The sequence below is a fragment of the Cetorhinus maximus genome, chromosome 16 (genome assembly GCF_964194155.1).
Source record: "Cetorhinus maximus chromosome 16, sCetMax3.hap1.1, whole genome shotgun sequence".
Classification (NCBI taxonomy): Eukaryota; Metazoa; Chordata; class Chondrichthyes; order Lamniformes; family Cetorhinidae; genus Cetorhinus; species Cetorhinus maximus.
This window is the reverse complement of record NC_135894.1, coordinates 73,190,170-73,305,247: the sequence shown is the minus strand read 5'-3', so window position 1 is coordinate 73,305,247 and position 115,078 is coordinate 73,190,170. Positions and strand designations below refer to the sequence as shown.

General features: G+C 45.1%; 1 protein-coding gene and 2 pseudogenes across 1 annotated transcript; 2 read left to right on the top strand and 1 right to left on the bottom strand.

The window, feature by feature from the left end:
• Positions 1-20,983: 20,983 nt before the first annotated feature.
• Positions 20,984-40,936, top strand: LOC144691885 (NXPE family member 3-like). Its single transcript, XM_078560461.1, has 4 exons — positions 20,984-21,391; positions 22,224-22,274; positions 23,237-23,315; positions 40,335-40,936. Exons 1-4 carry the CDS (start codon positions 21,155-21,157, stop codon positions 40,934-40,936), a joined length of 969 nt encoding a protein of 322 aa, XP_078416587.1. The 5' UTR covers positions 20,984-21,154.
• Positions 40,937-45,412: 4,476 nt separating this feature from the next.
• On the top strand, positions 45,413-65,857 carry LOC144691884 (NXPE family member 3 pseudogene; annotated as a pseudogene).
• On the bottom strand, positions 65,741-89,185 carry LOC144691883 (NXPE family member 3 pseudogene; annotated as a pseudogene).
• Positions 89,186-115,078: the final 25,893 nt, after the last annotated feature.

The following is a 115,078-nucleotide window of genomic DNA, read 5'->3' as shown; positions in this document are numbered from 1 at the left end:
ACGACAGACAGCTGCTGTGCTGACGTGAGGTCGTTTTGGACCTCCTTGCTCACCATAGTTGGATGGGCACTGAGCTGGGATAATTGGTGCCTAGACCATCTTCCACACTGGCACTGATGAGCTGTGGCCAATGCTGAGGGCTTGCAGGTCCGAGCGTAACCCCAGGAGGCCCTGATTGTTCTCCTGGAGGTGCCTCTCCACGAGAGTCGCCACTCTCTCCATGGAGGAAGCATGGCGCTCGGCCATGAGGCTCATTGCATCGGTGATGCTCTGTGTGGACTCCTCCAGCACGGGCACCATGCCACGCTTTGCCTCATATATCTCTGCCAGATTGTCTGCATACCCTGCTGCACTTCCAGCATCTGCTGCCTCACAGACTGCTCCAGAGCCACATCATCAGCCACCGACCGAACATGTGCCTGGACCCCAGCAGTCCTCTGACTCCCGGTGCCATTGGCACTCTCTGTCTCTGCCCGCACCTCAAGCGAGTGTGAAGTACCCTCACTGCCGTGCCCCGGGACACCAGCCGAAGATCTAATTCCCACCGAGGTGCTAGTATCTGCGCTGGTGCCTGCCTGGCTGAGATGGTGTGACACTAGTGAGTGGATTTGCTCGGGGGCTTCAGGGGTGAGAGGTGGGCCCTCTGCCTCCCCCTCCCGACCCTGCTCCGGTGATGCTGAAAGGAAGAAAAAGGATATTTGATTAGTTACAGTGCAGACAATGTCAACTTGCATGCCGCTCCCCCAGATCATTGTGCGCTCATCCTTCAATAGTCAAGGGTAAACCCATGTTGCTAAGTTCAATCATGGAGCATTCAGCAGTGCCATGGCTGCTGTGACACACATGGTGATCTGAGTGCTCGCCAAACATACCTCCTCGTGGCACCCCAGCCTCACTGCCACCGGTGGACCTGGGGGCATGGCACCTCTCCAGATCCATGGCCTACTGCTCGAAAGCCGTTAGGATGACCAACTGGGCCTGCCCTCCGCCAGTCCGCATTCGTTCCGACGCATTGTGCGCAGTCTTTTCCTAAAAGGGAGAGAGGAGCATTGATTAGTCCAGTCTGCACCTGAATTCCCATCGCATCCCTGCCAACCCAGCCAGAGTGGGACATTGCAGGAGTTCACTTCTTTGTCACCCCACAGCTGCCGCACACTCACCCAAACAAGCCTGGGCTGACCCCCTCCCCACCCCCCAACCTCACACCCCCCACTGCCCCCCCCCCCCCCCCCCCACCACCCCCCCACCACAATTGGGCCAAATGCTGCCTCCTTCACAAGGTGTCACTTTGCTAAGCAAGGAGGTACAAGCACATGGAGCGCAAATACCAGCAGATGGATTGGTGCCCGTCACCTGGAAGCTCCCCTCCCAGAATGTTAGCGCCCTGACTTCGACATGCTTCCCAGTTCCAGCACTCTGCCTAGATGCAGGACCCTTGACTTTCACACCCATTCCATACTCTGGGTGTCAGTGTCACACATGTTGTGGATGCAGAACCCATCCTAGCTCAACCCTCTCAGGATGAACTGGGCATGGGCAATCTCTGCTGTCACACCCAGCGAGGGATACATGCCGTGAGGGATTCAATGACGTTAATGTACTCAGAGTTGCACGGGGCGGGGGTGGGGGGATGACGGGGGAGGGGCAGTTGGGGGGAAAGGGTGACGGCTGCATTAAGTGACTTGAGGCAACATGGTACTCGCCCTTCCTGAGCGCAGATCATTGGACCTTTTACGGCACTGGAGCCATGTGCGCTGCACCACATCATGGGAGCTAACGCTCTCGGCCAATTCCTCCCACGCACATTTGGTCAGGTGGGGGGGCCTCCGCCTCCTATCTCTCTGAAGAAGGACCTCCCACCGCGCCGCCACCTCCTCCAGCAGGGTAGCTAGGCACTCGTCTGAAAAATGAGGTACACTGCCCCGCTGGCCTACCCTCTGGCCTAGCCTGCCCCGCTGGCCTACCCTCTGGCCTAGCCTGCCCCGCTGGCCTACCCTCCGGCCTAGCTTGCCCCGCTGGCCTACCCTCTGGCCTAGCCTGCCCCGCTGGCCTGCCCTCTGGCCTAGCCTGCCCCGCTGGCCTACCCTCTGGCCTAGCCTGCCCCGCTGGCCTACCCTCTGGACTTGCGTCATTCCATTGCCCCTCTGCAGAGCTCTTCACCCAGCCATGGTGAGCAGCCTTTCCAAGGCTGCCAGGCCTTCCTTTATACAGGCCACCGGGTCGCCAGTGGACACAGCGGGCTGAGCGCGCCCACCGCCGCCCGCCCACTCCCGCTATGCATGTGAGTCATGAAGCACACTGAGTGGGCCTTAATTGGCCCACCAGCGTAAAATGGTGGCGAGGACCCGATCGCGGGTGGCCCACCCGACATGGGGAAAATTCTCCCCCATAAGTCTCTTCTGCCAGTACCCAGCCTCTGCATCACCAAGCTTCTCTGTCGCGTCTCCTCACAGCAACACAGGCAACTAGGCACCAATACGACCCTACGCTGAACTACAAGAGATCTTGGATGAATCTTAGTCCCCAGAGACAGAATATGCAGTCCCACATGCCCTGACATCCATCAACCAGGTCCCAGTTCTAGGACAAGTAATATCTGATGCTTTGTGAGTCCATCTCAGGAGAGTCAAAGGCACTGGAGCAGGTTCCTGTAGATGGCTGATGATCTCTTTAAGCAAGCACCTTCCAGCAACTTCTGCAACCCAGTGGGCTTTAGACAGGACTACGGCCCTTCCTCTGGACCCAGTCCATAAGGCCGAGAAAAAGATGCTGAGCAAGTCTGTGTCTCCAAATCCTGCCAAGGCTATGCGGCCAAAACAAATGGAGAGGACAGTTCACCCTTACTGTTGTCAGTGAGGGAGCCAACGCGGGAGATAGCAGCTTATGGTTATAAATCCAGCTCGACTGGTGTAAGGGCAGGGCACCAGGGCTTGTCTCCAATGGTGGGAAGGATCAATGTATTCTATTGGTCAGTCACTGACCCGCTCAAACTGGGCAGCCCTTGGCCAATAAGGTACTGAACTGCCATCATCTGCTGCCTTCAATGGGTGTGTGAGAATTAGGGAACCCTTATCTTGACAAGCAGACGGTAAATGGGTATCCATGAAACAAAAAGTGAAGATTCTGCAGCTTGAGGGCTGAAACTTTTGAACTGTGTGTCCTGGCATGCACAAGGACTTGCAGTCAACAAAGTATTCAATAGTCCGATGATTAACCATGAGGTCAGGTTGCAAAGACTAAACTTGCATTCCTTTGAGTACAGAAAATTAAGAGATTATCGAATTGAGCTGTTTAAGATGATTATAGAATTTAATCGGATAAATAGAATTGACTTCCTCTGTCAGGGGAGCTCAGGAGAATGGTGTATAACTTGAAAATTAGATCTAGGCTGTCAGGAGTGATGCCGAGAAGCATTTATTCACCCTCACCTAGTTCAGAAAACCTGTCTTCATAATTTAACCCTTTTAGGCCTGATAACATTCGGTTTCTTTTTTTTCTTTCTGCTTTTTTTTCTTCCCAATAACTTGCTTCTTGCTCCCTGAAAGAAATTGTAAAAATTGCCACAGGTTTTCTTCTTTAGCTTTTCATGACTTTGGGTGTCCTCTTTCACTGTGGAAGATGCCACAATGATTATCCACCACTTCACCAAGACAGGACACTCCATTACGACTGGATAGGCATGAGATACCAAAGCCAAATATTTAAATGACTCTTTTGCTGGGCATTGGCACAGGTACATCAACAGGCTATAGTGAAAGGATGGTAGCCCTGCCTCACCATACTATCACCACATTAAGAAAGTTAACAGAGTTCAACTGAGTCACATCAATTCTACAGCACAGAAATGGGCCATTCAGCCCAGCTGGTCTACATTAGTGTTTATGCTCCATGTTTCTGACACAATAATCCTATAATGCTCTCAATGAGACGTGTGTGTAACACAAAGCTGAGCAATTGAATCATTGCATTTATGTTGGAGCCTTTTAACTCTGAGCTAACAAATGGCAGAAAGGAAGAAATCAATTTATTGAAATCATTCAGGAGTTGTTTCAAACTGCTGGAAAAATGTCACAAATGTGATAATGGTGCATTATCCCTCTTCATTCTTCTCAACCTCTCTACACAAGTTGGCACTGCTCTACAAACCATTCTCCATTAATTAGTATGTTTTTTATTCTCCAGCCTATTGAATGCTCCTTACTTGCATGCATTCTTACTTCCCGAACCATAGCCAGAGCATCTAATGCAGAGCTTACTCTTCCTGTCCCTCAAATTTACCTCTGGAGTTCACCAAGGCCCTAGCCTTGACCTCTCCTCTTCATTATCTGAAGACATGAAGTCAGATGGGGGAGATGGTGGTGCAGTAGTAATACCACAGGGCAAGTAATCCAGCGACTCAGGCTAATGGTTTGGGGACATGGGTTCAAATTCCACCATGGCAGCCGGTGGAATTTAAATTCAATTGCTAATAAAAAAGAACATAAGACATAGAAGCAGAAATTAGGCCATTCGGCCCATTGAGTCTGTTCCGCCATTCAATCATGGCTGATAAGTTTCTCAACCCCATTCTCCCACCTTCTCCCCATAACCTTTGATCCCCTTACCAATCAAGATCCTATCTATCTCGGTCTTAAATACACTCAATGACCTGGCCTCCACAGCCTTCTGTGGCAATGAATTCCATAGATTCACTACTCTCTGGCTAAAGAAGTTTCTCCTCATCTCTGTTCTAAAAGGTCTTCCCTTTACTCTGAGGCTGTGCCCTTGGGTCCTAGTCTCTCCTACTAATGGAAACATCTTCCCCACGTCCACTCTATCCAGACCTTTCAGTTTCAATCAGATCCCCCCTCATCCTTCTAAACTCCATCGAGTATAGACCCAGAGTCCTCAAACGTTCCTCATATTTTAAGCCTTTCATTCCTTGGATCATTCTCGTGAACCTCCTCTGGACCCTCTCCAGGGCCAGCACATCCTTCCTGAGATACGGGACCCAAAATTGCTCACAATATTCTAAATGTGGTCTGACCAGAGCCTTATAAAGCCTCAGCAGCACATCCCTGCTTTTATATTCTAGTCCTCTCGAAATAAATGCCAACATTGCATTTGCCTTCCTAACTACCGACTCAACCTGCAAGTTAACCTTAAGAGAATCCTGGACTAGGACTCCCAAGTCCCTTTACACTCCAGATTTCTGAATTCTCTCCCCATTTAGAAAATAGTCTATGCTTCTATTCTTCCTACCAAAGTGTATGACCTCACACTTCCCCAAGTTGTATTCCATCTGCCACTTCTTTGCCCATTCTCCTAACCTGTTCAAATCCTTCTGCAGCCTCCCCGCCTCCTCAATACTACCTGTCCCTCCACCTATCTTTGTATCATCTGCAAACTTGACCAGAATGCCCTCAGTTCCTTCATCTAGATCATTAATGTATAAAGTGAAAAGTTGTGGTCCCAACACTGACCCCTGCGGAACTCCACTAGTCACCGGCCGCCATCCTGAGAAGGACCCCCTTATCCCCACTCTCTGCCTCCTGCCAGACAGCCAATCTTCTATCCATGCTAGTACCTTGCCTCTAACACCATGGGCTCTTATCTTACTGAGCAGCCTCCTGTGCGGCACCTTGTCAAAGGCCTTCTGGAAGTCCAAGTAGATAACATCCATTGGCTCTCCTTTGTCTAACCTACTCGTTACCTCCTCAAAGAATTCTAACAGATTTGTCAGGCATGACCTCCCCTTGATGAAACCATGCTGACTTTGCCCGATTTTACCATGCACTTCCAAGTATTCTGAAATCTCATCCTTAATAATGGGCTCGAAAATCATACCAACGACCGAGGTCAGGCTAATCGGCCTGTAATTTCCTGTCTTTTGCCTCACTCCCTTCTTAAACAGGGGGATTACATTAGTGATTTTCCAGTCCTCTGGGACCCTCCCTGACTCCAGTGATTCCTGAAAGATCGCCACTAATGCCTACACTATCTCTTCAGCTATCTCCTTCAGAACTCTGGGGTGTAATCCATCTGGTCCAGGTGATTTATCCACCTTCAGACCTTTCAGTTTTCCTAGCACCTTCTCCTTGGTAATGGCCACCATACTCACCTCTGCCCCCTGACTCTCTTGAACTTTGGGGATGTTACTCGTGTCTTCCACTGTGAAGACTGACGCAAAGTACCTATTCAGTTCCTCCGCCATTTCTTTGTTCCCCACTACTACTTCTCCAGCGTCATTTTCCAGCGGCCCAATGTTTACTTTTGCCTCTCTCTTACCCTTTATATATCTAAAAAAACTCTTGCAATCTTCTTTTATATTACTGGCTAGTTTACCCTCATATTTAATCTTCTCCCTCCTTATTTCTTTTTTAGTTGTCCTCTGTTGGTCTTTGAGGGCTTCCCAATCCCCTGGTTTCCCACTGCTCTTCGCCGCATTGTATGCTTTCTCTTTAGCTTTTATGCTGTCCCTGACTTCCCTTGTCAGCCATGGTTGCCTCGTCCTCCCTTTAGTATGCTTCTTCTTCCTAGGGATGAATTTTTGCTGTGTCTCCCAGAAACTCCTGCCATTGCTGTTCCACTGTCTTTCCTGCTAGGCTCATCTCCCAGTCAATTCTGGCCAGCTCCTCTCTCATGTCTCTGTAGTTGCCTTTATTCAACTGTAATACTGTTACATCTGATTCCAGCTTTTTCCTCTCAAATTGCAGGGTAAATTCTATCATATTATGGTCGCTTCCTCCTAAGGGTTCCTTCACCTTAAGCTCCCTTATCAAATCTGCCTCATTACACATCACTAAATCTAGAATTGCCTGTTCCCTAGTGGGCTCCACCACAAGCTGCTCCAAAAAGCCATCTCGTAGACATTCCACAAATTCCTTTTCTTGGGATCCACTACCAACCTGATTTTCCCAGTCTACCTGCATATTGAAATCCCCCATGATCACTGTAACCTTGCCTTTCTTACACGCCTTTTCTATCTCCTGGTGTATCTTGTGCCCCACATCCTGACTACTAAAATAAAAAAAATCAAGTTGAAAGCTAGTGTCAGCAATGGTGAACATATCAACTATCACTGATTGTCATAAAAAAACTCACCTGGTCCACTAATCCCTTTTAGGGAATAAAATCTGCTGTCTTTACCTGCCCTGGCCTACATATGACTCCAGACCCACAGTAATGTGGTTCACTCTTAACTGCCCTATGAAATTGCTTAGCAATCCCCTCAGTTCAAGAGTAGTTAGGGATGGGCAGCAAATGCTGGCCTTGCCAGTGATACACACATCCCATGAAATAGTGAAGAACAAAAAATCCACGTCTATGCAAATAACAGCAATCCCTACTTCTGCACCAGCTCTTTTAACTTCTCCATTGTCAGCCCATTTTTCAGACATTGGTCCTGGCAGAGTTACATTTTGTCCCAGTTAAATACTGGGAAGACTGAAGCCATTTTCTTCACCCCACCTCCACAATATCCATACTCTTATGCCACCAAATCCATCTCCTGCCTGATTATTGTTTTAGATTGAACCAAACTGTTCACACCCCATCTGACTGAGAACTGAGCTTCCAACCACAAATCTTCCCCATTACAAACAGAACCTATTTCTACCTTTATAACATAACCTAGATCCCAAGCCCGTTACAAAACTCACAATCCAAAAAAAATCCTCCAACATCCCAAATGGTTGATAGTCAATAGTTCAATAAAATCTTAAATCTGAATCCTTAAATAGTTTAGACCTTAACTTGACTCCAAAGTTGTTTATTGCTCTAAAATATGTATTTCCTATTTTAAAATTCCTCACCCATTTTCTGCAATGGCTGATGCAAATTTCAATGAAGTTTACTAAGAAGTCAAGAAATGTCTCTGACCACAATATGTTAATTTACTTTCATTTCTAATTCCTGTCTGGTATTTATTGTCAAATGATTAAAAAGTGTTAAGTTTCAAAACGTTGTGATTAATTTTTACATTTTCAGATCCTGTTTTAATTAATGTAGGTCACCAATTTGCTTCAAATGACCGATTTCTCTTAATACTAGACATGAATCAAACTTTCCCCTGTCTCAAGTCGTAACCATTGTTAACTCAACCAGAACCACCAACTCTGTCAGCTTTCCGTAACTTTGTTTCTTCAGGTTTTCCCACGGATTTATTTAAATCTGTATAAAATCAGGCTATGCTTTCATTATGTAACAAGGAACATTATTAGTCTAGATTAAAACTTGCAAGCTAAGGTTTCCAACAAAAAATTTCCAAATTTTCAACCAAACTTATCACTTTAAAACACACACTAACATCTTTTGTGATTAACAGCCAGGCAGGTCAACCATTGCAGCAGTCTGCATGCTTAGGCCAATCCACCAATCTAAAACAAGAAGGCAGGATTAAAATTACTCAACAGTTTGCCCTGTTGACCGGAGGTCACCGGTAACGGTTATTGGTTTAGTACAAAGAGGAAAAGAGTCAATTCTCTCTTAACTCTAAATTCGCTTTATTCACGTTGTTAGATCATATACATATAGCTTATACGTATGGTTAGGTATAGACATACAGTTTGCACCAGGTTATACAGTCTTATACCCAAACTAGGATCTAAACGCACACCCACTAGGTTTCTCTGACATTCCCTGGGTGGTCAGGGAATATAAAAGCTAATACCCGAAAAGGAGAGTTGACTCTGGCCAGGCATTCCGTTCTCTCTCTCTTTCAACGTCGTCTCTACGTTGCTGATGTAGGTTCTTCCACTTCCGCGATGGTTGTTCTCCGGAGTCTTCGCTGGCTCCACGCCTGAAATTCTCCACTCTTATACTGAATCTTATTTCTTCAAGCTGTGCTGTCTCTCTCCTGTTGGTTTAGGCTTGCTTGCCTAGTCTGTGGCATCTTCTCATTGGCTCTGTCCCAAGGACTTAGGTAGCATTACCTCGTTACTCCTTTTCTAAATAAGGACTTGTGTCTTATCACATTCCCTTTGTTCTTCACGAAACTCAGCTACTTCAAACCGGTTCCAGCCAGCTCAGGCCAGTGACTGAACTCAGGTTACTTCAGGTCAAAAGTTGCTTTTGCCTATGTGTCAGCAGTTCGGCTGAAGCCCCTGGCCAACAGCCCTAAGTGCAGAGTTTCCTCCAAGCTTCAAACAGAAGTGGCTGTATGGTGCTACCAGTACAAGTTTGGAAGGCTGTTGTCAAGGAGCCCGCCCCAAGTTAACTCATGCGTGTGTACAAAGGCCAATTATACCTGACAATTTTGAATACAAACAAAACATTGAAAATGCTGGAAATCTGAAACAAAAACAGAAAATTCTTGAAATACAGAGCAGGTCACTCAACATCTGTGGTGTGAAAAGAGAGGTCAGCATTTCATTAGGTGTCAACCTTGGCTTAGTTGGTATGAGACTCATCTCTGAGCCAGAAGGCCATGGTTTCAAGCCCCACTCCAAAAACTTGAGCGTGTAATCTCAGCTGCCACGTCAGTGTAGTATTAACGGGGTTTTGTCCTGCTGGCCGTGCTGTATATTTTATATCTCAGATCAATGCCAAGATTACACTAGTTTCTATGTGTGTAAAACATTTTATTTGCAGTGCTTTAAAATGTCTACTCCATGCTCTAGCTCTGGCTTCCAGCTGTTTCTACTGCTTTGTCAACTTTTCCCCCCGAGTCCACATTCAGGCTTAACTAATCAAGCACAGTGAGCATCAACAGTAAATAGACTCACATAATCAAACACTGAACAATTGAACACTACATCCTTTCCTTATTTTCTTTTAAATTAAACCATCCTAAACAGCAAGATATATCTTAGAGTTCAACTTGACCTTTTTCTCTAAGTACAGAAATAGCCTTTGAGATACCAAGGTCTTCAATGACTACAGAGATTTCTGAACTTGAGGTTGTGGTTTTGCATGATTGACTAAATAAGACGGGGATCAACTCTTTCATGTTAGATGAGGTCAGAAGTGCATGAGGCCTTTAATGTTGTGTAGGCTTTACTCCATCTAGTGTCACTTTATATCCTAGAAAGTCAGCCTCATGTGTCAAGATTGTGCATTTGTCCTTGTTGAGTGATCAAATTGTGTTGATAATTGTTGATTGTGTTTTGCTTTGTCCCTTCCATGGACAATGACATCAGCAAGTAGATTGAGCGTCCCCTCAAAGTCTGACAAGATTGATGAAATGATCTTCTGGAATGCACTAGGTGCTGAACCTAGGGATGCCCGTGATTGCAACTGAGTGTTCCTTAAAATGACCTGGTGGTTTACTCTTTGTAATGGTGCACATATGTCGTACTTCACTGTTTGGTGACTCCTCCATGTGTTGAACTGATGAAGCCTTCTTCTTTGACCTACACACCTTTGCAAAATGATTCCGCTTTAAGCATGAGTTATACTTTTTCTCTCGTGCTGGACATGCCAGTGTGAGCTGATAAGCATTTCCATAATTTTAGCACAGTTTTGAAGTTTTCTGACTGTGATGGGGCATGTACTGATGAGAAAGCTGAGGTTTCCTTGTCTGTAACCCTTGGACTTGGGCTGGTTGGGCAAACTGTGTCTGCAGCCCTGAGTCTGAGGGTACGTTTTTGTGTAACCTCTTTGAATTAAACATGACAGATTCAATTTGGACTTCCAAAATTGTGGCCTTTTCCAAGGTTAAATCATCATCCTCCATGAGGAGATGTTCCCCAATTTAAGGAATTGAAGTCTTTTCAACTAATTGGCCATGAAATAGTTCATTGGTTATTGTGCCAAACTTAGATGTAGAAGCCAATTGCCACAACACTGCCATGTATTGTTTGATGGATTCACCATTTTCCTGGCATTTCTGGCAGCATGTACATCGCTCTATTATCATACTTTTCTTTGGCACTTACCACCATATCAAACATAAACGTGTCTTCTGTGAGCTGCTCGAGTATTCACTGGCCTTCTGCTCTGAGACAATGTACAACTATCACCTTCTTGTGGATCACTGCTACATCTGGACTGTCCATCCCCGTGTTGAGCAAGTAGGTCTTTAATCCTGAAATGGATTGATCCCACGGCATGGGCGGTTCACCCAGTGAAGAAAGAAACAATGGGATCATTAAGAGTTAAATTTTTCTCAACCATCCTTGTTGCTACTTTGTTGTATATTTTATATCTCACATCTATGGAGAGATGACACTAGTTTCAATGTGTGTAACAGGTTTTATTCACAGTGCTTTAAAATGTCTAATCCATGCTCTAGCTCTGGTTTCCAGCTCTCTTTATTGGTTTGTTTACTTTTCTCTGAGTGCACAACCAGCTCTAATCAATCAAATGCAGCAAACGTATCAATATTAAACAGACTCACATAATGAACACAGAACAATGGAACGCTACAGGTGGTACCTGACTTTCAGATGAGTTGGTAAACCGGGACCCTATTTGCTCTCATAAGTAGATGTAAAAGATTCCATAGCACTATTTAAAGAATAAAAAAGAAGAATTTATATAGCACCTTTCACAATCTCAGGACATCACAAAGCACTTCATGGCCAAGTAAGAACTTGTGAAGTATAGTTATTATTCTAATATAGAAAATACGACAGCTAATTTGTACATAGCAAGCTCCCATAAATAGCAATGTGATAATAATCAAATATCTGTGTTTCACTGATGTTGCTTGAGAGTTAAATACTGGCCAGAATGCTGGGGGTAACTCCCATGCTCTCCTTTAAGATATTGCTGTGGGGTTTTTTATGTCCATATGAGAGGGCCTTGGTTTAACATCTCACCTGAAAGACAACACATCTGAAGTACAGCACTACATTAGTGGTGCACTAGAGTGTCAGCTAATATATTAGTGCTCAGGTCCTGAAGTGGATCTATAAACCTACAACCATGTGGCACGCAGGCAAGAGCGCTACAAAGTGAACCACATCTGATATCGTATGATATTCTATGTTTGCTTAATACAAATTTACCAATCTCACACAGGACTGGTATACTAAACTATGTTTGGTTCATTTGAAGGTGCAGTCCAGGATTGCTCAGCAGACAGATTTACAATGTTCATTGATGATTGCAAAATGTTCAGCACCATTCACGACTCCTCAGATATTGAAGCAATCTGTGTCCATGTGCAGCAAGGCCAGGACAACATTCAGGCTTGGGCTGATAAGTGGCAAGTAACATTTATGCTACACAGATGCCAGGCAACATTCATCTCCAAAAAGAGAGAATCTAGCCATCTCAATTGACATTCAATGGCATTACCATCATTAAATCCACCATTTTCAACATCCTGGGGATTAACATTGAGCAGAAACTGAGCTATATCACTGGTCTTTCACTGTCGCTGGATCATAATCTTGGAACGCCCTTCCTAACAGCACTGTGGGTGTACATACACCACATGGACTGTAGCAATTCAAAAAGGCAGCTCACCACCACCTTCTCAAGGGCAATTTGGGATAGGCAATAAATGCTGGTCTAGCCAGTGATGCCCACAAACTAATAAAAAAGGATTTACATTTGTTGTCAGAATTATCAAAAAATGAAGTGTTACTAAGATTCTAACTTTGAATCAAAGCAAAACACAGTTTGAAGTGGCTGTTTATCGGTTTCAACCCTATTTTATGACCCTTGGTTAATTCGTTAAAAATTCCATACGTGTTGTTTTTCATCACAGACCAGTGATCTTGTTTACCTGTGAGAAAACACAGCCTGATAACTGACTAAAGCAAAAAGCACTTCAACTTTTATTTTATCTATTGATGTCCCTTGGGTTAAATAGTTTTCTCAAAACTCAACCGCAAATCTCATTTATAGTATGATTAAGTTAGTCAGAATATGACGGATTCTCATACTGGAGGTTTTGCTTGTAAGACATGACTGTCCCCGTTTCCTGTGAGTACACCTTTGCTGTTACAGGATGCTCACGTTCTCTCTCCATGTCATAACCTTTGAAAGGTACAAGAAGAGAGCATGAGCACTGGTCTTTGACAGCAGAAGCCTCTGTGGTGCTGAGGATTCCCAATGCAGTTTCTTTTTGTCATGTTGCCAGGAGGTGGGGGAGTGCATTCCAGCCCTTTCATCTACAGATTGCAATATCTTTTCACCCTCCCCACCATGAATGCAGTCTTTCCGTTCCTCAACTTTCACCCTGCGATTTCCATGGTTCCATCCTTCATGGCAGTGACATGGAGATGGACATTCCTCCTCCTCCTGTCAGAACTATTTCTTTGGCACTGTGAGCACTTTCCTTCTGCAATGCTAGCAGCTCATATTGATAAGAAGCTGAAGGTATTAGTACCGCCAAGTCCTCTACAACACTCTGGCTCTGAGCCTTGCTGAGGGGTCAGTAAATGCCCTGGACACACTCTGCCCATGGTCAGGAGCATCCTGCACCTTCATGCTCTGCAGCTGGAGTATCTGCTGGAGGTTGAATCTCCATAAGGCCTGTCATTCGGGTGGTGTTGCACTCACATTGTCAGAGGGAATAAGGTCATTGAACCTTTACAGGACCGGACCCAGTCCCTACAGACCACTGTTCTGCTGCTGATGGTCTCAGCTTCCTCCAGCTTTGTTGAGCTGAGTGGCCTTCTCCTTCCTTCTTCTGAAAAGAGGATCTCCCTGCTCTCCCTTGCTGCTTCCAGAAGGACCTCCGTCTTCAGTCCCATCACAGGCTTTTATTATCACCCACCCTGAAATCAATGGTTTCAAAACATTCTTCTCTTTATCAATCTAAGTAAGGGAATGGGAACAAAGGAACATAGGAACAGGGGTAGGCCATTTGGCCCATCGAGCCTGCTCTGCCATTCAGTTAGATCATGGCTGAACATCTACCTTAATGCCACTTTCTCGTACTATCTCCATATCCCTTGTTGTGATTGGTCTCCAGAAATGTATCAATTTCTATCTTGAATGTGCTCAATGATTGAGCTTCTGCAGCTCCCCTGGGGTAGAGAATTCCAAAGATTCACTACCCTCTGAGTGAAGAAATTTCTCCTCCTCTCAGTCTTAAATGGCCCACCGTTTATCCTGAGATTATGTCCCCTGGTTTTGGACACACCAGCTAGGGGAAACATTTTATCTACATTCACCCTATCATGCTCTGTAAGAATTTTGTAAGTTTCAATGAGGTCACTCCTCATTCTTCAAAATTGTAGGGAAATAAGTACCCGGTCTCCTCAATCTCTCCTCATACGATAATCCCACCATCAAAGAGATTAATCTGGTAAACCTCCATCGCTGCCCCTCTATATCAAGTATATCCCTCCTTAGAGAAGGGGATAAAAACTGTACAAAATACCCCAGGTCAGGTCTCACCAAGGCTCTATACAACTGGAGCAAGACATCTTTACTCCTGTACTCAAATCCCCTCGCGATGAAGGCCAACATACCATTTGCCTTCCATATTGCTTGCTGCACCTGCATGCTAGCTTTTAGTAACTCATTGAACAAAGGCACCCAGGTCCCTTTTGACACCCGCACTTCCCAACCTCTCACCATTTAAGAAATGTTCAGCCCTTCTGTTTTTTCTGCCTAAGTGAATAACTTCACACTTATTCACATTATATTCCATCTGCCATGTTCTAGCCCAGTTACTTAGCCTGTCCAAATCCTCTTGAAGCCTTTTTGCATCCTCCCACCCAGTTTGGTGTCATTAACAAATTTGGAAATATTACAATTGGTCTCCACATCCAAATCATTGATATAGATTGTGAACAGCTGTGGACCTAGCACTGATCCTTGCGGTACCCCACTAGTAATATCTTGCCATCCTGAGAATGATCCATTTATTCCTACTCTATTTTCTGTCTGTTAACCAATTCTCAATACATACTAGTATATTTCCCCAGTCCCATGCGCACTGGCCTCCTATGTGGGATCTTATCAAAAGCCACTAGATTTCCTTTATCTATGCTACAAGGAACATCCTCAAAAAAACTACAACAGATTTGTCAAACATCATTTCCCTTGAATAAATCCATATTGACTCTACTAATCATATCATTATCAATATAATTATTGATAGGATTATCAAATCCTTTGTAAGAGATTTGAATATTAGAAGCTAATTAAAAAGGTTGTAAATTGGAAAACAAGAACTTGCATTTCTATAGCACATTTCACACAGTGAAACATCCCAAGGCACTTCACAGCAGCATTATCAATCAGAATTGAACACAAAGTCACATAAGGGGATAATGGGCCAGATGAGGTTAATTCTAAAGAGGCAAGAGAAGTAGAGGCAGAAAACTTTAGGGAGGGAATGTAAGAGCTTAGGGCCTCAGCAGCTGAAGGAATGGGCACCAACTGTTGAGCAATTCAGGGATGTTCAGGAGGCCAGAATTGGAGGGATATAGATATCCAGAGTGTACTGGGGAAAGTGGAGCTGTACTGTTGGGGTGGTCTACACCTGAACTGTGCTGGAACTATTGTTCTAGCAAGCTGCATAACTAGGGAAGTAGAGGAGATTTTAAACTAAATAGTGGGAGTAAGGGATCAAGTTTGGGAAGATTTGGTAAATCAAAGAGTAGAGACAAGGCAAGAGGAAAAATGGGAAATGGGAAATGATTAACAGATCATGACAGGAAGGGACAGAGAGTACAAATAAGAGAGTAAACCAGCAGATAAGGCTAGGCATTACAAAAATAATAAAAGGACAAAAACTAAAGCCTCTGTATCTGAATGCATGTAGCATTCAAAACAAAACAGACGAATTGAATAATTCAAATAGAAATAACTAAGTACAATCTGATAGCCATCACAGAGACATGGCTGCAGGGTGACATGGATTGGGACCAGGGTATTGAAGCAAACATGACATTTAAGAAGAACAGGAAGCTCGGAAAAGTTGGAAGTGTGGCTCTGTCAATTCATGATAGTATTAGCACAATAGAGAGGGATGATCTAAGTTCAGGAAACTAGGATGGAGAAGCGGTTTGGGTAGAGATGTGAAATGATAAAGGAAAGACTCACTTGTGGGAGTGGTGTACAGGCCCCCTAACAGTAACCACATGGTAGGTTGGGGTATAAAGGGAATAATGGGAGCTTGTCAGAAAGGTACAGTGATAATCATGGGGGATTTTGATCTGCATGGAGGATAGTTTCAGGATAGTTTCTTAGAACAGCACACCCTGGAGCCAAACAGAGAGCAGGTTATACTAGGCCTGATACCGTGCAATGAGATAATGAAGGCACCCCCTATAGCAGTGATAATGATATGATTGAATTTTACATTCAGTTTGAGGGAGACAAGAGTGGGTCTAAAACTAGTATTTTAACTTTAAGTAAGGACAATTATGAGGGCATGAATGGACAGCTAGCTAAATGAACTGGCAAATTAGGTTAAGGGATAGGTCAACAGAGATGCAGTGGCAGACATTTAAGGAAATATTTCAGAATACACAGAATAGATACATTCCAAAGAGAAAGAAAAATTCCAAGGGGAGGACCCACCATCTGTGGTTAACTAAAAAAGTTGAAGATAGTATCAAACTTAAAGAAAAGGCATTTAATTGTGCAAAGATGGGTGGCAGGTCAGAAGATTGGATAGAATATAAAGAATAGCAAAGAATGACTTAAAGATTAATAAGGAGGGAAAAATTAGAGCACGAGAGAAAGCTAGCTAAAATAAAAGAGCAGATAGTAAGAGTTTCTATAGATATTTAAAAAAGAAAAGAGTTAATGAAGTGTACATGACATTTAGGAAGGACAGGCATTTGTCCTATAGAAAGTGAGTCTGGGGAATTAATAATGGAAAATAAGGAGATGGTAGATGAATTGAACAGGTATTTCGCACTGGTCTTCACTATAGAGGATACACGGAACATCCCTGAAATAGCTATTAATCACGAAATGAAGGGAGGGAAGAGCTCAAGAAAATTACAAACACTAGGGAAGAGGTACTGAGCAAATTGTTGGGAACTGTGAGCTGACAAGTCCCCGGGTCCTGATGGACTTCATCCTAAACTCTTAAAAGAAGTAGTTAGCGAGTGGTTGATGCGTTGGTTTGAATTTTCCAAAATTCCATAGGTTCACGGAAGGTTCCATTAGATTGGAAAATAGCAAATGTAACTCCTTTATTCAAAAATGGAGGGAGACAGAAAGCAGGACACCACCGGTCAATTAGCTTAACGTCTGTCATAGGGAAAATGTTAGAAGCTGTTATTAAAAACGTTGTAGCAGGGCACTTAAAAAAATTTAAGGTAATCAGACATAGCCAACGTGGTTTTGTGAAAGGGAATTCAAGTTTAACCAATTTATTGGAGTTCTTTATAAATGTAACATATACCGGAGACAAAGGGGAACCCAGTGGCTGCACTGTCCAGTAAAGTTCCGCCTTTCGCAACTCCCTTGTTCACGTTTCCACATTTCCGTGCTGCGCACTTTGTACACTGCATCGCCCATCACCTGAGCAATGGTCACTCACCGTGTTTTCTTTTCCCTCTGCCCTCTTTCCCCAGGGAGACAGCATCCATGACGGAGCAGCGACTTGAATGGCTGCAGCATTCCAATGCCGGGATCACGTGAAACGGACAGATGCTCATGTGTCTTTCTTTTACAGATGGCTTTTGACCGGTGCTGAGTGTTAGTGTGTTGATCCAGGCAGGAAGAAACTTCCCGACACGAAAGAGACAAAGTGACTCGTCTTCTCGTCTACGTCCTTTTTTTTAAAAAAAAAAGTGGCAATCAAGAAAATTTGTTTGGTCAAGTGATTATTATTCTGGTAGCTGAAGTGCAGCCAGAACAATTTTGAAATCTTCACCGATGTATTGCTCAGAGGCTCCCTCATCTGTTGTATACAGGTACTGCACCACAATTTGCTATAGAGTAACTGCCCAACCAATACTGCCTTGGCATGGCTGGAACCTATCTAATAGCGTCCCATTGAAAAACATGTTCATTGTTCGTGATTTCGCTGTTTGTGAGGTTTTGCTGGAACACAACCTCAGCAAATGGTGGGACTCTACTGTACTTAGATTTCCAGAAGGCATTTGATAAGGTGCCACATCACAGGTTATTGTGAAAAATAAAAGCTCATGGTGCAGGAGGTAAAGTATTGGCATGGTTAGAAGGTTGGCTGGCTAACAGGGAAGAGAGTAGGCATAAATGGGTCATTTTCTGGTTGGCAAGATGTGTTGAATGGTGTGCCACAGAGGCCAGTGCTGGGGCCTCAACTTTTTACAATTTATATAGATGTCTTGGATGAAGGGGCTGAAGGTATGATTGGTAAATTTGCTGATGACACAAAGATAGGTAGGAAAGTAACTAGGGAAGTAGGAAAGTAAGCTGTAGCTAACGGATGCTGCCATGAAGTCAAAAAGACATTCTGCCTATCACACAAATGAATATGAATTTCAGTGCCAGTGTGATGCTAGGTGTGCAGGTCATATGTCCCAAAGACTGGTGATTCATATCAAACAGTATGTCCCAACTAATGTTTACAATGGGCAAGGTATAGACCATACCCAGCCAGCCCATGTTTGCAAAACTCAAAACACGGTTTCCAACATTAGATGTGATTGTGCAATTGGACAACATTTGCTAAATAATCCTCAGTGTGATAAGAATTACGCTGATAACCAATTTAAGATTGTCAGTCAGGCTTGCAGTGTGGTCCATTTGCCTGTACTGGAAGCTACATATATTAATACACAGGGCCCTATTCTTTGCATACAGAAAGAACATGCACACAAATTGTACCTGTTTCAGCTAAACAAAATAAGCATCAGCCATTCACTGACTCATTCCTCAGGGCAATGCCTTGACCCCTCAGGGTCAAGCTGTCCAGCTTAAATTTCAAACCATGCTTGGCAGTTAACTGTCAGCTACCATCACTGGTGCATTCTCCGTGGCAACACCTCCACCAATCAGAGTCCACCTGCCAAGCAATCAGCAATGTCTATCCATACAGCATAATTGTTGTTTCCCCTTATATTGGTATTCTTGCGAATTGTCCTGGTGTGTGCAAGACAAAAAGATTTGACATGTCTCTTTTTTCAAGAATAGTCAAGTTCTGTACTACCAAATGACTATTTGAATACAAAAGTGGGGAGGTTGTGCTTCAGATATACAGGGCATTGGTGAGACCACATCTGGAGTACTGTGTACAGTATTGGTCTCCTTATTTAAGGAAGGATGTAAATATGTTAGAAGCAGTTCAGAGAAGGTTTCCTAGATTAATACCTGGGATGCGCGGGTAGTCTTATGAGGAGAGGTTGGACAGGTTAGGCTTGTATCCATTGGAGTTTAGAAGAGTAAGAGGCAACTTGATAGATCATGATTGATCTTGACAGGGTGGATGTGGAAATGATGTTTTCTTTTGTGGGAGAGAATAGAATTGGGTCACTGTTTAAAAATAAGGGGTTGCCCATTTAAGACAGAGATGAGGAGAAATATTTTCTTTCAGAGGGTCGTGAGTTTTTGGAACGCTCTTCCTCAAAGGTGCTGGAAGTATTGTCTTTGAATATTTTTAAGGCAGAAGAAGACAGGTTCTTGATAAGCAAGGAGGTGAAAGGTTATTGGGAATAGGTGGGAACGTGGGGTTGAGGTTACAATCAGATCAGCCATGATCTTACTGAATGGTGGAGCATGCTTGAGGGGCTGAGTGGCCTACTCCTGCTCCTAATTTGTTAGTTCATATGTTCATATGTTGTAGGAGTGGAGGAGGTTACAGATATAGGGAGGGGCAGGGCCATGGAGGGATTTGAAAACACAGGTGAGAATTTTAAAATGAAGGTGTTGCTTAACTAGGAGACAATATAGGTCAGCAAGCATGGGGGTGTTGGGTGAATGGGACTGTACAAATAAGTGGGCACAGAGTTTTTGATGAGCTTAAGTTATTGAAGAGTGGAAGATGGGAAGCCTTTCTCTGCAGACCAGCTGCACATCTCAGCACAGCAGGTCATGCTGCTGATCATATTGTCTGACGTCTTGTAAATTAATGTTTCTGTACATGCACTGTTCAAATTTCTATTAAGAAGGTTCAGTTTTAATTACTTTTGAAGGTGTGTGTATATAACATAGCTGATGAAGTTCACTTAAATTTAGGGCCAGGATTTTTCCTATGGTGGGCAGGCTGGGTGGGAGCGGGCTGGGAGCTGATCGCCACCCGTGATCGGCGCTCCGCGCTGCCATTTTACGTGGGCTGGCCAATTAAGGCCCGCCTAGCGTAATTCGCAGCCGGCAGCAATCAGCGCTACCTGTGCGGGCGGGGGGAGGAAGGAGAGTTGGGGCCTGCACGCTTTCGCGCATGCGTATGAAAACGCGCAGCAACCTCCCTGAGGCACGGAGTTGCCTCAGGGAGATTGAATGGATATTAAAATAATTAAAGAATTTATTTAAAAATTTGTTTAAAATGTCCCCTCATGTGACTGTATCACATGAGCGGGGACATGTTTTTATATTTATGAAAATTAATTGATTTATTTAAGAAAAGCTTCAGGAAACCTCATCCCGTTCGTGGATGGGGTTTCTGGAAAAACGCACAGGCCGCTTGGGCTTTCCGCCTCTCCGTCAACCTTAAGTTTGGATCAGAAAATCAGAAAATAATTTGGAATGGGAGACACTAATGGGGTCTAAGCACAAAGTGAGGGGATACCTGTTGCTATGAGCGGAGGGACACAGGGTGGGATCATGGACTTGTGAAATGGTGTAGATGTGGTCAAGAATCCTGTCAATGACAATGGAGGGGGAAACCTCGCCTGAAGAATATGTAGAGGGAATGAGCCAATTAATGCTCTTTGCCTCTCTCTCTCTTCAGCATATTTTTATTCACTCTTGGCCGATATTTCTTTCAATATCTTCATCTTCACTAGGATAATCTCCAATGTCTGTGCCTTCCCTGAACAATTCCCAACATGTTCCAATCCAGCAAGATCCTGAACAACTCTCTTAGGCTTTTTCCCCTTTTGTAAATCACTGCTTCTTTCTTGGCTGGAGGTGAGTGTGTTTTGGAAAATGAATCTGAAGTAAAGCTATATTTATTATTTTATAAAGTTGTTCCTTTCCACAGTATAATGAAGAATCAACCTCAGGAGCAACAGCAAATTGAAAGACTTACCCACCTCCAAAGTTTTATTCCATAAATGTACAACCAAAGGAGAATAAAACACCTCTTTGGACAGACAGACTGTTGCAATGTGGCTACCAAAATCACAGCTTCACCCCTGAAGAAAGGTCAGAGGGGACATTCCTTATGAAAATGATCGAATGGCCAAAACCACCCAGCCCTGCTGTGCCCTTTCAGAAAAGCAGCGACCCAGCACATGTCCGCTTTGTAATTTTAAATTCTACAAAGACTTTCTACGTTGGGGATCAGTTACAAGTGATGCTGCAAATGATTGATTTTGAAGGCCGCCCAAAGCAATATGGGGGTGACTATCTCCAAGGCCGGATCCACACCCCAGATTTAAAAGCTGGTTCAGCAGGAACAGTTATAGATAAGCAAAATGGATTTTACTATTGTCATGAAGCTTCTAATGCATATAATATTTTGGAAAATATTTTTTTTTAAAATAGAGGTGTAGTCTGTGGGTGTGTCTTAATTGGATTAAAGCCAGCTAGTCTGGGTGCTTTGATCTGTACTAGTTTGAGATGTAAACAGAGAGGTAGAGTGTATTTGCATTTTTTGAATAGAGCATTCAAGAAGTGGAGTGAAAACTTGTCGCCTATCTAGCAGATACCAAGCAATATGTTTATATTACTAATAAAATTGGCACTATGAAAGAGGTTTCATTGTTAAAAGGTGAAGTTCAAAGAAACTGGTGGGACAATGAGAATTTGAATTCAATCAGTGGTGGTAGGTATAACTTCAGCAGTTTTCAGGTGTGCAGAGCAGAGATAATGTAAGATCAAAAGGCAGCTGCAAGCCTCCAACTGGGTCCAATTGGCTCCACAGTGAAAAGAACCTCATTTTGAATTCGTAAGATGAAAAATCTTTGCCTGGTGTTTGGTTAAGTCTATGGGTTGCTGTTGCCTTAATGGAGATTAGTTTGGGAATTTGTTAAAAGTTATGATAGTAGTAGTTTGTAGCCATGTGTATATATTTTAACCTGTGTAAGTTAATAAAATTTTTCAATTAGTTTAATGTAAAACCTCAAGAACTGGTGGTCTGATTCCTGAATTTAGAGTCGCATCCTAAACAAAACAATTAAAATTATAAGTTATGATGGTTGTTTAAAGTTTCCCTCCGGGAATTTGAAATAACTCAGCTTTACCAACTGCATCGGTTATAACACTATATAAATTTCAATTTATCATGGCCAGGGAAAGTTGAAGTGTCTGTTTCCCTCGTTCATCCCAGTGAAGAGATCCAAGTGCTTGAAAAGCTACAAAATTCTCCTCCCAACCTTCCAACCGACCCTCTGACTAACCCCAAACCCATAGACTACCTCCTGACATCCTGACTGCCCGATCCCCTAACCCCCTCTCCCGATTACAACACTCCAAGCCCTCCAACCCTCCAAATCCCCACCAACCCTCCGAAGCCTTTCTGATCCTCCGAGCTCCAGATCCTCCAACTCCCTCAACCTGACCTGACCCAACCTCACCACCCTACCTACATTGCCACCCTACCCAGCTGGCACCTCACCTGCTGCACACTCCCTGCCACCCTACCCACCCTGCCACCATGCTCACCCTGCCACCCTACTCTTCTGGTATCCTATCCACCCTGCCACCTACCACCCTAACCACTTACCTGACACACTCATTCAATAACACAGTGAAAAGTTGTTTAAATGTTTGAAACCTTTTCACCAACATGTTAGTAAATGAAGACTTAACCAAGATATGGCAGCTAGTGCCATGATAAAGGGATATGGCTTGGCTTCCCACATTGATATTTCACTATGAAGGAGGACTCCCAGAACAGGCATGCTCCACATTTCTGAAGAGATCCAGTTTGGAAGTCCGGTCCAGAAATGCAAAACTCAATCTTAGTGGGAAGAAATAGGAGCGGAGTGGCAATCCGACGATGGTTACCACACCTCAGAAGTTTCGTCCCAATGATAAATGTAGCAGGTGGAAGATGAGGCTCATGTACATAGCAAAATCAGTATCCCACTCCAAATTCATAGGGAGGGATGAATGGGAGCACAATCACAAACAAAAAGAATGGCCCTTGGTTTTTGATATTCCACAGTGAGGGGTCCCAGAGGACTTTGTGTTCCGCTGGCTGACCTCTCAAATGATAAAATGACTTCCTACCATATGAAATTTTCACTTATTACAATTCATGTATGCAATGGCTTAACATACGATTCTAATTTATTTTCAGTGGAGTCCATTTATTTTCAAGAAGCCCATATTGCCCAGTGGTTCGGGTTATATAACTGTAAAGCCTTCATCACATATAGGTAAGAGAAATATTCTTTATTACAATGACGATCACGTGCAGGTTTTGTATGTTAGAGGGAGAACAATTAAAAAGAATGTTGGAGTAATTCTTTGCTGCAGCCTCTATATTGTACATCAAAGCTTTAGCTCACTGTAAAAGGAGAAGTTATAACAGTGATAGAACAGTGAATTATTTATTCTCGATGCAACAGCAGCATAATTAGGCATCTTTGGATTTGGAGGCACACTGCAAGAGGGTGGCCCTGTTTGGAACTCCAGGCAGGAAAGTGGAAAAGTGGAACTGAGGCCATGATCAGATCAGCCATGATTTTATTGAATGGCAGAGCAGGCTCAATGGGCCGAATGGCCTATCCCTGCTCCTATTTCTCATGTTCTTCTGACCTTTTAATCATACTTTGTACAAAAAGTGATTGTTCTCCTTCGCCCTGAAGTTATCTTTTACCAGATTGTACCAATGTACTCATGTCTTTCAGCTGTCATTTCAAGTGCAATAGTGCACAAGATTAAGCTTTCTACTTCTATTTAAAAAGGAAGACTATATTGCCTTGTTGAGGGATTTTCCCCTCGTCGGGTGGGAGCGGCGGGTGGGCTGGGAGTGGCTGCGAAACTGACTGCTGCCCGCGACCAGGGCCCAACCGTGATTTCATGCCAATTAAGGCCTGCCCAGTGTAAAACGCGGCTCCGCACTGGCCAGGAAGGGCTGTGCAGGGGTGGGGGCCTATCAGCTGCTGGGCCCAAAGGCAACCCAGAAGCTAGTTTAAAGATAGACCAGGCAGTCCCTGGAAGGCTGCCATGGAGGACGTTTCCTGAGCTGGTACAATGGACCCGACTGAAGCTGGACTTGGCAGAGGGGAGGGCAGGTCGGGCGGGTACTCAGCCCCCAACTTCTGTAATGAGTGCTTCATCGTCCTCCTGGAGGAGGTGAGACACCCTTGTCTCCAGGAATGGGAGGAGGAGGCCACCGCACCTCACTAAGAGGGTATGGAAGGAGGTGGCAGCACTGGTCAGCAGCCATGATGTGGTGCGGTGCTCCTGTGCGCAGTGCCAGAAGCACTTCAATGACCTGCTGTACTCAGGAACGGTGAGTACCATGTTGGCATGGGTCAGTGTACAGATGTGTTAAGGTCTGGCCGTCCCCCATGTGGACATTAGGGTGCTAGAGTCTGAGTGCCAACTGGCAATCACACTGGAGCTGGCCAAGTGGATGAGCCCTGGCTGCTTAGGCTGAGTGCCTGTGGCTTGAGAGCCACAACTTGGAATGTGCCCTGCCAGGTGCTGCTCAGCTGGGGTTGGTCAGGCTGCAATGGGGCTGCATTTACAGAGGGGACTAATCAATGCTCCTCTGTCCTTTCAGGAGACTGCCCACAACAATATAGAAAGGTCATGGACCAGCGGCAGCCCCGCTAGCCTCCTAATCCTTTTGAGGTATGATCAAGATGCCCTAGAGCTCATCAATCTTTGTGATAAATTTTGATTGTCCCACTTGCACAATACAATCTTCCAGCCATGGCATAGGATATGAATCTGCTTTTATCAGCTCATTCACCTTTAGGTAGTCCACACACAGGCCATAATTTTCCCCTCAGTGATTTGGGGGCGGGGCCCGCTCGCCGAGGGGAAAATGACACGTGATGACTTCGGGAGGAATCACCAACGTCATCCCGGTCCCTTTAAATATTCATGAAGGCGGGTGGACAGCGAAATCAGCTGTCCGCCCGCCGACCTGTCAAAGGCCAATTAAGGCCATTGACAGGCTAATTAACCTTAGTAAACACCCTGCCTGGCCAAGCTTAAGGTTGGCGGGCAGGCCAGGAGCCCCAGTGGGCTGTAGATTATCAATGAAATTTCATCCACTGGCGGGATGAAGCTTCATGTCTGTTTTTTTAAAAAATTTATTAAATTTTATGTGTTTATTATTAATATGTCCCATCTCGTGTGACATTGTCACATGAGGGGGACATGTTAATAATTTTAATATTTCTCTATTTTTAGAGTTTACTTACCTCTCACGAATCTCCCTGAGACAGGACTTTGCCTCAGGGAGCAGTGCGCTCTTTCACGCTCATGTGTGAAAGACCGCACTTCAACAGATGGGGATTCCCTCCACTCCCCGCACAGGAAGGGCATAGTGCTTCCCGTCGCTTCCCGGCGGACCCCCATTTCGGCGGCGGGGTTTGGCTGGCTGCCCGCCCGCTGCCGAGCCGGTAGGGCCCGCCCACCCATCAAGGTAAGAATTCTGCCCACAGTCTTTGTACTCCATCCAATTTCGATACCAGCACAATAGGTGAGCTCTAGTTCCTGCAACTAGACTCAATGATATCATTTTGAAGCATGAATTCTATTTCTTTCTCTACTTTTGATAACTTTGCCGGATTTAATCTACAAGGATATTGCCTTAGCGAAGATGAAACTTCTACAGGCACATCATGTATAGCTAAATTTGTCCATCCCAGCTTATTTCCACAAATATCTTTGTATGACTGCAATAGCTTTTCCAAATCACTTTGACACTTGTTTGGAAGGTAACTCAATATTTCATTTAAATTTTCAAGCACCCCCTCATTATCTAATTTGATTAGAGGAAAATCAATTTCAGAGTCCTGCGCTTCTATCTCTTTTTCATCATCCACCATCGCTAATACCTATTTTTTCCCTCTTCCCTGTCAAAGTACTTTTTAAGCATATTTACATGACAGACCACAGGATCACAGAATACACAGTGCAGAAGAGACCCTTCGGCCCATCGAGTCTGCACTGACATGTGAGAAACACCTGACCTACCTCCCCAGTCCCATTTACCAGCACTTGGCCCATAGCCTTGAATGTTATGACGTGACAAGTGCTCATCCAGGTACTTTTTAAAGGATGTGAGGCAACCTGCCTCCACCACCCTCCCAGGCAGCGCATTCCAGACCGTCACCATCCTCTGGGTAAAAAAGTTTTTCCTCACATCCCCCCTAAACCTCCTGCCCCTCACCTTGAACTTATGTCCCCTTGTGACTGACCCTTCAACTAAGGGAAACAGCTGCTCCCTATCTACCCTGTCCATGCCCCTCATAATCTTGTACACCTTGATCAGGTCGCCCCTCAGTCTTCTCTGCTCCAACAAAAATAACCCAAGTCTATTCAACCTCTCTTCATAACTTAAATGTTTCATCCCAGGCAACATCCTGGTGAATCTCTTCTGCACCCCCTCCAGTGATATCACATCCTTCCTATAATGTGGTGACCAGAACTGCACACAGTACACCAGCTGTGGCCTCACCAAGGTTCTATACAACTCCAACATGACCTCCCTACTTTTGTAATTTATGCCTCGATTGATAAAGGCAAGTGTCCCATATGCCTTTTTCACCACCCACTAACATGCTCCTCTGCCTTCAGAGATCTATGGACACACATGCCAAGGTCCCTTTGTTCCTCAGAACTTCCTAGTGCCATGCTGTTCACTGAATCCTTCCTTGTCAAATTACTCCTCCCAAAGTGTATCACCTCACACTTTTCAGGGTTAAATTCCATCTGCCACTTATCTGCCCATTTGATCATCCTGTAGCCCAAGACACTCAACCACACTGTTAACCACCCAGACAAACTTTGTGTCATCCGCAAACTTACTCATCCTACCCCCCACATAGTCATCTATGTCATTTATATAAATGACGAATAATAGGGGATCCAGCATAGATCCCTGTGGTACGCCCTGGACACTGGCTTCCAGACACAAAACATCCTTCTGTCATCACCCTCTGACTCCTACAACCAAGCCAATTTTGAATCCACGTTGTCAAATTACCCTGTATCCCTTGTACATTTGCCTTCTTTATAAGTCTCCCATGTGGGACCTTGTCAAGGGCTTTGCTAAAATCCATATAAACTACATCAACTGCACTACCCTCATCTACACCTCTGGTCACCTCCTCAAAAATGCAATCAAATTTGTTAGGCATGACCCCCCTCTGACAAATCCATGCTGACTATCCCTGATCAAACCTTGCCTCTCCAAGTGGAGATAGATTCTCTCCTTCAGAATTTTCTCCAATAGTTTCCCTACCACTGACGTGAGATTCACTGGCCTGTAGTTCCCTGGCTTATCTCTACAACCTTTCTTAAATAGCGGAACCACATTAGCCGTTCTCCATTCCTCTGGCACCTCCATTGTGGCCAGAGAGGAATAAAAATTTTGGGTCAGAGCCCCTGCGATCTCCTCCCTTGCCTCCCTCAGCAGTCTGGGACACAAATCATCCGGACCTGGAGATTGTTCACTTTTAAGCCTGCCAACACCTCCAATACCTTGTCGCTCCCTATATCAATTTGCTCAAGAACCTCGCAGTCTCTCTACCCGAGTTCCATACCTTCATCCTCGTTCTCTTGGGTGAAGATGGATGTGAAGTATTCATTCAATACTCTACCGATGTCCTTTGGCTCCACCCATTGATTGCCCCCTTGGTCCCTAATGGGCCCTACTCTTTCCCTGGTTATCCTTTTCCCATTGATATACTTATAGAATATCTTGGGATTTTCTCTACTTTTACCAGCCAGAGCTTTCTCATATCTCCTCTTTGCCCTCCTAATTACTTTCTTAAGCTCCACCCTGCACTTTCTGTTCTCCACTACTGACTCCGCTGATTTGCTTCCCTTGCACCTGCTAAAAGCCTCTCTTTTCCGCCAACTCCGGCATGATGCCACCACCAAACACATCTTCACCCCCCCGGCGGCATTCCGTAGGGTTCATTCCCTCCGGGGCACCCTGGTCCACTCCTCCATCACCCCCTACTCCTCAACCCCCTCCTATGGTACCTCCCCATGCCCACGCAGAAGATGCAACACCTGCCCCTTCACTTCCTCTCTCCTCACCGTCCAAGGGCCCAAACACTCCTTTCAAGTGAAGCAGCATTTCACTTGCATTTCCTCTAACTTAAGCATTCGTTGCTCCCAATGTGGTCTCCTCTACATTGGAGAGACCAAACGCAAACTGGGCGACCGCTTTGCAGAACACCTGCGGTCTGTCCGCAAGAAAGACCCAAACCTCCCTGTCGCTTGCCATTTTAACACTCCACCCTGCTCTCTTGCCCACATGTCTGTCCTTGGCTTGCTGCATTGTTCCAGTGAAGCCCAACGCAAACTGGAGGAACAGCACCTCATCTTCCAACTAGGCACTTTACAGCCTTCCAGGCTGAATATTGAATTCAACAACTTTAGATCTTAAACTCCCTCCCCCATCCCCACCCCCATTTCCGTTTCTTCCCCCTCCCTTTTGTTTTTTCCAATAATTTATATAGATTTTTTTTTTCCCACCTATTTCCATTATTTTTAAATCTATAACTATAATACCCTGTCAGTCTTTCCACCCCACCCCCACTAGAGCTGTACTTTGAGTGTCCTGCCAAACACTCTTAATTAGCACAATCTCTTAGACAATATCACCACCTTTAACACCTCCCTGTTTCTTTGTCTGTAACATCTTTTGATCATCTGTATCACTGCTTGCTTGTCCCTACAACCACGACCCCCCCAACTTCTCTCCCCCACCCCGACCTTAAACTAGCTTATATTTCACCCCTCTCCTAACTTCACTCAGTTCTGCTGAAGGGTCATGAGCACTCGAAACGTCAACTCATTTCTTCTCCACCGATGCTGCCAGACCTGCTGAATTTTTCCAGGTAATTTTGCTTTTGTTTTGGATTTCCAGCATCCGCAGTAGTTTTTTGTTTTTTTCTCTCTTTTCCTTCTCATCGTATCCAGAATATCTCTGGTCATCCATGGTTCTCTGGGCTTGTTACTCCTTCCCATCACCCTAGAGGGAACATGTTGAGCCTGTACCCTCCCCATTTCCTTTTTGAACACCCCCCACGGCTCCTCTGTAGATTTCCCCACAAGTAACTGTTCCCAGTCTACCTTGGCCATATCCTGCCTTATTTTACTAAAATCCACTCTCCCCCAAACCAAAACATTTTTTTGCAACTTGTCTATTTCTTTGTCCATAACAAGCTAAAATTGTACCATGTTGTGGTCACTATCACTAAAATGCTCCCCCACCACCACCTCAGCCACCTGTCCAGCTTCATTTCCCAGAATTAGGTCCAGCACTGCACCGTCCTTTGTTGGACCCTCTATACATTGACCTAAAAAGTTCTCCTGTACACATTTCAAGAAATCCACTCCATCCAAGCCCTTAACACTATGTCTATCCCAATTAATGTTGGGTAAGTTGAAATCATCTAATATAATTACCCTATTGTTATTGTTTTTACACACCTCCGCAAATTGTGCACATATTTGCTTCTCAATTTCCCACTGATGATCTGGGGGTCTATAATAAATACCTAACAATGTGGCTGCCCCTTTTTTATTCCTAAGCTCTACCGAGAAAGCTTCATTCAATGCCCCCTCCAAGATATCATCACTCCTTACTGCAGTAACTGATTCGTGGACTAATAATGCAATGCTTCTTCCTCCTTTACCCCCTCTCCTGTCTCGCCTGAAGATTCTATATCCTGGAAAGTTGAGCTGCCAATCCTGCCCCTCCCTCAACCACGTCTCAGTGATGGCTACTATATCACAATTCCACGTGTCAATCCTCACCCTTAACTCATCCGTTTTACCTGTAATGCTCCTGGCATTAAAGTAGAGGCCATCCAGCCTTGCCTTACTCCCTTGAAACTAAATGCAACTGTACTCCCTCTGACTTGATTGTTTTACTGTGTTATGATATGTCCCTATTCTGCTAACATTCTGTGTCCCCTCCCCCTGCTGAATTAGTTTAAACTCCTCCCAACAGCACTAGAAAACTCGCCCGCAAGGATGTTAGTCCTGCTCTGGTTCATATGTAGACTGTCCCCTTGTACACCCTTTTGTTCCTTCTTCTATCTGGAGTATTGATTAAATAATTTACTTCACTCAATTTCTTTTCAATCCTGTAAGGCCAACTAAATCTTGCATTTAATGAATCACCTTGTGCTGATAACAAAACTAGTACTTTTGCTCCACAAAACAAAGCTGCAAGTTTTAGCTCTCATCTTTCTGCTTTCACTTTCATCACTTGTTGTGATATCTTTAAACAATCCCTAGCCAGCTCTCTTGAATGTTTCCCTGAAATTTGATACGTAATCCAGGAGGATAGTTTCTGAATTTTGATCCACCAATTTCTCATGAATCAATTTCAGTCGTCCCCTTACCTCATGACCATAAACTAGCTCAAAAGGGCTAAAACCAGTTGATGCATTAGGAGCATCTCTAATAGCAAATAACAAAAATGGAATTCCTATAACCCGATCCTGTGCATAATCCTGACAGTATGCTCTCATCATAGTTTTTAAAGTTTGATGTCATCTTTCCAAAGCTCCTTATGACTCCAGATGATAAGCTGTTGACTCAAACTGCTTTATCACCAAACTGCTCATTACTTCCTTAAATAGCTGCAACATGAAATTTGATCCTTGACCCGATTGTATATCTTTAGGTAAACTATATCTTGTAAAAAAATGTATTTAACTCCTCCACACCCTTCTTAGTTGTAATATTTCTTATAGGTATCGCTTCAGGAAACCTGGTAGACACATCCATTATTGTGAATAAGTACTGCTTTCCACTTTTAGTCTTAGGAAGGTGTCCTACACAATCAATCATGACCCTAGTAAAAGGTTCTTCAAATGCTGGAATTGGAATTAAAGGTGCTGGCTTAAGCACTGCTTGTAGTTTCCCTATCACCTGACATGTGTGACATGTTCTACAAAATTTGACAACAACCTTATGCAATCCAGGCCAAATAAAAATATTTTTGTATCTTTGTCAGTGTTTTTCTAATTCCTAAATGTCCCCCCATTGGAATTTCATGAGCTATACTCAGAATCTCATTTCTATATTCAACTGGTAGTATCACCTGATGCACCTCCCTCCATCTTTCATTTGCTGAAGCATGATAAAACCTCAATTTTCTCATTAAAACATTACCCTTAAGGCAATAACATTCTGGAATACATTTTGCTTCTGGGTAAGCTGCCTGATATAAATGTTTTTGCAAATTCTTTTTCTGTAACTCCACTAACCTCCTTGGTTAAACACATCAGCTGAATTATCTTCCAGCCTTTCTTCCTGAACAACTTTATCAAACACAATGTCAGCTAATTGGATTGCCACACCTTCTCCCTGCCGTTGAACGTCCTGTTTTTCTTGTTTCAACCTATGAGCCTGCGATCTCATTTTCACACAAAATTGGAAACAATCCTGGATGCTCTGTCTGCAACACTTCTGTTGAAAACACTTCTACAAGCTGCTCAACTAGCATAGGAATCACCCACATGTGGGACATAGCTATATCATTACCCAAAATAAATTGAACCCCTGCAATGGGCAATTTTTCCACTATTCCAACAATCAGCTCATCTGTTTTTCACTTGCTCTTAAAATTTATCTTCCACAACAGAATGGGTTTAACATCTCCATGAACCCCATTAATTATTAGCTGTTCCTGCAGTCCTCACTCTGAAAACAAATGTCACTATCCCACGTTAAGGATTGACTAGCCCATGTATCTCTTAAAATTTTAACATCTTTACCTACTCCACCCTGTACACATGGAAAGACTTTACTTTCACACACAAAATCTTTAAACATTTCTGCAACCTGCTCCTTCGAATTCTCTTGGAAAATTTGTGAACACATTCCCATTTCTTTACCTATCACTGATTCTCCCTGTTTTACCTGTACACAAACTGTTGTTTTTTCCTGTGCCTGAACATCAGAACCCACAGTACTTTTACTTCCAGAACTTTTCTGCACCCCTATAATTCCAACAGATTTTCCCTGCAACTTCCAGCACACAGATTTCATATGTCTAATTTTATTACAATGAAAACACCTCATTTTTTGAATGTCATTCCTACCCTCAGCATCTTCCTTTTTATTCTGAGAAAAAACTTTCTGCAAATTTCCACCTACACCTTCTCTTCCCTGACTGCCCACCTTCCTTTCACTATTGCACTTTCTATCCTTTACTGATTTAAAAGGGTGATGAGAAAAAAGTTTAGATCTTTGAACTAACTCATAATCATTAGCTATCTCTGCTGCTTGTCTTACCGTTTGAACCCTCTGTTCCTCCACATGATTTCTCACTCCTGAAGGGATTGAATCTCTAAACTCTTCCAAAAGAGCTACTTCCCTAAGAGCTGCATAGGTTGTTTCTATTTTTAATGCCCATATCCATTGGTCAAAATTACTTTGTTTTACTTTTTCAAACTCAGTGTAAGTTTGCCCAGGCTGTTTTCTCATATTCCTAATTTTCTGCCCTTATGCCTGAGGAACCAACTCATATGCTTTCAAAATAGCCTTTTTTACCATGTCCTAATTTACTGATATTTTTTCTGACAGTGAAGCATAAGCCTCATGTGCTCTACCCACCAACCTGCACTGTAACAACAATGTCCAGCTTTCCTGCGGCCATTTTATTTATTTAGCTGTCTTCTCAAATGAAATAAAGAATGCTTCCACATCTCTAAACTTTGGAAGAGTTTGTACAAATTTAAACATCTCCCCACTGGGTTTTAAATTAAAGGCTTTTTCCTCATCAGACCTTACCTCAGAATCTGAAATCTCTTTTTTAACATCCAACCTTTTAAGTTGGTATGCTCCTTTTCTTTCCTTCTCTCTTTCCCTTGCCTCTCTTTCTTTATCCTTCTCTCTTGCCTAGAATTCCAGTTTCAGCTTCTTTTCTTTCTCCTGCCTTTCCGCTTGCTCCCTATGAAATGCCCTTTCCTTTTCTGCTGCCTCTAGCTCCAGTTTTTTTCACTTCCAATTTGTTTTCCTTTTTGTCTGCCTCCAATTCAAATTTTCTCAGTCCCTTTGCATGTTCAAATTCAAGCCTCTTCATTTCTAACTGAAGTCTCACAACCTCCAGCTATGACTCACTAGTGTCAGGTATCACTTCCAACTTTAAATGCTATGCAGTACCTTCATTTATATCTGCTTTCTTAGTCCTGCAATTAACCCCAATTTAATTTATCCACCAATTCCATTAACTTAACTTTAGTTATCTTTTGTAAACCAGCCAAAGTTAAAACTTCAACTCCCAGACAAATCTGAGCAACTGCCAAAACCATATTGCAGTCTCACCACTACAAAAAACCCTCGCACCAACTCCTGAATTCAAAGTGCTTCTCATACTCGTAACCTTGAGATTCACCAACTCCAAACCAAATTAGGGAATTTCAAACACATCCCGCAAAGAGCCCCAGCTATGTTATGGCACAGCCAATGGTAAATGCTGAGCTACCCAAATCCCAAAGGGGAACTTGAAACAACTGCCGCAACTTACTTTGCAATTTGTATAAATTTGGAGATGCGTGCCTTGAATTCAGTAGTAATAAGGCCACCAAGTCTTATAGGTTTTTTTACAAAGCTGTATTAAACATTTATTAACAAGGAAAATGAGATTTAAGCACATGCATATGTCTATAAGTGACTACTAAAATAACTTCCAAATCCCCTACTTAATATGACTCCCAGTTACACATTTGTTAAGACAACAGTAAGACACACAGATTTTGAAAGACCAAGGCAAAGAAACATTTTTTTTACTCATTCACGGGATGTAGGCATCGCTGGCTGGACCAGCATTTATTGCCCTTTCCTACTTGCCCTTGAGAAGGTGGTGGGGAGCTACCTTCTTGAACTGCTGCAGTCCAAGTGGTGTAGGTACACCCATAGTGCTGTTAGGGAGTTCCAGGGTTTTAACCCAGCAACAGTGAAGGAATAGTGATATTTTCCAAGTCAGGATGCTGAGTGACTTGGAGGAGAACTTCCAAGTGGTGGTGTTCCCATCTATCTGATGCTCTTGTCCTTCTAGATGGTGGTGGTCGTGGGTATGGAAGGTGCTGATGAAGGAGCCTTAGTGAATTCCTGCAGTGCATCTTGTAGATGGTACATACAGCTGCTACTGTACGTCGATAGTGGAGGGAGTGAATGTTTGTGGATGTGATGCCAATCAAGCGGGCTGCTTTGTCCTGGATGTTGTCAAGCTTCTTGAGTGTTGAGGGAGCTGCACTCATCCAGGCAAGTGGGGAGTATTCCATTACACTCCTGACTTGTGCCTTGTAGATGATGGACAGGCTTTGGGGAGTCAGGAGGTGAGTTACTCATCACATGATTCCCAGCTTCTGAGCTGCTCTTCTAAATATAGTGTTTATATGGCTAGTCCAGTTCAGTTTCCCGTGAATGGTAACCCCCAGGATGTTGATAGTGGGGGATTCAGTGATGGTAATGCTATTGAATGTCAAGATGCGATGGTTAGATTCTCTCTTGTTGGAGATGATCATTGCCTGACACTTGTGTGGCGCAAATGTTACTTGCCACTTGTCAGCTCAAATCTGAGTATTGCCCAGGGATTGCTGCATTTGGACATGGACTGCTTCAGTATCTGAGGAGTCGTGAATGGTGCTGAACATTCTGCAATCATCAGCAAACATTCCCACTTCTGACCTTATGACGGAAGGAAGGTCATTGATGAAACAGCTGAAGATGGTTGGATCTAGGACACCACCCTGAGGAACTCCTGCAGTGATGTCCTGGAGCTGAGATGACTGACCTCCAACAACCACAACCACCTTCCTTTGCACTAGGCATGACTCCAAGCAGTGGAGAGTTTTCCCTCTGATTTCAATTGACTCCAGTTTTGCCAGGGCCACTTGATGCCACACTTGATCAAATGTGGCCTTGATGTCAAGGGCAGTCACTCTCACCTCACCTCTGGAGTTCAGTTGTTTTGCCCATGTTTGAACCAAGGCTGTAATGAGGTCAAGAGCTGAATGGCCCTGGCAGAACACAAACTGGGCATCAGGGAGCAGGTTATTGCTAAGCAAGTGCCGCTTGATAGCACTGTTGATGACCCCTTCCATTACTTTACTAATGATCGAGAGTAGACTGATGGGGCACTAATTGGCTGGGTTGGATTTGTCCTGCTTTTTGTGCACAGATCGTACGTGGGCAATTTTCCACATAGCCGGGTGGATGCCAGTGTTGTAGCTGTATTGGAACAGCTTGGCTAGGGGCGCGGCAAGTTCTGGAGAACAAGCCTTCAGTACTATTGCCGGAACATTGTCAGGGTCCATAGCCTTTGCAGTATCCAGTGCCTTCAGCCGTTTCTTGATATCACGTGGAGTGAATTGAATTGGCTGAAGACTGGCATTTCTGATGCTGGGGACCTCCAGAGAAGGCTGAGATGGATCATCCACTCGGCATCATCTTATCTTTTGTACTGATGTGCTGGGCTCCTCCATCATTGAGGATGGGAATATTTGTGGAGCCTCCTCCTCCAGCAAGTTGTTTAATCATCCTCCGCCATTCATGACTGGATGTGACAGGACTGCAGACCTGAGATCAAATGCATTGGTTGTGGGGTCGCTTAGCTGTGTTTATCACTTGCTGTTCATGCTTTTTGACATGCAAGTAGTCCTGCATTATAGCTTCACCAGGTTGACGCCTCATTTTAATGTATGCCTGGTGCTGCTCCTGGCATGCCTTCCTGCACTTTTCATTGAACCAGGGTTGATCCCCTGCCTTGATGGTAATGGTAAAGTGGGGGATATGCCGGACCATGAGGTTACAGATTGCATTCGAGCACAATTCTGCTGCTGCTGATGACCCACAGTGCCTCACGAATGCCCAGTCTTGAGTTTCAAGATCTGTTCAAAATCTACCCCATTTGGTACAGTGTTGGTGCCACACAACACATTGGAGGGTATCCTCAATGTGAAGGTGGGACTTTGTCTCCACAACTGTGCGGTGGTCACTCCTACCGATACTGCCATGGACAGATGCATCTGCGGCAGGCAGGTTGGCGAGGACGAGGTCAAGTATGTTTTTCCCTCTTGTTGGTTCCCTTACCACCCGCCACAGACCCAGTCTAGCAGCTATGTCATTTAGGACTCAGCCAGCTCAGTCAGTAGTGGTGATGGAGTACATTTTGCGTCCTTGCCACCCTCAGTGCTTCCTCCAAGCAGTGTTCAACATGGTGGAGCGCTGATTCATCAGCTAAGGGAGGGCAGTACATGGTAATCAGCAGGAGGTTTCCTTGCCCATGTTGAGGACTCCCAGGGCAACTCCCTCTCAACTGTATATCAATGTGCTGCCACCTCTGCTGGTGTCTGGGACATTATCTGTCAAATATGATTCTGTGAGGATGACTATGTCAGGCTGTTGCATAAATAGTCTGTGAGACAGTTCTCCCAATTCTCGCCCCCAAATGTTACTTTGCAGGGTCAACAGGGCTGAGATTGCCTGTCGTTTCCAGTGCCGAGGTCAAGTGCTAGTCAACCACATTGCTGTGGGTCTGGGTCAGGTAAGAATGACAGATTTACTTCTCTAAGGTACATTAGCGAACCAGATGGGTTTTACAACAGTTGACAATGGTTTGATGATCATCATTAGAGTTTTAATTCCAGATTTTTATTGAATTCAAGTTCCACCATCTGCTGTGGTTGGATTCAAACCCAGGTTCCCCAGAACATTACCCTGGGTCTCTGGATTACTAGTCCAGCGACAGTACCACTACGCCAATGTGTTGAGAGAAGGCTTCAATTTAGGGTTCAAGTGCTTCTTAGGATGGCTCTAGTTAAATTGATGAGTCGCCATCATGGCTGCACTTAGGGCATTCTATCTCATGCAGCACTTGAAATGACCAATTAGGACTCACTCCTCCTAAGTGCAGGGCTAAGTATTAGGTTTCATAAATGCAAGGAAGCAAAGTAATTGATCTTTGAAGGATTTATGACCTACAGTAAAACATTGGTTACACTTCATACCAAAAAGTAACTTGTTGATGGTATAACACTTTGGGACTTCCCGGGGTCGCGAAAGGCATTATGTAAATGAAAACCTGTTTTTCTGTCTAATGGCTTCCTCAGCTGATCTCTGATGGAAATGGCACAACAATTTTCTTCAACTTGAATGGTTTTTCACTGTGGGATGATGCCATTATGATTATCTACCATTTCATCAGGGCAGGATTCTCCACTGAGTTCCCTACAGGGCACTGACGCCAAATATTTAATTTTTAAAAATTCATTCATGGGATGTGGGCTTTGCTGGCTGGGCCAGCATTTATTGCCCATCCCTAGTTGCCCTTGAGAAGGTTGTGCTGAGCTGCCTTCTTGAACCGCTGCAGTCGCTGTGGTGTAGGTACACCCACAGTGCTGTTCGGAAGGGAGTTCCAGGATTTCGGCCCAGCGACAGCGAAGGAACGGTGCTATATTTCCCAGTCAGGATGGTGAGTGACTTGGAGGGGAACTTCCAGGTGATGGTGTTCCCATGTATCTGCTGCCCTTGTCCTTCTAGATGGCAGTGGTCGTGAGTTTGGAAGGTGCTGTCGAAGGAGCCTTGGTGAATTCTTACAGTACATCTTGTAGATGGTACACACTGCTGCTACTGTACGTCAGTGATGGACGGAGTGAGTATTTGTGGATTGGTGCCAATCAGCAAATTGTAAATGAATCTGTTCCTGTCAATTAACATAGGTGCACTAACAGGCTGTAGTGAGAGAGGTGGAAGTCCTGCCTCTTTAAACTTTTTCAAGTTCTCAAAGCAGCCAGCTCAGTTTCCAGCCCTATGATTCTATCATTCTAAAAATGAGGCTCATGTATGCAGCACAAAGCTGATCATTATTGCAATTTTTGACTTCTGAACTGAAAACTAGCCAGAAGTAAAAAATAAAATTGTCAAAATAATAGTGAAGTTAGCTCCAATTGATCCAATCAAAATCACAAATGATATTGTCTTAACTATAACTATGGTGCATTATCCCTCCTTATTCTTCTTAACCTCTCTACATCATTTGATGCTGCTGTCCACACCATAATCCTGCACATCTCCTCCATTGTTCACCCCTACTTGGTCCCAATCTTACTTACCTAATCTCCAGAGCAATGCCCGCCCTTCCCATTCCACATGTTTCCCTCTGGAGTTCCCAAGCCCCTATCCTTGACCCGCTCCTTCTCACAATCTACATGCTGCCCCTTTGTGGTATCATCTGAAGACATAGGGTCAGTTTCCACGTGTATGTTGATGACAGCCTTTTCTACCTCTGCATCACCTCTCTCAAATTCTCCATTGTTTCTGATGTCAGATTGTTTACCTAACATCATCTCGACTGACTTGCATTTTGTTCCCGTTAAGCATTGGAAAAACTGAAGCCAGTTTCTTCGGCCCTCGCCACCAACTCCATATTGTTCTTCAATTTCACCTCCCTATCTGGCCACTGTCTCAAGTTGAAGTGAATGAATTGAATGGTGTGGCAGGCTCAATGGACCATATGGTCTACTCCTGCTTCTATTTCTTATATTATGTTTTTATATTCTTAACTGATCACACCCAATGTGATCCAAAACTGAACTCTAATCACATATCCTCCTCATCGCAAAGGCTACCTACTTCCAGCACCATAACATCTTCTATACTTTAGCCCATCTTCTGTTGAAACCCTCATTGTTGCCTTTATCACTTTCAGATGCTCCTATTCCAATACTTCCTTGAACGGTCACACAGGCACTCATTCTGAGTGGTTCTTTGCCCTTTTATTCACCAACTTATGTGGGCGCTTCCTAGCTTAACTGTTGGCTCCAGCCCTGTTGTTTTGTTATAATGATATATGAGCACCAATTACTCATAAGGGATTGGGTAAACATTTTGAAGTAAACCCAAAGTGTGTTTATGCAATCCCTTATGAATGATTGGCGTCTTTATATCATTATAAGAACACAACAAACCCCACATCCAGCTCCTCTAAAACTCTGCTGCACTGTCCTAACACACAATAGGTTTGAATCACTCACTACTGTTGTATTTGCTGATATTTCTTGTCTTCTGATCTCACAATTATTTCATTGTATTGACTCTGGCTTCCTGTGAATCTCCCATTCCCTTTGCTGCACCATTTGTTTTTATTTGTTCATGGGATGAGGTGTCGCTGGCTAGGCCAACATTTATTGCCCATCCCTAATTGCTCTTGAGAACTGAGTGGATTGCTAGGCCATTTCAGGAGGCATTTAAGAGTCAACCATATTGATGTGGGTCTGGAGTCACATGTAGGTCAGACCAGGTAAGGAGGGCAAATTTCCTTCCCTAAAGGGCATTAGTTTTTATGATAATTGACAATGGTTTTATGGCCATCACTAGATTTTTAATTCCAGATTTTTATTGAATTTATATTTCACCATCTGCCATGATGGTATTCAAACCCAGGTCCCCAGACTATTACCCTGCACCTCTGGATTAATAGTCCAGTGACAATGCCACTACGTCACTGCCTTCCCCTAAATGCCTTCATTATCTGGGCCCCAGGTTCTGGAAGGTACAACCTAAAACTCTCTTCCTCTCCATCTCCTTCTCTTCCTTTTAAGACTCCTTAAACCCAACTATTTGACCCAGCATTTGATCACCTCTCTGTAATTTTTGCCTGATTATGCTTCGGCATTCTGCAGGTTTTTGTATGTTAAGATTACTTTATGAATGCAAGCTGTTATCACTTATCTGGCCATGTCACCTTTGATGCCCATTACCTTGCTTGGGAAGGGTAGAGGCCCTATCCCGAATTAGTTTCTGCAAAAATTGTCCCATCCACCTACAGAGCCTCCCAGTTATGTATCCACTAGTTTGCCTATCATCAGCAGATTGTTCTGCCCTGGGTGCCTCTGAATCTGCTAACATACATAGCTGTTCAGTCTGAGTGGTTTTAGCTCTTCTGTTTACCCAGTTATCCAAGTGCTTCCTCGCTTAACCACTGGCCCTCACCTCAATTACTTACCAGTCCACTAGCCCACCTGCCTGTTTCCTCTGAATGCTTCTCAGGACATTTATCGATCTGCCTGTCTCAATTATTTAACCTGGCTGCTGGCTTGTCCTCTTGAACACCCCATCCTTATATGAAGTTGATGGTTTAGGTAGAGTAGTTTGAGAGATGAGAGACTCTCTAATTTAACAACTGAGATTCTAAGTGATTTGTCTACTCTATGCCTGTTAATTTTTATTCACAGAATTACATTTCAGCATCAAGTTAAATGATGTGACATCTTCTGTTTTAGGTCTGAGGAAGTTTGATCTCGGCAATTCTAGAAAAACCGGCCCTCATCTTGCTTTGGATTTAGACAAGAAGATCAAAGTGGAATATTATGCCCATGGCAAACCCATCCGAATCTTACCCATTTCGAGTCAGGATCTACCATTCATTGCAAATAAACTGGATGAGATTAAAGGAGGAAAGAGCACCATTATAGCCTTCACCATATGGTGTCATTTCAACACTTTTCCAATTGAACCGTACATTCGAAGGCTCCAGAACATCCGCAGGTCAATTCTACGATTGCTGGACAGGAGTCCAGACACACTGGTTGTAATAAAGACTGCCAATGTCCAGGCCCTTCCACGGGACGTCAGCCTCTACAACAGTGACTGGTATTCCTATCAACTAGATTTAGTGATGACGAAGATGTTTGAGGACATCAACGTGGCATTTGTGGATGCCTGGGAGATGACAATAGCACATTACCTGCCACATGAATTACATCCCCAGAAAGTCATTGTAAAGAATGAAGTAGATGTGTTTCTTTCATGTGTATGTCCTTTGGAAAAGAATTAAATACTGTTTTAGATCGAACTTGGTAATCATGAGATTCATATTACAGACAGAATGAAGAGATTAACAATCTGAACTACAAGATTTCTGGAAGTGCTTTTTAAATGAATGTACTATTTTACTTTAAATGTGGATGCCCTACAGCTGTAATGTTTTTGAAATGGATCCTAGGGCGAATGTGAAGAATACTTTGAGACGCGTGTAGGTTAATGCTGTTTTTACACTGAGTCATGTGGTTGTATTCCGTTTGTTTTAAAAGTCCTCCTCAAATGTCCATTGTAATATGAGGTGGAATTTTGCGCTCCCATTTGCGGTAGGTGTCATGGCGGGCGGGGGGGAGAATTCGGCAGGAGGGACAGAAATCGGTTTCACGCCAGCGTGAAATCACAGCGGGGTTATCCGATGGTTTCTGTCAATGGCGGATCGCGAATTCCACTGGAGGCCAGCATGAAACCAATTTACATCCCACTAATGGATGCAAAGTAAGGCCCGACCAGAATCGTCCCCCCACTTCAGATTTACCATTACGCCAGCGGGAAAACATGCCAGCCCAGGGCACATCTGGACGAGTGTGACATGCAGAAGTCAGAGCTTACCGTTAGGGCCTTTCTCAGATTGTGGACATCAGAGGAGAAGAAGATGCTGGAGGCCTACAGCGATCAGACCCTGGAGCAACACATGCACCACATGCTAGGTGGATCTTCATGCACATGGTTCCACTGCAAAGCAGCTCTCAGGAGGTGAGAGGTCTCCAAGCAGTGGTTTCGACTTTGCTGAGGCGTCGGATCTTCATGGACTTCGCTGATGCTTTGGTCCTGCTTCGGAACTTCAGGTTCTTGGCCATGGGATCACGCCATCTTCCAGGGACTTCGCCATGGGCTCACACCATCTTCCACGGACTTTGCCATGGGTTCACGCCATCTTCCAGGGACTTCGCCATGGGCTCACACCATCCACCAGGGACTTCGCCATGGGCTCACGCCATCTTCCAGGGACTTCGCCATGGGCTCACACCATCCACCAGGGACTTCGCCATGGGCTCACGCCATCTTCCAGGGACTTCTTGATGTGCTGATGCCATCTTCCAGGGCCTTCACCATGGGCAGGTATGGATGATCGGCGAAGGGAGTTGGTGGGGGTGACAAAGGTCGGGGTGTGAGTGTGAGGAAGGTGTACCTGTAGGAGGGTAATGTTGTGAGGGAGGAGGGCCAAAGTTGTTACTGGGTAGGGGGGGTGAGGTTGGGAAGGGGACACAAAGGTATGGGGGAGTAAGTGTGTGAGGGGGGTGGGCAAAGGTGTCGGGGATGAGGTTGGGAGGCAGGGGGCAAAGGTGTCAAGAGGGAGTGAGGTTGTGGGGGAGAAGGTGTAGGGGGGGAGGAAGGTGTAAAGGGGGTGTACAGAGGGGGGAAGGATAAGATGGGAGGAAGGTTTAAGGTAGGGGCGAAACTTCCAGGTGAATGTGAAAGAGAGGGGTCTGTGGAGTCAATGTGAGCCCCCTGGGGAGTGAACTCAGGATGGGTATGGTAGGAGGGAATGGTGAGTGTGAAAGAGAGCAGAGGGAGCCGGTAGGGTAGGAGGGTGAGGGTGTGTTGGTACCGGTAGAAGAGGCGGCAAGGGCGGGGACACGGAGGCACCTGGGGGTAGGAAGGAGGACGTGGAGGTCAAGGTCGATTGGGGTGGGGTTTTCAAGAAGGTAGGAAATGTGCACGTTCACCTGGACATCCATTAACGAGAAGGATTTGGGCTATAGGGTAATGGTGAGGAGGTCAAAGGTGATGCCGGAGGGTGGGGGTTTGACTGTGATGGGGGAAAGGGCATGGGTGACTGGGGGAGGGGAAAGGACAGGGAGTTAATCAAAAATGACCACTATGCTGTGCAAATCAAAAGTGAGAGGAGCCTCATGTTGGACAGGCACAGGTGCTGCATAAGAGTGCAACCAATGGGTGGAAGGAGATGCAGGTCAGCTCAGATGGACAACTGTGGGTAAAGGGGAACCGATGGACGTACTGCACTTAGATTTCCAGAAGGCATTTGATAAGGTGCCACATCAAAGGTTGTTGCGAAAGATAAAAGCTCATGGATAGAAGATTGGCTGGCTAAAGAAAGCAGAGAATTGGCATAAATGGGTCTTTTTCTGGTTGGCAGGATGTGACAAATGGTGACAAGAGGGATCAGTGTTGGGGCCTCAACTTTTTATAATTTATATAAATGACTTCGATGAAGGTACTAAATTTGCTGGCGACACAAACATAGGTAGGAAAGTAAATTGTGAAGAAGACATAAGGACAAAGGGACATAGATAGGTTAAGTGAGTGGACAAAGATCTGGCAAATGGAGCATAATATGGGCAAATGTGAAATTGACCATTTTGGCAAAAAGAATAAAGAAGCTTATTATCTAAATGGTGAGAGGTTACAGAGCGCTGAGATTCAGAAGGATCTGGGTGTTGTAAAAAATTGGGGTCTTGAATAAACAGATATTTTCTGCATAACACCCCCTAAAAAGCTTTCTAAAAGGGCAACAATTTTTAAACACTCTGTGGAAACAGGCAAGGTCACTTAGTTCATGTTGACATTCCTAAGTTAAGATGGCATCTTCTGTACCCCCTACCTATACAATTGTTTAAGAAGGACCAGAATGCCCTTCAGCAAGATGTAAGCTAAAATACTGACCTCGAGTGGGGTGACACACAAGGTGGATGGTAACCACCCTGATGTTTTGAGTACCTCTCCTGTATTCATTGGTCAGAATTGTTAGATAGATGATTGATGCTGGGTAAGCTACCAGCCCCCCAAAAAGGGTATAGAGATTGGTGTCATACGGGTGGTAGTGGGCTGAGGTATTGCTGAGGTGCTGGTGAGAGGCTGAGGTGCTGATGAGATGACAGTGCTCATTGAGCAGCTGCCTTCCTCAGATGGAAGATGGACCAGAGGAGGAGGAGGAAGATGAAGAGATCGAGGGAAGAGTTTCCTAACACTTCAACTAGAAAGCAAAATGCTGTTATAGCAAGCTGTTATGGGTCTTAGACATTTTCTGTCTAATTCGTTAATGTATCATATCTAAACTGTTGTTTCTTAATAAACTCAATAAAATATCTTAAAATTACTTATGACTAGTTGAGTGCCTATTTAGGTATCTGTGGTCCCGAAACCAGAAATCTTACAGTGTCCTAGTGCATGAATCACAAAAGGTTAGTATTCAGGTACAGCAAGTCCTTAGGAAAACTAATAGGATGTTATTTTTATTGTGGGGGGAATTGAATACAAAAGTAGGGAGGTTATGCTTCAGTTGTACAGGGCACTGGTGAGACCACATTTGGAGTACAGTGTACAGTGCTGGTCTACTTATTTCAGGAAGGATGTAAATGCGTTGGAAGCAGTTCAGAGAAGGTTTACTAGACCAATACCAGGAATCGGTGGGTTGTCTTATGACAGACTAGGCTTGTATCCACTGGAGCTTAGAAGAGTCAGAGACGACTTGATCAAAACCGTTAAGATCCTGAGGGGTCTTGACAGGGTGGATGTGGAGAGGATGTTGCCTCTTGTGGGAGAATCTAGAACTAGGGGTTAAACGGTAACTAGGGGTTACTGTTTAAAAATAAGGGATCGCTCAGAGGCGAGGAGAAATTTTTTTTCTCAGAGGGTCGTGAGTCTTTGGAACTCTCTCCCTAAAAAAGGCAGTGGAAGCAGAGTCTTTGAATATTTTTAAGGCAGAGCTAAATAGATTCTTGATTAACAAGGGGGTGAAAGATTATTTGGAATAGGCAGGAATGTGGAGTTGAGGTCACAATCAGATCAGCCATGATCTTATTGAATGGCAGAGCAGGCTTGAGGGGCTGAGTGGTCCACTCCTGCTCCTAATGTGTATGTTTGTATGTAACCAGCAGGCAACATTGAGAATGCTCGGGACAGTGAGATGAGCGTGATGGATGAAGGCTCTGCGTTCGTGGGAGAGTGCTTACACAAGGCTCCAAAAGACCTTGCCACATACACACTTCTCCCTCCAGATTCACTCCTAGAAGGGCTGTGTGCAGCTGAACTGCTAGTGGGGGGATGGGGGTGGCAGATGCAGGGGGAACACTCGCCAAGCCTGTCAATGAAGCTGAAAGATAACATTGTACATTATTCAGTGAAAGTGAATAGATTTTCAGATTGTAAAGTGACAAAATGTGTTCACCAATGCAACCACTTGTAATCAAAATTTCTTAACTTTTCTAGGCCTACCACTTCTTCTAGGTGCTGCTCTGACATCCACAACAAGGGTGGAGACAGCCTGAGCAGTGGTTGGCCCTGTTGCTTCTGATGACTTTAGCGTGCGTCCATTGGAGAGCCAAGGCCTTGAGGGCCCCTGCTTTAGCTGTCCTCCTGTGGGCCAGCTGCTCTCTCTATGGTGACGGAGGACAATGTTGAGGGGTTCACAGGCAAAGGGGATTCACAGGGAGCGGACAGCCCCTGAGATTCCTGAGTGGATGACCCAGGGATGTCCAGCTACAGCTCCTCCTCCATTCGGGTGCTCGAGGGCCCCGGCCTGACTCCTTTAGAGGGAGGAACACCTGGAGGGATGCTGGAGTGCTTCATTTCCCCCTCACGTTGCCACTGTAAGCACTCACCCATTGTTGCTGTGATGGAGTGCAGGTCTGTGCGTATATTGGCATTCTGCGCAATCAGGGTCTTGATGGCAACCACCATCCTTCTCGCCGACACCTCCATGCACACACATGTGGGCGCCACTTTATCAGAGAACAGGCGGGTGCACTCCTCTGACTCACATGCTGCCCTGCTAAGAGCATTCCAACAGCTCTGCCTGATGTTGCCCTGCCTTATGCTGACTCTCCACAATGAGTTGGAAAGCCGAATCCAGAGGCTCGTCATCTGACTCCGAACTGACAGATGCCTCTTCCCCAGATGTCCTCCGAGTGACGGGGAGCTTGGCGGCACCTGCTCCCTCCTGCTGCAGACATGTATCCATGCAGTGACCACCAGATTGTGAACTCGAGCCTGCTCCAGATCTAGGTCCCATTGAAATGTGTGTCTCTGCGCTGGCGCAGGGTGTGGGTAAGCACTGTGACAGGTCTTCCAGGCTGCTTATTTTCAGCTCTTCAATGGAGGAGGTATCCTCTTGGCTCGAGCTGAGGATGTGGATGGAGCTGAGGGACTGGCTGGGCTGAGGGTGTCGGTCGCTTGGCAGAGCTCCCTGTGAGCCAAAGTAGAGATAATTAGTGCATGGCAGCAGAGTCAAAAACGGGAGAGAGAGCAGTCACTGTTGCGTTGAGAGAGGGATGGTGTGGTGCAGGATCCTCACGTGGGTGTTCACCACAACCCTCACTGTCGCCACAATGAATGTAGCTTTGTTACTAAGGGAACAGAGTGCGACATTGAAACCTGTTTTGAATAAAAATGTTTCAAACTATTCTGAATCCTGTCATAGTTTCACCATTTTCGAAGAGTGGCAGTTCAGTCCTGTTAAAGCCCAGGACCCACTCCCCTTCCAGTATGACCAAGAACATGCAAAACCCTCCAGTGCTGCAACACCTCATGAATACTCTTTCTCAGTAAATATCAAAAACTTACCTGGAGCCTGGCTTGTGTTGCCTCCTATTTGCTTTTCTGTCCTGGATTGTTTGAATTGATAAGAAATAAAACTGAGTACACAAATAAAAGGACTTAAAAATAATATTCAAAACCACCGATTTCTGGTTTTCACAGACTAATGGACACAGTTGTAAAGTTCAGCCCCTCAGTATCAGGAAGAATCCAGGATACCGAATAATAAAAAGACAATTTGACCCATTCAGTCTCCATGCTGAGGTGACCGTGATATACACAGGACGGAATCTCCACTCTGGAGACAAGTGCAGTTGCGGGTGGGGAACGCGGTGCATGTTGTGCCTGACAGCGTGGCGGGTTCCGCGCCAGATCGTCCGCTTCTCAGCTCATTACACACGCGTGTAATGTGAAGGGCATCGTATCTCGTGAAGGGGCGGGCCGGGATTTGTCCACCCTGATGTTTCACTGAGCAACAGCACCACCTGGTGGAGCCCTGAGTCATTCCGATCTGGAAGTTTTCAGGTTCGAGTTCCTGTTGGGTTAGTTGATCTCAGCTGGAGGGAGAGAATGGGCACTATAATTAGCCTCTATGCCTTGAGCTGCAGAGGAGAGGAAAAAAAAATAAAACAACCATGTCCATTGACTATTCAATAATGCCCCCGTGCTGGAAAACTTATGTGCACTGGATTAAATAAAAACAGAAAATGCTGGAATAGTCAGCAGATTTGGCGGCATCTGTGGAGTAAGAAACAAAGTTAATGTACAGGTTGATGACCTTGATGCTGAGTATTTCCACAATTTTCTGTTTTTATTTCAGATTTCCAGCATTTTCAGTATTTTGCTTTCGGGTGTGGCCACTGGGTGTTGTATGAGGATCATATGGGGTTTTGCTTGTGATACCAATTACAGTTGGCTTCTCTTCTGTCTGTAACCTCAGGTGTCCCCCATGGATCTATCCTTTTCCCGCTCCTATTTCTCATGTACATGCTGCCCCTTGATAACATCATCCAGAAGCACAGCATTAGTTTTCACATGCATACTAACAGTATCCAGCTCCAACTCCCCATGATCCTCAACTGTCTCTAAATTATCAGACTGCTTATCCGACATCTAGTACTGGATGAACAGAAATTCCCTCCAATTTTATATTGGGAGACTAAAGCCATTGTCTTCTGTTCCCCTTTCCAAATTCCATTCCACAGTGATTGATTCTATTCCTCTCCCACCAGGCTGTTCACAACCTTAATGCCATATTTGACTCCAAAATGAACTAGTGACGACAGATCCACGCTATCACTATGACCGCATTTCCACTTTCGTTACATTGCCCAACTTCACCCTGCCTCAGATCATCTCCTGCAGAAACACTCATTCATGCTTTTGTTGCCAGTAGACATGACTATTCCAATGCTCTGCTGGCTGGTCTCCCACATTCTACTCTCCATAACCTTGAGGTCATCCAAGATGCTGTTGTTCACTTGTACCAAGTCCAGCTCATCTATCACCTTGCGCTCGCTGACTTACATTGACTCCTGGTAAAGAAACATCTCGTGGCAGAATTCCCAGCCTCTGAACTGCTCTTGGCTCATTGGTAACACTCAGTAAGTTGATAGTGGGGGATTCAGCGATGTTAATGCCATTGAATGTCAAAGGGAGATTGTTAGATATTTTCTTATTGGAAATGGCCCTTTTGTGGGGTGAATGTTACTTGTCACTTATCTACTCAAGCCTGGATATTGTCCAGATTCTGCTGCATTTGGACATGGACCGCTTCAGTATCTGAGGAATCACGAATGGTGCTGAACATTGTGCAATCATCAGTGAACATCCTCACTTCTGACCTTATAATGGAAGGAAGGTCATTGGTGAAGCAGCTGAAGATGAATGGGCTGAGGAATTCCTGCAGAGATGCCCTGGAACTGAGATAATTGACCTCCAACAACCACAACCATTTTCCTTTGTGCTAGGTATGACTCCAACCAACGGAGAGTTTTCCCCCTGACTCCCATTGACTCCAGCTTTGCTCGGGTTCCTTGATGCCACACTCTGTCAAATGCTGCCTTGATGTCAAGGGCAGTCACTCTCACCTCACCTCTGGAGTTCAGCTCTTTTGCCTATATTTGAACCAAGGTCCGAGCGGAGGGCATTTAAGAATCAATCACATTGCTGTGGGTCTGGAGTCACATGCAGGCCAGACCAGGTAAGGTGACAGATTTCCTTCCCTGAAGGGTACTTAGTGAACCAGGTGGGTTTTTATGACAATTGACGATGGTTTCATAGTCGCCATGACTGAGGCTAGCTTTTTTAAAATGCCAGATTTTTAAAAAATTGAATGTAATTTCCACCAGCTGCCATGGTGGGATTTGAACCCAGAGCTTTAATCTGGACCTCTGGATTCCAATCCAGTGACATTATCACAATCCCACTGCCTCCTTTACACTGCTTTTTTCCAGAGACACCCACAGGGCAGTGAGGCTATTTCCCCAGAGCTGGGGTTCTGGATTGTGGACATCAGAGCGTAATCACATGCTAGTGGACCTACCGTCTGGGGACCAGACCTCCTCCGAGACACCTGTAGTTTAGACAGGGCCTGTGAGGTATCCAGTTTACATATGTCACCATGGGGAGGCAGTACACAGGGCTTGCTGACAAAGAGACTATGTCCTGGCAGGGACAGGCTAACACACTTGCCTCTCTTTTTCACAATACTTGTTCTGCTAACCAGTGGTAAGAGCTGAAAGTGAGAGGTGAAAAGCAGACAAACAACTACACACCACCCACTAAACTAACACACCTGATGCATTGCATCAGCCAGAGATATATTGATGTATAAATGTATACATGTACATAAAGTACGGGCACAGGCAGAAAGACAGTTTAGTTTATAGAGGTTCACAATGTGTAATAATTTTCCTCAGCAATTAAGAGCTAGCAAGTGAATAAAGACTCGTCTCCAGTGTTATATCCTTCACCAGTTGCCTATCCAAGTTTTAACCCAAACTTCCCTTCCAATGACAGGCCCTGGGTTTTATTTCTTTGTGCATCTTGTAATATTTCCTACACATCAGTAGCAGTTGCATTGTGTCTTAGCGTGTTAAGTAATGTTATCTAATCTGTTTTAGGTCTCAAAATTTTCAATCTTCACAATCCTAAAAATATCCTAAAAATTTTGGCCCTCATCTTGCTGTGTACTTGGAAAACAACATCATGTAGAATATCGACCTCATGGCCCACCAATCCGATTCAACACTGTTTCGAGCCAGGACCTGCACTACATTGCAAATGAACTGGATGAAATTAAAGGAGGAAAGGACACCATTATAGCCATCACCTTATGGTCTCATTTCAGCACTTTTCCAGTAGAAGTCTATATCCGAAGACTACAGAATATCCGGAGATCAATTCTACAATTGTTAGGCAGGAATCCGGATACAGTGGTTGTTATGAAGACTGCCAATGTCCAGGCCCTTCCAGGAGAAGTCAGTCTGTACAACAGTGACTGGTACTCCTACCAACATGATTTAGTGATGAGGAAGATGTTCACAGGCATCAATGTGGCATTTGTGGACGCCTGGGAGATAATACACACACACGCACATGGATGCATATACACATACACATGCACACGGACGTATATACACATACACGCATACACACGGGTGTATATACACACACACGCACACACGAGTGTATATACACACACACACACACGCACACACGGGTGTATACACACACACGCACACACGGGTGTATACACACACACGCACACTCGGGTGTATATACACACACACACACACGCACACACGGGTGTATATACACACACACGCACACACGGGTGTATACACACACGCACACACGGGTGTATATACACACACACGCACACACACACACACACGGGTGTATATACACACGCATATTCAGACACACGGGTGTATATACACACACACGCACACTCGGGTGTATACACACACACACACACGCACACACGGGTGTACACACACACACGCACACACGGGTGTACATACACACACACACACACACGGGTGTATATACACACACACACACACGCACACACGGGTGTACACACACACACGCACACACGGGTGTACACACACACACGCACACACGGGTGTACACACACACACGCACACACGGGTGTACACACACACACACACGCACACACGGGTGTATACACACACACACACACGCACACACGGGTGTACACACACACACGCACACACGGGTGTACACACACACACGCACACACGGGTGTACACACACACACGCACACACGGGTGTACACACACACACACACACACACGGGTGTATACACACACACACACACACGGGTGTACACACACACACACACACACACACACACACGGGTGTATACACACACACACACGCACACACGGGTGTATACACACACACACACACACGGGTGTACACACACACACACACACACGGGTGTACACACACACACGCACACACGGGTGTACACACACACACACACACACGGGTGTATACACACACACACACACACACGGGTGTACACACACACACGCACACACGGGTGTACACACACACACACACACACGGGTGTACACACACACACGCACACACGGGTGTACACACACACACACACACACACACGGGTGTATACACACACACACACACACACACGCACACACGGGTGTACACACACACACACGGGTGTACACACACACACACACACGGGTGTACACACACACACACACACACGGGTGTACACACACACACACACACACGGGTGTACACACACACACACACGCACACACGGGTGTACACACACACACACACACACACACGGGTGTACACACACACACACACGCACACACGGGTGTACACACACACACACACACGGGTGTACACACACACACACACGCACACACGGGTGTATACACACACACACACACACACACACACACGGGTGTACACACACACACACGGGTGTACACACACACACACATGCATGGGTACATATACAGATACACACACACACGCACAATCAGAGATACACACAGAGAAAAAGACATAGGTACACACATGTATATAGAGGACACAAATACAGGTACAGTCACACACACAGGGTAGAATTTTCCCCCCGTTAGGGAGGTTGTGTGGGGGCGGGCACGAACCCGATCGGCATCCCCGTGCCGCCATTTTACGTGGGCGGGCCAATTAAGGCCCACCCAGCGTGACGCTGGCCCGGAAGCGCTGAGTGTTCCCTGTGCGGGCGGGGTAGGGGTTCCCTGAGTCGGGAGTGTGCTCTTTCGTGCTCGTGTGTAAAAGAGCGCAGAAATCGCCCTGCGGTGCCTCAGGAAGATTAGTTTTAAGTTTTAACAGTTCAATAAAGTGTTGTAAAAATTTTTTACGACATGTCCCCTCATGTGAAACTGTCACATGATCTGGGACATATGCAGTAATTTTAATAAAAATTTTTCTGAAGACTTTACATCATTCGTGAAACGTCATCCCGCCCGTGGATGAGGTTCCATGAAAAATGCGAAGGCCGCCTGGGCTCTTCACCTTAAGGTTGGACGGGCAGCTTTCTCAATAGGTTTAACCAGTTCATTAATGGCCTTAACAGGCCTTTGACAGTTCGGCGGGCGCACAGCTGCATGCCCACCAAACTAAAAATCTAAATGACGCGCGGTGACATTGGGACGCACCCCAACATCACCGCGCATCATTTTACACCTCGGTGATCAGGCCCTGCCCCAGCTCGCCGAGCCGAAGATTCAGCCCAGAGATACAAAACTCACTGGCAATATATCCGTTTAATGTTGCTAGTTTCATTATAACGTGGTTTGCCACAGACTTCCTTTTCTGTGGCCTGCATGCACCCTTGACCTTTCCACCAGCACTTCCACATTTGCCCTCAGTCTCTCTTTCCACTACTCCCAGCTAGCTCACTCGGTAGAGCATGAGAGTTTTAATATCAGGGTCGTGCGTTCGAGCCCCACGCTGGGTGCTGTAGTACTTTCAAAGTCTGAATAAGGGTCGTATGGACTTGAAATGTTCTCTTTCCACTACTCCCAACCTTGCCTCCCAGACTTGTTTCCTGCCCTTGCTTCTCTCCCCTGCTTCCTGCTCTTACTACCTGCCCTTGTCTCCCGGTCTTGCTTCATGGCCTTGATTCCCAGCCTTGCTTCCTGCCCTCTGTTCTTACATTAGTCCCCAGGGTCTGTTGTTCAGCTGCTCCCTTCTCCTAGCTCCTGGCTCCCCTTTTGAACCCACAATGAAGTCCTCGCTCCATCTAGTGGCCAAAGTTGGTCAGTGCCGGTAGCTCTGGGACTTCAGCTGCTACTGTCATTGACTAACCTCTGCCACTAGATGGAGCCTGATCATTCTAAATGTATTGTACTGTAGCTGAGTGCAATTTTTAAAACATTTTACATTTATTTTATATTTAGTTAGGTATGTTATTTAGCAACTTATTTCAGCTAGGAGTGCACAGTACTGCACATTTATATTACAGTATTTCAACTTGTACATTGATTTTGTAAGAAATTAGGGCCTTGAAGAAGTTTGTATCTTCTGCATAGTATAGAACCCGTATGAGATTAGCTAATACAACATTGATTCTCTCTCTCTGGAAATGTCAGAGTTACTTGGTTCTGGCTTCCATGTTGATATTCCTAAATTGGTAAGATGGTGCCTCATGTACCCCCTTATCCATGTAAGTGTTTAGAAAGGGCCAGGAAATAACGCTCAGCATGATGTAAACTAAAAACCTGACCTTGAGCTGGGTGACGGACAGGGGAGGAGGTGACCACCCTGACATTTTGCGCCCTTGTCCTGTATCCATTGATCATAAGGGTTTGAATAAGGGATCGACTCTGGGTAAGCTACCAGTCCCCAGGAAAAGGTTAACAAGTGCTCAGGGACTGGGGCAGTCCTTGTCAGATGGCAGTGCTTGTCAGGCCTTCTACAGATGGAGGATGGACCAGAGGAGGAGGAGGAAAACCGAGGGAAGAGTTCCCTATCACTTTGACTGGAGAGCAAAATGCTGCTTTCACAAGCTACTGAAATCAGCACACTCGGTGCCAACCATCCATTCATCCCCTGGGATCAGTGAATCACTCTCAACTGTCACGGGTCATTTGCTCCATCTGTCTAATTAATTAATGCATCATATCTATACTGTTGCTTCTGAATAAACTATCTTAAAATTACTTACGAATAGCTAACTGCCTATCTTAGGCAGCTGTGGCTCTGTGGCTTACAGGTTGGTGTCGGAAGTGGGATCCAGAGTAGTCGAGGTGTTATTAGAATTTGAGAAGCAACAGTCTTAGGTTGTGATTAAATGCATGGAGTAGTTATCAAGTGAAGCCAGCGACCACAATGGCATTGGCACATGCTGGGGAATGATTGATAGAGAATTTGACTGCGTAAATAGGCAGGCCTGGAGTGAGAGATAAGCTGGGAGGTGTAGAAGAGTGCAATGGAGATTACAAGTGCTTCTTCGTTGGACTTTCTAAAAAGATTTTGAAAGGAAAGATTAAACTGAAAGTAACCCAGGCTAAGTTGGTCTATGGTGCATGTGTATTTGTCTTACAGCTGAATAAAAAGTACAAATAATTCAGGGAGCAGGTCAGTAAGTTACAAAAGGAGTTGACCCATTCAATCAGTTATAGTGGGAACAGGAGGCACATGATGGAGCATGTTATACAAGATAAAAAGCTTGGCCAAACACTGGAACCCATGAAGGTTGAAGTGACTTAATCTCGTTGTATCAAAAAACATTAGTTGAGAAACACTACTTGTCTGACATCCAACCCTGGCTGAGAAGAGCCAACTAAATATTGGGAAGAGTAAAGCCATTGTCTTCTCTCCCTGTCACCATATCCATTTCTCTCCCTTATCACTATCTGAATCTGAACATGACCATTCACAACCTTGATATCCTACTTGACCCCGAGATGAACATCCAACCACATAACCACTCCATCACCAAGAACACTTACTTGCACCTCGGTAACATCATCAATGTTGACCCCACTTAACACTCACTTATGCCTTTGTTGCCTCTTGACTGGCTATTCCAATGTTTTGCTAGCTGGCCTCCTGTCTTTCCCCCTCCATAAATTTGAACTTTATTTCAATCGGTCGCCTTGTTTTTGTGTGTTACCATGTCTTGATGAGGTTTTGCTTATTCTACAAGTGACTTGAGATAGTCAGTATATAGTTTTTTCTTGAAACTATTTATTAAGAGCAAATTACAAAGACCTCTTGAGGAGTACATGGTGTTCAGGACACAGACCGTTCTGCATCTTGCTCTCTTGGAGTCTCTTGGTCATCTCTCTTGATGTCATGCATACATCATTATAAACATCATTGCCTCATTAACATAACCATTAACCCTTTACTCTACATCTGTCCTCCCCCAAGAATAATCTTGAAACTGTTACATTCTTTTGTTGAACTATTCACATTACATTCCCAGCAGCTTCCCCCCCCCTCCCCCCCCCACTCCTCCCCCTCGCCAAGTCACTGTCACCAAAGGCTTCAATCTCCAACAGTGTTCTCTGCTCTCTTGGGGGATGTGTCGGACATCTGTGTTCCCTGATCTTCTGCTTGGAAGACAAGCACATTGGTGGAGTAGGACAGCAGCTTCTCACGACTGTCGATTCATGGGGCTGCGGCTCTTACAGCAACCTGATCACAAAGGGTTTGAAAACCAATCAAGGAGACACTGGCTCAAGAGAGAAATCTTCAGGACTCAGACGATCACAACTCCTTGAAAAGGGAGAGAACAAACTGACATTCTCGCTGTAATCTTCTTCTTCTGCATTGCACACTGGGGAAAGGCTTGAGAAAATGAAGCACTTTTAACTCCTCTGAAGAACTTTGCAGCTGTAACATTCACTGCTGCTGTGATGATGAAAGAAGTATTCAATACCTGAGAAATGACTGAATTTTGGTAGATGAAAAGAAGAATGAAAAACATCCTGAAGGCATTTCAGGATACGAAGAAAAGAAGCCTTTGCCTACTGCACTCAGGTAGGATTTTCACTGTCTGTAGGTAGTGGTATCATTTCCACACTTGTTTCAGCGTGAGGCTGCTCCACTGTAGGCAATGGGATCACGAAGTCAGCATGAGAAACCAGGATGGCCACATCTTCAACAATGGAATAAACCTCTGGGCCAGGGTCTCTATGAAATTCCTGCGGAATACTCTTCAGGTGTAGGAGCTCTGTAGTTCAGGCCTCTGCTTCTTCTTTACTGATGGAAGGTTTGGGTGTATCCATGACTTGTTGGTGAGATTCAAGTGTGAGCTGCAGCTCACATCCATACAAATTAAGAAACTCTGAACTTTCTCTATTGGTTTGATCCAACTTGGAGTTGAGGATCTCGTTCTCCCTGAACAGCTCACTGATGTCAGCCGGCAATAGTTGATGTATGACATCGATGGGCTGAGTGGAATAAGTACACAAATTCACCTCTTCCTTACCATCTTCAACATCTTCAGCTCCTCAAGAAAGACAACAGAGACTTCAGAAGCATTGACAGTGGAGCTAAAGAGCATAGTAAGATCTAGGACCTCTTCTTCTAACAAATCAACTGCTTCTGCAATGGCTTCACCCTCCTGAACTCTGTCAGGAAAGAGCCAGCCAAGGTATAGAGGCTTCTCTAGAGGATGGTCACCATCTTTTTCAGTGCCTCTTGTTTCCACCTCTTCTAGCCTGTCTTTGAAGAGATGTAAGAGATCTGCAATATCCTCCCTGTGGTCCAGTGGATGAAGTTCCTGCAATTCTCCTTGATCTCTGCACTCCTCCAATTCTGCCCTCTTATTTAACACGGATTTAAATCATTCCAACATTGACCGTCATACCTTCAGAAGGCTGGACTCTGAAATTCCCACTCTAAACCTCTCTGCAAATCTACCTCTCTTCTTTAAAATGCTCCTTAGAACTTATCGCTTTGACCAAGCTTTAAATCACCTGTCCTAATTTTTCCTTATAAGGCTCCGTGTTAATTATTTTTGATAATGTTCCTGTGAAGCACCTTGAGATTTTTTATAAACGCATCATACAAATGCACGTTGTTGTTGTTGATGTGCAAGTTCATCCAGTTAGGACCCATAAAGATAAATCACAGTGTTTCCTAAACACTGAGAAGCTAAGAAATATGGATAATCAAAGAGATTTAGGGGGTGTAGTACAGAAACTATTAAAAGTTAGTGGACAGATGCAAAAACATAAGAAAATGGCTAATAGAATGTTAACCTGTATCTCAAGGGGGCTGACAAATCTTCAACTTCAATCCATCTTCCCACACTATCCCCAATACCGTTGATTCCTTTTGTTTCCAAAAATCGACCAATCTCTAGGCTAGAGAATTCCAAAGATTCTCAATCCTCGGTGTGAAGAAATTTCTCCTCATCTCAGCCCAAAATGGCCGACCGATTATTCTGAGTCATGACCCCTAGTTCTAGGCTCCCCAGCCAGGGAAACACCCTCTCTACATCAACCCTTTTAAGCCACTGGAGAATTTTATATTCTTCAATGAGATGGAGTATAATGTGGGAAAATGTGAGCTTGTCCCCTCTGACAGGAAGAATAGAAAAGCAGAACATTATTTAAATGGAGAAAAATGGCAAAATGCTGCAGTACAGAGGGATCTGGGTGACCTTGTAGATGAATCACACAAAGTTGGCACGCAGGTGAATCAAATAATTAGGAAGGCAAACAGAATATTGGGGGATTGAGTGTAAAAATAGAGAAACCCTTGTTGTGCAGGGCATTGGTGAGATTGCCCCTAGAGTACTGAGTACAGTTTTGGTCTCCTTACTTAAGAAAGGATATAATTCCATCAGAAGCTGTTCAGAGAAGGTTCACTCCACTGATTCCTGAAGGAAGGAGTTATTTTATGAGGAAAGGTTGGACAGTTTGGGACTGTAGCCATTGGAGTTTAGAAGAATGAGGGATGATCTTATTGAAACAGTTTAGATCCTGAGGGGAATTGAAAGGTTGGATGCTGAGAGGATGTTTTCCTTTATGGGGGAATCTAGATCAAAGGGGCACAGTTTCAAACTTAGGGATCTCCCATTTAATTCTGAGATGAGAATTTTTTTTTGTTCAGAGAGTCATTAGTCTGTGAAATTTTCTTCCATCCAGAATAGTAAAGGCTGGTTTATTGAACATATTCAGGACTGAGTTAGATAGATTTTTGATCCATAAGGGAGTCAAGGGTTGTGGGGAGCAGACAGCAGAATGGAGTTGAGGCCACAATCAGATCAGCTATGACTGAACAGGCTCAAGAGGCTGAAAGGCCTAATCCCCCTCCTAATTCTTGTGTTCTTGTGAGGCTGGAGAGGAGAACTGGAGTGTGCCAGAGTTTAAGTGAACAAGATTTCACAGTTGCTTTTGCTGTATTCATTAAAAAGTTAACATGGTTATGTCTATTTCTGAAGCATTTCTCGAAAGGGAATGCCTGGTAATTCCCTTTTTTAAAGGGAAAGAGAAAAGGAAAAAAGAGGAAGAGTAAACTTTGAATTCTAGAGAGGAAATTTGATCTCGACAAAGCAAAACTGAGATTGCGCGAACAATGGGTAAGAGGGAAACTTGACCAAGATTCAGATTTAACTCCTGATTTTGATTTGTCAAGAAATATCTGCCCAGTGCCTAAATTCAGTGAAGAAGGAGTTGTGATGTATTTTGAGTCATTTGAGAAAATTGCTAATAGTCACAATGTCCTAAGGAAAGCTACATGGTCGTATTGCAAAGCGTGTTGATGGGGTAAGCATTCAGACATGTATTCATCACTTTCAGATGTGCAGTCTAGTGATGGTGACACTGTGAAGAATGCTGTTCTCAAAGAGTTAGTGCCAGAAGCTTAAAGGAAAAAGCTTAGAAATCTGAGGAAGAAACAATCGGATTTTTGTGGAATTTGCTAGCAAAAAGGAAATTATATTTGATAGGTGCTAAAGGGCTATGAATGTGAGCCAGATTTTGAAAACCATGCTAATGGAAGATTTAAAATATGGCACCTTCAGGAATAAGGTCCCACCTTGACAACTATAAAGTTTCTAAGATGAGGGGGGCTGCAATTATGGCTGACGAATGTGGGTTGTCTCACAAACATGTGAGTAGCAGCAGACCTTTGTTTGCAAACCCGCATAGAAACTGGAGAGATAAGAGACCTGATAATGAGCTGAATACTGGTTACAGTGAGGAAGATAGCACAAATGAAAAGACCAATATTCCTCAGAGTAGTCCATCCGGGTCCTGATGGACTTCAGCCTAGGGTCATAAACGAGGTGGCAATTGAGGTACTAGATGCGTTGGTGTTAATTTTCCAAAATTCTGGACAGGGTCCATCAGACTGGAAAGTAGAAACTATAATCCCTCCATTCAAGAAGGAAGGGAGGCAGAAAACAAGAAACTATAGGGCAGTTACTTGATGTCTGTAGTGGTAAAGTGTTACAATCAATCATTAAGGAGATTATAGCTGGGCACTTTGAAAAACTCAAGGTAATCAGGAAGAGCCAGCATGGTTTTGTGAAAGGGAAATCATGTTTAACCAATATATTGGAGTTCTTTGAAGGAGTAATATGCGCTGTGGATAAAGGGATGCCTGTAAACGTGCTGTACTTGGATTTCCAGAAGGCATTTGATAAGGTCCCACTCAAAGGTTATTGCGAAAAATAAAAGTTCATAGTGTAGGGGGTAACATATTAGCATGGATAGAAGATTAGCTGGCTGGCAGAAAACAGAGAGTATGCATAAATAGGTCTTTTTCTGATTGGCAGGATGTGGTGAGTAGGGTCCTGCAAAGGTCTGTGCTGGGGCCTCAACTTTTTAAAATTTATATCAATGACTTAGGTGAGGGGAGCAATGGCATGGTAGCTAAATTTGCAGATTTCACAAAGATAGGTAGGAAAGTAGGTTGTGAAGAGGACATAAGAAGCTTGCAGATGGATATAGATAGGTTGAGTGAGTGGGCAAAAATCTGGCAGATGGAGTATAATGTGGGAAAATGTTAAGTTGTTCATTTTGGCAAGAAGAATAAATAAAGAGTATTATTTAAATGGAGAACGACTGCAGAATTCTGAGGTGCAGAGGGATCTAGGTGTTCTAGTGTATGAGTCAGAAGAAGTTAGTATGTGGGTACAGCAAATAATTAAGAAGGCTAATGGAAAGCTATCCTTTATTACGAGAGGGATTGAACATGAAAGTAAGGATGTTATTCTTTAGTTATACAGGGCATTGGTAAGACCATATCTCGAATACTGTGTGCAGTTTTCGTCTCCTTATTTAAGGAAGGATGTAAGTACGTTGGAGGTGATTCAGAGGAGGTTTACTAGATTGATACCGGGAATGAGTGGGTTGTCTTATGAGGAAAGGTTGGATAGACTGGGCTTGTTTCCACTGGAGTTTAGAAGAGTGAGAGGTGACCAGTGACCATAAATGCCCAGCCATAACCTCCTTAATGATCGATTCTAATAACTTCCCCACAACAGACGTCAAGTTAACTGGCCTATAGTTTCCTGTTTTCTGCCTCCCTCCCTTCTTGAATAGAGGGGTTATATTTGCTACTTTCCAATCTGATGGAACCTTTCCAGAATCTAGCAAATTTTGGAAAATTAACACCAGCACATCAACTACCTCATTAGCCACCTCTTCTAAGACCCTAGGATGTGGTCCATCGGGACCCGGAGACTTGCCAGCCCGCCGCTCCATCAATTTACTCAGTACCGTTTCCCTAGTGATTTCAATTTCACCAAGTTCCTTTCTCCCGTTCACTTCCTGATTTGCAGCTATTACTGGAATGTTTTTTGTATCCTCTATAGTGAACACAGAAGCAAAATATTTGTTCATTTCTTCCGCCATTCCCTTATTATCTACTATTAACTCCCCACTGTCACTCTCTAGAGGACCAACACTCACCTTACTAACTCTTTTCCTTTTTAAATACCTGTAGAAACTCTTGCCATTCATTTTTACATTTCTAGCTATCTTCCTCTCATACTCTTTCCTTCTCCTGATTAACCTTTTAGCCTTTCTCTGTTGTTCTTTATATTCTGTCCAATCATCTGTCCTGCAACTCATCTTTGCAGAGTTGTATGCTTTTTCCTTAAATTTGATGCTTCCCTTAACTTCTCTAGTTAACCACGGATGGTAGGTCCTCCCCTTAGAATTTTTCTTTATAGTAGGAATGTACTTATTCTGAATACTCTGAAATATCCCATTAAATGTTTGCCACAATTCTCTAGCCTAGTTTCCCAGCTTATTTCAGCTAGCTCAGCTTTCATCCTCATATAGTTGCCTTTATTTAAGTTTAAGATACTAGTCTTAGACCCACTCTTCTCCCTTTCAAATTGGATGCAAAATTCAATCATATTGTGGTCGCTGCTACCTAACAGTGCCTTTACTCTGAGGTCATGAATTAATCCTGGCCTAAAGACGTGAAAAAAAACACTAACTGTGCATGTGGCCATTCTCCGGCCACCACATGCACAGGAGTCCCCAGAAAGGAAAAAAAAAACACAACCTTCACATGTGTGACCATTCTACGTCTAGCGCATGCACAGAAACCCCAAAGCTCGTTGGGAACCACGACTCTGATTTAAACTTAAGGTTTTTTTTTCTTGGAGGCTCTTCACACTATCTGTACTCCTACTCTGGAAGTTATTATTCCAACCAACATTGGCCCAGATCTTCCAGTCAGTGATGATTCTGGGTGCATTACCACTGCCCATGAAGAATCCTGCGCCCTGACCTTTTAGCACTTTTTCAGTCAGGACTTCTGATCCTGGCTGCAGCAGCAATGGGTCAGTGCAGCCTCTCAAGGGGAAGACCAGTGAGCACAGGAGAAGATGGATGAAGCGAGGACATGCCCCCTTTTTACAACATTAGCTGATGTATTCAGGTATGTTTTTAAAGATATCAAGTCTTTCAGTGATTGAGTGAGTAAGTGAGTGGGTGAGTGAGTGAGCGAGTGGCTGACTGACTGACTGACTGACTGACTGAGTGGCTGAGTGAGTGAATGAATTGGGGAGTCAGTGAGTGAGTGGGTGAAAGTGAATGGGCGAGTGAGTCAGTGAGTGAGTGGGTGAATGTGAGTAGGTGGGTGAGTGCGTGACTGATTGACTGACTGGGTGAGTGAATGAGTGGGTGAGTGAGTGAGTGGGTGAGTGAGTCAGTCAGTCAGTCAGTGTGTGACTGGGTGAGTGAATGAGTGGGTGAGTGAGTGAGTGGGTGAGTGAGTGAGTCAGTCAGCCAGAGAGTGAGTGGGTGAGTGAATGAGTGGGTGAGTGAGTGAGTCAGTCAGTCAGTGAGTGACTGGGTGAGTGAATGAGTGGGTGAGTGAGTGAGTCAGTCAGTCAGCCAGAGAGTGACTGGGTGAGTGAATGAGTGGGTGAGTGAGTGAGTCAGTCAGCCAGAGAGTGAGTGGGTGAGTGAATGAGTGGGTGAGTGAGTGAGTCAGTCAGTCAGTGAGTGACTGGGTGAGTGAATGAGTGGATGAGTGGGTGAGTGAGTCAGTCAGTCAGTGTGTGACTGGGTGAGTGAATGAGTGAGTGTGAGTAGGTGAGAGAGCCAGTGGGTGAGTAATTGAGTGGTGGGATGGAAGTGGTTAGTAGGGCTAGGGGGTGATTGGGTCGGGTTGGGGAGAGTAGTTAGGTTGTCTCATGGGTGTTGTCGTGTCAGGGGGAAACTCAGGCTGGAAGGGTTAGTCAGGTTGGGCTGGGGTTAGTCAGGTTGCAGGGGGGGATAATCGGGTTGGAGGGTAGTTGAATTGGGGAGGTAGTCGGGGTGCGTCGGGGTGTAGTCAGGTGAGGGGGTAGTTGGGTCGAAGAGTGGGGTGGGGGGCAGTGCTTGCTGCTTCATTACTCTTACAGCGTAACCCCCTTGCAATAAATGCTAATATGCCATTTACCTTATTAATTTCTGGCTTTACCTGCATATTAACATTCATGATTCATGTATAAGAACACCCAAATCCCTCTAAATATAAGAATTTACTAGTCTGTCACCTTTTAAAAAGGATTCTGCTTTTCCATTCTTCCTATCATTGTAACAGTGGCTACATTTGAAAAATACTTCACTGGCTGTAATGTGCTTTGGAACAACCTGAGGTGAAAGGCCAGTCCTTCTTGCTTTCTTTACCACAGTCAATAACCTCGCACATCCCCATATTATACCCAATATGCTCCCTAGTTCCTCACTCACTTAACCTGTCTCTATCCCTCTGCAGCCTCTTGACTTTCTCATCCAACTTTGTATTGTCAGAAAACCTGGATATTTTACACTTGGTCCCCTCATCCAATTCATTGAGTTAGATTGAAAAAGTCAAGGCCCAAATACAGATCCTCGCTTATTGCTACTCTTTGTTTTTTGTTCATTAAACCAATCTTCATTCCGTGCACATTAACCACAATCCCATGAGTCCTAATCTCAGGTTACATTTGGCACTTTGCCAAAATCCTTTCTGACAAAGACACTATGTCCATTAGTTCCCCTTTATCTACCCTGCTAGTTACACCCTCAGAAAATTCTAATAGATTGGTCAAATCCGATTTCTATTTTATAAGATCACATTGACTCTACCAAATCATATTGTGATTTCCCAAATGCCCTGTTAGCACATAATTGATTCTAGTACTTTCCCTTCTGCTGATGTCAGGTTAACTGGCCTACAGTTCCCTGGATTCTCACTCCTTCCTCTCTTGAAAATGGGTGTTTTTCTGATTCCTTCAAATCCATGGGGACCTTTCTAAAACTGAAGGAATTCAGGAGAGTCAAACCCAATGCATCCACTATCTCTGCAGCTGCCTCTTTGAAAACCCTCACGCGTAGGCCATCTGGTGTGAGGAATTTGTCAGATTTTAGTCGAATTGATTTCTCCAGCACTTTTTCTTTACCAATATTAATTATTTTGAGATTCTCAGACACATTAGGCCCTTGATTCCCCATATTTTCCAATATGTTCTTTGTTTTTTTCTACCATGAAGAAAGACACAAAATAATTGTTTAATGCCTCTCCCATTTCCTTTGCTGTAAGATGACTAATTAACCAAGTCTCATTGCACAATATTAGATCTAAGATAACCTGTTCTTTAGTTGGTTTCTCAACTTATTGGTCTCGAAAGTTGTCTTGAATGTTTCTGATATCCTGTATTCACATTCTCTAATGCCCCTGCTTTGACACGAATGATAACATAATCATTGCACAAGAGGTTCAGCCACTCCTCTTGCTGCATATACAGGGATATCACATGTAAGCTGTGACTATTGTGCAAAAGACAGAGTTCAGATGGCAGGATTCTGTATGAAGATATTTTATTAAAGTTAACATCAACTAAGTAATCACTTTTTTACTAAAGGTAACAGTATTAATATGATAACTAATAATAGGTCCGTTGTATAAAATAAAAAGCATTTAATTACAATCATTACTCCCATGATAAATGGGAAACAGGCCAGATGGTGAATTATGAAGCTAGATGCAAATCCTTTTCTTGATAATAGATTTATTTACAGAATGCAGCACCACATATGTCTGCTGTCCGCCTACTGTGTCCCAGCAGTCTCCCTTTATGTCCTTTTGAGCAGAAGTTAAAACAAATTATCTAATAAACTAATTAACTAGTGATCAACCCCTTAAAGGGGCACTGGAACCAAAAACAAAATCTTCAATGGAAACGTAACAAATTAAATTAAAATGTAATTTCCAGGACAGTTGATGCACTCCAACCCCTGTGGTGCCCACCCGACGTGGAAGGTTTTAAGCATACCAGCGGACACTGCATGCTCCCTCTCCAAGAACACCCAGGCACTAACATAGTTGCAGAAGGGGGCAGCTGGGCCAAATGACCCCATCTCCCCTCACCCGCGGACTGTCCACTGCCTGGACCTTTTGATGACCTCCTTGGCCAGCCCAGGATCAGGGTTACAAGGAGGACCCCCATCCTGCCCACTCCCCATCACCAGCCGACCAAAGATCAAGGGCGTGGGGCTAAAGTGCAAACAGAAGTTAAGGAGCAGCCTCTGCAAAAAGTGGAACAGGGACTCAGTCTCCCTTTATCCTCCTTTGAAAAGAACATTACAGTCATTTTAAAATGGCATCATGTATCTATGTTTAAAAATTCACCTTAATTTTAGATAGTTACAAAAGCCCATCAGATAAAAATTTGTTGCTGTGTGTTTTTGGGAGCAGGGGAAGCATCATACTGACTGCTCATTAGAATGATTTCTGCATACAGTCCAGCTTCTGGCTGGCTACACCCACAACAGGAAGCTTAACAGTATGTGAGGCCAGCAAGTGCTAGCTCCCTGCTCTTAAAGCCAATCTGACCCTCCTGAAAGGAAGCTGCAATGAAATACAGGAGAATGCTGCTGAATACCAGTGCTGCCACTGAAAATAAATAGAGCACCAGGACAGAGAGATGGCTCTGCGCTGGAGACATTGGTCAAGGAGGTGGACAGAGGAGAGAGGCCATGTTTCCTTGGGAGGCCAGGAGGCCCTCAATGTTGCCCCTGAAGTGAGAGGGAGCAGGTGTTCAGGAAGGTCAATTCCCCTACAACCTGGCAGCAATGTCAGGATAAGTTTAATGTCCTCACACTAGTGGTCAAGGTCAAAGCATCTGCATGTGCGATCTCCTGCCTACTAAATAACTCACTTCTCATACTGATCAATGTACCACACACCCACCACTCACCCAGCAGGACTCCCTGGCACTCAGAACTCATGTCCAACATTTACATACTTCAACGCACCTTCATGAACCTTCCATAGATCTCAGACTCACAGCCACCTCTCACCATCTCCACAAACCTCCAGCTATTCACCTGCAGCAGGCATAACACCCAAACACCGTGCAATACAATCACTGACATTGTTCCCTTCCTTGTAGGACAAGTCATGTACAACAGAAGGGAGCAGCAGAGAAGCAGTGGGAGCCAGGTACAACTTCATCTACTGAGCTTGATGGAGGAGATGGTGCTCTGTATCATGGGGCCGGCTGCAACAGACAGCGTAACATCCAGCATCATCAAGATAATTCATGTTGCTGCCTTATGGTCCTTCTCAACTGTCACCTTACCCTCATCCTGCTCTCTGACATGATGTGCAAGCTGCTGATGGTGTCACCATGGACCTCTTGCTTTCCACCCTATCACCCACCTTCCACACCCCAATGCCCCCCTTCTGATTTTACGCTTTCAGATTCCCAAAAACTGTGACCGGCCCAGCCACAGCGCAACCAGGAGAAGAGAGACAGCAAACCCACACCAGCGACGAGGTGACACCGTCACTTAGTCTGACACTGACAGGCACCAACGCAGATACTGGGACTGCGTATACATCAGAGGTTAATACAGATCCCAGATGAGTACATGGTGAGTCACCGAGCACAAGTGTGTTACAGCGAGGCCAAGGGGAAAGGGCAGTGAATGTGCCACCTGACTGGAGGGCAAAGTCACACATGAGTTCTGCTGTAGAGGATTCTTATGAGGACATTGATGGGGTGGTCTACAGAAAATGCTGATGAGCAGGCACACTGAATGCTCGGTGTACTGGCCTCTTGTCACTGTTGAGGAGCCTGGAGGTGGCAGAGGGCATCACCTAGAGCTTGGAGCATATCCTTTCCACTGTGAAAGTGGTGGCCAACTCCATGATAGCACTAGTGGTCCCAGCCGTGATACAGAGGGTGGTAACTGCAGCTTCCACTGCAGCACAGGTGGAAGGAATCCAAAATCTCAGTGCAACATCTCAAGTGTCATTAGCCACCTGTAGAGGGGGCAGCCATTGTCCTGAGGAGACACCACCTGCTTCTCCATGAAGGGCAAAGATAGTGGGGACAGCAGACATGGCTTCTGCCAGGATAGTGGGCATTCACTGACATGATGTACATGGTCACACACAAACTGTACATTGATAGAATGGTCAGCCTTGTGGTCGCAGTTCCTCTCCACATTGTCATGGGGGCCCACATGTGTGCAGCCATTAGCGTCCTGAACCACTGGAAATCCCACCATCATGGCAATGCCACATGCCCTCTCATCCTGTTTCTACCAGCTGAGGGACAAAATGATGCATTCGGCTTTCCTGGTATCAATGGCCTCAGTCACCTCCCAGATGGTCTGCTTACGGGAGATGTTGAAAATGTTATCCGCTCCCACCCAGAAAAATCCGGACACTTAAAAGTTCAATTTTTACAGCCACTGGCAGTGCCATCTTCACCCTGGTGCAAGGCTCTAGGTCGGGTTGGAGGTGGCACTGCTCTGTCACTAATCTCCTTGTTGGACCTGATTCACCTCAGGCATTGTTTATAGATGAGGTGGAAAGCAGGACAAATGCTCATGAAAAGCCCCGTGGAGAGCACTCCTTCTCCTCCCTCTTCACATGCTTCCCTTATCTGCAGCCTTGGCTCCATTTTCTGGTCATGTTGCAGACCCAGAGACATGGCAACCACAGCCCCCATACAACAGGTATAATTGGGTCACCAAATCCTGTTGTCTCCCTGAATATACACAGCATTTGTCTAAAACACAATCCACAGAACTTGCAATGGCTTTGTCTGGGTAGAACGAAGTCAAATGCACTTTGCCTGGCGGTAGGTAGCTGGCCCTATAACTAACATAAGTGGAGCCAGGGTGGGGTGTAGGGGAGTGCAGTGGGGAGGGGGGTCCTCATGTTGCTGAATGCCTGTACAGTTGTGAGCCAATTGCACAGGCATTCAGTGGACAAGGGCAGACCGAGTTTGTAAAACAAGTGTCACATCACAATGGTTCTGTCACCATGCTAGTTAGTCTCCTCAGATTTCCAGCTCACAGGCAGCACGTGTGCGCTAATGCCCTTCCCAAAATGGGTTACAGCTTGGGACCTGCCAGACATGGACCATGCCAGACATGGTCACACCATTGATGCCTTCAGGGCTGCCATAGTATCAGCAGCAGTGACGCAATGGAAACCAATTTAGTGGCCTAAGAGATATTTCCTATTATTTAAATTTTGAATCATATGATAACCAAAATCTAGTTGAAATAGATCCAGTACAGTATTTATCTTTTTACAGAAGGACACACATATGAAAGAAACACATCTTTTTTATTCTTTATAATGACTCGCCCAGGGTGTATATTATGTGGCAGGTAATGTGCTATTGTCATTTCCCAGGCATCCACAAATGCCACATTGATACCTGTGAACATTTTCCTCATCACTAAATCCAGCTGGTAGGAGTACCAGTCACTGTAGTAGAGACTGAAATATTTTGAATGTTCTCGGACATTGGCAGTCTTTATTACAACCACTGTGTCTGGACTTTTGTCTAGTAACTGTAGAATTGACCTCCTGACATTCTGTAGTCTTCAAATATACACTTCCACTGGAAAAGTGGTGAAGTGAGCTGTTAAGGTAATGGCTATAACTGTGTTTTTCCTCCTTTAATTTCATCCAGTTTATTTGAAATGTATTGCAAGTGCTGGCTTGCAATGGTGCTGAATTGGATTGGATGGCCACGCGGGCGATATTCCACCACAATGATGTTTTCCAAGTTCACAGCAAGATGAGAACCAACCCTTCTGGGATTGCCAAGATTCAGTGTTTTGAGACCTAAAACAGAAAAGATAACATTATTTAACATGCTAAGACACAAAGTTGCTGATGTTAATGGATATGAAGCTGGGGTGGGGGCACATCATTTCAAATAGCAAACCACATTCTCTCTCTGTGAAATAATTCTATCTAACTGAGCTAACAGAGATTAGAAGCTTGCCCTGTGAGAACAGATACGCTGTTGAACATCACTGTTATTGAGTCACCAAAGTAAGAATTTCACTCTTTGTTTCCCTTAAACAGCCTATCTTTTTCTGCAAGCATTCTCTGTTCCCTTTGTTAAGTGTCTCCCATTATTTTGCATGCTTCTCATTTCTGATTTATTTTAACTGTTTTGAAATCCAAAATTGTTGATGACATCGATTGGGTCAGATGCTGATACACAGGCCAATCGGGGAGAGGGCAAGGCTGGATGGTGATAGTGGCCTGAGAGCTACAGCAACGCATGTGAAGGAGAGAAATTGGAAGCTAGAGCTGGGAGAGGAGGCAATGCACAGAGTGAGACAGAGCAGAAATCAAGGTTAGGTTTTGGGTCACTGTCAGAATGGGTCCACAGCAATTGTCTCAACTGCTTCTGACATGTGGGAAATGTTTCAAGTTGCTTGGGGCAATTCACAATTCACATGGTACAGATGCATCTGTCCATGACAGTATCAGTAGGAGTGACCACCACTGTAACAACTGTAAGGTACAGTCTCTCCTGCTGCCAATCAAGGATCGTGTGACGTCTTGAAGCCTCCGACCAATGAGCCCTAAGCATGGGCAAATCGGGAGGTGGGACTTCCTGTCGATGGTCATGGTTCAAGCATGTAACACCTAAAAAGTTCTCTGTAATAAAAGTTAACAGCTTCTAGTTGAAGCCTGTTCGTTCTATGATGTTATTACATCTGATGAAGAAGATAAATAGCTCCGACGCGGCACCTCGCCTGCTTAATGTGAGGTCATCGAGTCTAAAGAAAAAGAAAAGACTGCTCGCCAGTAATGACACTTTTGGGCGGAATTGATCCTTATGATGCGGATTGGGAAGACTGGAGACAGCATGTAGAGCGCCTTGGTTTTTATTTCATAGTGAACGTAATTACCGTGGAGGCAAAGCAGAAAGCTATCCTTTAGAGTGCATGTGGGAGCAAGACATACAATCTCATTCACAGCATTACAGCCCTGAGCGTACCCCATTCTAAGTCCTACAATGAATTAGTGAACCTCATAAAAATGCATTTCCAGCCAAAGCCACCTGTAACAATGCAGTGTTTTAATTTTAATTACAGAATTAAGGCCCCAGGAGAGTCCATCACAGCCTATGTAACGAACCTTAAACAGTTGACAGAGCAGTGCAACTTCAGGGACACATTGAATGAGATGTTGAGAGACCGAATAGTTTGTGGAGTTCAGAAGAACCCCAACCAGTGCCGTTTACTCGCTGAAATTGACGTGCTCTAGATACCCCCCTCGCCATGGAAAGCGCTGCGAGAGACCCGAACGTTTTGCAGCACATATAAGATGGCGCTCTTCTTCATGAAGGGCAGGTACCTATCGCTGAGCATTGCGCAAAAGCCACATCCACAACATTGAAGCGAGATGCAATGTCCACTGTCAGGAGCATGAAACGGCCTAGTAGAAACACTTTGGCAGCACCTCAGAGCTTAACATGCTACTGATGTGGGGGTGACCACAAACCGGACACCTGCAGATTCAAGGAGGCTGAATGCCATAGAGAGGTCTCGTAGTAAGGCAATGCAGGGCGAAGTCAAAAAAGGCCATGAAGCAGCAAACTAACATGATTGAATTAAAAATACAGCAGACCCTGAAGCTGCCGACACCAACATCTATTCCCTATACAAAGTAACCTCATAAAGGCTGAACCTATCACTGTAATGTCCAAGCTAATGAGAAACCACTATAATAGAGGTGGACACAGGAGCCTCAACAACAGTGGTGGGAGGACATATTTTCGAATACCTTAGTGAAGGTACTCAGCTATTAACCCTTGAGCGGACAGCTGTGATATTAAAGACATACACTGGAGAGACAATCCAAGTAAAAGGCATCCCCTCAGTACCAGTCTCTTACCAGCAGCAGACAGCCCAGCTACCTTTGATGGAAAAGGACCTAGTCTTCTAGGTCCCGGCTGGTTACAAAAAAATCAAGCTTAATTGGTCCAAGATATTCCACCTGAGGACAGGAGGAGTTCCTGAGCTGTTAAGGAAATATGACAGTGTATTACGAGATGAGTTAAGAGAACTGAAGGACCTTCACATGCTGCAAGGATCCCTTAGGTCAGCATTGGTTCCTCTGGAAAAACATGGAGAGAAACAGAATGAACTTAGTGCCACTCTGAACAAACTGAAGAAACAGTTGGCAGAGAAGATTCAGCAATGTTTTATATTCCAGGAGGAAACAAAGAGATATGAGGAAGAGACTGAAGAGCTGGAGAATCAGCTGAATGAAGCCAAAGAGGCATTGAAAGGAAGGGTCATAGAACTTACCAAGATGCCAGTGGAAAATGAAACCATGGGTAGCCGAACTACCGAACCAAAGCAAATCAAGATTTCACCAGAACGAGACTGGCTGACTGTGAAATCAAAATGGAAGACAAGGCAAAATTTGGCAGCAAACAGAAAAGGAAAAGACAGAAATCAGATTAGAAAAGGCTAATCTGACATTGAAGCTCAAGGAGCTAAAATGAAGAGGATTGGATGCCGCAAACATACAAAAAACCCATGAAGGGATTTATTCAGTGAGGGTAAGGCAATTCCACCAATTGCTTCAACACGAATACAACATTGGGCTTTAATTTTATCTGCGTACGAGTACACTGTCATACCCCTTCCAAGCTTACACATTGCGAATGCATACGCACTCAGTCGTCTCCCATTACCAGATAACATTGCACATGCTCCTGTGACACAAGGAGTCGTGCTAGTGTTGAACTTCTTGGATTCTTCACCGGTGTGCGCGAAGCAGATTAGAAATTGGACAAACAAAGATCCAATTTTGTCAAGAGTCAGAGATCTGGTATTGCAGGGGTGGTCAGATTCACAAGTCTCTGAAGGGATAAGATCACTCCATGCCTGGAAAACAGAGTTAAGGTGTCAAGATGGAATCTTATTGTGGGGATCAAGATTTGTCGTCCCTTCATGAGGCAGAGAATCACTTGTAATCAAGCCTTCACAGTGCGCATCCAGGCATTTTGAAGATGAAAATGCTTTTGCGAAGCTACATCTGGTGGCCAGGCATTGGTGACATTGAGCGCATGGTCAAGCACTGTCCACATTGTCAGCAACAATGGAAATTGCCTGTTTCAACTCCCCTGCATCCGTGGCAGTGGCCTGGTTGACCCTGGGTTAGACTACACATTGACTACTTGGGCCATTCTTAGGTACAAAGTTTTTGTTGATTATCGACGCACATTCTAAATGGATGGATGTACGTGTATGAAGTAAGATCACCAGCATCAAGTGAAACTATCGAAAAGCTTCCTCATTGTTTTAGCATGTTTGGCCTACCTGAAATCATCGTTTCTGATAATGGTACTATTTTTACCAGTGCAGAGTTTCAAAACTTCATGAATCAGAAAGGAATCAAACATATCAAAACAGCACCATACCATCCTTCATCAAATGATTTAGCTGAGAGAGCTGGCCAAACATTCAAATCAGGAATGAAGAGGTTATCAGAATAAAGTTAGCTATTTCTAGTTGAAAGCTGTTCATTCTGGGAAGTTATTACAACCACTTTATCCTTTTGGGGGCAAAGCCCCATCTTCACATTGACGATACCCTCCATCATGTTGTGTGGCTCTACTATCGTGCGAAATGGAATAGATTTCGGACAGATCTAGGAACTCAAGACTGGGCAAACATGAGGCACTGTGGGCCATCAGTAGCAGTAGAATTGAACTCAACCACAAACTGTAACCTCACTGCCTGGCACATCCCCCACTCTACCATTCCAGGAGCAGGACCAGGCATACTAAAAATGAGGTGTCAGCCTGGTGAAGCTACAACACAGGACTACTTGCATGCCAAACAGTGGAATTAGCAAGCAATAGACAGAGCTAAGTGATTCCAAAACCAACGGATCAGACCTAAGCTCTGTAGTTCTGCCACATCCAGTCATGAATGGCGGTGAACAATTAAACAATTCACTGGAGGAGGAGGCTCCACAAATGTCTCTATCCTCAATGATGGAGGAGTCCAGCACACCAGTGCAAAAGATGAGGCTGAAGCATTCGCAACAATCTTCAGCCAGAGGTGCCGAGTGGATGATCCACCTTGGCCTCCTCTGGAGGTCCCCAGCATCACCGATGCCAGTCTTCTGTCAATTCAATTCACTCCACATCATATCAAGAAACAGCTGGAGGCATTGGATATTGCAATGGCTATGGGTCCTGACAACGTTCCAGCAATAGTACTGAAGCCTTGTGCTCCAGAACTTGTGCGCCCCTAGCCAAGCTGTTCCAGTACAGCTACAACATTGGCATCTACTCGGCAAGGTAGAAAATTGTCCTGTACACAAAAAGCAGGAAAAATCCAACCCGGCCAATTACCGCCCCATCAGTCTACTCTTAATTATCAGGAAAGAAATGGAAGGGGTCATCAACAGTGCGATCAAAGTGGCACTTGCTTAGCAATAACCTACTCACCAATGCTCAGTTTGGGTTTCACCAGGGTCACTCAGCTCATGACTTCATTACAGCCTTGGTTCAACTATGGACAAAAGAGCTGAACTCCCGAGATGAGATGAGAGTGACTTCCATTGACATCAAGGCGGCATTTGACCGAGTGTGGCATCAAGGAGCCTTGGCAAAACTGGAGTCAATGCGAATCAGGAGGAAAACTCTGCACTGTTTGGAGTTATACCTCGCAAGGTGGTTGTGGTTGGTGTTGCTGGAATATCACTGCAGGAGTTGCCCAGGCTGGTGTCCTAGGTCCAACCATCTTCAGCTGCTTCATCAAAGACCTTCCCTCCACCGTAAGGTCAGAAGTGGGGATGTTTGCTGATGATTGCACAATGCTCAGCACCATTCGCGACTCCTCAGGCACTGATGCAATGTATGTCGAAATCCAGCAAGACCTGGACAATATCCAGGCTTGGGCTGACAAGTGGCAAGTAACATTCACGCCACACAAGTTCCATGCAATGACCATCTCCAACAAGAGAGAATCTAACCATCACCTCTTGACATTCAATGGCATTACCATCACTGAATCCCCCACTATCAACATCTTGGGGGTTACCATTGACCAGAAACTGAACTAGACTACCTATATAAACACTGTGGCTACAAGAGCAGGTCAGAGGCTTGTGAATCTTGTGGCGAATAACTTACCTCCTGACTCCCCAAAGCTCATTCGCCATCTACAAGGCATAAATCAAGAATCTGATGGAATACTTCCCACTTGCCTGGATGAGTGCAGCTCCAACAACACTCAAGAAGTTTGACACCATTCAGGGCAAAGCAGTCCGCTTGATTGGCACTACATCCACAAACATTCACTCCCTCCACTACTGACAAACAGTGGCAGCAGTGTGTACCACCTACGAGATGCACTGCAGGAACTCACCTAAGCTCCTTAGATAGCACCTTCCAAACACACAACCACTTCCATCTAGAAGGACAAGGGCAGCAGGTACGTGGTGCAGAATTTTTAGGTTGGCAGGCGGGCACGCGCCCAACCTGATCGGACGCAAAATTAAACAAGATGACATCAGGCGAGCGTCCTGACGTCATCCCACACTTGCGTGATATTTTGGCCGGCGGGTGCGCGCAAAAGTCAGAAGCACGCCCGCCGATAATTAAGAGGCCAATTAGTGTCATTGAAGTTGCAATTGTCTCAGATATTTTGTGGCCTCCCAACCTTACAGTTGGCAGATGGGTGAAGCGGCCAGGCGGACTTGGCATTTTTCATGAAACCTCATCCAAGGGCGGGATGAAGTTTCCATTGCTAAATTTAAAAAAATAAAAACCTGTCGACAGCATGTTTATCATGTATATGTTTAGGTGACTGATTGTGATGCTTGGACCTTTTCTCTTGATTTTAAAAACTTTATTTAATTGTTTTCAAATCTTCAGCTCCCGAGGCAGCTCTCCCCGTTAATTGGCCAGCCAGTGTGAAATCGCAGTCAGGGGCTGATCGCAGTCGTGGTCCCTTCCCCGGCCAATCCCGCGCCACCACCACCACCCCTCAACCTAAAAATTCTGCCCATGGGAATATCACTGCCTGCAAGTTCCTCTCCAAGCCACTCACCATCCTGATTTGGAAATATATCACTGTTCCTTCACTGTTGCTGGCTCAAGATTGTGTAACTCCTTTCCTAGCTGCACTGTGGGTGTATCTACATCACAGTGACTGCAGCAGTTCAAGAAGGCAGCTCCAGCATCTTTTTTTTTTGAAAAATATACTTTATTCATAAAATATCTGGAAGAACATTACAAAACATTTCAAAATCATCATCACAAAAGTACAGTCAGATTCAACTTTTACACATGGATCATGAGGTGCTTCAATATAATCAATGAATATTACAATCATTTCAATATGGTCAATGCAGACAATCAGACAATAGTATTGGAGTTATCAACATACATCATGTTGCACTCTAAGGTGCTTCAATACAATTATAATACAACTATTATTCAATGCATACATTCATTTTGAGCTGTACAGCCTGAGGGGCTTTAAACAGTTCCCAACCCCTCGGTGCACTGTGGCAGAAAGGTCTTAGACAGCGACCTTTCCCCATTGTGCCTTTGCGGCGGCTGCTCCAGGCTTTAGTGCGTCCCTCAGCACGTAGTCCTGGACCTTGGAATTTGCCAGTCTGCAACAATCGGTCGGGGACAACTCTTTGCGCTGGAAGACCAACAAATTTCGGGCAGACCAAAGAGCGTCTTTCACCGAGTTGATGATCCTCCAGCTGCAGTTGATGTTTGTCTCGGTGTGTGGCCCTGGGAACAGCCCGTAGAGCACAGAGTCCTGTGTCACAGAACTGCTCGGGATGAACCTCGACAGAAACCATTGCATCCCTCTCCAGACCTTCTTTGCAAAGGCACAATCCACAAGGAGGTGAACAACGGTCTCTTCCCCACCACAGCCACCTCGAGGGCAACGTGCAGAGGGGGTGAGACTCCTGGCGTGTTGGAAGAATCTGACGGGGAGGGCCTTTCTCACCACCAGCCAAGCTACGTCTTGGTGCTTGTTGGAAAGTTCTGGAGATGAGGCATTCTGCCAAATGACTTTGACAGTCTGCTCGGGGAACCATCCCACAGGATTCACCCTCTTCTTTTCCCGCAGGGCCTCTAAGACGTTATGTGCCGACCACTGCCTGATGGACTTGTGGTCAAAGGTGTTTCTCTGCATAAATTTTTCCACGAGGGACAGGTGGTACAGCACGGTCCAACTACTTGGAGCGTTCCGCAGCAGCGTGGCCAGACCCATCCTTCGCAACACCGGGGACAGGTAGAACCTCAGCACGTAGTGACACTTGGTGTTTGCGTACCGAGGGTCAACGCACAGCTTGATGCATCCACACACAAAGGTAGCCATCAGTATGAGGGTGATGTTGGGCACGTTTTTTCCCCCCTTATCTAGAGGCTTGTACATTGCGTCCCTGCGGACACGATCCATTTTCAACCTCCAGATAAAGCGAAAGATGGCTCAAGTGATCACCATCGTGCAGGAGTCTGGAATGGGCCAGACCTGCGCCACTTACAGCAACAGCAAGAGTGCCTCACACCTCAGGTTCTTCCCGCAATGGAGATGGAGCGTCGCTCCCACATGCCCAGTTTTCTTTGCACCATAGACACTCGCTCCTTCCAGTTTCTAAAGCATGTCCCTCCGAACCATATCCCCAGCACCTTCAGGCCGTCAGCCCTGACGGTGAAGGGGACAAAGGATCGGTCAGCCCAGTTCCCAAAGAACATGGCCTCGCTCTTCCCACGATTAACCTTGGCTCCCAAGGCCAGTTCGAATTGGTCGCAGATGTGGATCAGTCTGCGCACCGACAGCGGATCTGAGCAGAAGTCGGCGACATCGTCCATGTACAGGGAGGCTTTGACCTGAGTGCCTCCACTGCCTGGGATCATCACTCCTTATATGCCTAGATCCTTCCTGATGGACTCAGCAAAGGGTTCTATGCCACAACCAGGACAGGGGAGAGAGGGCAGCCCTGTCTGACTCCAGATTTAATAGGAAAGCTATCTGATTCCCAAACATTGATTGAGACTGCACTACTGATGTTAGTGTAGAGCAGTTGGATCCAATTGCAAATTCCCTCCCCAAACCCCATTTTGGAGAGCACATCCACCACATAGATGTGCGATATTCTGTCAAGGCCTTCTCCTGATCCAGGCTGTTGAGGCAGGTGTCCACACCCCTGTCCTGAACATAGGCAATCGTATCCCTGAGCAGCACGAGGCTGTCAGATATCTTCCTGCCCGGCACAGCGCAGGTCTGGTCAGGATGGATCACTAATTCCAGAGCGGACTTGACCCGATTGGTGATGACCTTGGACAGAATCTTTTAGTCCACATTCAACAGTGAAATGGGTCGCCAATTTCTAATTTCCTCCCTTTCCCCCTTGTGCTTGTAGATGAGGGTGATGATGCCTTTCCTCATGGATTCTGACATGCTGCCGGCCAGAAGCACACCCTCGTACACTTCTAGCAGGTCTGGGCTGATCCAGTCCCACAGAGCCGAATACAACTTAGCCGGCAAGCCGTCGTTTCCGGGAGTTTTACTCTTCTCGAAGGACTCAAGGGCCTTAGCCAGTCCGTCAGGGGTTAGCAGTTTGACCAGGCTCTCCTGTAGACTGTCGTCTATGACCTCTGTGATAGAGGACAGGAAGGACTGGGAGGCCGTGCTGTCTGTGGGCTTCACGTCATACAATGCGGCATGAAAAGATATGCTGATCCTCAAAATGTCGGACTGCGATGACTTTACTGAGCTGTCTTCTTCCTTCAGGCTGCCTCAACAGATCTGTGCCCCCCAACAGCCTCCCAGCTAAGCTGGGACAGGCCAGCGTGGAGCCTGTGGGGTGATCCTGCCTTACAACCGAGGGGTACGTTTTCCTCCCCTGCTCAGAGCCGTCTCAAGCATTTGGATTGACTCACAGCGTGCAATAAACCAGACTACACCCACACATCAACAGCTCAATTATACGTTGTCTGAATACTTTCTGTGTACTCTCTGTGTACCTTTTGGAAGAAGAAACGTGAGGTGACTGTGCATCTCTACAACCCCCATGTCCCTGCCTTCCTCGCCAGGTACGTCGACAAGGTTGGAAGCTGCACCGAGGTTAGAGACGCCTTCGGGATTTGGACAAGCAAACGCCAGGTCAAGGTCACACTAAAGGCTGATGGTAAGGGAGCCATCTTCCACCCTCCTTCCAGCTTCGCTATCGGGGGAAGCCGTGGCTACCTTGTCTACGCTGGGCAACCCAAACTTTGTCGCTCACGCGGCAAGTCTGGTCATGTGGCGGCCAACTGCAGCGCCGCCCTCTGCAAGAACTGCATGCAGGAAGGGACCTGACAAAGGACTGCAAACAGACTAAGTGCTGCAACCTGTGTGGCGAGGCAGGCCACCTCTACAGGACCTGCCCCAAACGCTGCCTCACTTATGCACAGGCAGCCAAAGCCAACAAGGGGGAAGCAGAGGAAATGCTTCATGTCACGACTACCAAGGACACTTGCAACACTCCAGCCACCATGGCCCCCAGTGAGAACAACGGGACAAAGGAAGACACAGAGAGAGACAAGGTGGAGGAAAAGATTGAGGCAGCAGACAGCCAATCAACTGCACTGCCCCCTGAACCTCCCACTCCTCAGGAGAGCGAATCAATGGAGGAGGAAGCAGCGGAAAATCAGCAGGGGGAATGGCAGCTGGTGAAGAGAGCCAAAAGGAAGAACGGGCTAAAAAGGGACCAAACCACTTCCCAGACCAGTGGCAAGAGGCGTCTCCCATCTGACACAGATGACAAGGGCAGCTGCTCTTCGGACAAAGAAGGGCAAGGGCAGCACCTACAGAAGAAGCGGCAAAGCTCTAGGGAGTTGGAGGACGAGACACCCAAGCTCCAGAACATTGGAGACAATGAGGAGACCAGCGCACCCCAACTTTGCCCACAACCCGAAAAGGCCAGCGCACCCCAGTCCCAGGAATCTGGGAGCAGTGAAGCTCTCATTGCACCCCAGCTCCGGGAAGCCAGGAGCAGCAACGCCGCAGAGGGGGAGAGGATTGGAGAGACTTCTCCAACAGAGAACATTTCAAATCTCGTTCCTTGCACGAACCCCCAGATGCCACCTGAGCGGAACATTTCCAATGGGGTGGTTCAGGACAGTTTCCTCAGCCTATCCAAAGTGAGGCAATTTGTGAACACTATGGGTATGCCGGAGCAGACCAAAGGTCTGGAACTCTCAGGTTTGGTAAGAGACTAAATGCTTTAAAATGGATGCAAAGATTGTATCCATAAATGTGCGTAGCATTACATCTACTACGCGATGTGTCGCGGCAAGAGGCTTCCAGGAGGGCAGAGGAAACGCTTTGTGGATCCCTGAGGAGATCCAACATCCCCACTGATTCATGAGAATCCCTGGCTCACAACCACCCAAAATGCAGAAGGACTATTCGGGAAGGCGCCAAACACCTTGAGAGACTTCGACTGGAGCACGTGGAGGCCACTTCCAGGTAGCAGAAGGAAGCAGATAGGCCCCAAGCAACTCAACTACACAATCCTTCAAATACCACCTTTCTCAAGTGGTAGAGTTTGCAGATCGTGCATCGGCCCCATCTTAGAATGCACTGAACCAGAATGGAAGCAAGTCATTCTCGATTCTGAGGGGCTGCCTAAGTAAAGGTTACGTCACACCTTTAGCTTTGGCTTCTCAGGTCCCCTCCCTGACGATATGAGAGAGATGACTTAACAAACACAGTTCAATATTGTTGGGAAAAAGACACATTTTTGTCAAAGCTTTTCATCTTGCACTCATCAGGATAATTCACAAGAAAATATCAATGTCAAGGGAAACAGTATATTTATACTGTATGAGAAGAGAGTGCTGATTGCTTGGCAAGTGGATTCTGATTGGTAGAGGCATTGCCATGGAGAATGCACAAGTGAATGGTGACTAACAGTTAACTACCAAACATTGTTTGAAATTTAAACCAGGCAGCTTGACTCTGATTGGTCAAGACATTGCCCTGGGGAATGAACCGGCGAGTGTTGTCACTTATTTTGTTTAGCTGAAACAGGTGCAATGTGTGTACATATTCCCTCTGTCTGCAAAGAACAGGGTCCTGTGTATTAATATATGTAGCTTCCAGTACATGCAAATGCATCACACTGTGAGTCTGACTGACAATCTTAATTTGGTGTCAGTGTAATTCTTAGCACACTGAGGATTATTTAGCAAATGCTATCCAATCACAGAATCATATCTCATGTTGAACTGTGTTTTGATTTTTGCAAGCACAGGCTAGTTGGGTACAGTCCACACCTTGCCTGTTGTGAACGGCGGAAGGGGCATGCTGTTTGATATAATCTGTCAGTCTTTGAGACATATGGCCTGCATCACCCTGGTATTGAAATTTATATATCAAATGACTCATTCGTGTGATAGGCAGAATATCTTTTTGGCTTGGTGGCAGTATCCTGCTAGTGGCAAATACCAGATGTGTTGCTACTGCATAGTAGCAGCGTGAAACAGCTAGCTTCACCTGTTGCTCAAATTATTGGGATACCTTGACCTTCCAGGGTAATCTTCCAGTGACACTGGGCACTTTTCAGGGCCGAAAGATATGGCCTTGGGCCTGTTCATGAATTTGTGTAATATACAGCGTGAAATGATCTGATCAGGGTAGCCATTATCCTGCAGGATGTCTTTGATTTGCCCTATTTCAACATCAAACTTGGTGAGCAAATGGCTGGGGCCCTATTTATGAGGTTGCTGATTAGGCCAATCTTATAGCACATGGAACCATGAGAGTCCCAACGCGTGCAGTGACTAGTGAAGTTCGGCTTGTGATAGACGGTGGTATAGAACCCTCTGGCATATTTCTCAATTACTACATCAAGGAAGGGGACTTCATTTGATTGCTCCATTTCAGGATGGAGCCCATTAAGATATCCAAGAAAATTATGGCATGCAGCTGCGGATTTAAATATAGCAAATGTATCATCCACCTATCATAAATATGCAAAGAGTAGGAGGTTGGGTATCATTCCATTGAAGACATGTTTCTCATGGAACCCAACAAAGATGCTTGTGAAAGCTGGGCCTAGAGGGGATCCCATAGCAACACCATCTATTTGGGAATACATGGTGTCATTAAAACTGAACTCAACCGCATAAGTTGCCAAGTTCATAGGGTCAATGAATATTGATCTACGCAATGGTGCTGGCTTTAGATTGCCAAGATATAGTGCAGCAGCACAAATATCTATGGTTTCGTTAAGTGAACATTGGTGAATAGGCTAGCAATGTCAAATGAGCACATGGACACAGCATTGTTATCGATATGCAAGTCCTGTATGGTCTTCACAGATGTGAAGGAATCCTTCACTGTGTATGTGGAAACTTGCTCAATATTGGTTGTAACAATTTGCCCAACCAGTTGGCCAATTCATGCTGTGCAGAACCAGTCATAGATAAAGTAGGACATAAATAGACATCACTTTTGTGTGTCTTGGGCAGCCCATACATATGCGGATGTAGTGAACCGTGAGGATGAGCCCTGTCATGTATATAATGCAGTAGCTTATCGTTCTTACACAAGACCAGCAAGCATTTTTTCAACTTACTTTTGAGCAAAGCTGTCCAGTCACATTGAGCGGCAGGTCCAATGGATACATTGGTGTTTTCTTACAAATTGTCCTGATGAGTTCAAGGCAAAAAGCTTTGACAAAAAAATGTCTCTTTTTTTCAGCAACACTCAAGTTCGGTACTACCAAACAACTACTTGTAAACAAGTTCAATCAGAATCATCTGCATCAATGAATTATAATGTGGTAAAACTTCCAAGGCCCTTCATAGAACTATTATCACATCAATACTGCGGCTACAAGAGCAGGACAGAGGCTAAGAATCCTGCGTTGAGTAACTCATCTCCTGACTCCTCAAAGCCTCTCCACCATCTACAAGGCACAAGTCAGGAGTGTGATGGAATACTCTGCACTTGCCTAGATGAGTACAGCTCCAACAACACTCAAGAAGCTTGATACCATCCAGGACAAAGCAGCCTGTTTGATTGGCACCCCATCCACAAACATTCACACCTTCTGCCACTGACGAACAGTGGCAGCAGTGTGTACCATTTACATTATGCACTGCAGAAACTCACCAAGTCTCCTTAGGCAGCACCTTCCAAACCCACGGCTGCTATCATCTATAAGAACAAGGGCAGCAGATACATGAAAACAATACTACCCGGCAGTTCCCCTCCAAGCCTCTCACCATCCTGACTTGGAAATATATCACCATTCCTTCACTGTTGCTGGGTCAAAATCCTGGAATTCCTCCCTAACAGCATTATGAGTGTACCTACATTACGTGGACTTTAGTGGTTCAAGAAGGCAGCTCACCACCACCTTCTGAAGGGCAATTAGGGATGGGCAATAAATGTTGGCCTAGCCAGTGATACCCACATCCTGTAAATGAATAAAACAAAGAAATGAACCTTGACACCAAGCCACATAAGGAGATATTAGGACAGGTGACAAAAGCCTAGTCAAAGACATGGGGTTTTAGGAGCATCTTAAAGGAGCAGAGAGAAGTAGCGACATGGAGGGTTTTCAGGTGGGAATTATAGACCTTAGGGCCTAGACTTCTGAAGGCACGGCCTCATGGAGAGACAAAGGAAATTGCGGAAGAACAGAAGTCTTGGAGGATTTTAGGGCCGGAGGAGGATACAGAGGCAGAGAGAAAGGTGAGACAAATGAGGTATTTGTAAACAACTATGTGAATATGTACATTCACGCATCTCTACATCAGTAATCAACATAGGTTAATGAGCACAGAGATCATGGGTGGATGCGACTTGGTGCGAGTCAGGATGCAGGCTGAGTGATTTTCACTTTTCAGTCAATCCCATCATAAACAGAGCTTTGGCCTAGATTTTTGCCACAACGGAGAGGCTCTACATTGTGATGAAAGTAGCGAAAATGGCCAAAAATCCTAAGACTCGCCCCCTGAATACAAGATTTCCTATTTTCACAGAGACAGGACTGGGGTTGGGCTAGGGTTCATGCATGCATGGTTTAGGATTTTGGTAGACTAGGAGTGTAAAACCATGTGTATGCAGATTAGACCAGGTAAACACTGGTCTGAAGTTGGTGGACTTATTTAGATTGCCAGGGTACCACTTTGGTGAGGTAAGGTACCCATTTTGATATGATCTGGGAATACCTTTGGGAGAGGTAAGGAACCCTTTGAGATAGTTAAGGCACCTGTCAGGAGAGGTAATACATGCTTTAGGATAGGTAATGCACCCTTTGGGATAGATAATGCACCCTTTGGAATTGTTAAAAGTAGATATGATTGTGTGTAAAAAGTGCATAAACTCATTTAAACTATCAAATCTGTCAAAGAACTGTCAAGCTGTCAAAAAACTGTCAAAGCTGTCAAAGAACTGCCAGAACTCATTGGAATTGTCAAAGCTATCAAAGGATTTAACTCTGCTGGACTTTAAATTTTAAAAAAAGTGTGGCGTTCAAAAACTCATTGCTTGATATTTCATTCTGTCCGTTGACTTAAGTTTGAGGGCAGTCATTACAGGATTTGTGTTGCAATGGCATTTTACAAACTAACATTGCCACAGTGGGGTGCCTGTTAAGTGAACAGCTTGATTGACAGCTCCGGTAGTTATAGAATAGGAGTGTTTGTTTTCATAAGAGATTAATTGAAGGAAATTTCATGTATTGAATTTTTAAAATTCAATTAGTGTTTTTTTGTTTAAAATAGACACATTATTTTATGTCGGTATGACTTGTCCATGGTGGATACTAGGTGAGCTGGCATGAAGGGGCTAGTGTGGTGGGTTGGGTCATGGACTAGCATGAGCTGGCACTAAGTTGGCACAGGGACTATAAAAGGAAATGAGGTTGAGTGAGGGCATGGGTTGACATAGAGGCTATAAAGGGCCATGGGGATGAGTTGGTGTTATAGGGGGTATGAGGGGCCATGGGGTCGGGTGGAGGGGCATTGGTTGGCATAGGAGGTATGAGGCAACATGAGGGTGGGTAGAGGGACATGGGTTAGCACAGAGGCAATAAGGGGCTATGGAGCCTGGATGGGGAGCATAAAGTGCATAGGTTGGCATGGATGGGGCATGGGGAGTGTGTGAACAGGGGGTGAGCGGGTGAGGGGTGAGGGCTGTTTTTCATTTTATTCACTTTTTTACTAAATTCAAAATAGTGCCAAAGCACAGAGGCAGCCTTCCACCCAGTCCGCCTCTGCACACATCAGCTCTGACTCTCGTTCCAGGGACAATAAGCCCAACTTCTAATCCAGCCCTCCCCCCTGCGAAGTGGAACAGCAGGTGGCCATTTTTAAAGGTTGGGTTTGCAGAGCCGGGAACTCTCCCATCTCTGCACACTTGACCCAGGAGCGAACATCTGGGACGTTGTTTTCAGAAAAACGGGAACAGTTCTCTTGAGAGGGGCCTGAATGAGTTCAGCACAACTTACAGGCATGATATCACTCTAGTGAGTACCAGCTGGAACTGGAGAATTTATAGCACAGAAGGAGGCTCTATAACCCATCAATGCTGGGCCCTCTCTTTGAAAGCACTATCTAGTTAAATCCCAGTCCCCATTCTTTCTCTATAATCCAACAATTTTCTTCCTTTAAATATTTACCCAATTCCCTTTTGAGAGTTACTATTGAATTTGCTTCCATCACCCTTTCAGGCAGTGCATTCCAGATCATAACTTCTGGGTTTTCAAAAAAATTCTCCTGATCTCACTTTCAATTTCAGTCAATTGCCTTAAATCTGTGCCCTCTGGTTACCGACCCTTCAGCCAATGGAAACTCTTTCTTCTTATTTACTCCATCAAAACACTAAATGGTTTTCAAAGAACAATCCCAACTTCTTCAGCTTTCCCACAATCTTAACTGACTCGTTTGTAAATCCGCCCTCTGCACTCTCTCCAAGGTCTTGATATCTTTCCTCAAGTGTTGCATCCACAATTGGACACAATACTCCAACTGAGGCTTAACCAGTGATTTATAAAGGTTTAGCACAACTACCTTGCCTTTGTACCCAATGTACGCAATTTATAAAACCAAGGATCCTATATATCCTATGTAATATAATATATATCTCTGAAGAAGAGTCATATGGACTTGAAACATTAACTCTCCTTCTCTCTCCACAGGTGCTGCCAGACTTGCTGATTTTTTTCCAGCATTTTCTGTTTTTTATTTCAGGTTTCCAGCATCCGCAGTATTTTGCTTTTATTACACAAGGATCCTATATGCCTCAACTTGTCCTGACATCTTCAAAGATTTTTTATGCTAGGTCACTCTCTTTAAAATTATTTATTAGTTTATTCTTCCTCCCTTCCTTCCAAATTGCATCACTTCACATTTCTCCACATAAGTTTGCATCTGGGGTGTGCCTGCCCATTTTAACAATCTGTCTATATTCTCCTGAAAGCTGCTAATTTTATCCTCATGGTTATTACTCTTTGGAGTTTCCTGTCAACCGAAAATTTTGAAATTGTGCCCTGTGTCCCCAAGTCATTAATAGATATCAAAAATAGCATTAGTCCTCATATCAACATCTGAAAAACACCCAAAACACCAACCACACTACCCATATCACCCTCGCCATTACTTCGTCACAGAACTCAAACAAATTAGTTCAACATAATTTACCGTTAACAGATTCATGCTGGCTGGCATTGATTAACCCTTGATTTTCCCAGTGACGATTAATTTTGCCCCACATTATTATCTCTAAAAGTTTCCCCATCACCAATATTAATTTGGCTGGTCATTAATCATCTGAATTAAGCACTTCTCCCTTTTTGTGCCAAGTATAACACTTGCAACCCTCCAGTCATCTGGCACATACACATCTCAGGAAACTGGAAGATGATGGACAGAGCCTCTGCATTCCACCCTTAGTTCCCTCAGTAATCGAGGATGCACCCCATCTGCGACAGGTGACCTTTCCACTTTGAGTGCTGCCAACCACTTAAGTACTTTCACTTCAACTTATTTCAATGGTTTGAAAGCTAATGATCCAAATCGATCACAGGCAGATATTCTTGCCTCTGTCTCTGAGCCATGCAGGCATGTAAGTCTGTCCTGAGTTAGCTCTCAGTTGAGCCAACAACAGAAGCAACTGACCGCAGACATTCAAAAATTTAGCAACAGGGAAAATCAGCCAGAGCTCCTGCTCCTAAGGACTAGTGCCCTCTTGTTGAAGTGTCTGTGCACGGACGCTAGGCGGGGACAGAAGGAGGATCAATGCTGCTATTCTCCAAGTCAGAGATAGCTTAACATTCATTGTCGAAACTCACACATGAAGGATTGACACTTGGATAAGCACAAATGCCTGTGTCAGAATGTATCCCAACGAGGAGGTACCCCAATGAGGAGAGCAAAGTAAGGAAGAAAATTGCAGGTGAAATTTGATGAAAAAAGGTTTCAAGTGTAGCACTCATATTTTCATCCACTCAGCTACAAGAACAAGCCGATCTTAAATACTTAATGAATACTTTGTATTAGTGTTTACTAAGGAAACAGGTGCTGAAAAGTTAGAAGTGGGAATGGTAGAGGTAATCGATGGAGCAAAAATAGATACGAAGGTCGTACTGGAAAGGCTGGCAATACTTAGAGTCAATAAGTCGCCTGCTCCAGCGATATTGCATTCTAAGTTGCTACAGGAAGTTGGGGAGGAGATAGTGGAAGGGCTTTGCCAATAATCTTCTAACCTTGCCTAGATATGGGGGGGAGGTGCCAGAGGATTGGAAAGTGGCAAATGTGAAACCCTTATTCAAGAAAGGGTGTAAGGATGTTCCTAGGAACTATGCTCAGTTTAATATCAGTGGTGGGTGGGTGGGGTTTTAGAAGCAATAATCAAGGGAAAAAAGTCAACAGGTACCTGGAGAGATTTGAATTAATTAAGGAGAGCCAGCACAGATTTGTAAACGGCAGATCAAGTTTCACTAATCAAATTGATTTTTTTGATGAAACCGTTGAGAAAGCTGATGAAAGGAAAGCAATGGATGTTGTCTGTCTTGATTTTAAGAAAGCCTTTGGTGAAGTACCAGTGTAAAACTGGTTAACAAAGTTGAAGCTCTTGAAATAGGAGGGTCAGTGTCAGTTTGAATACTAAATTTGCTTAAGGACAGAAAAAAATAAATCATGGTAAATGGCTGTTTCTCAGACTGAAGGCTGGTAGACCATAGTGTTCTCCAAGGGCTAGAGCCATGACCACTGTTCCTCTTGATATATATACATATACATATATAAATGACTTGGATCTTGGAATACAAAGCAAAATTTCAAAATTTGCCAATGTTTCCAAACTTGGATGTGACAGTGAGGATGATACAAATAAATTGCAACAGGACAAGCAGAATGGATAGTTATGGGATCTTGAGCTGCATAAACAAGAGGTACTGAGCACAAAAGCAGGGAACTTATGCTGAATCTGTGTAAAGCTCTGGTTAGGCCACAACTAGAGTGTTGCATCACACCACACATTCTCACCACACTTTCGTAAGGGTGTGAGGGTCCTTGACAGGTTGCAGAGGAGGTTTATCAGAATGGTTCCAGGGATGAGGGAATTTAGCTACAAAGTTTGGCTGAAGAATATGGCATTGTTTTTCTTGGAGCAAAGGAGGTTATGGGGAGATTTGACAGAGGTGTATAAGATTATGTCTATCTTCTCTAAACCTGCCAAAGAAAAGCTCTTCCTCTTAGTTGATGGTACAAAAACAAGGGGATACATATTTTGGAGTTTTGCCAAGATACACAAGGGGGTATGAGGAAGAACTTTTTTTCACAGCGAGTAGTAATGACCTGGAACTCAATGCCTATGAGGATGGTGGAAGCAAAGGTAATCAATAATTCCAAAAGGAAATTGAATGGGCAATTGAGGGAAGTAAGTTTAAAGGGATAGAGCAGGAAAAGGGACCAATAGGGTTGCTGTACCAAGATCCAGCATGGACTCAATGGGCTAGATGGCCTCAATGTCTACAAGAGCAGGCAGAGGCTAGGAATTTTGTGTCAAGTAACTCACCTTCCTACTTGCCAAAGCCTCTCCACAATTTACAAGCTACAATCAGAAATGTGATGGAATACTCACCACTTTCCTGGATGGGGGCAACTCCAAAACTAAAGAAACTTAACACTATCTAGGAGAAAGCAGCTCAATCAGCACTCATCCAGCACCTTAAACTGTCACTCCCTCCACCACCAGTGCACAAAATAGCTGCAGTGTGTAATTATAATAGATGCACTGCAGCTACTTGCTAAGACTTCAACTATAGCACCTTCCAAACCTGCGACCTCTACAACCTAGAAGAACAAGGTCAGCAGGTGCATGGGAACACCACCAATTACAAATTCCCCTCCAAGTCACACACCATTCTGACTTGGAACTATATCACTGTGCCTTCACCCTCACCAGGTCAAAATCCTGGAACTCCTTTCAAAACAACATTTTGGTTTACCAACATCCCTTGGACTGCAGCGGTTCAAGAATGTGACTCACCACCACCTTTACAAGGGATGAGCAATAATTGCTGGACTTGCCAGCAATGCCCACATCCCATGAACATATAATGAACACATATCATTCCAAGTCTGAGATGTGGATCAGCCCTATAGCCTCTGCCAACCCTTTAGATTTGCCTGAGGGTGGTGTTTGATAACTTGTTATTCAATTTTCCATTCTTTACGCTGAAGAAGCACCTGAACTTTCTTAAATTAATAAGATCTCCAAATCAACGCATCAACAAAGATATAAACACTGATGGGCTCTGGAAGGTATTTCAAGTTGAAGTTTTTAATTGGCTCTCCAGTGTTGGGAAGTCTGGTTCTATACCTTGTGTTTTTATTACAATCTGGACCAGAATAAAAGTTGAGAAAACAAAACATAAACAAAAGAACATTCAGTGACATACTTTTGGAAATAACGCTTCTCTTCTCCAATTAAGAGACCTTTCTCATATCCTCCTTTAGCATGGTTGATACGAGCAGAGCAGGGAAGCTTCCTTGGTTTGTAACAGAACCAGGGCTCCCCGGTCCTGAGATCAATAAAGTTACAGAGCAATTTAGTTTGTGGCAAACAAAGATTACACACAGCGATCTCTGAAGCACCTCTATATTTAAAGGCACTTGTTAAATATATTCGATTTGGTCCTTCCTTATGTAGCCTTTCAAGCACTTGGATCCCTTCACTGGGATGAGCAAGGGAAACTTCCTCAGCTCAAAAAGGAACTTAAGAAATTTAGTTCAGATCACAGAATTAATTGAAATTATATCATCATCATTATATGCTTCAATGTTATATTCTCAGGTTGTATCTCAGACCAGGAGAGGAAACAAATCTGTACAAAGTTTGACAAGTGACTCTCAGCTCAGTGAACTAATCCAGTTAGTGTCTGAAACTAACTAGACCAGGAAAGTTCCAGATTTAATTCTCAGTGTGTGCAGATATACCCTCAGCACTGCTGAATTAGTGAGGGGAAAACGTTCCCACTCCTGATCACTGTTCAGTGACCCCTGTTAGAAGACAATGTGTGGCATAGGGTGAGGAACAGAGTTGAGCTTCAGTATGATGCCCTCCTACAGGTCAGGTGACCTTGGAGTAAACTTGATCAAAGTACTAGATGGCATGGCTGCCCACAGAAATGATCCCAGCAAGGTTAGTTTTCGCAGGAAAAATTTTCCCCCTGTTGGGGGAGAAATGCGGGAGTGGGCGCAGGTGGGTGCGCCTCTGAACGGCGCCCCCAACTGGGGGCACACCACCATTTTACGTGAGCTGGCCAATTAAGGCCCGCTGAGCGTGACGTCCGCCAGGAAGCTCTATACCCTCCCTGTGCGGGTGGGGGGGGTATTCCTCACCTGGAAGTGCACTTTCTCGCACATGCACACGAAAGAGCGCACTAATCTCCCTGAAGCTAAGTGCTGCCTCAGGAAGATTGGCTCCGAATTAATATTTGCAATAAAAATGACAGGAAAATTTCCCTGACATGTCCCCTCATGTCACACTGCCACATGAGTTGGGACACGACCATAACTTTAACTGAAACCTTTATTAAAGATTTAAATACCCTCATGAAACCTCATCCCATGGATGAGGTTTCATACTTTTTCTGAAGTCTGCCAGGGCTCCCAGCCTGCCCGCCAACATTAAGGTTAGACAGGCAGGTCCATTAATGATTTTAATTAGTGTCTCAATGGCCTCAATAGGCCGTTGACAGGTCGGCAGGCACGCAGCTGACTGGGCTGCGCCCCCACTGACCTGAAATAGAAATGACGCGGGGTGACGTCAGGAGTTCCACCCGATGTCATTCCATGTCATTTTATGTGTCGGCAAGTGGGCCCCACGCCCGCTCGCCGACCAGAAGATCCTGCCCTATAATTCCATTCATAATTGTGAGGGCTTTAATGAGTTCAGTTTTCAGCAGATGCACATCCTTAACAATGTGAATTTTCTCAGTCAGTCATGTTCAATAAGCTCCAGGGAATAACACCAGCTTAACTGTGCCGGAAACTAAAGACAGACAGGCAGATTGAAGAATTGTGAACTCCAGTCAGTTCACACATCAGTTCTTTAATACAATGCACATCTGCATTGCTGTTTACATTTTAAAAAGAGAAAGTCATAAGCAACACTTACAATTTAAAAGGTTTCAAACTGGATAATGTTACCCCATTAAAATTCTGTGGTATGTAATTCACCACCTGATTCCCCAGAGCCTGTCCGCCATCCACAAGGTACAATTGAGGAGTGTGATGGATCACTCTCCTGGGTGAATACAACTGTAACAATAATCAAGCAGCTCAACACCATCTAGGACAAAGTGACGTCAACATCCCGTGAAAAAATGAAAAAAAACAAAGCAGCAACCCATCCACCACCATAAACATTCAAACCCTCCATCATCAGCGCACAGTGGCTGTACTGTGTACATCTATATGATGCACGGCACCAACTCACCAAGACTTCATTGACACCACCATCCAAACCCTTGACATCTACCACCTAGAAGGACAAAGGCAGCAGGCGCATGGGAACACCACCACCTGCAAGCTCTCCTCAAAGTCATGCACCATCCTGAATTCATTTGATCAAAATCCTGGATTTCTCTACCAACATGCTACCAAGGATACACCTACAACATATGGACTATGAAAGTTCCAGAATGTAGATCACCTCCACCTTCTTCAGGGTAATTAGGGTTGGGAAATAAATGTTGGCCTTGCCATCGACACCCACATCCAATAAATGAAAACAAAAAGATTAGGTCATTGCTATTTAATTACAGCACCAAAGGACACCAGAGACAATGAATTGAAACTGGTATTTCTTACTGATGTTGTAGCTCTCAGCAGGAAGACACCAATTCTGTTCAGATCCCAAAGTAGCTCAGAGGAGTGCAATCGAAACTACAATATCTACCTGCAGAGGGCTGATGGGGAAGGGGAAGAGAGAAAAAGGACAAAATGTCCTCACCAGATTACCATTGTGCACCCCCAACAGGTGGTCAAAAAGAGCACAGGCAGTGGTCTGGAACACAATGCTGACCATACAGTGAGAATGTATAGCCCAGCAGGACCCAAACTGGGAGAAAACCCAGACTGTGTTTAAAGAGACAACAAACAATATGATCATATTGACACTTGGTAATTGAAACATGTGGTCCATGAGAGACAAACCATCACATTTTTAAACAATACTACTTTGAACCTTGGTGAACATGATTAGTTTACTCGAAACATGTTGTCCATACCACTCTACACACCTGTATATTGTACAAGTTTAGAATCAGCAGCAGCAGCGTCATCAGTACCAAAAAGTGAAAAGGGGCCGACATATGGCAAAGGGCAGAACAGGTTTTTTTGTGGCTTGTTCATCCATACTGGAAGGTCACTCTGCACTAGTCCATAATCAGTCTGTTTATCTCTTTTGCTTTGTAAATCTGCAACTAAAAGAATTAAATAAATTTATTATCAAGAAATCACTGGAACTTGATAGTTTTCATCTGAGAATCCTGCGGGACGATGACATCACAGAATGCCCCGGAAGGTAAAATTATACCAGAGAACTGGAGTCAGAGAAATGTGGCATTGCTGTAAAAGAAAAAGGAAACGGGGATAAGACAAGTAATTAAAGACCAGTCAGTCTTAGTTCAGCTATTAGTAAATTACTAACCCATAATCACGGAGAAACACAAGCTAATAGGGCGAGTAAACACTGATTAGAGGAAAGCAAATGAAGAGAGTGGACAGATGTGACAGTTGCAGAGGTAGGAAGGAGAAATGAGGAGGGAATGGGGAGGAGGAAAACAGACATTGGAGCACTGCGGATCTTGTCAGTGAGGGTGTGATGAGGGTTGTTTTCTGGCTTAGTCCTGGGGATTGTGAGTAGTTCAAGCTCTAGTTCTTTTTGTGTGTGTGAATGTGTACCGGGTGAGATTTTGCTCTGAAGTTTCTCCTAGTAGCGGGGAGGGGAACTGTAGAGAGTCCAAATTGTTTTTCAGTGGGTGGGGAGGAGACGGAACAAGTGGGGTGGTGGGAAGGGGAGGTGGGGGAGCCAGATGAGACAGGGGAAAAGGAGTGAGGGGTAAGAGGAAAGTTGAGGTGACATTCAGGAAACATGGGTTGCATTGTCTCAGAGTCAATTATCTTCTCGCTGGGTGTGGAGAGCAATACTGGTCCAGGGCCTGTTTCCATTTGGGTGTGCTATGTTCATCTCAGTATTATGGGGGGCAGGTTTTTCTCACAGTAATGGCGTTGGTGAGGTGGAATAGAATTACAGAGCATTGATTTTCATCTGTTTGGGCCTGGGGGAGAAAATAGAAGGCTTTAATGTGAAAACAAAAAATGCTGCAAATACTCAGCAGATCAGGCAGCATCTGTAGAGAGAAACAGAGTTAATGCTTCAGGTTGAGATGACCTTTTATCGGAACTGAAGAAAGAAAGAAATGTAAGAGCCGTTAAGCCAGTAGAAGTGGGGATGGGGCTCGGGTTGCCAACTGTCCAGAAATGGTTGGGAGTCTCCTGGAATTGGCATCAATCAACCAATGGACAAAAAAAGCCTTCCAGAAGATCTTAAAACAATATTTGATTGATGCCATTCAGTGAGTTGGGCCAGTTTGATCCACAAGCATCATCACTCCCCGCCTCCAAAACCAGAAAGAAAGAAATAAGGGCCCTGTGGCACTGACTGCCACTATCTCCCATGCTAGATTGGTGACTTTCCTTGCTGGTCTTCGCCCAGAGCAGGGGTAGACGACATCGCAGCGGGCCTCCACTGCATCCTGTAGGCGATTGAGGGAGGCGTCGCTAAACCTGGAGGCAGCATGTTTCCTCCCTTTGGCAGCCATCAGTTCCCAGCAGCTTCCTATCCCTGTAAGAGTGTTAGCTCTGTGCACGGGTGGCCTTTAAATATGGCGCCCGGTTTACCGAAGGTCTGCGGTGACGGTGAGTGGGCGAATGAGAATGCCAGCGACCCGGCACTTTTTCCAGGAATAATTATTAATGAGGTGGGATGCGTCAGGAACGGAACGATACAGCATGAAAAGCCGCCATTGTGGCTGGCGGGTAAAACGTCCCTTTTGCCACTCGCTACTGCACTTGGAGCAAATCTGCTACCATTCCACCCAGGCACTTGCATGAAGATAAACAGCTTAGATAAGACCAGATTGCAGCCAGTGCCAGTGAAACCATGTCCCAGCATGAATCAACACCTTGAAGGGGCCAGAAGAGAAAAGTAAAAGTACTATAACTCAGGTAGAAATAACATTTTAAAATATTACCAAAAAATTTTCATAAGAACAATAGAGATAGGAGCAGGAATAAACTGTACAGCCCCTCAATAGGGTGCTCCGCCATCCAATACAATCATGTCTGATCTTTGGTTTCAAATCCATTTTCCTACCCACTCCCCATATCCTTTAATTCCCTGAGACACCAAAAACCTGTCTATCTCAGCCTTAAAAATATTAAATGTTGCAGCATCCATAAACATTACCTCAAAAAATGAAAATAATTTTCAAAGATCATCAACCTGAAACGTTAACTTTTAGTTCTCCACAGTTGCTTTCAGACCTGCTGAGTGCTGCATTTTCAGCGTTTTCTGTTTTTATTTCAGAGACTATTGCTTATAGAGATAACCTATGTCTGAGCTGATTCAGGCATCCCTTTGAGTTGACCTCTCCAATCAGGGTGTGCCCCGTGGGAGGCCTGTAAAGGTATTCCAGCGGATCTCCAGGCTCCTCGAATTTCTAAGATAAAAGCAAAATACCGCGGATGCTGGAAATCTGAAACAAAAACAAAAATTGCTGGAAAAACTCAGCAGGTTTGGCAGCATCTGCGGAGAGAAAGACAGAGTTAACGTTTCGAGTCCATTTTTGTTCCTTGAATTTCTGTCTGCTGTCAGATTTGTTGACTTACTGGCAAATTCTATAGAAACCGACAACTGTACACTAACGTTTTCACAGTAATTTCACCATTCTTTGAATAGCTAATACTAGCTCTCAAACTAAGGCAAGGGACATTTCAAAACTTGCAGAAGATCCCAGCGATCTGTTCACATTGGCAGGAAATATTTAAACACTGCTGCGTCATTAAAGTATAAAGACACACTCCCAGACTCTCTGACTATGAACTGCACTGCCTACCAGGAAGTTGAGGTTCATTTTAAAACCGTCAGATATGAAAAGTTCAGGCTTTGTCTTAATAGTGATTGATTGCAAGAAGGAAAAACCCAGTTCAAATCTCAGTTAAAACCAGTAATGGTGGCACCAGTAGCACTGGAGTTCCGTGTTAAGGTATGCAAGACCAATTCAGAGAAGTTTTACTGGCATCCTTTGTTTCCAAGCTTTACTTTCTCTTGTTTCCTTCTGGGTATTTACTCACTGATTTCAAGTCTGTCTTAAATAACAGACATTGTTTAAAATCTATTCAATAAATATTCAGATGAATTGTCTCGTCATCCATCGGTTGACTTTTTGGTGGGTGGTCTTTGGGGGAAACAAGTGCCCTTCATCAGATAAGTTATTCGCAGTAAAATGTAATCAAATTCTTACTTGTTCAACTAGGGCAAAGGCCAGGAAGTTTGAACAGCACATCCTCCTGGCCATGTTGAATTATCTGTAATTGACAATTATCTCCCTTTAATCCTGATCCAGATTGGTTCAAATTCTAATATTATCTGAAATAAACAGAACCTTTGATCTGACCAGGGGAGGCGGTGGCGTGGTGGTATTATCACTGGACTAGCAATCCAGAGGCCTAGGGTAATGTTCTGGGGACCCAGGATTGAAACCCAGCACTGAAGACGGTGGAATTTGAATTCAATAAATATATGGAATTAGAAGTCTAATGATGGCCATGAAACAATTGTCGTAAAAATCCATCTGGTTCAATAAACCCCTTTAGGGAAGGAGATCTGCTATCCTTACCTGGTCTGGCCTACATGTGACTCCAGACCCACAGCAATGCGGTTGACTCTTAAGTGCCCTCTGAAATGGCCTAGTAAGCCATTCAGTTTCATCAAACCACTAAGTCAGTGAGGAATGAAACCGGAAGGACCGGACGGACCACTCAGCATCGGCCTAGGAACCGGAAACGACAACAGCAAACCCAGCCCTATCAACCATGCAAAGTCCTCCTTACTAACATCTGGGGGCTTGTGCCAAAATTGGGAGAGTTTTTCTCACAGACTGGGTCAAGCAACATCTGACATTGTCATACTCATGGAATCATACCTTAAAGATAATGTCTCAGACACCACTGTCAGGACATACCTGGCAGAGGCGGCAGCACAGTGGTATACAGTCAGGAGGGAGTTGTCCTGGCAGTCCTTAACATTGACTCTGGACCCCATGAATTCTCATGACACCAAGTCAAACATGGGCAATGAAACCTCCTGCTGATTACCAGGTACTGCCCTCCCTCAGCTGATGAATCAGTGCTCCTCCACGTTGAACACCACTTGGAGGAAGCACTGAGAATAGTAAGGGCACAGAATGTACTCTGGGCGGGGAACTTCAATGTCCATCACCAAGAGTGGCTCAGTAGCACCACTGACCAAACTGGCCAAGTCCTAAAGCACATAACTGCTCGACTGGGTCTGCGGCAGGTGGTATGAGGGAAAACATACTTGAACTCATCCTCATCAACCTACTTGTTGCAGATGCATCTGTCCATGGCAGTATCGGTAGGATTGACCACTGCACAGTCCTCAACAGAGTCATGTCTTCTTATTGAGCATATCCTCTATCTTGTTGTTTGGCACAAGCATGTGCCGCATGGGTTGGATTTCAAACTGATCCAGCAACTGAAGACTGGAGCCACCGGAGACACTGTGGGCCATCGGTAGCAGCAGAATTGCACACAAGCACAATCGGTAACCTCTTCGCCCGGCATATCCCTCAATCTATCATTCCCACCAAGCCAGGGAATCAACCCTGGTTCACTGAAGAGTGCAGGAGGGCATGCCAGGAACAGCACCAGGCATACCTAAAAACCTGGTGAAGCTGCAACACAGGGCTACACGCATGCCAAACAGCATTATCAGCAAGCAACAGACAGGGCTAAGCGAGACCACAACCAACAGATCAGATCTAAGCTCTGCAGTCCTGCCACATCCAGTTGTGAATGGTGGTGGACAATTAAACAACTCACTGGAGGAGGAGGCTCCACAAATGTCCCCATCCTCAATGACACAACATTTGCCACAGGGGCATCATCGAATGGACTAGGAGCAATATTCTTTCAAATTCAGAGAGGTGATAAACACAGACCAGTGTACCACGCATCTCAGTCATTGACTGAAACGGAACAAAGTTATGCTGTAATTGAAAGAAGCTTGTAAGAAGTTTGCCAACTGTATCTTAGGCTGAAAGTTTACCATTGAGACAGACCACAAACTATTGGTTACGTTACTAAATGCTAAAGAATTAGCAAGGATGCCACCAAGCATTCAGAGATTTCATTGGAGGTTGATGAGTTTCAATGCTGCCACCGAGTATGTCCAAGAAAAATGACAAACTGCACCAGACGCATTGTCATGCATTCCTGTTGAAAAGCCTGAATAAGAAGGCATAAACTTTGTCGAAGATGTGGAGCCCTTTACCTCAATGACCACAAAATTTCTGCTAGCGACAACACAGAGGTTAAACGAAATTCAGGAGCACTGCATAAAAGGATGGCCAGAATATGTTCCAAATAATCTCATCCTGAAGTAATACTCCAAACAACAAAGACATCTCAACGTCATGGATCTCTCGCTGGTTTATGATGAGATGGGTCCTCAGACTCGCGATCCTTCTGACAATACACCAGGGGCACCTCAGCATTACAAAGCGTCATGCCAGAGTGTGAAATTCTATTTGGCGGCCAGGGATCTCAAAATCATTAGAAGAAATTATTTCTAACTGCATCACCTGTGTGATCCATCGCCAGGAGTAAAGAGAACCATTAATGCTATCCTCGCTTCGTCCAGACCGTGAGAACGTCTCGGGATAGATCATTTTGCACTCAAGGGGACGACACTCCTCCTAGTTGTTTTCTGTTATTCCAGGTGGATCAAGGTTAAGCATCTGCACATGGTCCCACCTTGGAAGCTGTCATTACATTATTAAAAACATTTTTTGTCGTGCATGGCATTCCAGACCTAGTCATTTTAGATAATGGTCCACCAATGAATGTTTTAAACAGTTCACAGAAGCCTATGTGGATTTGTCCATGTGATTAGCACACCCAGATACCCACAAGCTAATAGAGAGGCCAAAAGAGGAGGAAGGACAGCATAGCCTTTGTTGAAGAAAACTGACGATAACATCTTGGTGCTGCTGAGCTACCGTTCCACAGTGTTCCAGAATGGCCTGGCTCCATCTGAGATTCTAATCAGAAGGTGACTGCAGACTCAACTTCCTGCTCTTCTACACATGCTTATGCCATTCCTCATAGTATCATATATAGAGAGAGTAAGGGAGAAGGAGGATGAGTATCATGCAAATGAAACCAGAAACTATAATCAATATCACAGAGTACATAACTTACCAGAACTCCAGGCAGGGGAGTCAGTATGGGTTCGGACCAAAACTGCAAGAGCCTGGCAAAAAACACCACAAACATAATCTTATCTTGTGGAAACTGAAAAATGAAATAGTGAGAAGAAACAGAAGCACACTCTTATATACAGGAAGAAGACCTTCAATGGGATGGGCCAGTTATCCAGAAGATCAGGAAGACAACCTGAACAGTGAGCTGGAATTCCCTAATGATTCACATACCACTCTACTGAGTTTGAGAGAGGACACGGAGAATTTGAATCCTATACATCATCTGAGAGATCTGAGAACAAGGTCAGGGAAATTGGTGAAACCACCACCATAGGTCTTCAGGTGTAGATGTTGGATAATGTAAATAATGTGTTGAATAGCGTCAAAAACCTGGGTGGGGTGGGGAGGGGAATGTAGTATAAAGGGTTCATGTTAAATATGTAAATGGTCAATCTACATCACCAGTGATGTAAGATCACATGACAACATAGCCTACTAATGGATGGCCCTGTATGAAGTTTCATGCTAAGCCTTGTCCTGTACATAGTTAAAAGAATGTGCAATAGAAGGTCAAGTTTATCAACAGCCTTGCCTCCAGCAGTCTCCATCGATCTTTACCAATGACAACCTGAGCAAAGACCCACAATTCGTCTACAGATTGCAATAACTTCTCACCCTCACCACCATGAATGACATCTCTCCCTCCCCAACTTTCTTCTCGTAAGGGCACCCTTGCGATTTCTATGGTTTCCTCCTCTGGGCAGTGTCAGAGCCATTTCTTTGGCACTGTGAGCCCTTTCCTTATACATAGACAAAACGGAAAGAGAGATAACTACTCGTATCTCTTATTAATGCTAGCAGCTCATATAGATAAGAAGCTGAATGTATCAGTACTGCCAAGTCCTCAACAACACTCTGGCTCTGAGCCTTGCTGAGGGGTCAGTAAATGCCCTGGACACACTCTGCCCATGGTCAGGAGCATCCTGCACCTTCATGCTCTGCAGCTGGAGTATCTGCTGGAGGTTGAATCCCCGTAAGGCCTGTCATTAGGGTGGTGTTGCACTCACATTGTCAGATGGAGTGAGGTCATTGAAGCTTTACCAGGACTGGACCCAGTTCCTACAGACCACGATTCTGCTGCTGATGGTCTCAGCTTCCTCCAGCTTTGTTGAGCTGGGTGGCCTTCTCCTTCCTTCTTCTGAAAAAAGGATCTCCCTGCTCTCCCTTGCTGCTTCCAGAAGCACCTCGAGGTCTGTGTCAAACATTCAAGGGGCAGCCCTGCTCCGACTGCCAGTTCTCTGCCTCTCTTCCTCAATCCTTGGCGCTTGCTTTTTCTCCAGCAAACGTTGTTATCAGGCTCGCACTTCTTCAGCCCTGCCTCCAACCCACATCACTGGCTGCTGATTGGCCAGCAAACCGGCATTCCAGCCAATTAGCAGCCTGCCTCTGCAAAAATCATATGTGACACCAGGCGCCCACTCTTACCTGCCGGCTGAAATGACCGAGGAAGCCATTGATTTATATCAAACCATGACAGAAAATTCAACTAAGAATAAATGGATAAGCTGGCATCAACCTAAGCACCGGATATGTCAGAGGAACACCCTGACCAATCAACCCTCCAAACTCTTCCTCACTAACATCTGGTGATTTGTGCCAAAATTAGGAGAGCTGTCCTACAGACTAGCCAAGCAACAGGCTGACATAGTCATACTCACCAAATCATACCTTACAGCCAATGTCTGAGACTCCTCCATCTTCATTTCTGGGTGTCCTGTTCAACAGATGTTGTGATACAGTGATATACAGTCTGGAGGGAGTTGCCCTGGAAGTCCTCAGCATTGAGCAAATTGATATATGAATTGGAGGTGTTGGCAGGCTTAAAAGTGGACAATGTCCAGGTCCGGATGAGTTGTGCCCCAGACTGCTGAGGGAGGCAAGGGATGAGGTCACAGGGGCTCTGGCCCAAATTTTTAATTCCTCTCTGGCCACAGGGGAGGTGCCAGAGGACTGGAGAACAGCTAATGTGGTTCGGCTATTTAAGAAGGGTTGTAGAGATAAGCCAGGGAACTACAGACCAGTGAGACTCATGTCAGTGGTAGGGGAACCATTGGAGAAAATTCTGAAGGAGAGAATCTATCTCCACTTGGAGAGGCAAGGTTTGATCAGGGATAGTCAGCATGGCTTTGTTAGAGGGAGGTCATGCCTAACAAATTTGGTTGAATTTTTTGAGGAGGTAACCAGGTGTATAGATGAGGGTAGTGCAGTTGATGTAATTTATATGGATTTCAGTAAAACCTTTGACAAGGTCCCACATGGGAGACTTATAAAGAAGGTAAATGCACATAGGATACGGGGTAATTTGATAAGGTGGATTCAAAATTGGCTTAGTTGTAGGAGACAAAGGATGATAACAGAAGGCTGCTTTAGTGACTGGAAGCCAGTGTCCAGTGGCGTACCACAGGGATCTGTGCTCAGTCCCCTATTATTTGTCATTTATATAAACAACATAGCTGACGATGTGGGGGGTAGGATTAGTAAGTTTGTGGATGACACAAAGATTGGTCGGGTGGGTAACAGCGAGGTTGAGTGACTTGGGCTACAGGAAGATATAGATGGGATGGTCAAATGGGCAGATAAGCGGCAGATGGAATTTATCCCTGAAAAGTGTAAGGTGATACACTTTGGAAGGAGTAATTTGACAAGGAAGTATTCAATGAATGGCATGGCACTAGGATGTTCTGAGGAACAAAGGGACCTTGGCGTGTGTGTCCATAGATCTCTGAAGGCGGAGGGGCATGTTAGTGGGTTGGTGCAAAAGGCATATGGGACACTTGCCTTTATCAATCGAGGCATAGATTACAAAAGTAGGGAGGTCATGTTGAAGTTGTATATAACCTTGGTGAGGCCACAGCTGGAGCACTGTGTGCAGTTCTGGTCACCACATTATAGGAAGAATGTGATTGCACTGGAGGGAGTGCAGAGGAGATTCACCTGGATGTTGCCTGGGATGAAACATTTAAGTTATGAAGAGAAGTTGGATAGACTTGGGTTGTTTTCGTTGGAGCACAGAAGACTGAGGGGCGACCTGATCGAGGTGTACAAGATTATGAGTGGCATGGGCAGGTTGGATATGGAGCAGCTGTTCCCCTTAGTTGAAGGGTCAGTCATGAGGGGACATAAGTTCAAGGTGAGGGGCAGGAGGTTTAGGGGGGATGTGAGGGAAAACTTTTTTACCCGGAGGGTGGTGATGGTCTAGAATGCGCTGCCGGGGAGGCTGGTGGAGGCGGGTTGCCCCACATCCTTTAAAAAGTACGTGGATGAGCACTTGGCACGTCATAACATTCAAGGTTATGGGCCAAGTGCTGGTAAATGGGATTAGGTAGGTAGGTCAGGTGTTTCTCAAGTGTTGGTGCAGACTCGATAGGCCAAAGGGCCTCTTCTGCACTGTGTGATTCTGTGATTTTGTGAATGCGACGTTAAATTTAAAACTGTGATGAAATATTTCTCCAAATATTAATAGGCAACCAAACACTTTGTTGAGAAGAAATATTATTTAATCACTGTGGGTGGAATATTCCCCTCCGCGGGCTAAGTGCAATGGTGGGTGGGAAAGCGGCATTCTCCTGACCGGACACAATTGTTCAATGAAAAGTGTAGGAGGGCATTCCAGGAGCAGCACCAGACGTATCTAAAAATGAGGTGCCAACCTGGTGGAGCTACAATACAGGACTACTTGTATGCCAAACAGCATAAGCAGCAAGTGATAGACAGAGCTAAGCAATCCCACAACCAATGCATCAGATCTAAGCTCCTCAGTTCTGCCACATCCAGTCATGAATAGTGGTGGACAATTAAACAACTCACTGGAGGAGGAGGCTCCACAAACATCCCCATCCCCAAGGATGGAGGAGCCCAGCACAGCAGTGCAAAAGACAAGGCTGAAGCATTCGCAACAATCTCCAGTGCTGATTGGATGATCCATCTTGGCCTACTCCAGAGGTCTCCAGAATCACAGATGCCAGTCTTCAGCCAAATTGATTCACTCCATGTCATACCAAGAAACGGCTGAAGGCATTGGATACTGCTAAGGCTATGGGCCCTAACAATATTCCAGCAATAGTGCTGAAGACTTGCGCTCCAGAACTTGCTGTGCCCCTAGTCAAGCTGTTCCAGTACAGCTATAACACTGGCATCTACTCGGCAATCTGGAAAATTGCTCAGGTATGTCCTGCACACAAAAAGCAGAACAAATTCAACACGGCCAATTACTGCCCCATCAGTCTAATCTCCATCATCTGTAAAATGATGGAAGGGGTCATCAACAGTGCTATCAAGTGGCTCTTGCTTAGCAATAACCTGCTCACTGACACTCAGTTTAGGTTCAGCCAGGGCCATTCAGCTACTGACCTCATTATAGCCTTGGTTCAAACATGGACAAAAGAGCTGAACTCCAGAGGTGAGATGAGAGTGACCGCCCTGGACTCAAGACAGCATTTGACCGAGTTTGGCATCAAGGAGCCCTAGCAGAACTGGAGTCAATGGGAATCTCATCACTGGTTGGGGTCATACCTAGCACAAAGGAAGATGCTTGTGGTTGTTGGAGGTCAATCATCTTAGTTCCAGGACATCACAGCAGCAGTTCCTCAAGTTAGCGCCCTTGGCCCAACCACCTTCTGCTGCTTCATCAATGACCTTCCTTCCATCATAAAGTCAGAAGTGTGGATGGTCACTGATGATTGCACAATGTTCAGCACCATTCGCGACTCCTCAGATACTGAAGCAGTCCATGTCCAAAATGCAGAAAGACCAGGACAATATCCAGGCTTGGGCTGACAAGTGGCATGTACCATTCACGCCATACAAGTGTCAGGCAATGACCATCTCCAACAAGAGAGAATCTAATCATCGGCCCTTGACTTTCAATGGCGTTACCAGCACTGGATCCCATGTTATCAACATTCTGGGGGTTACCAATGACCAGAAACTGAACTGGACTAGCCATATAAATGCTGTGGCTACAAGAGCACAGGGTCAGAGGGTAGGAATCCTGCAGCAAGTAACTCACCTCCTGACTCCCCAATGCCTGTCCACCATCTACAAGGCACAAGTCAAGACTGTGATGGAATACTCCCCACTTGCCTGGATGAATGCAGCTCCCACAGCACTCATGAAGCTTGGCACCATCCAGGACAAAGCAGCCCCCTTGATTGGCACCCCATCCACAAACATTCACTCCCTACATCACCGGAAAGCAGTGGCAGCAGTGTGTACCATCTACAAGATGCACTGCAGGAATTCACCAAGGCACCTTCCAAACCCACGACCACTACCATTTAGAAGGACAAGGGCAGCAGATACATGGGAACACCACCACCTGGAAGTTCCCCTCCAAGTCACTCACCACCCTGACTTGAAAATATATCGCTGTTCCTTCACTGTTGCTGGGTCAAAATCCTGGAACCCACCTTCTTAACAGCACTGTGGATGTACCTACACCTCAGGGACTGCAGCGGTTCAAGAATGCAGCTCAACACCACCTTCTCAAGGGCATCTAGGAGTGGGCAATAAATACTGGCCCAGCCAGCGAAACCCATATCCCCTGAATGAATAATAAAAAAGGAAGCTCATATTATCCAGGGCAGAGGTTATATAATGGTACAGCCTTCACCTCGAGCAGGTAAGAATGCTGCAAATTCATGACTGATAAATGGAAGATTTGCTTTATTGTAGGCAATTTGAGTAAGCAGAATGGTGGAATAATTCCGTGCTCAAAATGCTCAGGAAATCAGGATTCTTTTCAAATGAAGTTTAACAATGCCCCGTGTAGTTATTTATAAAATTAAAATATTATTCTGGTGCAAAATTATTTAAACCGAACAGTTCTAATGGGCAAGCAAAATAATAAGTGAGCCTTGCACAACAATGCAAGATATCATTTAATTTGTTTAACATATTGCTAAATGTTACAAGATTATCTGACATTAGTGATATGTGCTGCTGTTTTATTCCGAGACTCATTCATCGGAAGGACTGAAAATTCAAGTTTTCTGCTATTATGATTCTATTGGGGACCATTAATGTTTACAGAAGAAATCCAAACATCCAGTAATAAATGACAGAACTACCCCACAAGACTTCATGTTTTTAAACAGAAACAGACATTACTATATAAAAAAAGAAATTAAAGAAAACAAACACCATTAACTTAACACTATAGCTTATAAAGAGCTCTCACCTGCTTGGCTCGCATCTTTGGTCATTTGCTAGCTCCCCCCAGCTTGGCCCCGTGATTCGCTTGCCAGCTCTCTCACGTTTTTCCCCTGCTTCTCCCCGGCTCTCCCCTGCTTGCCATGTGGCTCTCCCCCGCATTTCCCCACTACCCCCGTGTCTCCCCCACAATCTCCCCACCTCGAACCCACTTCTGGCTTTCCCCGCTTCTCCTGGCTCTAGTACCCTGCCATCCCTTGCTTCCCCCTGGCTCTCGCTGCTCCTTTCAGCGCTTGCCCTCATTTGGGCACTGCTAAGCCTCAAGCCTTCGATCTAACCCGTGGCAGCCCCCAAATGAGAGTGGGTGTGAGTGAGGGTTAGCGTGATGAGTGAGGGTGGGTGAGTGAGAGTGAGGGTGGAGTGAATAACAGTGAATGAGGGTGAGTACATGAGAGAGGGTAGCGAGTGTGCGTGAGTAGTGAGTGAGGGTGAGTGTGAGTGAGTGTGTCAAGGAGAGTGAGTGGGTGAGGGTGTCCAGGTGCAGCAGGCTCATCAAGGCAGCATTTCTCCGAGTGCTGGGATCTCTTCCATTTGGCTGCACCACCTCCTCCTCTTCCACTTCACCTCTTCCTCTTCCTCTCTGCCTCCTCCTCTCTGCTACCTCCACCTCCTCCTCCTCCTCTTCCACTCCATCAATCTTGTCCTGACTATTGATCAGCTTTAAGTAACATCTGGCAGCAGTGTTGGTTGCTGGCTGGCTGTTCTCCCAATTGTAATGACGTGGCAGATGATGTGTGCCAGGCTGATCAAATCCATGAGGGAAACTTTATCATGCTATCACAACAGTTTTGCAATTTGTATTTATTTCGATGTGCGTGCCCTGAATTAAGAAGTAATAAGTCCACTGAGACTTCAGAGATGTTTTCTTAAATTAATTTAAACATTTATTAACAAAAGATTTCAAGCACATACATAGGTCTACAAATTACTACTCTAATAACTCCTAAAGCCCCTAATTAATCTGGCTTCCAGTTAAAACCCTGTTAAGGCAACAGTTAAAAAAAAAGATTTTAAACAGATCTAGACAAGTCAACACAATACCCTGGACCGTAGAGTTCTAAAGTGGCTTTTCCCAGCTTCAGTTTCTGTAGACAGCAGGCTTAATGCACAAATACTGGAGGCTTCTCATACTCCTGGTAGACCTTACAATGCCTTCTTTAATACAAAGCCTCATTCTCCTTTAATCATGTTTCACTCTTTTAACGTAAATCCCATTGTTCCCATATGTCTTTGGAACTTTACCTTTCTCATAAAATAAATCTTTTCGTGGTGCTAATATTGTAAGTAACCTTTGGGAAAAATAAATGCACTGCTTGGCCTAGCTTCTCTGGCTAGGTGTAAACATCCTACCATCTCTTTGAAATTCAAACTGCCCTGAATTATCTAAAAGTACAAATTCTCCTCACCTTACATTCTAAGATTTCAGCCAGGTTTACTTATTTAGCATTTCAAACCTAACTTCTTTTTCCAAGTCAAAGCCTCCAGACCAACTGTCTCCAATTCATTTAAATCCACCCCCCCTCCACACACACACACACACAAACACACAAACACACACACACAGAGAAACTATCCAAATCCCACTATTAACCTACATTTACAATAAATCACAATAATATTATGAGAAATATTATACTTTTATGACACAATGTAAGAATGTCAAGTCAGTGTGCAAAAATGCAGGTCTGGATAGGAAAAAGATACAGCAACACCAAGATGGCTGAGCAGGCATCTTGTGCCACGTATGCAACACTTATGGTGAACATAAGAAATAGGAACAGGAGAAGACAATTTGGCCCCTCGGGCCTGCTCTGCCATTCAATAAGATCATGGCTGATCTTTTGTTTCAATTTCCACATTCCTATCTACCTCCACCCCACCCCGGATAACCTTTGATTCCCTTGTCTAACAAGAATCTATCTACCTCTGCCTTAAAAATATTCAGTGACCCCGCCTCCACCACCTTCTGAGGCAGAGAATTCCAAAGTCGCATAACCGTCTGAGAGAAAGGAAATACTCCTCATCTCTGTCCTAAAAGAGCAACTGTCCTAAAACAGTGTCCCCGAGTTCTGGACTCACCCACAAGAGGAAAATTTCGACATCCACCTTGTCAAGGCCGTTCAGAATCTTGTATACTTCAATCAAATCACCACTCACTCTTCTAAACTCCAGTGGAAACAAGCCCAGTCTGTCCAACCTTTCCTCATAAGATAACCCACTCATTCCAGGAATCAATCTAGTAAATCTCCTTTGAACCATCTCCAATGTATTTGCATCCTTCCTTAAATAAGGAGACCAAAACTGCACACAGTATTATCCACAACAGTCTCCGGGTGCATCCAGGCAGGCATGGTCTCAATCACATCTCTCCCTATTTCTTGTGTCTTTGTGTACGGTTCAGTACATGAAAATTCTCCATTTTTGTCATGTTTCTTGTGTACTTTCATTGTGAACAAAAATAAAATCAGAAATAGAACAATCAATGAACACACAGGTAAAGGATTTTGGAAATGGGTATTTTTCCAGCCCGTGAACTATTGCAGATTAAACATCAGTCCCATTCCCATAGATGAGAGGCTGATGACTGTTCACTGCCCAAAAGTCACATTTGGGGGTGGAGATGATGGTGTAATGGTAACATTACTGGACTCGCAGTCCAGGAGCCAGATAAAGCCTAAAGTCAGCTGAAAAAAATTAGAGGAGAAATGCTTTCTGTAATAATAAAAGCAAAATACTGCGGATGCTTGGAAACAAAAACAAAAAATGCTGGAAAAACTCAGCAGGTCTGGCAACATCTGTGGAGAGGAATACAGTTAACGTTTCGAGTCTGTATGACTCTTCAACAGAACTAAGTAAAAATAGAAGAGAGGTGAAATATAAGCTAGTTTAAGGGGGGGTGGGACAAGTAGCGCTGGATAGAGGGCCAATGATAGGTGGAGATAACCAAAAGATGTCGTAGACAAAAGGATAAAGAGGTGTTGAAGGTGGTGATATGATCTAAGGAATGAGGGTGGGGTGGGGTGGGGTGAAGGAATTGAAAAAGGCTAAAGGGTAGAGATAAATCAATGGATGGAAATACATTTAAAAATAATGGAAATAGAAGGGAAAAGAAAAATCTATATAAATTATTGGAAAAAAATGGGGGGATCGGAAAGTGGGTGGGGATGGAGGAGAGAGGCCATGATCTAAAATTGTTGAACTCAATATTCATTCCGGAAGGCTGTAAAGTGCATAGTCGGAAGATGAGGTGCTGTTCCTCCAGTTTGCGTTGAGCTTCACTGGAACAATGCAGCTGGCCAAGGACGGACATGTGGACATGAGAGCAGGGTGGAGTGTTAAAATGGCAAGCGAGAGGAAGTCTGGGTAATGCTTGCAGACAGACCGAAGGTGTTCTGCAAAGCGGTCACCCAGTCTGCGTTTGGTCTCTCCAATGTAGACGAAACCGCATTGGGAGCAGCAAATGCAGTAGACTAAATTGAGGGAAATGCAAGTGAAATGCTGCTTCACTTGAAAGAAGTGATTGGGCCCTTGGACGGTGAGGAGAGTGGAAGTAAAGGGGCAGGTGATGCACCTTCTGCAGTTGCATGGGAAGGTGCCGTGGGAGGGTGTTGAGGTGTAGGGGGTGATGGAGGAGTGGACCAGCGAGTCCCGGAGGGAACGATCCCTGTGAAATGCCGCCGGGGGGTGAAGGGAAGATGCGTTTGCTGGTGGCATCATGCTGGAGTTGGTAGAAATGGTGGAGGATGATCCTTTGAATGCGGAGGCTGGTGGGGTGATAAGTGAGGACAAGGGGTACCCTATCTTGTTTCTACCAGGGAGAGGAAGGTGTGAGGGCAGATGCGCGGGAGATGGGCCGGACACGGTTGAGGGTCCTGTCAACCACAGTGGGTGGAAAACCTCGGTTAAGGAAGAAGGAGGAAATGTCGTTGAAAGTGACATCATCAGAACAGATGCGATGGAGGCGAAGGAACTGAGAGAATGGGATGGAGTCCTTACAGGAAGCGGGGTGTGAGGAGCTGTAGTCGAGGTAGCTGTGGGAGTCAGTAGGCTTGTAATGGATATTGGTGGACAGTCTATCACCAGAAATTGAGACAGACAGGTCAAGGAAGAGAAGGGAAGTGTCGGAGATGGACCATGTGAAAATGATGGAGGGGTGGAAATTGGAAGCAAAATTAATACATTTTTCCAGGTTCAGATGAGAGCGTGAAGCAGCACCAAAGCAATCATCGATGTACCGGAGAAAGAGTTGTGGGAGGGGGCCGGAGTAGGACTGGAACAAGGAATGTTCCACATACCCCATAGAGAGACAGGCATAGCTGGGGCCCATGCGGGTACCCATAGCCACACCTTTTATTTGGATGAAGTGAGAGGAGTTTAAGGAGAAATTGTTCAGTGTGAGAACAAGTTCAGCCAGTCGGAGGAGATTAGTGGTGGATGGGGATTGTTCGGGCCACTGTTCGAGGAAGAAGCGGAGAGCCATCAGACCATCCTGGTGGGGGATGGAGGTGTAGAGGGATTGGACGTCCATGGTGAAGAGGAGGCGGTTGTGGCCAGGGAACTGGAAATTGTTGATATGATGTAAGGTGTCAGAGGAATCACGGATGTAGGTAGGAAGGGACTGGACAAGGGGAGAGAGAATGGAGTCAAGATAGCAAGAAATGAGTTCCATGGGGCAGGAACAGGCTGACACGATCGGTCTGCCGGGACAGTCCTCTTTGTGGATTTTGGGTAGGAGGTAGAAGCGGGCCTTCCGAGGTTGGGACACTGTCAGGTTGGAAACTGTGGAAGGAAGATCTCCAGAGGAGATGAGGGCAGTAATAGTCCTGGAAACAATGGCTTGATGTTCAGTGGTGGGGTCATGGTCCAGGGGAAGGTAGGAGGAAGTGTCTGCGAGTTGACGCTCAGCCTCTGCGAGGTAGAGGTCAGTGCGCCAGACAACAACAGCACCACCCTTGTCAGCAGGTTTGATGACAATGTCAGGGTTGGTCCTGAGAGAACGGAATGCAGCAAGTTCAGAGAGAGACAGGTTAGAGTGGGTGAGAGGAGCAGAGAAATTGAGACGACTAATGTCACGCCGACAGTTCTCAATGAAACGATCAAGAGAAGGTAAGAATCCAGAGGGAGGGGTCCAGGTGGAGGGAGAATACTGGAGGAGGGTAAAAGGATCAGTTGAACGGGGAGAGGACTCCTGCTCAAAGAAGTGAGTACGGAGACGAAGGTGGCGAAAGAAGAGTTCATCGTGCCGAGCCCGAAATTTATTAAGATGAGGGTATAAGGGTATGAAACTAATTCCTTTGCTGAGCACTGAACGTTTAGCATCGGAGAGTGGAAGGTCAGGGTGTATGGTGAATGCACGGCTTGGGCTGGGATTGGAATACGGGATGGGGACAGATGGTCAGGCAGGGTTGGAGGGTCCTAGATGGGTGTTGGTGTCGATTAGTTGTTGGAGCTTGCGTTCCTTTGCACCTGAAAGAAAGAGACAAAGTTTCTTGTTGAGGCTTCGGATGAGACGAAGAATAAAATGGAACTGGGGGCACACGCAGCTTAGAAAAAGGGTGCGGCGGTGCTGCTGGAGGGAGAGGTCGAGTGTGTTCATATGGCGGCGCATGGCACTGAGTTTGGATCTCAAAATGCGATGAGAACAGCAGTCCAAGGAGCGATGTATATCCTGGAGATACCTGTAATCCTAGGTGGGTTTGAAACATGAGGGATGGAATTTCAGTTGAAATCCATGTGGGTTAAGTCGGAGACGGAGACAGTCACTGAGGAAGGAAATATGGCTGTGAAAGCGGGTTTTGGTAAACACCTTGTCAAACACCAGGAGAGAAATGGAAAGCATTGAAGGTGAACAAGGCAAAAGAGAGATACGGAAATCCTTTAGGAGAGAAGAGCAGTGCTTCTTCAAGGTAGGCATTCTTGAAGAGAAGCAGTAGTCAATTAAACACTAAGATAAAATCAAAAAACTGCGGATGCTGGAAATCCAAAACAAAAATAAATATACCTATAAAAATTCAGCAGGTCTGGCAGCATCTGCGGAGATGAAAACAATTAATGTTTCGAGTCTGTATGACTCTTCAACAGAACTAAGTAAAAATAGAAGAGAGGTGAAAAATAAGCTGGTTTAAGGGTGGGGGGTGGGACAAGTAGAGCTGGATAGAGGGCCAGTGATAGGTGAAGATAGCCAGAAGATGTCATAGACAAAAGGTAAAAGAGGTGTTGAAGGTGGTCATATTATCTAAGGAATGTGATAATTGAGGGTAGAAAGCAGGACAAGTAAGGTACAGATAGCCCTGGTTGGAGTGGGGTGGGGTGAAGGAATTGAAAAAGGCTAAAAGGTAGAGATAAAACAATGGATGGAAATACATTTAAAAATAATGGAAATAGGTGGGAAAAGAAAAATCTATATAAATTATTGGAAAAAGAAGGGGGGGGAACGAAAAGTGGGTGGGGATGGAGGAGAGAGTTCATGATCTAAAATTGTTGAACTCAATATTCAGTCCGGAAGGCGGTAAAGTGCCTTGTCGGAAGATGAGGTGCTGTTCCTCCAGTTTGCGTTGAGCTTCACTGGAACAATGCAGCAGGCCAAGGAGGGACACGTGGGCATGAGAGCAGGGTGGAGTGTTGAAATGGCAAGCGACAGGGAGGTCTGGGTCATGCTTGCGGACAGACTGAAGGTGTTCTGCAAAGCGGTCACCCAGTCTGCGTTTGGTCTCTCCAATGTAGAGGAAACCGCATTGGGAGCAATGAATGCCGTAGACTAAATTGAGGGAAATGCAAGTGAAATGCTGCTTCACTTGAAAGGAGTGTTTGGGCCCTTGGATGGTAAGGAAAGTGGAAGTAAAGGGGCAGGTGTTACACCTTCTGCAGTTGCATGGGAAGCTGCCGTGGGAAGGGGTTGAGGTATAGGGGCTGATGGAGGAGTGGACCAGTGTGTCCCGGAGGGAACGATCCCTGTGAAATGCCGCCGGGAGGGTGAAGGGAAGATGTGTTTGGTGGTGGCATCATGCTGGAGTTGGCGGAAATGGCGGAGGATGATCCTTTGAATGCGGAGGCTGGTGGGATGATAAGTGAGGACAAGGGGGACCCTATCTTCTTTCTGGGAGGGAGAGGAAGGTGTGAGGGCGGATGCGTGGGAGATGGGCCGGACATGGTTGAGGGCCCTGTCAACCACCGTGGGTGAAAAACCTCGGTTAAGGAAGAAGGAAGACATGTCAGAGGAACTGTTTTTGAAAGTGGCATCATCAGCACAGATGCGACGGAGGCGAAGGAACTGAGAGAATGGGATGGAGTCCTTACAGGAAACGGGGTGTGAGGAGCTGTAGTCGAGGTAGCTGTGGGAGTCGGTAGTCATGTAATGGATGTTGGTGGACAGTCCATCACCAGAAATTGAGACAGAGGGGTCAAGGAAGGGAAGGGAAGTGTCGGAGATGGTCCATGTGAAAATGATGGAGGGATGGAAATTGGAAGCAAAATTAATAAATTTTTCCAGATCCAGACGAGAGCATGAAGCAGAACCGAAGTAATCATCGATGTACCGGAGAAAGAGTTGTGGGAGGGGGCCGGAGTTGGACTGGAACAAGGAATATTCCACATGCCCCATAAAGAGACAGGCATAGCTTGGGCCCATGCGGGTACTCATAGCCACACCTTTTATTTGGAGGAAGTGAGAGGAGTTTAAGGAGAAATTGTTCAGTGTGAGAACAAGTTCAGCCAGACGGAGGAGATTAGTGGTGGATGGGGATTCTTCGGGTCTCTGTTCGAGGAAGAAGCGGAGAGCCATCAGACCATCCTGGTGGGGGATGGACGTGTAGAGGGATTGGACGTCCATGGTGAGGAGGAGGTGGTTGTGGCCTTGGAACTGGAAATTGTTGATATGATCTAGGGTGTCAGAGGAATCATGGATGTAGGTAGGAAGGAACTGGACAAGGGGAGAGAGAATGGAGTCAAGATAGCAAGAAATGAGTTCCATTGGGCAGGAACAGGCTGACACGATCGGTCTGCCGGGACAGTCCTCTTTGTGGATTTTGGGTAGGAGGTAGAAGTGGCCCGTCCAAGGTTGGGACACTATCAGGTTGGAAGCTGTGGAAGGAAGATCTCCAGAGGAGATGAGGGCAGTAATAGTCCTGGAAACAATGGCTTGATGTTCAGTGGTGGGGTCATTGTCCAGGGGAAGGTAGGAGGAAGTGTCTGCGAGTTGACGCTTAGCCTCTGCGAGGTAGAGGTCAGTGCGCCAGACAACAACAGCACCACCCTTGTCAGCAGGTTTGATGACAATGTCAGGGTTGGTCCTGAGAGAACGGAATGCAGCAAGTTCAGAGAGAGACAGGTTAGAGTGGGTGAGAGGAGCAGAGAAATTGAGACGACTAATGTCATGCCAACAGTTCTCAATGAAACGATCAAGAGAAGGTAAGAATCCAGAGGGAGGGGTCCAGGTGGAGGGAGAATATTGGAGGAGGGTAAAAGGATTCGTTGAACGGGGAGAGGACTCCTGCCCAAAGTAGTGAGCACGGAGACGAAGGCGGCGGAAGAAGAGTTCAGCATCGTGCCGAGCCCGAAATTCATTGAGATGAGAGCGTAAGGATATGAAACTAAGACCTTTACTGAGCACTGAACGTTGAGCGTCGGAGAAGGAAAGGTTAGGGCGTATGATGAATACACGGCCCGGACTGGGATTGGAAGACAGGATGGGGACAAAGGGACAGGCAGGGTTGGAGGGTCCTGGATGGGTGTTGGTGTCGATCAGTTGTTGGTGCTTGCGTTCCTTTGCACCTGAAAGAAAGAGACAAAGTTTCTTGTTGAGGCTTCGGATGTGACGAAGAGTAAAATGAAACTGGGGGCACGCGCAGCTTAGGAAAAGGGTGCGGCGGTGCTGCTGGAGGGAGTGATCGAGTGTGTTCATATGGCGGCGCATGGCACTGAGTGTGGATCTCAGAATGCGACGAGAACAGCAGTCCGAAGAGCGTTGTATGTCCCGGAGATACCTGTAATCTTGGGTGGGTTTGAAACATGAGGGATGGAACTTCAGTTGAAATCCACGTGGGGTAAGTCGGAGAAGGAGACAGTCACTGAGGAAGGAAATATGGCTGTGAAAGCGGGTTTTGGTAAACACCTTGTCAATCACCAGGAGAGAAATGGAAAGCAATGAGGGTGAACAAGGCAAAAGAAAGATACGGAAATCCTGTCGGAGAGAAGAGCAATACTTCTTCAGGGTAGGCATTCCTTGAAGAGAGTGTCAGTCAATTAAACACTAAGATAAAAGGAAAAAACTGCGGATGCTGGAAATCCAAAACAAAAATAAAAATACGTGGAAAAACTCAGCAGGTCTGGCAGCATCTGCGGAGAGGAACACAGTTAAAGTTTCAAGTCCGTATGACTCTTCAAAAGAACTAAGTAAAAATAGAAGAGAGGTGAAAAAAAAGCTGGTTAAAGGGGTGTGGTACAAGTAGAGCTGGATAGAGGGCCTTTGATAGGTGGAGATAGCCAAAAGATGTCATAGACAAAAGGTAAAAGAGGTGTCGAAGGTGGTGATATTATCTAAGGAATGTGCTAATTAAGGGTATAAAGCAGGACAAGCAAGGTACAGATAGCCCTCGTGGGGGAGAGGTGTGGTGAAGGAATCGAAAAAGGCTAAAAGGTAGAGATAAAACAATGGATGGAAATACATTTAAAAATAATGGAAATAGGTGTGAAAAGAAAAATCTATATAAATTATTGGAAAAAGAAGGGGGGGGAACGAAAAGTGGGTGGGGATGGAGGAGAGAGTTCATGATCTAAAATTGTCGAACTCAATATTCAGTCCAGAAGGCTGTAAAGTGCCTAGTCGGAAGAAAATGTGCTGTTCCTCCAGTTTGCGTTGAGCTTCACTGGAACAATGCAACAGGCCAAGGACAGACATGTGGGCCTGAGAGCAGGGTGGAGTGTTGAAATGGCAAGCGACAGGGAAGTCTGGGTATTGCTTGTTGACAGACTGAAGGTGTTCTGCAAAGCGGTCACACAGTCTTCGTTTGGTCTCTCTAGTGTAGAGAAAACCGCATTGGGAGCAACGAACGCAGTAGACTAAATTGAGGGAAGTGCAAGTGAAATGCTGCTTCAATTGAAAGCAGTGTTTGGGCCCTTGGACGGTGAGGAGAGTGGAAGTAAAGGGGCAGGTGATGCCCCTTCTGCAGATTCATGGGAAGGTGCCGTGGGAGGGTGTTGTGGTGTTGGAGGAGTGGACCAGGGTGTCCCGCAGGGAACAATCCCTGTGGAATGCTGCCAGGGAGGGTGAAGGGAAGATGTGTTTGGTGGTGGCATCATGCTGGAGTTGACGGAAATGGCGGAGGATGATCCTTTGAATGCAGAGGCTGGTGCGGTGATAATTGAGGACAAGGGGACCCTACCATGTTTCTGGGAGGGAGAGGAAGGTGTGAGGGCGGATGCGCGTGAGATGGGCTGCTCACGGTTGAAGGCCCTGTCAACCTCTGTGGGTTGAAAACCTCGGTTAAGGAAGAAGAAAGACATGTCAGAGGAATTGTTTTTGAAAGTGGCATCATCAGAACAGATGTGACAGAGTCGCAGGAACTGAGAGAATGGGATGGAGTCCTTACATTAAGCGGGGTGTGAGGAGCTGTAGTTGAAGTTGCTGTGGGAGTCGGTAGGCTTGTAATGGATGTTGGTGGACAGTCTATCATCAGAAATTGAGACAGAGAGGTCAAGAAAGGGAAGGGAAGTGTCAGAGATGGACCATGTGAAAATGATGGAGGGGTGGAAATTGGAAGCAAAATTAACAAATTTTTCCAGGTCCAGATGAGAGCATGAAGCAGCAGTAATCATCGATGTACCAGAGAAAGAGTTGTGGGAGGGGGCTCGGAGTAGGACTGGAACAAGGAATGTTCCACACACCCCATAAACAGACAGGCATAGCTGGTGCCCATACGGGTACCCATAGCCACACCTTTTATTTGGAGGAAGTGAGAGGAGTTTAAGGAGAAATTGTTCAGTGTGAGAACAAGTTCAGCCAGACGGAGAGTAGTGGTGGATGGGGATTGCTCGGGCCTCTGTTTGAGGAAGAAGCGGAGAGCCATCAGACCATCCTGGTGGGGGATGGACGTGTAGAGGGATTGGACGTCCATGGTGAAGAGGAGGCAGTTGGGGCCAGGGAACTGGAAATTGTTGATATTTTGTAGGGTGTCAGAGGAATCATGGATGTAGGTGGGAAGGGAATGGACAAGGGGAGAGAGAATGGAGTCAAGATATCAAGAAATGAGTTCCGTGGGACAGGAACAGGCTGACACGATCGGTCTGCCGGGACAGTCCTGTTTGTGGAATTTGGGTAGGAGGTAGAAGCGGGCCATCCGAGGTTGGGACACTATCGGGTTGGAAGCTGTGGAAGGAAGATCTCCAGAGGAGATGAGGTCAGTAACAGTCCTGGAAACAATGGCTTGATGTTCAGTGGTGGGGTCAAGATCCAGGGGTGGGGTAAGAGGTGTTGAAG

What these genes read in the sequence shown, in the direction of transcription:
- LOC144691885 (XM_078560461.1), top strand. Translation starts at nt 21,155, where the DNA reads ATGAAAATGATCGAATGGCCAAAACCACCCAGCCCTGCTGTGCCCTTT. An exon ending in AAGCTGGTTCAGCAGGAACA is followed by an intron (nt 21,392 to 22,223) that starts GTTATAGATAAG and finishes TTATCATGGCCA; the next exon opens with GGGAAAGTTGAAGTGTCTGT. An exon ending in ATCCCAGTGAAGAGATCCAA is followed by an intron (nt 22,275 to 23,236) that starts GTGCTTGAAAAG and finishes ATTTATTTTCAG; the next exon opens with TGGAGTCCATTTATTTTCAA.